Here is a 105,195-nt window from a genome sequence, read left to right as displayed (position 1 = left end):
CTTATCGAGACCTTTAATTTGGGTACCTATATGAATTCTTTTCATATATCTTATATATATGATATTTATAAAATATATGAAAAGTGCATGTGGGTACTCAAGGTCAACAACAATTTATAAATAAAAAATCTATCAAATAAACATTTTCCCGTGGTCTGAATTGTGAATCTAAACAATTCTAGAATCCACCGGAAGATACACAAAAAACTTCATTAAAATCGGTCCAGCCGTTTAGGAGGAGTTCAGTGACAAACACACGCACAGAAGAAATATAAATAGAGAGATTATAGGATATTATAATACTATATAATATTATAGGAAATTTTCCTATAATAAAATAGGAATCACTCCTATTACATAACAAAAATATCCATTTCATAGTAGTGAAACAAAACAAGGATTATTCATGCATAAAAATAAAAAAATAATCAATTTTCTTGTCAAAAAAATAATAGATTTTAACAAAAAAATTTTTATTGTTTACACAAATATTCCCATAATGATATTCCCATCGTTATGGGAAATGTTCCCATAATTTTGGGAAAATTTCCTATAATTGCCTGGGAACTGTTCCTATAAAATTATGGGAATAGTTCCCATATTTTTCTTTCCGTGTATCGCGTTTCAAATGGCATAAGAACGTATGTCGCAAATTGTATGCCTTTCTGAGTTTAGAATTTAAAAAATTTTTTTATATTAAACCCGTGCCCGGTCCGAAAATTTCGGGAAAAAATATCCCAGTAAATTTTATTCCAATAAAAATATCTCAAACGAAAAAATTCACTGATTAAAATTTCCTACGACAATGTCACTTTGAGGGGCAAAAATATCCCAAGGTCTCTGTAAAGTTCACGGGCCAAGCCTTGGTAGGGTCCAAGATGGTGATGGTTAATAATAACTTTTTTCTTTCCATACAGCTAAACTAAAAAAAAAATATGATTAATAAATAAAAAAAACACTAAGTCTCTAGAAAGATTTAAAAATACATCAAAAAAATTTTTAAAAATCCAAATGTGCATGCCTTAAGCGCTCATATTTTACATAAATCAAATATTTGTTGATTTACTTTTAATTTCCCGCGTACAGTAATTATTTATGATGCGAATAAAACCCTTAAGTTATTCTGAGAAAAATGTTGGCTTCTTCCGCTAAGAATCAAATTTATTGAAAATTTTCAATAAATTAATTTTGTTTAGCCTAATTTTCCAGGTCTTTCAAAAAAATTTTTTCTCTCACTGCATAATAAAAGAAATTTTTTTCTAGTAGATAAATAAGAATTCTTATCTACTTAAAGTTAATTTTAACTATTAGATAAAAAATTAATTTTATGCATGATCTAATATTTCTTATTTAACATTGATGGTGAAGGGACCTCCTTAACGGTTATTAAATCATTTATTAAGTTAAACACAATTTATTAAAAGTTAATATAGCCTTGATGTAAATTGAAAATTTAGTCTGTACTTTTGAGCTTGAAATGATCCTACGTTATGAAAAATTTGCGGCCTTGAAAAAGGCCATTTGAATAATAATAAATTGGAACCACTGGTTCACTCTTCCAATGAGTCCATTTTATCGTTGATCAACTTCAAGAGGGCGTCTTGAATAATCGCTAGCTCTTCAGGTGATAGTAGCGATATTATTTTCCGAAGATCGTTCATCATAAGGTCGTCTTTTGGAGCTTGGTTGTTTTTCTTTGCCAAGTATTTTCGGACGGCAGCTGACGTCATCTTTGATGTGTGTTGACGTGGTAAACGATGAAGGAGAGGCGTAGAAGTTATATTTGGTCAAATTTTAAGTTGGGTTATCGACTTGCGCGGACCATGAAGAGAGAGCTTCACAATAATTCACGCGTACTTCGAATTTTCTCTACTTATGATATAATAATAATGACCGCTCTAACTTATTTTAATAACAAGTAGTATTTTAATTATTATTTGATAACCTGTAATTTTTACCTTAAATAATCAAATGGAAATAAAATTTATTTTCGTAGTATAGAAAATTTTAAAAATATGTAGACAAATAAAAAATTGAAATTTCTAACGCCAAAAAAAAAAATTGATTTAATAACATCATAAACTCAAGTTTTAATGACATAACATCTGGTAAATATTTGAATCATTTAAAGATTTTTATTGTAAAAAAATACATAAAATCAGGCAAATACTCATTTTCACAGGCGCAATCGCCGAAATTCGAATTTAAAAATGGTACTTGATGGATAAAAATTATAGTAAAACGAAACGTCTCTCAAAAATTAAACAGCAAATAATATTTCCGATTTTTTTTAATAATTTTTAACAGGCTGTATTTTGTATGAAATGATTTACATATATTATTTACTTATGCACATTGTTGAATAATAAAATTTTAGAAGCATGTGAATAATTGCTTAAGCAAATATTGCACGATCTAATAGTTATTGTAGTGACCATTGACGAAGACTGATGGCACCACAGTAGAATTTTCTCGCATGCGCTTATGCATAGGGTAGTTTCAATATATAAGAATTGACACCAGGGACCCTCAAGGCGGTCCAACAAGTCATGGTTGGAAACCTGTAAAGGCTCGACGATGCGATTGACGTCTTCAATTACGAGTAAATGAAGTACTCTAACGAATCGAACTCAACAGCCTTGGGGAGATGTGCCTTTACCGGGGAATAAGTAATGCTACTTCCATACCGTTAAGGGGTGTGCTTTGAATGGCTTCACAGTGATGTATCGCCGTCGGCACATGAGTAATTACCATCTCGTTCCTCGTCCCATGAGGAATCCTTTTGTCATTTTCAATCATTAACTTTTTTCTGTATCAATTAATTCTTTTTTTTTCTCAATGTATTTATTAAGGCTTTAACTTTTGAGCTAACGGCTTAACCGACTAATGAAATTAGATTGATTCAATAACATTGAAAACTTCATAGAGATTAAATTCAAATTTGCGCGCGCAAGCGCGCCCCTGAGTTTTAGGTTTGCATATATTTTCATGCTTGTGATATATTTGACCAATCACGTTACGAATAGTTTGCTTACATGATATATTTTCATATTTTTCATCTAAATTATAAGAGTGGATTTAATAATAAATAAATGTAATAAAAATAATTTACGGAAAAAAAAATGAAAAAAATTTTTTTTGTTATAGACAATTTTAGTTAGTGAAATTAAAGCTTTTCTTAAAATAATTAAATATTTCCCCGTAATTGATAATTTTTCATTGAGTTTTTTATAATCAGAAAATTAAATCGCCCAAAAATTTTTAAGATTAAATCTGTTTTGTAATTTGTAATAAGTAATATCTTGAATAAATAATATCTTAGCGCTCGCTTTTGCGGTTAAAAAAAAGCTGTTTGCCCACTTTAAAATTACGCGTTGGTTTTTTCGTAAATGAAACTGTTATTTGACTGCGACAATTTTACTTGGCGGACGAAAATTATACTTAGCACAGGCAAAATATCCTTGTTGCACGGAAATTGACTGTGAAAATTGCTAAAATTAAAATAAATAACAAAAAAAACACATAATCTAGCTGTCAATATTAAAGAAGTGAGATTGGCATTACAAAGTTCATATTTTTAACGAAGGCAAAAATACTTAATTAATTTTGAGTTGTTTAATTTTTTGTATTGATTGTTTTAAATAAATTTATTTTTTGTTAATTAATATTAATTAATTTGTATTTATTATTTAAAATATATTTGTTTCTTTGCGTGCGTTGAACTTCGCTCTCGTGAGCAATCGATAGCTTATCGCATTAGATGCACAATGTACTATTAACCTTGATAATTTCTTAAATTCATTTTAAGTTATAAACAATAAATTGCACCGAAATCATGAAAATCAAGTTAGCCGGCATCTAAAAATTTTTAGAATTTTTTATTATTGAAAAAATGGTTACAAAAAAATTAAAAAAAAATTTGCACGCGTAAAAAACTTCAAAAACTGTAAGTGCAATTTAAAAAAAATTTTTTTAGTTCCAATTTAATTATTAGAAAAAAAATCTAAAAATTTAGAACGTCGGCTAACTTTAATGACGTACCGAAATCAATAATCAATAACTTCCTATTTTTTAAAGTTATTAATTTTCGAAACGAGAAGTTAAAAAAAAATAATAATTTAATAGCGGTTTGTAATCAATATGCAGCTGCGGAGAATTATAAATTTCAATTTAAAAAAAAAAAAAAAACTTTTGCTTGATTTTCAGATATTTTTAATCAAAAATATTCACAGCAGAATGTTTTTTTTTACAACTATTTTCTTTTTTCCTTTCGACTGAATATTTTGTTTGGAATGACAAAAAAAAAATTCCTGAAAATTTGATCGCAATATTAACATTTAGTAGTTTTCAAGATCGTGAAAAGATTTTCTATTCAAAATACACGTAATCTTTGATTCTTTTTAGTGTTTTTTTGAGTTTATATAACCAAGCAGATTTTTATGCTATCATATTGTACGAAAGTGCAATTTATTCTGGATTAAATGTTCTACAAAAGTACCCATTACGACATAGCTGTAATCCACACCGGTAAAATTGCACGAGTCACTAAACCTGCATTTTATATAAAAATTCTTATTTCTTCTACAGTATTTCATAAACGATTGAATTTACAGAAAAAAGTTAATAACAAACTTGTAGAACATTTAATTTTCTACAAAAAAGGCCCTTAAAACCGAGATTCTAATATTGATATTTCTCTAGGATATAAAACGTTGACCTTTCATGAGATGAAATTTTCTCAGAATTATTTATTTATTTATTTATTTATTCAAAGCTTATTGAAAGGAATTTTATCCTTATACAGCCGTTAAAAACAATATTTCTGCAAGATACATTGTATCCAGTTAAATAAAAAACATTTATATTGATTTAAAATATAAATTTTATCTTATGATACTTTAAAATTTCTTAAAATTCACTTGAGTTCACTCATAAATGCAAAATTTTAAGAAGTAAGGTACCAGCGGGTAATAAGGCCTAGATAAGGGAGATTTTGAAAAAAATCGAAAGTATTGCATTTAATTATTGTAATGTATCATTCATTTTACACGCTTTTTATTAGCTTCACTTGTATGTTTGTATGTTTGTAACCGATTTCTTTGGGCGCGATTTTGACGCACTTTAAACGGCCAGATTTCGTTCAAACTTTCTAGATTTATCGAGGACCGATGACAATACACTAATTTGATAAAATTATTCCATTTTTCAATTTGCAAAGTAAGATTTTTGTTAATTAATATAATTTTCATCTATAGTCGATAAGGCAGAAATTTTAATTTTCCAACCATTATCTTTAGACGATTTATCTAATATTAACAAAGTGCATGCTGGTAAGTTAGTTACCAAGTAATAGTTTAATATTAAAAAAACAAGCTATTATAAATAAACCAAACTAAAAGGTAAAAAATAAATAATAGTTTAAAAAAACTAAAAAACACGCTTTTTATAGAAAACCGAACTAAAAAAATAGAAAATAAGTTTTAATAAATTTAAATTAAGAATAGTGTTAAAAATTTCAATAAATGTAATTAATAATAGTATAAATAAAAAAAAATGAATTTTATTTTAAATATCGCATGGGGTGCTTTTTAAGATATTCTAAAAATGATATTCACTCTACTCATATCTGTCGATAAAATATTTATATCTATTGACCTATGCACCCCACGCTTTTTTAAAAATAAAATACATTTTTTTTTATTTACACTATTATTAATTACATTTATTGAAATTTTTAACACTATTCTTAATTTAAATTTATTAAAACTTATTTTCTATTTTTTTAGTTCAGTTTTCTATAAAAAGCGTGTTTTTTAGTTTTTTTAAACTATTATTTATTAAATTAATACATTACCTATAAAATATAATGGAGTAATGGTAATTTTCACCATAAACAAACACAAAATTAAATTTTCTCAAAAACCTTGTGAATAGGCCTTATTTTACTAAGAAAAAAAACCGAAATACGTTAATTGAAAAATTTTTTCAAATTTTCAAAATCATGGAATTAATTACAAAAATCATTTAAACTAGACGAATAAAACAGGTCGAACATTTTCAGATCACATCCAATTTCACTATAAAATTCTTTTTTAAGTAAAAAAATATGCTTGTTACAAAATTATCTTTATTCTTTTAATATTTGAATTAATATCTTACAATAACCTAGTTCACGGGTGCAAAATAAGATAATTTTACATTATATCAATTATGTCTAACGCAAAATTAATAAATAAATTTAACTAACAAATAAAATTATAATTCCTTTTATGAAGTGTTGATATTTCTATGCAGTAATTAAAAATATGAAATTAAAAATTTTATGAGATTATGTTGACGTTTAAGTTAATAGGAGAATAGAGACACTGTAGTCTCACGCCTCTACGCTTACACACATATTATATATATTGAACATATACTTGGCGTGAGACACTACCAGTGTCTTTGGATAAATGAATTATCGTCCCTTTACTTCGTTGGATAGTTAGTCTATTCTCATTTATTAAATTATTTGTCAAGGATTGTAAAAAATCGAAAACTAATTCTAAATTCAAATGTAAGATCATGAATTAGAAAATTTCTCTTCAAATATTATTCTAGATAATATTATTGTAATTTTCAATGTGCAATCATTATAACACTCCCGTGTCTTTCTTATAAAAATAAATTATAATTGATGAGAAAAAAAAAATTTTTAATGAGCATTATAAGATTCAGTTAAAGAAAATGCAGGTCTTATAAATAAAAAAATCTGCCATTTAAATCTAGGTAACTTAAAAATTTTCTACGATTTTATAATTTTAATTTCTCCATAAATTCTACGGCAGCCTATATATTTTACTAGCTGTTACCCGCCCGCTTCGCTGGGCATTTTATAGAATTGTATTTTTAGATCTAAATTTGAAATTTAATTAGAGTATTGTTTTGACTTTCAGAAATTCCAAATTTCATCGAATTAGCATATACCATTTATCCATGTAATTATTCCAGCTAATATTTATTGTAACTTCAAATGTGCAATCGTTATAATGTTTGCGTGACTTTTTTTCAAAAATGAATAATAATTGACACGAAGAAAAAAATTTGAAATGAGAATTTGGAGTCTATAGGAGCTATAGCATGGAAATTAAAAATTTTTAATGTTACCACTCACCTTCGTAAACCCCTTGTGAGATGAGCTATCGTAAAATTTGCCCATAGACTTTTTCTACATCTCTTACAGAAGATTCCTACCAAATTTGGAGTCGATAGGAGCTATAGTTTAAAAACGGGAATTTTTCATTATTAACGCCCCCGCAACCCCCCCTTGTGGGTGGAATTTTGTAAAATCCGTTCTTAGCTGACCTCTACTCGGCGAAAGGAATATTCCTGTTAAATTTAAAGTCTCTAGGTCTTATAGTTCCAGAGATATCGTGATGAGTGACTATATCTAAAGAAAGTCTCCTATATAAATATCTAAAAGATTAGCAATCACTTCTGATTCGTATATGCATTCCAAAATAAATAACAAAATTACATATCCTTTCAAAATAATTTATTAATACATCAACTTTTTACAACACATCGCACAGAAATACATAATATCTATGATATTTTATCCTTTATTCAATCTATCAATTAAAATCTACAACTTAATCCAAACGATACTTAATATCTGATTCTTTATTAGCGTCTTCATCATCCATCATTATTATTATTACAATATACATTTCAATTACTCATTTATCAACAATTTCCTCGCTCATTTCACTCTCACAAAAATCTCAATATTATAAATTAAAACAATGAATTGTTTATTGAAAAACTCTGCCAATAAAACAGCAATTTTTAATAAATTCACAAAGTTTGCATTTTATTATAAATACTTATAATTATCATCGGATTATCTGTGCTACGGATTAGTTACGCCTGAAGAAATTTATTTATTCAAATATTTAGTATTCAACTATTCATGTTTATTATGAATAATAATTTTTGTTATAAAACTAGATTTAATGTCAGAAAAGGATCAGCTGGAAAATATAATATTGTGATTATTTATTTGCAAATTAAATCTATGTTAAATCTATCATAAAAGAAAATAACGAATTGATGTTAACTACAATTAAATTATCATATTATTACAGTAAAAAACATTCTCTAAAATTTATTAAAATATCAAAATATCAATTTATTAAATTTGTTTAAAAATTTTTTTGGAAAAAAATGGTCATTTTTAAGACAAGAAATTAATTTATTGAAAATATCAAATAACTTTATTTCTTAATTAAAGAAATAAGAATTCTTTTTATGACTTTCATCTTGAAAAAAAATTTTTTGATTTACAAAAGAACAATTATAGAGAATCAATTTGCAAATTTTCATCCAAATTTTTTTCTTCTTAAATCTCGAAAATTTTTTTTCAAGAAGAAAATTAGTGTAAAGAAAATTTTTATTTCTTCAGCTAATAAATAAAATTTTCATCAAATTAATTTCTAGTTACATTACTCATTTTTTTCAAGAGAATTTTTTTCTTAATTTTAATTACTTAAAATTCCAAAATTAATCTTTACAAAATATAAAATTTCAAAACTTGCAATAGTTCTTGTAATTTTAAAAATTAAATAAAATTGTTTTTTTAAAAAGTAAATCTCGGTTCCAAATTTCTGACAGTTCAAATAAAAAAATTAATTCATGTGCGCATTAATAATTTCTTCACAATAAAAAAAATTTTTTTGTGTTCATTTTACCACTTCAAAAATTCGTGTTTTGTTTATCAAAAAAAATTTAACGTTAAAATAAATAATTAACAACAAATGGAAGATAAAAAACTGAAACAATCAGTAGAAATAATGAAATAAGTTTTATAATTCCTGGTAGAGTTATAATCAATATAATCTAGTCTAGCAATTGAAACATCAACCACACACATGAATCTTGATTAATCTCATGTACGGATGATAATCTCAGATTAGATTAAAACCTCCTGTCATTAGGAAATTAGGTTTCCGATACAAATTTAATACTCGACTCTGTGATTATCTGGTCATTTGTTTAAGACTAAGTGTACACAATGATACTCGACTTAATCGAATTTGATTATCGCTAACCCCTAGGTATCTCATGTCTGTCAATACTATTTATTGTTCGCTTCCAGGATTAAGTAGCCAAGGCACTATAAAAATGTTTATCCAACAATTTTTATCAAAGTATTCATAATTTTTCAATTAAATTTTAATTATGTTAAATTATAAGGCAACTTTTTTTTCGTTTATCAGAGCTTACACAAATTCTTATTATTTTTACCTCGTCCAGAAAAATATTTTCAATTTGTAGTTTCTTCCCTGTATTTTTTGGCCGTACTTTGTTCGATCCAAAAGTCACCGGTTATAAAAATATCTTCGGTATTATTCTATAAAAATATTTATCTAATTTCTTATGAAAATAGATCTTTTAAAAATGTTTTGTAAGTGTTCTGCCGTGCTAAGTAAAAAAGTAGTACCTGACATTATAAAAATTAGTTTTAAGAATTAGATTGTAAAATTTGAACAATTTTAAATTAAAAAGCGCCAATAATGTCCTAAAATTTATTTTTTATTATATTTTTGCAAATAACGATATGAGACCGACTACAAAAAATAGATATTCAAAGACATCTACTCAAAAAATAGAATTTGTAACAGCTGAGAGTAATTTGATGATAAAAGCTAAAAATTAATTTATTCTTGATTTTTTTTTAATTTTCCCAACTTCGAAATAAATTGAAAAAAGTATCAAAATAATCATGTGAATTTTAACGTAAATTTAATAGATTCAAGCTCACTTTTACGGCTTAAAAATTATTTAAAGAAAAAGGACCGAACTACGTTCATTGAAAAGTTTTTTCAAATTTTCAAAATCACGGAGTTAATTTAAAAAATTATCAATCCTAGACGAAAAATAGCTTAGATGGAAGGTAATTTAATGAAATTTGAGATAAATTTAATGAATTTCATCTATATTTTACATCTGGAAAATTAATTCCATAAAATATACAAAATTCAAAATTTTTTAAAAATAAAAAAAATTTTTGAACACTCACAACTCGTAAACTAACCGGCCGATTTTGCTCATCTTCAAACTAGATCTTAGTATTGATCTATAAAATGAGCCCAAAAAATTTCATAAAGATTGGTTGAGGACTGTGGGCGCAATGCTGCTAAAATCGCGCGTTATGTAAAGTTGTATATAATTATATAAATTTATGTATAATTATATAAATTTGTATATAATTTCATCTGATTGCAATCGGCGTATTTCATGGCATTATATGAAATTATATGTAACTTTGTATAATTATATAAAATTTTATATAATTTTATATAAATTTATATATAATGTCATTTAATTGTAATTTACCTATTTGCATTTGTTACATATAATTATGTAATATTATGCATAGTTTTATAAAATTTTATATTATTATACTAAGAATCATAATTATATAAAAATATATCCCTACAATGAAAATATGTGAGAGTGTGAAGTTAGTCAATAGTCGAAACTCGCAAAAAAATGGGACCTGATTCCTTATTGGTCAAAATTAAGGCGCGCGCGTGGCGCGCTATTTAAATTTGTAGTATAACTATGTAAAACTCAAACTATATGAAAATTATATATAATTATATATGGCCGAAGCTCATATATATTTATATATAATTATATCTAATGATTTATATATAATTATATATAACTTTTTTCCCCAGGTACTCTTGGTAGTCAGACTTTTGATTTTTGATTGTTAATTTAAATATCCCTTAAGTGAAAACCTAAACTTATAGATTGCTCAGAATTTATTGCAGAAAAATAATTATACTTAAAAAAAATATATTAATTTTTCAATTTCGTGATTATTGCGGACTACTTTTGTGCTTGCACGACAGTATAACCAAAAAAATTCCAAGTTAGCCATATTAACACCAAGCTTGCCAACGATGAGGTTAAAAACCTTCACAACTACACCCGCGGGAAATTTAAAAATTTAAAATCTCGCACGGAACTCAGTGCCGTTATCTTCGAAAGCTTTTCGCGCTGGTTTCAAATTGAACCTTGTCGGCTTAACCCGCTGAGAAGGAATCTTAGTTCCGCCTTGAGCGTTAGCTTTCCTCTGTTTCTTAGCATTAACACGTGGCCTGTAGCGGTAATACCAGTACTCGAAGGCTAGAGTACAGCAAGCAAGTAAAATCCCGGCGAATATAACAATAAAAACACCACCGATGTTCTCAATACTAATACCGTCACTCTGGCTGCTTTCCTTTTCACAGTTTCTCCTATTGGGGTTCCTGCTCCACCATTTGCTTTTGAAGAACTCGAGTTTACGTTGGTTCAACAGTTTTAATATCCTACAAAAATGTGAAAAAAAAATATTAAATTGTTTTAAAATGAATTACGGTTTTGAAGAACTTAAAATTGTTACTTACGCATTATTCAGTTGATCTTTTAGTGGTGACCCTTGTTGAACGGCAATCGCGTATGGTTTGCGGGAAAACTCGTCGCCGATTGAAATCAAGTCACAGGTGGTCATTTCCAAGTACCGTATTTCTGTAGCGTCCCCAATAAAGGCGAATTCAGTGTTGTTGTATTCATCCACTTGCTTACGAACACGGTTGATAGCTTCTTCTTTTGTTTTAGGAAACCCGGCAACTATCATTTGGTTGAACATCTTTGTGTACTTGTCGCTTACCGGGTAATCCCAGACCGCTAATTTAGCACGTTCGATTTCAGATAGACTGTCATTTAAGCTCATGTCTTTCCATATTCTGTAATGGGAAGTGAATTTTTTTTAAGTAGAAGAAATAATAGATTTCTGTTAAAAAAAAAATTATATTATCAAATTAGGGCCATGAAATTTTATAGATTTTAATTTTTGATAGAATTAATGATTTTATGAAATTGAATTCATATAAATACTGAATTAATTTAAATACACTTAAATTTTTATAAATCATAAGAGATGGTATAATAATTTTCATGGATGCAATAATGTAGAAATATTCATGAAAATATAAATTTAAAGGCTTACATCTAGTTAGAAGTAAAAAAAATCGACTTTTTTGCATTTTCGGAAAGTAATTTTTTAGTATATTATCTGAAAATTTCAAATTGATCCAGTAAATACATTCTTGATCAGTTTAAAATTTTTACACAATCTTCTTAGACATATTTATCAAATATTAATCGAAGGAATAAAATTTCTACAATTATTTAGACTACTTAAGAAGATTCGAGCGTAACTTATGAGTCAAAATAATGTTTAAATTTTTTTTTTCCTTTCAGTCTTCCAATATTTGTCAAAATTGTTTATTTTAAGGAAGTTCTTTTGCTCCAGTTGAGTCACAATAACTGCAGTAGATAATATTTAATAAATTAAAATAAAAAATCGGTACTTAATGCCGTAATTGGAGAAAGTTGTTAAAAAAAGTCTGACTTTCGCGTAAGACTCGGAAAAAAATATTAACATTCTTGAAAATTTTTTTTTGTTATACTCACTTCAAAAGTTCAACTTTTTAAAGAAGAATAAATGAAAATTATTTACGAAAAATAAGTTTTTCTTTTGATTAGGTTACTTTAAACACTGAGAAAACAATTTATTTAGATCAAACGAGACTGGTTGATCATAAAGAAATTTCTTAGTTGAATACTCAATTTCAATACTAAAGAACTTAATTTTTTCGACCCGAATTGAAATAACTAACAGTTTATTCAATTCTATAAAAAATTGCTATTTATTGTAGTTTTAGCTTCAATTAAAAAATTTTATCAGGTTCGAAAAAAAGAATCCAACTAGAAAAAAAAGAAATACATTTATTGTTCCGGGCATTTATTAGAGAAGAGATTTTCTTTAAAGCAAACTGATAGTAACTGTAATTCTTAGAGTACTCGCAATTTTATTGAATATTTTGATAATATTAGTTCAATAAATTTAATAAACAGCAAATAGTTCCACTTCAGCAGATAGGTGGCGAGAGGTAGTCTAACGTTTTCCTAATTGGACCGGTAAATTTACATATCATGAGATCATTTTTTAAGTACCAAATGATAAATATCAAAGTCAAAATTCTTAATTATTATACTTTAACATTTTTGACATTCACGTAGCGAATATTACTGTTCGAAACAGTATTTTTTGTTATACTCGCTCCAAAAGTTCAACTTTTGAGCGCTGGACGGCGTCCGTAAAGGGACTCTTTTCTAGAGACTCTACCATACCGTCTTTTTTGCACGACCTAGACCGTGAAGTTTTACCCCCTCCTTTTTTTTACAAACTTTTCGAGTACACCCAGACGAAATTGAGAGAGATTGTAAGAAAAAAAGTCACATTCTAGTGTACCGACCAATGATTGTGAGTAAATTTTAAACAGTTACTATTGAGTGGCGCTAAGTATTTCTTTGCTGGCAGTTTATTATGAAGCGGACTTAATGTTAATAAAATAATAATCACGGCATAAATAAATATTAATAAAAAGATAATTAATATAAAATTAAGTTTTGTTGCCCTTGTGAAACTTAATAAAATTTTAATCTGTCATTATTTGCCTCCTATCCTTCAAAAGTTAAACTTATGAAGCGATAATAACAAAAAATATTGTATGTCATTCGGCCGTTAAGTAACGATTTTGACAAGACTTTTTTTCGATATTCGCTTTAATGTTTGTGACGCTAATGTTCGAAAACGAGCATAAATTTCAGTCCTCGGCTACGCCTCAGACGTTAAAATTACGACCGTTTTGAACCTTCCCGCCGCAAACCTTAAGCTCATATCGAAATATCGTCGCTGTCAAAAAAACCGCCACTTCACAGCCTTATGACATAAATAACTATTTTCTTATTAATATTTTTATGGTTAAAAGATATGTTCCTAAAAGAATTTTTTGGAATTTAAATTATTTTCGGAGTAACACTAAGAAAAAAAAAAATACTTTTATTGAGAAAATTTTCTTGATACAAGAATTTATGTTATTGAAAATTTTCAAAAATATATATTCTTAGCCCAAGAACTTCTTAAATTGATTGAAATTTTCTTACACCATTGTTGAGCTACATCTATTTCCAAAAATTTGCACGGTGCAGAATAAACTAAACTTCACTAATAGATAAATAAGGACTTTAACTATTAGATAAAAATTAAATTTTTCATTTAACATTGATGGCGAAAGAACCTCCTTAAATTTTTTTACTCAAACCAAAATAAAAAACAAATAACTCACTGATAGAATTTATGCTCAATAGCAGCCATCCGTTCGAAGTAGGTGTAAGCTTCAGAGGGCTTAATCGGACTATACTGGACCTTATATTGTTTGCTAAGGTCATCAAGTGACTCAATAGGCTGCTCCAATCGTGCCACAGTCAAATAAGCCGCCAAATTAGCCGTATATGATGCAATAATGATAAACCCAAACAGCCACCAGGTGGCAGCTACAAGACGCCCAGATAAATTTTTGGGGGCTTCCCCCCCGCCTTGAGGAGTAAGTGACGTCATACAAAACCAGAGACACTCTTTTAAATGAAAGACGCGTTTTTCCTCGTCATCCTTGTACTTTTCCCTGTTGTTCTGGTAACTGTATGGGGACCATCGATCGAATATCCACATGAGAAAACTGGTGAAGAAGTAGGCGCCCAAAATACATAACCACACTGTTTGGTTGAGTACCGTCAAAAAGTTGAACAAAGATGTCTCTTCCTTTTTCTTCCGGATCAAGATCGATATTCCAACGAGATCGTAGTATGGTACGGTGAAGTCAACCACGTTTTCACGCTCCGCCATTACAGAAAGTGTCCCTAATGCGATATCAGCATGCTTGTCAATCAGCTCCTTTATCATGCCGTTCCACTCCCCTTGTTCGTTGATTGCTCCAAAGTTTCCGTCAGGAGATTCGTATAATTCATATTCAAAATTCATTATGCCTTGAATTTCCTTCAACAAGTCGATGCAATAGCCTTGCCATTCATGGGTTGTTTCGTTTATGTAAATAAATGGCGCTATTTGCACTGTTACTATACGAAAACTAGTTATCGCTGTGTGGCTACTGACTGTGTAATAGGCTGTAATCTGGATTTATGAACAAATAGTTAAAAATAAATTATAGCTAGGAAAAAATTATTTTGTAGGAAAATTTATTAGGTAGAAATTTTTTTTTTTTAATTTTAAGTGATGTCAGTTGGGCTCGAATCTTGAACTTTAATTGGTGATGTTATTTTATGAGACTGTGTTCGTTTACTATAATTAGTTATAGATAACATAGTTATAAACTTATACGAAATTATCTTTAATTTCATTAAATTTTACAAAAATTTTGTAGAATAATTCGAAATTTTAAGCATAAAAATATTTCTAAACTTTTTTTTTTTTTTTTAATTTACTCCAACTATGCATTTGTTGAAGTAACTATCAATAAATAGTTATATGGACTATATTTGTTCTGTTGTCATGTTAAAAAAAAGTTATTAGGTGACTGAAAGGTTGTTACGAATGAAGGTTCAGATAGCTTAACTGAAAGAGCTTTTGGCGCGTGGCCAAAAGATCTGGGTTCGATTCCCGGTCCAGGCTGTCCGAATTATTTTTTCTGTTTTCTAAATTAATCAAGACGACTATTATTAATTAAGCCCACATATAACTCAAAATAGTTTACGTAATTACGTATTAGAGTTCAATGTAATAAATAATTTTATTAAGAGTATGAAAACTAATTAAATAGTGATGACACTATTTAACTAGATTTTCCTACACGGCGAAAAAAACATAGGAATTTTTCCTATTTTTGCATAGGAAGAATTTCGATGTTGACATAGAAATTTTTCCAATGTTAACATGGGAATTTTTTCTTTATTAACATGATGAAATATCCATGTGACATGAGAAAAATTCATTTTTTACTAAAATTTATGTAACTTAATTTAATAATTACAAATTTACATAACAATTTTCTCATTCAAGCAATTTCAGATAATTTAAAAGTAAAACAGTGATATACAGTCAGTTTGTGATAAAAAAGTCGAGGAAATTTTTTTCAAATTTTGCTTTACATTTCGAAAAAATTAAAAATCCAGCAGATTATGGACGGTGTGGCTTAAATTGCCATAACTTTCTCAAAAATTGACTTATCGGAACGTTTTTTTTTTCAAAATTTTTTTAATTTAATGTTATTTTTGGGAAAAAATAGAAAAAAATTATTCAAACCTATCTTCATCGTTATTTTTTAGATTTTCCAAAAAAAACTCCGAATTTCTCAATGATAAAATTTTTTTTTCTTTCATATGAAACTTTGACATTTTCTACAAATATCCTAAAAATTTCAGAATAGAGTTTTTTCAATTTCAATTTTTTTTTAATTGAAAAAAAAATTTTTTTTTTCATGTCATAAATGAATTTTTTTTTTCATGTCATAAATGAATTTTTTTTTTCATGTCATAAATGAATTTTTCCTATGTTACCATTGGAAAAATTCTTATGTCAACATAGGAATTTTTCCTATGCAAAAATAAGGAAAATCCCTATTTTTTTTTCGCCATGTAGTTCAGAGAACTAAATTTTTTTCTCAGTGTATTTACATCTGAAATTGTAGGATAAATTGAACATTTTCTTATGACTCTTTTTAATAATTATTTAACAAATGGATCCAACACCTTTATAATGAAATCCAGGGACAAAACAAGTGTTCAATTTTATCGTTTCAGGACTCATCAAATCTTTGAATCCAAATATATTTCAAAGACTAGAAACTGAATTTTCCTACTTTTTTACAAATCACGTTTTGATAGTAAGCTCTTCAAGCGATAAATGTCCTTTCAATTTATAAAATTATTTTTTCCCAGTCGAAACCAAAATAATTAAGCAAATGGTTATCTATTCTAGTATCAAGCGTTTATTAAGTCATTTGACGGATATTTTTACAGGTAGGGACGTATACTTTTATCGGTGCCTCCAAAAGTCCCCAAACGATCTCAATAACATCACTGATTCTAATAAACATACCGTGAATAATTGCTCCCAATGACAATTGAAACCAATTGATTAGCGATAAGCAGCTTTCTAACTATTTTTCTAACAAGCGGCTCGACATTAGGCTCTAGATGATAGACTTTAACAGTGCCTTGATGATCATTAACTCTATCCAAAAGACTTACATTCAAAGGTGAGTTGACGTTGGCGCTCCATGACCCCATCGAAGTAGTAAAAATAACATTCCCATTGTCAATGACCTTTATGTTGATGCTCATATCAAAAGACGCATGATGTTCGCCATTGCGTTTATCCCAAGCAAACCCTGCAAAAGTTGGTTCAAATCCGCTTTTGGTTGCGTCCACCAACCACTTTAGTAGGTTGAATCCATCTCGCGATGGCGTGTTGTTCCGGTTATATTGATCGCAAGTAATATGAGAAGGTACATTTGGCCAAGCATTTTCCTTTATCGCTGATTTCATAGCACTTACTCCAACCCGGACCAGGTCGTAGTAGAACGCGGAGGCTAGATACGGTTTCTGGATTATTCCTTTATTGGTCAGAAAACTGAGATGCTGTTGATTGGAAGATGTCAATTTTGGTTCGAAGAGCAGCACAGAGATGTTCTTGTTGTTGCACTTGAGTTCTGGCTGTTCAGTCATAGTCAGAGCGTACCAGCCGAATTTCCGACCAGTGAAGTTCTTCATTTCAGCGATGTCTAGATACTTGATCAGGGTGTCTTCGTTTCCCAACAGAAAGAAGTTTACGATATCCAGGTTTCTGAGTCTTTGCAACTGGTCGCTGACTTCCTTGTCGGTGGTCTTGGCACGAACGATCACGTGCCGGGTTGGAATATTCAGGAGAAGACTCTTGTACTTGTGGTCCATGACGAAGCCAGTGTCAAAGATTATCGCAGCGTTGGTGATGTTCATGTCGGAACAAAGTTGCCGAATTGCTTCTGGGATCAAATCTGCTGGAGGCATGATCTGGATCAGGTACTTCTGCTGATCGTCGTTCAGATCCAGCCAGGGTCGCAGATCGTTCTTCTGACCAAACTGGGCGGAGAATGTTGGAACCCCCACTGCTGCTGTGAAGGAACAAACTGTCTCTGCACCATAGCCTCCCCTTGTGATGTCCAGGACCAAGTCTGGAACACCTGGACCTCCATCGCGGACTGCTGGGTCCCAGGCTGTGCAGATTTTGTCTAGAGCTGCTTTTGGGTCCGAGCCGTTTATCTGGACTACGATCACGTTGCCCAGTACACTTGGCTCCTTGTCTTTTATTGTCACCAAAGCATTTTTGACGCTGTTGTTTCCGATGTCATTCTCCTCGTCGTTGATCACAACTGGAATAGTTCGGAAGTGAGTATTAGTTTTTGGAGAGGATTGCTCGGGAATTTGATTGAAAATCAAACTTGATGGAGCTTTGTTTAGCGGTTAGAGAGTACAGGGTGCTAACGGAAAATTTTTAAATTCAATTAAACGAAATCGATTGGACGCCGGGGTCGTTTGAATGGATAACAATGGAGTAAGAAAAATAGAAAAATTGAGATATTGAATTTGATTGGAAATTTTATGAGGTTTGAATCGATCAATGTTTTTTATTCGGGGTGAATTTTTTAACTGATTATATTGAAATTTATAGGCTTGAATTTAATTATTCGGCTCTGCCCTCGCACTTTTGGAAATGCCGCAAAGATTCGATATTTATACGATACAAATGCTGTATGTTTACCGTAATACTTCAATTATTTTACTGAATTATTACAAAAAAATTACGAAATAAATTCAGAATATTTAAGGAATGAGAAAATTTTTCAAATAAAAGTTGTTCAAAATTTTATTTTATAAAATATATGGATGATTTTCTGTAAGGGTGTTTTTTGCCGTCCCAGGCATGTTTTTATTAGAAAAATTGTTATTTTGTAACTAAAAAAAATTTATTACGAAAGTAAAAAAACATTTCTATTTGGAGCATTGAAAACTAAAATGAAATAAATTTTGGTTTTTTTGCTATAAATTCGTAAACTACCGAAATAACAATCCCCTGGGCTGTCCCATTCCAAAAATTGAAACTTTAAAATTAAATTTTAAATTATTCGTCCATAATATATAATTTGGTCCATAATGTTTATAAACTTAATTAGTTAACTGACAATCTTCTTCAATAAAAAGTACCGAAAATTAATTTGTTTCATTAAATTCATTAAACCAAAGTTTGTCCCCGGCGTTTTAAGAACAGTCCCCTGCCAGAAGTTCAAAGCCAAAAAAAAAAATCCAGCGTGTTATTTTACCTTTTGTAAAGTTTATAAGGATCTAACTAGCCTTAAGTTAATAACCATAGGGCTGTTAGCGCTTTATCGCCATTTTATTTAGTGTCAAAAACACCGTTTGTGCTGGAAACATTTTTTTGGGCCACGAGAAACTCAGTCCCCTGGCAACTATTTTTATTTATAATTTATTTATAAAATTGGATCCACAAGTCTTAATATTATTCTAATTAATGTAAATATTCATTGAAAACTTGAAAAGTTGAATGCATTGAAATAGTTTGCTTGATTTTTCTCAATTTGATAAAAAAAAACAGTCCCCTGTCATGTTATATGGCAAAAGATACACAAATATCGAAAAAACAAAAATTTAATCGGCTGTGTATTTATTATCATTAAGCTGATAGTTTTGTAGCCCTTGTTAATTTTTTTTCTAATAAAATCAAAAATAATTTGGTCGGACAATTTTGTGCAGATTTAAGACGTCCTTACAGAGAATCATCCACATATAATATATATAAATATATGAAAAATTGATGTGGGAACTCAAATGAAAAGTCTCTTAATTATGTATCTAGAAAGCATTTTCAAATGTAGCCTAAATAATTATCATAATAAATTGATGATCGGTGAGAATGATATGAAACCTTGAAAAGGCACAAATTCAAGTCAAAACATTTGCAATGACACTAAATTTCACTAAAAAAATCGATTTTATCACATGACTATCTTGGATATAAAATTTTTTCTCATTTACTGCCGGTAAAGATTGTTTAAAAATTGATTTCGCGAAAACGACCTTGAAAGGAAATATATTAACATGTTTATAATTAAATACAATATTTATCGATCACCTGTTACCTTTAAAGTTTCAATATAAATTACATAAAAGCATACTTAGCTCTGTATAATTTTCTAGTTACATAAAATGATTATAAAAAATCATATAGAATTATAAAAAAAATATTATTATAAATTTTTTAAAGTTTAAAAATTTTTCAAATTTAATTAAATAAAACTTAGTGACCTTGAATTAAAGCAAGCTTTCACACGAAGGCTTAATAGCGAAAAAAAAATCAATAAAGTTCCTCGAGTCGTAATAACAATAAAAAAAAGACAAATTAATTAAAAAAAAAGGTAACATACACAGATTGAGCGGCCTGGGGTTTATTGGCTGCTGGTTTTGTTGGGCGAATACCACTGAACAATCGGCGACTATAAAAGTCAGAATAAAATTCCACCAATACCAATTACTCATGATGGTCAATAGACATGAACATCAAGTCTCATTGAAATACTCGGTCTGACTGAGCATCGAAAACCAGAGTCCCTGCTGACAGGATGTCCAGCTTGATCGTGTTTGTCCATCGGTTGCTGCGGGGATGACCCAATCAATCCACCACTTTGCCTTTTTTTTCCGAGGCAGCCTTCTCTGAGCCTATCAGCAGTAGTCCTTCGGCTGACGTACTGACGTGTCTATTACTACTCTCCTATTTACCCAACAATTGTTATTTTATTAACGTATTATTAAATGACACGTACCTCTACCAGTATGCAGGAACTCATTTTTTTCCTTGTCATTTTGTCCTACTTTCCGCCACCTTTCTTTCTATGTGCTTTTGCCTAGAAAATTAAAACTTTTCAGATAGAAAAAGTATCTAATATATGATCTAAGAAGAAAAAGTCTCTGTAATGGTATTTATTAAAGTTGAGAGTAAATTTAGGGAGAAAAAGATTCGAGCTTTTATGTTTATTTATGAATTTTAATTCGCTCTTCAATATTTATATATATATATATATATATATATATATATATATATATATATATATATATATATATATATATATATATATATATATATATATATTGTTTTACTATGGAGATTTTTAAATTATCATTTTATTTTATTTTTTAATAAAAGCTAAGTTTCATTGAAAAAGAAAATAAAAATAGAAACTATGCCCCAGAGGTAAATGAATATTTGATGAAATTTTTAAGTACCAACATGATTTCTTACCAAGTTTTATAAGAAATTTCATTTCGTCTTTTAGTTTTTTATTTTGTTAAAGTTTTTTTTTTTTTTTTTTTTATTTGCTAACAATTAAAATAATGAAAAAAAAAAAAAATATTTATAAAATTTAAATAAAAAGTGCTAAATAAATCATAAATTTTTGTATAAAAAATTTGAGGACAGTTTTAGAAACGAATAAATTTTTTATAAAATTTTTTGCAATTTTGAAAAAGAAAATTTTTATTCCTGTAAAATTGCAGATGCATAAATATTTTTTTTAACCTTTTATAAATAGTAAGAAAATGTTTGGTAATTATTTAAACGCATTTTGCGCTATATCTAGGTAAAAAAATTTTCATTAAAAAAAAAATAAAAATTTCGATAGCATTTTTGCCTTTAAAAGTTGGAAAAAATTTCGATTTTATTTTTTTTTTAATTTTTTTTGGAAAAGTCCATCGAAAAAAAAAAAAAATTAATAAATTTTTTGAAAATTTGTTAAAATTGTGACAATCAATTTTTTTTTTAATTGTTAATTTTTTCATGTATTTTTCAAAAAAAAAAAAAAAAAAATATAAAAATTTTGTTCAAAAAAATGAAAATTTTAAATTTGGGAGGTGGACCCCACTTGTAAATAATTACCAACATTTTTTTGAGCTTTTAAAAATATAAAAATTGAATTAGCAGATATTTAATAATTTTAAAAATATTTTTAACAGCAAAAAAAAATTGATGTAGAAATTTAAAAAAATAAAAAATGCAATTTTTTAAAAATCATTTTTCAGAAAAAATTTATTTATTAAAAAATTGTCAAGTGACTTTTAACTTTAATGTCATTTTAAAAATAGCAAGAAAATTTTTTTTCTGTTTTTTTTTTTTTTTTTAATTTTAAATACCAAAAAAAGTAAAAAAACAAATTTTTTTTCAATTTTTTTACAGTGAAAATAAAATAATATTTGAATACACTTTTGACCTAAATAAAAATAATTATTAAAAAAAAAAAAATCGTATCAAAATCTGCATTATTGCTTTGAACTTTTCCACAAAAAGTGACATTTTTATCATATCTAAAGGCTCTTTTCTCTCCGGTAAAAAAAAACATAAAATAGTATTTTTTTATACACTCGGATGGGAATGAATGAATAAATTAATATTACGCGTATGTTCCACGTGTGAATAATTTATAAAAATTCATAAAAGAGGGTAACAACCCTCTTGTTGTTACTATTCAAAGGTGGAAGAATTTATGTACAAAAAAAGGATAAATGGATTATTTAGACTTTCGCCCAAATGTGAATACATAAGAATGTATGAGTATATAAATATAAATAAAGACATATGTGTATACCGTGTTATCGGACACGTCAGGTGAGTCCTGGGAGCACTACCGGTACATATATCGACTATTTTCCACGCTTGCGTACTGCATTCTCCATTCCTTGGAGTCACTTAAAAGTTTAATTTTCTTTGAAATTAAAAAATTAAAACAAACGGTAATTGTCAAATGAAATTAATATTTTAATAAAAAAAATTAACACAATTTTTATTTTTATTTTGATTTATTTTACGCAAGGACAAAAGGTAAAAATTATATAAATTATTTTATCGTTTTGTACAATATTTATTTATTTACTAATTAAATCCAATAATTAAACCATCTATTAATAATTACATGATTACTCTGTTTTATTATAAGATTTATTATTTTACGGTTAATTTGATTAAGGTTCGTAGTCGGCATTAATAAAAAAAAAGAAATATTTTTATTGCTTTTCCAATGGAATAAATATTGGATTTAACAACTAAAATTACAATAACTTTAAATAAATAATCTAGTTTTTTGTAAATAAATTTTTAAACGGTAACATTTTTAAATTCAAATAATCGACTGCCTTTGTTCGGATTTAATTATTTACACGCAGTCGAGAAAACGCCAAAGGAGCTTTGTCTTTTATTCTTATCCATTAACAATCTTTAATTTTTTTTTCTACCATTATAAATCTTTGATCAATCACTAGGAGTAATTTAGTTTATTTAGTTTCTTTTTTATCGAGCATTATTCTATGTAGTTTCTCATTTACTTGCACATATTTGATGAATTCCTCGAATTTAAATTCATTAAATTCAAATATACATGGATTCGTACGTTAAGATAATTTAAGAGTCGGAAATGTGTCCTATCTTCGATATAACGTTCCATTTCTTTTAGTTCCATTTTTTATTAAGAACACATTCAGGCATTTGAATTCACCAAAATGACAGAACTCCTACGGTTTCCTGTATATTGCTACACTTATAAATCACAACCAACTGAGTTTTTTTTATCGCTTAGATTTATTCATCAGTAATTTTTATTATTTAACTAACAACATACAAATATGAGTGATTAACTGTTTTTTTTTATCTTAATCACTCATATAAGTAAGCCACATAAATATATACTTTTAAATTTATTATATTACTTACAATTTTTTTTTATAATGTTAAGATAATATCGTGGGCAACCAGGCCCTAGTATTCTCCTTGAGATATTCTTGATAAATTATTTTTTTAAATAAAGTGTATATTTTTTAATAAAATCCGGGGAGAAAAATATAATCTGACCATGCGTGATCATATATGATCCCTAAAAATTAGTAATATGTGATCATATCTGATCAGACCTGATCATTGGTAATATGTGGTCATTATTGATCAGTGATCATATCTGATCATTGGTCACATGTGATCGTATCTGATCATTGGTCAGGAGTGGCCATACTTGATCATTGATCAGATGTGATCATATCTGATCATTGGTCATAGCTGATCGCTAAAATAATCGGTGGTCAAGTGTGATCAGGTTTGACTATGTTTGATCGATGATCAAGTTTGACCACGTGTGGTCATGCCTGATCACTGGTCAGTGATCAAATATTACTAGGTGTGATCACTTATGATCATGTAGACCTAATCCAGATTTTTTCATAATCTTTATTCAATAAAATCTGGCGAAATATAATCAAATCTGATCACATCTAAATACTGTATTTGATCATATATCAATAAATCTGCCTAGCCATAATTTTCTTGATCATACATGATCTTATCTAGTCAGATTTTTATTTTTGTCCCAGGGAAGGGAAGGCATCATTGCTTAAAATTCATTCATGAAAAATAACTATATTTGATTAACAAACTTAAATACTAAATGTTGAATATATCAATCGGGAGAAGCACAGTTTATGAAAATAAAATAAATAATTGCAGAGGTTATTTATTGAAAATAAATATATCAATATAGGTGTACGAGTCTTAATGGAATCGAATATTGAATGGTTTGAAACTATTCAGAGTTTCAAATATTCACATTCTTACTTATAAACCAAAGCGATCAACAATTTATTGGGTGGGGAAGTTTGTAAAAATACTCAATTCATTAAATTATTTTTATACACAAATATCAATTGAATAAATTTAATATTAAACTTCTTAACAATCGAACGTAAAAAAATAATTATTTTCTTTAGAAAAATCACAAAATTCTTTAAATTAATTTTCAGAACCTGTAATGAGTTCTGACTCTTAGAATTTAAAAAAAACCAAGAAAAATTATTTTGTGTTCACGAATTGGAGCAGTATTTTTTAATTAATCTAATCTGACTTTAAAAATAAAATTTTAATTCTTCAAATGGTAATTACCTTGAAATATTTTTCGTGTTTATAGCCAATAATTATTCTTTACTATTCCTTGTTTTTTGTTTTTTCCGTAAAAATGAAAATTACTTGAAAGCCGCATGAGTAGCCTTTTTTTTTATCAACAACACGAAGAGTTATTTGACCAAGTAAATATACTCGAGAAGTAGTGCTTTTTCATTCTCTCTCGTTATTTCGTTTTTATACATTTTTTTTTCCGGGATTTTTTTTTTTTTATAACACCATTCACTACAGAGCTCGTTTATTTAAATTCAATTTCATTTTATAAAAACAAGTGAATAACATTGAAAACGTTGCTAATTTATGAATAAAAAAACCATTCGAGTGGATGTTATAATTGTAGTGATACCCAAGTATTTAAGCTGCCTAACGCATAACCATATATACGCTTGAAACAAAGGATAAAATTTCTTGACTATCTCACTCACTTGAACAGAATAAAATATCAGAGTGTGTCTAAAAAGAGTTAAGTAACAAAAAGAATAGTAAAAGATTTGAAGTGTATCGAGAAGGACTAAAGTTTTAGAAATATATATATGCCAGCGCAATATGTTACGTTTAAGACTAGCTCAAGGAGAATCGGCTTACTATACATCTATGTATCATCTTAAAATTTTTCAAGGCAACCGAGTAGTGACTTTATTAAATATATAATATAAAATCGCTCTATTAATTATGTACAAAAATAATAGAATTAAAAAAAAAGTGTAAATAACATTTGTAAAAATTCAGATTGATCATATGTGACCATGTATGATCAGATGTGATCGTATATAATCATATCTGATCAGGTATGATCGTATATGATCATATCTGACCAGGGGTGATCGTATATGATCATATCTGACCAGGGGTGATCGTATATGATCATATCTGACCAGGGGTGATCGTACATGATCATGATCACTGATTAATGGTTAAATGTGATCACACCTGATCGTTAATTAGCAGCTAGGTGTGACCATATCTGATCACTGGTCAGGTATGACCATATCTGATCACTGATCAGATGTGATCATATCTGATCACTGGCCAGATGTGACCATATATGATCACTGGTCAGATGTGACCATATCTGATCACTGATCAGTAGTCATGTATGACCTTATCTGATCAGAGGTGACTATATTAGATCAATATTCCGTTATGATCAGATTTGACTAAGTCGGATCCATGGTCAGATGTGATCATGTCTGATCACTGATCAAATATACTATTTCCGATCACTGATTAGATGTGACCATGTAGATCTGGTCGGATCTTAAAATATTCTCTAATCCGAGATATAAATAGATCTGCCTAGATATAATGTATAATGTGTAAATAACAATTTAAAAAAATTTATGAATTATAACATTATTTCCTGTATTGTATTTTTTAAGACATTGCAAATGGCAATTAATTAAAACTTGAAATTGAATTTACAATAGCAATCGAATTTGACACTATACATATACATGCATTCGACTCGAATGTTGAACAATATTCTCGTGACATATAACTAGACTAGACACGACTAGACTAGGCTCAGTGCTGTACAGAGTTATGTGTTATAGTAAAACAATTTAAAGTTGCAGAAACATAAAACCCCAAGTCCCATAAACAAAGTTTATATCGTGGAATACTCGATTGTGGTTTAGTTTCAGTATTAGGTTTTAGATATAAGGATAGGGATGTGATACCTTAGTCATATGTAAAACATATAACGTCACAACTCGGTGGTCTATCGATTAGTCTCAAACAACAGAATACATACTAGTGTATCCAAACTTTCAATTATCCAGGACAGTAATTGATTATTCATTTTCAATAATAATTATATTGTTAAATAATAAATATCAATTTTTTTTTTTCATTCAAAGCACGGCTAAGAATTATCAATTATTAATTAGTATTTATATTATATATCTCACAACCTTATCACAACCTTATAAGAGTTATAATATTATCCCGAATGCATATCGGATATTTAATTAAAATGGTTTTATTATTAACATTAATATTATCATTATTTATGATTATTATTTTATTTTTTTTTCATTAAAACGTTCGCGCGTAATGGCTAAGTCGATATGCTGTGCGACTTACGTTAGAATTTAATTTTTATTCTTATTGTTTTTCTTTATTATTTTTATTTTCATTATTATTTTTAGTTTTTTTTTTTTTTTTTTTTTTTAATGTTTATTGTTCTTGTACAGATTTTTTTCTTTGTTTTTATTTATATATTTTTTTTTTAATAATACTCACAACCTTAATACTTGGAATTAATATATAATATTTTATTTTATAGAGGTCAACTACCGATATACTACACAAGTCTTTGTCGTTGCTAAAATGTGATTTTCGATTTATTATTATTATTAAAAAAAAATTTATATAATCGTACCTGGAAAAACGAAATTAGATCTGACCATATCTGACCATAGGTCAGTGATCAGAAATGATCATATTTGATCACATATCAGTGAACATGTGTGACCATATCTGATCATGATCATAAATCAATGACCAGATCTGATTATGATCATAGGTCAGTGACCATATGTGATCATGATAATTTATAAGTGACCATATGTGATCATGATAATATATAAGTGACCATATCTGATCATGATTATAGGTTAGTGATCATATGTAACCACTGACCAGTGATTAAATGTGATCAGATCAGAACTTTTTTTACATCAAAAGTCGTCATCAATCGTATATCATCTTTTTACACGGATTATTATTATAATTATTACTATTATCATTATTATAATTATTATTATTTTCAAAATAATAAGTGTTAATGTTACTTTTTAACAAAAAAATATTTTAAAACGCTTTCCAAGTAATTTTATTCTCAATTTTATTTTCTCTAACAGTAAAGTTTTTTTTTTATTTTCACGTGACCCTACACTCTCGTTCAACTTCCATGCAATTTTTCCATTTTCCTCAATTTCTATAGGATCGAAAATACTTATTGACAAAGGAATAAAAGATGTGCGTCGGCTAAAGAAAATAATTAAAAAAAAATAAAATTGAGGTAAAAATACAGATAGTCGTTTAAAAACATATTTTTTTCCTTATCCATTCCTGATTCAGGAATTTTACGTACACTTACAACTTTTTTATTATTATTATTTTTTTTTATCTCTAATCTAAATTGAAGTCTTGGTCAATTTCGTAAAAAATTTTTTTTTATTACAAGTTTATTGATACAACCTTAAACCTATCTTTGGGTGTAACAATTAAATTCATGTTTACTTCGACGAAGCCCAAAATTAGTAAATTTATTATTATTATTATTTTTTTTTTTTTTTAGGAATGCTACCTTGTGAAAAAAAATTATTTTGCATAAATATTTGAGAAACGATTGTAAGTATTGATTAAAAGCGCAAATTTATTTTAAAATTGAAAGTCAAGTATGTGCTAAAAAATGTATCCGAAAAAAGAGGAAAAATATTTCCTTCAAAATTATGAATTCCAAAAATAAATTAAAAATTTCAATGTTTAATTTTTCAATTAATGATGTCCAGTTTGCCGAAATGATAACTGGAATAATTAATGATATTAGTATCGCGATGTACCATGTAAATAATTTACGCTGGTGGATGATCATGAATTTAATTACAAATATCAATTATCATAAAGTGAACGTCAACAGTAATTAATTAAATTGTATAAAAAATTACTGCAGAAATTATGAAAATAATTGAAAAATTTTCAATATATGTTTTTAATAATTTTTAGAAATTTAAAAAGTAAAGAAAATCAACGTCATCGCTAGTAGTATAACAATGCGCTTATCAGACACTGCATCAGCGGTGCTACGCGTTACGGAAAAACAATACCGTTTTATTTTTATGTTTATAACGAATACAATTATTATGATGACAAGCACTAAGTGCTTTCATTCACATTTCTATAAATTAAATTTTTAAATAACTTTTACGATCTGGGGTTTTAAGAAGCCATTCTTACTTTCGTTAGAATCATTTATTTTTCGAATAACCAAAATTTTTTTTTTTTTGTATAACTTTTCACTGTAGAAACATTTTCGAAGCTTAAAAAAATGCGTTGAATGCTAAAAATTTGTTCAAAATTATATTTTGAAAAATTTTTGTTTTTTTTAGATAACTTTAAAATTCTTGAGTATTTTCTAACATTAAAAATAAATTTTTGCTTTAAAATTAAGAGGATGTAATATCAAAAAAATAAAAATTAAGAATTTTTATTATTTTGCGACTTTTCGTGTTTTTTTAACACTTCTTTCGGCGTTTCATATATTTATCTTGTTATAACAAAAGAAAAACATATTAACATGAATACATAAATTTACGATCAATTTCCATTATCAAAATTGACGACATCAAGAGCATTTTTATTTTTTGTAATTGATTGTAAATTTATGTAATTTGTTAATATATGTTTCTGTTTGTTATAAAATGCCTGAAAGTAGTCAAGAAAGATACAAGACATAGCAAAATAATAAAAATTCTTCTCTCTAAAAATAAAATAGTGAAATTTTCACTGATTTCGACATTAACTCAATTTTTACTGGAAATTCAATGATTTTCCAAAATAGATTAGTGAAAATTTCACTAATTGAACCAGTGCATTTAATTCTCTACACATCTGGTGTACGCTGCTGAAAAATCAGTGAGAATTCACTAATTTGTGAGTTTTTTAATTTCCACTGTTAAAATGGTGATTTTCACTACACAGAAAGGAAAATTTCTTGACTAGAGAACAAAATTCTCAGCTCATGATTTTTTTTTGAATTATTAGATATTTTTAATCAAAAATTGCAGTATTCACTATTTCATTATTTTTTTTTAACATTATAGAATTGTTAACTAAGGTACCGGCGGGTAATAAGGGCTAGCTAAGGGAGATTTTGGAAAAAATCGTAAATATTGCTTTTAATTATTGCAATGTATCATTAATTTTTAAATTAATACATTAGCCATAATATATAATGGAGTAATGGTAATTTTCACTATAAACAAACACAAAATGAAAATTTTTTCAATAATCTTGCGAGTAGACCTTACTTTACTACGATAGGGTAATAAGGCCTGTGGGTTATACATACTGGAAATAGTTATACTATACTTGATAAAATTGGTATTAGAGATCAATCATCACTTAGATTTTAATCTATCTATATATATATAGACTTTCTATAGATATAGTCACTCATCACGATATCTCTGGAACTATAAGACCTAGAGACTTTAAATTTAACAGGAATATTCCTTTCGCCGAGTAGAGGTCAGCTAAGAACGGATTTTACAAAATTCCACCCACAAGGGGGGTTGCGGGGGCGTTAATAATGAGAAATTCCCGTTTTTAAACTATAGCTCCTATCGACTCCGAATTTAGTAGGAATCTTTTGTAAGAGATGTAGAAATAATCTATAAACGAATTTAACGATATCTCACCTCACTGAGGGTTGCGGGGGTGGGTATTAACAATCAAAATTTTTAATTTTCAAGCTATAACTCCTACAGACTCCAAATTTTGTAGAAATTTTCTGTAAGTGATGAAAAAATAATTTATGAACGAATTTTACGAATTTCTACCCCAAAGAGGATTGCGGGGGCGTTAATAATGAAAAATTCCCGTTTTTAAACTATAGCTCCTATTGACTCCAAATTTGGTAGGAATCTTCTGTAAGAGATGTAGAAAAAGTCTATGGGCAAATTTTACGATAGCTCATCTCACAGGGGTTTGCGAAGGTGGGTGGTAATATTAAAAATTTTTAATTTCCAAGCTATAGCTCCTATAGACTCCAAATTCTCATTTCAAATTTTTTTCTTCGTGTCAATTATTATTAATTTTTGAAAAAAAGCCTCGCAAACATTATAATGATTACACATTGAAAGTTACAATGAATATTAGCTGGAATAATTACATGGATAAAAGGTATATGCTAATTCGATAAAATTTGGAATTTGTGAAAGTCAAAACAATGCTCTAATTAAATTTCAAGTTTAGATCTAAAAACACTACTCCATAAAATGCCCAGCGAAGCGGGTGGGTAACAGCTAGTTAAATATAAAATTATAAAAAATGTTTACCATTTACTCAGATCGTTTTTTAGGAATTCTTCTGGGCTACTTTAGCATATAACGGATGATGAAATATAGAAGACAAGGAATGTTTTACATGGATTCCTATACGAATCTATACTTTCCAATGTGGATACTTATAACTGTGCAATTAGTGAATATGCGCCGCAAATTAGTGAAAATCCACGGTTTCATTTTTATAGAATTAGTTTTTATTTTTCTGATCCTATATCCTCTCAATCTGTAAATAATTCTTAATCCTCAAGGATTTTAGCTTACAGGATGTGTGAATTACAAAAAAAAAAAATGTTTTTTTCAAACTTCAAAAAAGTTTTATCTTAGATTACCCTGAAGGCAAATAGAAGATGCATACCTTAAATAAATTACAGAAGAGGTTTACGTCACTTAATTTAATAGAAGTACAAATGATTAAACTGAGAAGGATTCGTTTACATATGTATGTTTTGATGTTCCGTGATAGGGCGTTACCTCAGGGATTCATTTAATTAATTGTTACTTTATAACACATTTACTCATTCACAGGTTTATAATTCAAACTTATATTTATGAAATTCATGTGAGTAATTTAAAATATGCAATTTAATTTAAGTTTGAAAGGAAGAAAGTTATTTTTATACAAAATTGAATATTAATGTTTTAATATTTTGTATTTGCAATAAAAAATGAAAATATATGCATCACAGCTGTCAATAGTAACTTTAAATTAAAATTAAAAGGTTTTCATAATAATTATAATGTGACAAAAAATTTTGAACGGCTGTCAAGAGCGATCTTGGTTGGGCTTCAATATATGTCTGCTGGAAGTGCTTTGTGCATTTCAGTATTTATCTGTTTATTTTCGCGGCTAGTAGACTGTGAAAATCAATAAATTTTTTTATGCAGGAAATAAAACACATTAATCGTCTTTTCATATTGTATTGAATTTAAATTGTATGAAAACAATATTTAAGCTCTTTGTTGTTTAAAAAATATCAAAAAAATTATTCAATTTTTATAAATTTTTTTCAAGTTGAATGATTTTATGATTTTAAAATTTTAACGTTAATTTGTAACTTTGAAAAGTGGGAAAATAATTGTTTTTTTTTTTTTTTTTTTTTTTTTTTTTTTAATAGCGGCTAGTGAAATATTTTTTCAGATGTCTTTGATGTAGCATCGCACGGGAAAAAGAGCAGTTGAATAATTAAGGGTTTTACAGTAAAAATAGACCCTCGGATAAAAGAGTGTTTAGTTTGCAGCTCAAATTCTAATTATTAAAATACCTTTAGCAATAAGCTTTTTCAATCAATAGTAGTGAATTTTACAATTTTAAAGTGAACTTTTAGTCACATTAAATTTTAAAGCATTACTTACATTTTACTTTGGAATATTTAGTTATTTGAGAAATAATTAAGTCATGAATGAAATTGTAAGCATAAAAATTTCCTGGTGATGTATTTTTTGATTAATAGAAAAAATATTTTAAACTTTCATCTTTAACAAAAATTACACTGTGAACTAGTAAAAGCCAAAGTTCATAAACGAGCAGGAAAATATTACAGCCCACACTGTAAATCTTACACTTTTTATTGCAAAGATCGACTACTACTACACCAAACAGTAAATTTGACTATAAAAAAATTAGGAAAACGCTTGATCCTGAAAACCACCCCTGCAACTTCCCGCTGCTTTCGTAATTAAGCGCTCAAAATTGTGCTTATTACGTTTTTGAACTCGAAGAGCTCAAAAATATAATTTTCATGTAGTTTTGAGCTCTCCGAGCTCAAAAGTATGATAGAAGTTTAATAAAACACAATTTTTTGAATTTTCAAACCGCAATAACTTTTGAATGCATGAACCGATTTTCACGCGGTTGGCGGCATTCGACGCAGTTTTTCAAATTCTATGATACATTTTTAAACACAAATTGATAAGACCGGAAGTTTAGGTGTAATTCGAAAAAACGCTTTTATTCGATTTCTTTCGTCAACGATAACTCACGAACGAATCAACCGATTTTGACCGACTTAGTGGCGAGCGACGTGGTTTTTCGATGTTAAGAGCTGATTAGTTTTTGGAGTTGATCGATAGAGCCGTTTAAAAGTTATTCAAAAAAACTTGATTTGAAAAAATTTTTTTCGTAGTTTTTTAAGATTCCTAGGACCTCAAAACGTCAAGATCTGATGAAAACTCGATTTTCGGAAAACGGGGTAAAAACAATATTTTCCTGATTTTTGAAAATTTTCAATTTTCTTAGCGGGAAATTAAGAATTTCAAAAAACCAAAAAAATCGGAAAATTGCAGTTATAAACAGGAGAAAAAAATCTATTAAACACAATTGTGAATGACTTGGGCGCATTTTCATGGATGGAACATTATTTTAGAATTGAAAAATTGACGGAGCAATTTTTAGAAATTTTTTGCCTTTTTTGGGGTCTTTTTCATTTTACTCAAAACTGGAAGGTTACCCTTTTTTTTTTTTTTTTTTTTTTTTTTTTTTCAAACAATAATTGACTTAAAATATTTAGAAAAAATTACCCAAAATACAATTTTTCCCCTTTTTGAAAATTTTCAATTTTTTTAAGCGGGAAGTTAAAAAATTAAATTTTTGGATATTGTAAAGGATTTAATTACATTTTGACGATACCTATGCAAAATTTATCACTCTTGGTTAAATGTAGTGAGTGAATTTTCCCATATCGAGATAAATGAAAAGTAGAGTAACGTTCTATTCCTTTGACAGGAAAATAGAAGCGATAGGATATGCAAACCGAGCTGCAAAATATGAGCTTCGAAAATCTCTACCCTTTGGTTCTCGGACGTAGTACTTTGTAGCTCGGCAATGTTTGTCATCTTGTGAGAGTTGTATTCTTTGTTTGGCAAATAAACGCTTCGCATATTTTTTTATTTTTTTCTGAGGTTCATCGCCATCTATTGCACTTTGTTTGCATTCGATCACGGTGAATTTTCATGTTGTTAAAACTTTTTTAAAAACAAGTTCTTACGGAAGTCATTATATGAAATACAACATTAATTTCGTAATTCTGAAGTAAAGTTAAAAAATAATAATAAATTCAAAATAACTTAAAAATGTATTTTCACGCCTGGGGTTTATTTGCTATTATACTGGTCTGCTGTATATAAATATCAAAGTTTTCTTGTCAGAGAATTTATATGCTAACTACAATAAAACCCGGTAATACACTGGTAGTAATGTTAAAATTATAATGACCTCTCGTTAAAGGTATGATATGGTTTATGGATATTCATAATTATATACATTCAAATTAATTATGTTTTAATGTAAGTACGAGCTAATTAATTTGGAAATGTTATTATTCATTGCCGATGAAAAATCGCATTATGAATATGGTCAGTGAATATCTTATAAAGTTACTGGAAAAATTATTCTACCATATATTAAACAAGTGGTTCATAATATAGTACTACTTTATGGAAAATAATATTTGATAAATTTTAAGTAACTAATTATTTTTCATTCCTCTAAAAATTAGCAACTCCTGCAAAGTAACAAAAGTAAAATTTATAACTGTTTTGTCTGAAACACTGCAAAAAATAATAATTATTTTCTTTATTTTATCCAAAAGTTTTAATTCAGTAATTAGAATCGCTAATTCAAGTAAAGTAAGAAAATATTCTCGGCGACTTGTATTATTGTTTTCATTTATACTATTTTTTTGCAATTTTCAGCAACAAATTTTTCGATTGAATTCAATAATATGTTAATCTAGAAAAAAACTTTAAAGAAGTTAGAACGAATCTAATGTGAAAAATAATTTCCTACTTTAGGGGAAGGAGAAGGGGGTCAATTGAACCATTCGAATTAAAAAATCGAAAAAATTGAAAAAACGCTTCATGCTCTTAGAATTAGATTCTAATATGTTAAACTTGGATATGATCAAAATTTGAAATCATTGCGATTAATAAATTTTAAAAAATTGAGATTTTTTTGTTTTTAGGCATGTAAACTTTTTTTTCGGCTAGTGACAAATTGTTTGATAATATTTTAATTTTTGAATTAATTGATAAAGTTTGAATTGTAGTCGTTGTATATACTTATACTTTATAATCCTCAACTTTGTTTATAATGATATAATAGTTTATTTATTTATTATTTACTATTAATTGTTATAAAATTATATGGGATCAATTGAACCAGCAGTCCCGGGGACGATTGAACCATACGGAGAAGCATGGGACATGCGTGCGCATTTTGACTCTACGTGAAAAAACTCAGGAAATAACCTAACAATTTGATGAACTGAATTTATAATGAAAATTATTTTTAAATTTATTTTTAATTTATTTAATATAATATCTGTGCATTAAAACGGTGCAACAGTAATATTAGCAAGTAACAATTAATATATTATTTATTAAAAGTTCGGGTTTGAGTTTTAAATATTATTGGTTCAATTTACCCCAAGCAGTGGTTCAATTGCCCCCGAGCGGGGGTCAATTGAACCATTCGATGCGTTTGGATAAATTAATAATTTTTAAAAATTCACGTTGTTTATTGACTAATTTATGTATTGATAATGAAAGTAGACATAATAAACTACCATTCCAAGAAAAAAAAAATTTTCATTTAGTCTTAATTCGAATAGTAAAAAATTACTAAACCTTTTTTTGGTTCAATTGACCCCCTTCTCCCCTACTCTAAGAATTACAGTTACTATCAGTTTGTTTCAAAGAAAGTCTCTTATTTAATAAATGCCTAGAACAATAAATGTATTTCCTTTTTTCTCGTTAAATTTTTCTTAGATTCTTTTTCTTGTACCTGATAAAGTTTTTAAATTGAAGCTAAAACTACTATCAACTGTAATATTTTTACTGAAATAGAAAAGCTATTGCTTGTTACAGTTCGAGCAAAAAAAAATTGAGTCTCAAGAATAATATTGAAAACACGAAAATTTTTGATCAGCTCGGTAAAAACTTATTTTGTGCGAATACGATTTTCGGGAATGTTAACAAAGTTTTAAAGTTGCAAGTAACTTGAATTTCGGGCGGACCACGCTGCTGTTTTTTTTTAAACTCAAAAAATTTAATTCTTTTCTCTTAAATTAAGAATAATCTTGTAAAGATAACTATCGTGAAAACTATTCAAACTTCTGATATAATTAAGGCATTTACGTTAAAGGTAGCTTCAGTTTTCCGCTTAAAAATATTAATCGGAATAAAAGTATATTATATTCCTTTTTCAATTATAATTAAAAAACTGAATAAAAAAATTCATAGAAAGCCATCTACTGTAATTCAATTTATTACATTTTTTATAATAAATATCAAATAGCAAGATCTATTTTAATTAAATAAAACATCAAACTAGCTAAACAATAATTTATAGCTACTTTCAATCTCTCAAATTTCCGTAGTTTGGTATCGAAGTTTCTGCTGACGAAGTACTGAAGTAATTGCTCGGTTATATTAGATTTATCATTAAAAGCTATATCTTCTTGAATTTGTTGACATTATTCATCAAATTTCTTAATTTATATAAATACTGCTCGCTTTTAAATTTATTAAAACTTAAACAATAAACTACGATTTTTATAAGCTTACATTTTTTACACCGATCTAGAGATATTGGGCTTAGGAAAAAAGATACGAGCTTTAAACGCATTTGAAGTTATGGCCCGTAAAATTCAAAGAAAGAACGTTCTTTCTTTTATATTTGTATTAAGCAAACTTTATTATAGATCTAAAGTTTCAAAATTTATGAAATTTAACTTGTTAGTGCTGAAATTTATGAAAAGTTTCAAGATTTTAAGGTGAAAATATTCAGTTATTTTTCTTTTGTAAGAATAGCTTCTTCTTTAGAATTTTTGAAAATTATTGATTTTTATAGCGGGGAGTTAGTTCAAGAAAAATATTTTTATAAAAATATTAGTCTTGTTTCAAAACTTTGTGCTCGTGCCGCTAAAAATGACAAAATTATCATTTTTTTTTAGCGTTTTTTGAGAAAAAATTTTAACCCTCTTTAGATTTCAAGCAGATACATTTTTTAGCTGCAACTTAAGATTTTGAACGGACAAACAACTAATTGAAGCAACCCAAAAACCAAAATAACATCAACAAAAATATGTCAGTTTGCTATCAAGTAGTTATTGGGAAAAGAAACTTTGATATTACCTACTGAAGATCATGAAGAGAACAAAATTACCGGCTGAAGAAACAAATATCTTAATCCAAGACTTCCGAGTCATCGATAATTCTCTGAAAATGGTTGATGTGAAAGATAAAAGCAATACTTGATTGGTAGCATTCCCTTTAACCGAAAAATAAAAAAAAATTGGCGCTTTACGTACAATGTCACCGATCTATCTACAATGAAATATCAGCCAAGATGCAGCAGCCGTCGGAAAGCGCGCCTGTAATCAAGATTGAATATCGTGTAAATAAGTGGATTAAGCGCGCTGTTAATATACCCCAGCCACGTGATGAAATAAACCATCCTTTCAGAAGGACAGCAAGCGGGGCAAAAGGGAACAATGACGTACATAAGAAAAAAGGGTAACCAACATACAACAAAAACACCCATAATAACCCCTAATGTGCGCGCAGCTCGTCTTTCCTTCGATAGTGAAATTCTCTGACGCTCTTCAATAAACTGATAAACCGTAGTGGTAGTAGTGGTAGCGTTAGCATTCGCAGTAGTGACTGTAGCAGCGGGATGCTTGTCACGCTTTCCACCTCGACATGGCGTCATGTTGAGCGTCACTTCAGTAGCGGCGTCATCTTCGACTACAACTAAGCTCGGCTTTCCATGAACGCGCGTCGTCACAGTTCGTTCATTGTGATTGGTCTCGCTGCTTACCGACTCTTCGGCGTCATCTGGATCATGGCTGCCGCCAGCGTTCTCCCTACCACCAGTCCCACCAGGACCGGACCCACCAGGGCCGGCGCCCCCTTTATTTTTTGTGGACGAAACGACGCCAAAACGACTCTGACGTGCTCTTTCGCGCAAGCGACGTCGCGTTGCAAGGAAAATTTCTAAGTAGACGAGACTCATCAGCAATAGGGGAATAAAAAAGGAGCCTAGCGATGAATATATTACGTAACCCTGTCGCTGGGTCAATTGACATGGTGTACCGGGTTCTATTTCTTCAGGCCAATCGTTCCACCCAGCCAACGGCGGCGAACTTATTGCGCCAGAAAGTATCCAAACACCGGCAATTGTCGCCAATACACGCTTCAATGTCCGTTTTTGAGCGTAATTTATTGGATCGGTTATCGCCCAGTAGCGATCCAAGGCTATGGCACACAAATTAAGTATACTTGCCGTACAACACAATACGTCACATGTTAACCATAATTTACATAAATGGATCCCGAAGATCCACTTTCCCAAAAGCAAATACGCTACATTGAACGGCATCACTAAAATGGCTACCGCCAAATCGGCGACTGCCAGCGATACTATGAAAAAATTTTGGACTATACGTAATGGCCGGTATGTGAACACTGACAGTATCACTAAGGCGTTCCCTAATACTGTTGCTAATACTAAAAATCCCAGGGTCAGTGATGCTGCCGCTGCCTCCCATGATGGCAAGTTAGTTCCCGTGTCTTCTTCACTGCTGGTACAACTTTCAGAGTATTCATCGCTGGACATTGTTCCGCCGGATTCCCCACTTGCGTTCATGCTCGTCTTATGTTATTCTAAAAACAGAAAAAAAGTTTTTCTTTAATTTTAGCGATTTGAAGTTGAAATTTTATATACAAGGGAAAATTATCGAGCAGAAGATCAGTCATGGATGTTTGACCTGATTTAATTTGAGAGAAAAATTTACTTCAGTGGAAAATTGGGCGCTTTGATCTCCAACGTTACAAATTAAAGTAAAAGTTAATTGTGGAAGTTAAATGAAATGCAAATTCGAGATAAAATTAGTAATTTGGCTACTGTTTGTTGCAATTTTCTCTAATTAATTAAACTTTTTGTTAAAACAGAAATCTTAAGCTGTTTCTTAAGAAAATTTTTATTTGATTTATTTCCAAGGCAATTTCTAAGTATGTGTAATTTCGAATGTGTTTTTCTTTGAAAAATTACGAGATTTAAATAAGTATTTCTTAAATTTAAGGTAGTACCTTCGCCAGAGTAGTTTTCTTAGGATTTTTTTTTAATTTTGGCAGATTAATGTTTATATAATTCTCCATCGATTGGCGAAATTTGAAAATTTTTGACCATCTAGTTTCAGAGATATTTAATTTCAAAGTTTGAGTTTTGAACGCTCTTATACATTACGGTATACGGGATATCCAAAAGTTTACCTACAAACATTTTTATATCTCAGAAACTTTTCTTAGGATCTTTTTAAAAAACTAGAGTAACGTTAACTAACAACTAGACAATTTTTTAAAAATAATTTCATTGATAATTACCACACAGTTTCACAAATATTTATTAATAAGTAATGAAAAATTTATCAGACTTTAGCCAAGGAAGGGATACGTTAATAAAGCTATGGCAACAACGCAAGTTTTGTGAGCCGCGAAAAAAGTATGAGACGCGCATGCGCTGCAAAATTTGAAAAGTTTAATGTACGTTAGGTGAAATATTATAGTTATTAATTTTATTTATTTAAAAAAAAATAACAATGATTATTTTATGAAAATAAGTATTTTTCTATATTTATTAAAAATTCAAAAAAATTAACAATTTTAATATAATAATATATATTAATCTTTGATCAGTTGTAAAAATAATAGTCAGATGGAATAATAAAAAATAGTAAAATTTAAAATCAGTTAATACATCAACACAAAAAATTTAATTACTGATTTTTCTGAAAAAACAAAACAATACTGTCAATTATTTTTTTTTCAGACATTGTAATTATATTTCCGAATAAATGTATGTAAATAAATAAATCAACGCATGTATCAAAACAGAGATTAGTCTGCAGCTAGTTCAAAAAACTACAGTGTAACCACTATAAAATATCTTAATGCTCATGCAGTGTTGCCAGACTTTTCAAACGATCAGTTTCTCGTTCGCGATTGGCTAACATAAGTACATAAACAGCAAAAAGTTTTAGGCTTGTCAATAATGACTCTCAAGTATATGTCCTGTACACTCTAACATAAACTTTTGACTACGGAAGTCGCGAGAGTTCTACCTTAAATTAAATAAATTTCTTCTATTTTTTGTTAACAAAATACAAGATTAAAATCTGAAAATGCAAAAAAATTATAAAATCTATGAAAATGACGTATAAACAGAATTAGAAGAATGATTTTCCCAACTTTTAAACTTTTTTCCGGTGGTAAATTTAATTATAATTAAATAAATTATTTAGTGAAAATTGCAGCAAACTACAACAATAATACGAGTCTTGCCGAGAATATTTTTTGAATTTTTATTCACTAATTAGCGATTCTAACAACTGAATTGAAATTTTTAATATTTTCTGAAAGGATTCTATTATTCGACAAAATTATTTGCTCTCAGTGTTTTACACAAAGTAGTTATGAATTTTATTTTCGTTACTTTGCGAAACTTGGTAATTTTTAGGGGAATGAACAATAATTAGCCATTTAAAACTTATCAAATATTAAAACTTCTGTCTCAATTATTGACAGACTCTAACTATACCGACACATTGTTCTATTTAATTACGCTTAATACAGTTGCACCGAGTAACTTCAACACAAACTCAAACAATTCTTTTATAGAAGATTTACACAAATTACAATAAAAATTCTCAAACTTTTAAGGGTAATTAAAAAGTTCTAGGTGTTTAACTAACTGCCTCTAAACGAATTTTAAAAAAAAATTTCTGTATAGTTTACTATTTACTATCGTCAACTTTCGTTATAAAAGACTCTGTTATTATTTAGAACGATAAAATAAAAAAATTTATTGAGCTTCTCCCATCGCAGCTACTAAATTTACGGGAATAAAAGAAGTGCCTTTTTGCAACTCGGGCGATATCTTCTGAAACTTTTTTATGTACCGCAAAAAACTTAGTCCGTGGTCAGTAATTTTATGGTACTATCAACAGAAATTGAACTCTCGAGTCTATAGAACTTGAGCAGTATTCAATGAACCGATTCCTCGATAGTTTATTTATGGGGAACTACATGCCTCAAAGAATAAAAAGTTTAGATAACCATTGAATGGATATTAAATAAAACTTTTGTTATTGAAATAAATAAAATATTATCCACTGAAAAATCTCCGATATTTAAATTAAGTAACGGAATTTTGAAGAAGTTTATTATAAACTAAAATATTATCGCGTAAATAACATCGATCGGAAATTAACTGTCTGTGCAGAATTGAGAATATGAGTAAGTATAAACTAAATTATTGATATGAAAATAGATTTGCACAAAATTTATCTAAAAACAGAAAAATGAAGCGGAAAAATTGTATTTTAGGTGATTTTTTCTAAATATTTTAGGTCAATTATTGTTTGGGAAAAAAAAAAAAAAAAAAAAAAAAAAGAAAAGTTCACCTTCCAGTTTTGAGTAAAATGCAAGAGACTCCAAAAAAGGCAAAAAATTTATAAAAATTGCTCCGTCAATTTTTCAATTCTAAAATGATATTCCATCCATGAAAATGCACCCAAGTCATTCATAATCATGTTTAATAGATTTTTTCTCATGTTTATAACTGCAATTTTCCGATTTTTTGAAATTCTTAACTTCCCGCCAAGAAAATTGAAAATTTTCAAAAATCAGGAAATTATTGTTTTTACCCCGTTTTTCGAAAATCAAGTTTTCATTAGATCTTGACGTTTTGAGGTCCTAGGAAGCTTCCCTGACTATTCCCGCGATGGTATCTGTATGTATGTATGTATGTATGTATGTATTTATGCGTGTGTATGTATGTATGTAAACCCCTCATAACTTTTGAACGGCTCGGCCGATTTGATCGCGGTTGGTGTCATTTGAAAAGGCTTGACCAAACTTAGATTTTGAATACAATTTGGACCGATTCTGACCGGTAGATTTTTAGGAATCTTAAAAAAACTACGAAAAAAAATTTTTTCAAATCAAGTTTTTTTTGAATAACTTTTAAATGGCTCAATCGATCAATTCAAAAAACTAATCAGCTCTTAACATCGAAAAACCACGTCGATCGCCACCAAGCCGGTCAAAATCGGTTGATTCGTTTGTGAGTTATCGTTGACGAAAGAAATCGAATAAAAGCGTTTTTTTCGAATTACACCGAAAATTTCGGTCTGATCAATTTGTGTTTAAAAATGTATCATAGAATTTGAAAAACTGCGTCGAATGCCGCCAACCGCGTGAAAATCGGTTCATTCATTCAAAAATTATTGCGGTTTGAAAATTCAAAAAATAGTGTTTTATTAAACTTCTATCAGACTTTTGAGTTCGGAGAGCTCAAAACTACATGAAAATTATATTTTTGAGTTCATCGAGTTCAAAAACGTAATAAGCGCAATTTTGAGCGCTTAATTACGAAAGTAGCGAGAAGTTGCAGGGATGGCCTTCAGGGTCAACCGTTTTCCTAATTTTTTCTTAGTGCGAATATCTTTGAAACAGTTCAACTGATATTCAAACTCTAATCAGATCTTATTTAAAATCAACCTTTTTAAATCCATTGATTTATTCTAAAAATACTGTTCGGAAAAATTTTTGTATATTATAACTTTTCATAGCGGAAAGTTGAAAATCTTGTTTGCAAAGTATCATATTTTTTAGCTAAACGAAATCACATTTTCAGCATTATTTGATTGAATAAATTAAGTTTTACTTGGCTGCAAACAGTTCGATGCACGGTTATTATTTTTCCGATTAATATTTGCTGAGTAAATCATATTATTTCAACACATAAATCTGATAATGAAAGCATTCTAATTAATAATTCAGTCTTTTTTTTAGCATCCGATTTGCTGGTATAAATAAGCCACGCGGCTTTTTAGATGATTTTCGCGCTTCAGCAACGCATTGTGTTGAATAGATTATTTTTAATAGGTAAAAAAAAATAAGCTTGATGAGCAAAGCTGCAACGGAGCTGATTGATTCACAAAAATATTGAATTTTTTACCAATCACTTAAATCCGCAAGATGGATGGCGGTTAAAAAAGGTTTACCGCAAGCTTTCTATCGATTGCAAGCTTACAATGTCGATTGAAATGGAAGCTAGCGTACGTCAGCTAAGTAAAAGTCTAAAATTTTTTGCTAGTTTAAGACCGACGGAGCTAACAAGCTAATAGGAGATTTAAAGAATAGAATCTGACAAGGCAACTATTGCCTTAATATATTTCAGTTCGTTACTTTCTGCATCGTTGGTGGCTCTGCAGTAAGAAGCACCAAACTCAAGTTGAGTAAGTCAGTTTCACTGACGAGTCTATTGATGTTACTCCGAAGAAACTACCTTGTATTTGACATTGTGACGTCGTGATTATAACTGGATCGAACTTTGGGAAGAAATTGTTATTGCACTGAATAAAAAAAAAGTTTTTTCCTCTTGGAATATAAAGTATTATTGAGCGAGTATTATAACAGTATTCCTACTGGTGTAATCCTCACAGCAATACCAAGTTTAATCCTCGGACTAATTTCCCATGTTATTATAGCATAGCAAAACTAATTTAGTCATTAGCAATGGCGGCGCCATCAATTTTCTTGTTTTTATCTTGTGTGAGTAATTGTTAATGTAAAAAGTAGCTGTCTGTTTGCTAATTGTTAAACATTAAAATATTTATATTTATACAGTTATTGAAGTGTTGGTGAATATTTATCAATTAACATTTGCAATTCTGGACAATTTATTAATAAAAAAAAAAAAAAAAAAAAAAGGCAGTCATTGGAAGAAGAGATATTCGGGTTAATTAAGTGTGGTTAAAAACGGGAGACGGGGATCAATTGAACCAAAAAAAGTTTAGTAATTTTTTACTATTCGAATTAAAACTAAATATTAATTTTTTTTTCTTGGAATGGTAGTTTATTATGTCTACTTTCATTATCAATACATAAATTAGTCAATAAACAATGTGAATTTTTAAAAATTATTAATTTATCCAAACGCATCGAATGGTTCAATTGACCCCCGCTCGGAGGCAATTGAACCACTGCTTGGGGTAAATTGAACCAATAATATTTAAAACTCAAACCCGAACTTTTAATAAATAATATATTAATTGTTACTTGCTAATATTACTGTTGCACCGTTTTAATGCACAGATATTATATTAAATAAATTAAAAATAAATTTAAAAATAATTTTCATTATAAATTCAGTTCATCAAATTGTTAGGTTATTTCCCTGAGTTTTTTCACGTAGAGTCAAAATGCGCACGCATGTCCCATGCTTCTCCGTATGGTTCAATCGTCCCCGGGACTGCTGGTTCAATTGATCCCATATAATTTTATAACAATTAATAGTAAATAATAAATAAATAAACTATTATATCATTATAAACAAAGTTGAGGATTATAAAGTATAAGTATATACAACGACTACAATTCAAACTTTATCAATTAATTCAAAAATTAAAATATTATCAAACAATTTGTCACTAGCCGAAAAAAAAGTTTACATGCCTAAAAACAAAAAAATCTCAATTTTTTAAAATTTATTAATCGCAATGATTTCAAATTTTGATCATATCCAAGTTTAACATATTAGAATCTAATTCTAAGAGCATGAAGCGTTTTTTCAATTTTTTCGATTTTTTAATTCGAATGGTTCAATTGACCCCCTTCTCTCCTACGCTAGAGTCAAATAAATACTAAATTTTTATGAAATTTATTGTATGTTAAAAATCTAATTTTTAATTGCTAATAACTTTTTGAAATAATCGATTACAAATTTTCAATTTTTGAGGAAAGATCACTGTATGATTAAACAGTTTTTAGTATTCTGCCCATAATAGAATCAAGTTCTGCTGCATTCAAAATATTAATTATTGCGAGGATTAAATTTTGGTATTTTTACCTGGAAAATGACGGTTTCTTTACTGAAGAACAAAAATTTCTTTTACAAGAAAAAAAAATCTGGAGAACGGTTGACCTTAAAGGCCATCCCTGCAAATTCCCGTTAATTTCATGTCTAAGCGCTTAAAATTGCACTTTTATAAAAAAATTATGAAAAATTTTTAATTTCTAAAAAAAAAAATAGTAATTAACTGTTTATCCTAATAACCTTGTAGGGGATGCAAAAACAATTCGATTGATACCTAGCAATCGTTAGAAATAGAGTTATTGAAACTTGATTACAATGAATTTGACGGTAGTTTTTAAACAAAATGTTTTTGTTTGCATAAAAATAATTTTTCTTCTTGTTAATTAATTTTCGTTGCTTCAATATATAATAATCAAATGACTTTAGTTGATTATTTTTTAATCAGTGTACATATTAAAAATTAATCCCTGATTGACGGACGTGGGCACATTGCCAGCGGCTTAAAATATTAATATTATCAGAGACCTTTTTAATTTTGTTGACATAACTCCAGCTTCGGAAGATTATTTTAAATATTGAAGCTAAGGGATTCGATAAATAGTCTTCAAGCCGAAATTCGGAAGAAATTTCGTCGACATAAAATGTTTCGATTCGTTGGCTTTGCAGCTTAAGAATCCGAGTTGTCGTACCCAATATTAGATACAAAGATGATCAGTAAAGTGTTACAGAGGATATACCAACGATTTGTCTCCAACAATAGAGGGACATATTTAGGGCAGTTTATTATCCGTGAGAGGTAAGAAAAAATAAGTGACCGAATCAAAGTTCGGATAAAGAAACTAACTGAATAGAGCTTTTGACTTCCAGCCAAATGATCCGGTTGAACCGAGCTAGTGAGTCCGAGCTATCCGATATATTTTGTCCGGTTTCTCTGTGGACTATTCAGTGGAAAAGGTCCTCTGCTCTTCTTTTTGTGAGGTATGTATGAAATGTGTGAAGGTAAAAGAGGGTCAATGAGGTACAGGTGTAACTTGCTCCACTTGGAATAACTGATGACCCTTAGAGGGGAAAGAGATGAAAATATGGTTAGAGTACGTGGTGAAGTGGTAAACGATAGCGAAGGTATGATTGCCATATCAATGAGGAGTTCAAAGAGAGTACGTGACTTTCTGAGCGAACAAATGTTTAAATATTATCGTGTTTGTTGTTTTTGTTACCGTTATCTTGATTTTATTGATGTCTCTATGCGGCTTGAGACTATTTAAATGGAAAAGGGAAGGCGGTCAGGTTTAAAAACCGCGAATTTCAAAGTACCTTTAATAAATCTTTATCGACATTTTATCATTTGTTTTCTTGATAGAAATAATGCAAGACGGATGACGTTTCTTTGAGGAAAAAGTATAAGAAAGTATCACTTAGATCATGATAAACGGATTTTCTCACCAATTTTTCTTTGGTCTCTCTTTATTGAATATATTGATGCAGATTGAATCCTCAAGTGCACGCTCGGATGATTAATGACCGAGAAAGAAAGGGGTGAACAATGAATTTTATCAGAGATATATTGAAAGATATAAAAAAAAGCCTTTTTGATGAACGATGCAAATTTAGAAGACAAAAAGATAATTTTATAGAATTAGGTTACTTTGAACCGATACTTGGAAAAAGGATTTTTTAAGTTGGATTAAAAAATTTTATGTTGCGAATTTTAGTTTAAGAATTTAATTTTTTCGACCCAAATTGAAACAAACAACAGTTCTTCAATTCAAGGAGGTCCTTCCGCCGTCAATGTTAAATAAAAAATTAAGAAAACAGTTGACCCTAAAGGCCATCCCTGCAACTTCCCGCTATTTTCGTAAATAAGCGCTCAAAATTGCGCTTATTACGTTTTTGAACTCAAAGAATTCAAAAATATTATTTTCATGTAGTTTTGAGCTCTCCGAGTTCAAAAGTCTGATAGAAGTTTAATAAAACACTATTTTTTTAATTTTCAAACCGCAATAACTTTTGAATGAATGAATCGATTTTCACCTGGTTGGAGGAATTCGACGCAGTTTTTCAAATTCTATGACACATTTTTAAACACAAATTGATAAGACCGCAAGTTTCGATGTAATTCGAAAAAAACGCTTTTATTCGATTTCTTTCGTCAACGATAACTCACGAACGAATCAACCGGTTTTGACCAGCTTGGTGGCGATCGACGTGGTTTTTCGATGTTAAGAGCTGATTAGTTTTTGAAATTGATCGATAAAGCCGTTTAAAAGTTATTCAAAAAAAACTTGATTTGAAAAAATTTTTTTTCGTAGTTTTTTTAAGATTCCTCAAAATCTACCGGTCGGAATCGGTCCAAATTGTATTCAAAATCTGAGTTTGGTCAAGCCCTTTCAAATGACACCAACCGCGATCAAATCGGCCGAGCCGTTCAAAAGCTATGAGAGATTTACATACATACACACACATAGAGACATACATACAGACACCATCGTGGGAATAGTCAGGGAAGCTTCCTAGGACCTCAAAACGTCAAGATCTGATGAAAACTCGATTTTCGGAAAACGGGGTAAAAACAATAACTTCCCGATTTTTGAAAATTTTCAATTTTCTTAGCGGGAAGTTAAAAAGTAGCGAGGATAACAATAATACAAGTCTTACTATGAATATTTTCTTAGTTAACATGAATTTTTATTCGTTATTCAGCAATTCTAATTAGTCAATTCAAATGTTTAATATTCTCAAGAGGTAACAGAGATTCGACAAAAATATTTTTTGCAGTACTCACAATAAGATACTTTAAAGCAATTATTCTTGAAGTTTAAAATTTTTTCACTTATTTTCTCTAAAAGTTAGTAAAGATAAATGAAAACACTTGAGATAAAAATAGTCAAATAAATTTCATTTTAAGCTCGTTAGCGTAAATAATTAATCCACATATAACTGGATGAAATTGGATAGAGATTGAGAACAAAGCTAGTAGAATTAAAGTTTCATTAAGTTATTAGGCAGAGCAACAGTAACCTGGGACAGTTGATTATCCCATTTCGTCATTCCCAAATTCTCTGTATGCAATAGTATATGTTTCCATATATATACGCTGTACATGGATAAATATCCAGTATTTGATCCAACGTATATATGTATAACATAATTCCCAACGGAGGATCACGTCCAACCGCAACATGAATTTCTGTAGCCTCTGCAATCGTGTTCCGTGGGCACTCGCGAGTGCATTTCACGTTTTTCAATCCCCGGGGATGCAGACCACCCCTGATTCCACTTTGATACCTTGTAAAGTGACTAGACTAGTTACCGAATTCACAAGCAACTATACACCAACTTCAAATACTATCCATATTCCCCGTTCTCTTCTCTTTACTCGCTTCCCTTTCGTCGATTTACTCTTTTACCTCAATCATTAGTACTTACATCATCTGCTGATTAAAAGGTCCAATGAATTGACCGTTTTTGCAGGATTAAGCTTCTAAACATTGACATTTCAAATGTTGAAATATCTATTTTCTAATTTTTAACTACAGCTCTGAAAACTTTTTCCAAAGATTGAAATTTTTTTCTGGGAAGCTCACATTGGGGGAAATGATTTCTCTCATAAGTAATGACAAAGAAAAAAAAATTGGGAAAATGGTTGATCCTAAAGAGCGTCCCTGCAACTTCCCGCTAATTTCATACTAAGAACTCTAGCGACTTCCTTAGTCAAAAGTTTATGTTAGAGTGGACGGTACATATACTTGAGAGTCATTATTGACAAGCCTAAAACTTTTTGCTGTTTATGTACTTATTTTAGCCAATCACGAACGAGAAACTGACCGTTTGAAAAGTCTGGCAACACTGCATGAGCGTTAAGATATTTTATAGTGGTTACACTGTAGTTTTTTGAACTAGCTGTAGACTAATCTCTGTTTTGATACATGCGTTGATTTATTTATTTACATACATTTATTCGGAAATATAATTACAAGGTCTGAAAAAAAAATAATTGACAGTATTGTTTTGTTTTTTCAGAAAAATCAGTAATTAAATTTTTTGTGTTGATGTATTAACTGATTTTAAATTTTACTATTTTTTATTATTTCATCCGACTATTATTTTTATAACTTATCAAAGATTAATATATATTATTATATTAAAATTGTTAACTTTTTGAATTTTTAATAAATATAGAAAAATACTTATTTTCATAAAATAATAATTGTTATTTTTTTTTAAATAAATAAAATTAATAACTATAATATTCCACATAACGTACATTAAACTTTTCAAATTTTTCAGCGCATGCGCATCTTATACTTTTTTCGCGGCTCACAAAACTTGCGTTGTTGCCATGGCTTTATTAACGTATCCCTTCCTAGGCTAAAGTCTGGTAAATTTTTCATTACTTATTAATAAATATTTGTGAAATTGGGTGGTAATTATCAATGAAATTATTTTTAAAAAATTGTTTAGTTGTTAGTTAACGTTACTCTAGTTTTTTAAAAAGATCCTAAGAAAAGTTTTTGAGATATAAAAATGTTTGTAGGTAAACTTTTGGATATCCCGTATACCGTAATGTATAAGAACGTTCAAAACTCAAACTTTGAAATTAAATATCTCTGAAACTAGATGGTCAAAAATTTTTAAATTGCGCCAATCTATGCAGAATTATATGAACATTAATCTGCCAAAATTTAAATAAAATCCTAAGAAAACTACTCTGGCGAGGGTACTACCTTAAGTGCTCAAAATTGCATTTATAGCGATTTTTAGCTCTTTGAGCTTAAAAATACAATTGATGTGTTCTTTTGAGCTCTCCAAGCTCAAAGAGATTACTTTTCTATGGTTTTGAGCTCTTTGAGCTTAAAAGTCTGATAGAGATTTAATTTTAATAGAGGTGTTCTCTTTTTTGAATTTTCAAACCGCAATAACTTTTGAATGAATGAACCAATTTTCACGCGGTTGGCGGTTTTCAACACAGTTTTTGAAATTTTATAAAGAATTTTTAAATTTAAATTGATCGAATAAGAAATTTCGAAGTAATTCCAAAAAAACGAGCCGTTTAAAAGTTATTTCGAAAAATCCACAAAAAAAATTTTTTTTTTTTACTATTTTGAGATTTATCAAAATCTACTCGGTCGAATCGGTCCAAATTGTATTCAAATCTAAGTTCGGTCAAACCCTTTCGATTGGCGCCAACCGCAATGAAATCGGTCAAGCCGTTCAAAAGTTATGAAATTTCTTATTACTGAAAATACTTTAACAACCACAACTTATGCGGTAAGCTTTACAATTTTCTGCGGAGTCTCTTTTTATAGTAAAAACTTTAAGTATTTAGCTTTTCTTTTTTCCGTGTAATTGATAATTTTTCAAGTGTGGTAAGCTTGTAAAAAGCGGCAAGTTCAGGAATGGCTTAGGTCAACTCTTTTCTTTTTTTAAGCTCATGTCCTGCGCATATATTGTTTACATTTTTATTCATGAACTAATAGTTACTAAATAAACATCCTTTAAATATATATACCAAAGCACGAAAAAAAGCTGTTCAAAGACTAAAAGCCCGAGACAAAAAAAATTTTTCTGTTTTTTGACACTATACTTTTTGATTATGTATAAGCTTTTCAATTGAAAGAAAATGCGCTCTAATTTAAAATATTAATGCTGTTGCTTGAAAGTTGCTTCATCTTTCAACAGTATTGAGTGTCGTAACTACGATCATTACTGATAGACGATAGTCAATACTCTTTAAAAAGTTCTTAAACCATTTTGACGTCCATGAAAATACCATGGCACCCTAATACCTTTCAATAAACTGAATACCCTTGCCGGGACACTGAACTAAACTTTATATACTCGGTTCTATCTTCTGCCATCCCACAATAAACTCAACCAAGCATGAACCTTATTGTTCTTCCACATCACGTAACATTTAACATTTAATCGTTAATTATTTGCCACGATAATAGAATTAACTATTTCAAATGTACCTTTTTCTTTGTAGTACTTTTATTTAATTGTTTACAAATCTATTTTTTTCAGCCATTTTATATTGATGTTTAAAGCAAACTTGAAATGTCTACACTGAAGAAAAAAAAAAAAAGGATTTTTCCTTCTAGCAAATTTGTTTTCTGTAGTAAAAAAAACTGGTATTGTTGTGAGAAAAATATCAAAGTTTAATCTCTACTGTAATTCGTAATTTGACTGGAACAAAACTTGCTACTGTGACCAAAATACTAAAATTAAAATAATGTGAGCTTACACGGAAAAAAATATAAGACTTGTTTTGGCCTCAATTTTTTTGTCATTTAATTTCAAGAAACTCCGAGAATGAATTCGTCTAAAAAGTAATAATCTAATGAAATTGCCGAACTTTAAGTTCATAAAAAATTTATATATTATCGGGTAAATAGATCAGCCTGTTTTCATCTTGGATATTCGATTCTCGAGGCTTTTATTACTAGATTATTTTCTGGAGAGTAGATCATCTCCAGGTTTCCGCTTCCATTTCCACTCCATTAATAAGACGCTCAAGTCCCAGACTGCACAGAATCGAAGCCGATTCTCTCGGGCCAATATGATCATGGTGTAGGAGAAGAAGTATCATAAATCTTTTTATATTCTTATCCTAAATCATTGATACTAATGGACCCCTTCTGTATCAATAAGCGTCCAAGAGTCTCTGTGCCAAAATCTGTCAAGGTTCTCCCGCTTATTTATAATAATAGATTTATTGTTATATTGAAACTCTTAGTACCCCGAAAATTCTCGACAACGATTTTTCATTTTCAGGAATATCATTATCATTTCAATCGTTCAGATGATTAAGAAGAAATCTGCTTTTGGATAACTTTTGGTAATCCTTGTGAGTTCATCAATCAATGATACCGATAAGGCCGGAATTGATGTTAATTTTAGTTTTTCCAACCTTTATCTTTAACTGATTTATCTAATACTAGCAGTTACCCGCCCGCTTCGCTGGGCATTTTATAGAATTGTATTTTTAGATCTAAATTTGAAATTTAATTAGAGTATTGTTTTGACTTTCAGAAATTCCAAATTTTATCGAATTAGCATATACCTTTTATCCATGTAATTATTCCAGCTAATATTCATTGTAACTTTCAATGTGTAATCATTATAATGTTTGCGAGGCTTTTTTTCAAAAATTAATAATAATTGACACGAAGAAAAAAATTTGAAATGAGAATTTGGAGTCTATAGGAGCTATAGCTTGGAAATTAAAAATTTTTAATGTTACCACCCACCTTCGCAAACCCCTGTGAGATGAGCTATCGTAAAATTTTCCCATAGACTTTTTCTACATCTCTTACAGAAGATTCTTACCAAATTTCGAGTCGATAGGAGCTATAGTTTAAAAACGGGAATTTTTCATTATTAACGCCCCCGCAATCCTCTTTGGAGTAGAATATCGTAAAATTCGTTCATAAATTATTTTTTCATCACTTACAGAAAATTCCTACAAAATTTGGAGTCTATAGAAGTAATAGCTTGAAAATTAAAAATTTTGATTGTTAATACCCACCCCCGCAACCCTCTGTGAGGTGAGATATCGTTAAATTCGTTTATCTACTCGGCAAAAGGAATATTCCTGCTAAATTTCAAGTCTCTAGGTCTTATAGTTCCAGAGATATCGTGATGCGTGACTTTGTCTATAGAAAGTCTCCTATATATATATATATATATATATATATATATATATATATATATATATATATATATATATATATATATATATATATATATATATATATATAGATTAGGAAATTTCGAATACCAAAGAAAATTGTTCATTCAAAAAAACAAATAATAGTTTAAATAAAATAAAAACAATTACTTTCATGATTAAATCAAACTAAAAATTAAAAAATATACAATAGTTTAAAAAAAATTAAAAAATACGTTTTTTATAAAAAAACCAAACTAAAAAATAGAAAATAAATCTGATTTAAGAATAGTATAAAAAATTTTAGAAATATAAATTAATAATAATGGAAATAAGAAATGTAAATAAGAAAAAAATGTGTTTTATTTTTAAAAAAAGCGTGGGATGTTTTTTAAGATATTATCGAAATAATAATCCTTCTACTCATATTTGTCAATAAAATATTGATAACTATTGACACCATGGATCCCACGCTTTTTTTATAATAAAATAAATTTTTTTCTTATTTACACTATTATTAATTTATATTTATCAAAATTTTTGACAATATTTTTAAATCAGATTTATTTTTTATTTTTTAGTTTGGTTTTCTATAAAAAGCTTTTTTTTTTTTAATTTTTTTAAACTATTATTTATTTACTTTACTTGTCAGAATGGAAGAGAGTGTTCAACACGTTCGGAAATTGGCTACTATCCGCGAAAAAATTTTCAAAATAACTACAAAATTGAATTATAAATAAAATTTCTCTTAATTGATACATTATTAATGTTTTTTAATTTTCTGCTTCGGAAGACTAGAAATTGGTTTTTCCATTAAAATGAATGGATGAAATTGAAACTGACGCGCGTGTTTAAATTACATTACCGATGACTGACTTTAGTAATTTATTGAAAATAAATGATTAATTTGGGGTTCGGTGATTGAATTTGAGATAACTGTTTGAAATTGTCTCATTACCGATTCAGATAAAATTTTCGCATAGCAAGTTATAAATTTATACTTAAAAAATTCTACAAAAAGATTTCAGTAAAGCGATAAAACGTAGAATTTTAAAAATTAAAGACGAAGGAACATTTTCCGATAGCAGTCTGCTCAGATTTTCTAGCTGCTGTTGAAAATAAAATGTGACCCGTCCGACCGGGCGTTGGCTGGATAATCCAGTTGACATCCCTTTTCTATCGAGACAATCCAGGTGTGAGGTCTTACCCGGATATTATTTCTACCAAGTATTATATATATATATATATATATATATATATATATATATATATATATATATATATATATATACACTACTGGAAAAAATTAAGGGATCAAAAAAATTCCAAATTTTTCGGTAGTTTTCAACAGGCCGTAACTTTGAGAGAAATGGTCGTACAGGAAATAAAAAAAAGGAAATTGTAGCTCCAAGTGTCTAGTTTTTGGATTAGAACTTCAAAATTTTGTAGTCTCCGCGGTTTCTGAGTAATTGTAGAAAAACCAGCAACAAAAAAATTCTCAAAATTTATTTTAGTTTTTTTTTTTGGTCTACGGGCGTGGAAAAAATTTTTTTAGCTTAACCACCATAAGGATCGGATACTTTGTTCATTTAGCTTTAATTTCTTTTTTTAAACACCCTGATACGTCCACTCCTCGCTGAGATATCGGTCTTCAAATGGAAAAGGATCTTTTTGTCTTTGATTATCGATATCTCAGCAACCAATGATCGCACAGAAAGTTAAAGGTGGGTTTCAAGAACTTGAATGAATTCCCTTAACGACTGTCCATTGTTTTTCGAAAAAAATTTTTTCTTTCCGTCACATGAATTTGAAAATGCAACAAAAAAGGGCTTTTAGTGGTTTTTTGGAAAATCAAGCGCTGGATCGAAAATATTGAGGAAACCACTAATGTTAAGTGTGCTTTTTACAGTTCAATACGTCCACAAAAACCCTACAAAGAATCAAATTAATCCAGCCAGCCGTTTTTTTGTTTCACTTGATCGAATTTTTGAAAAATTAAAGGATCACGTTTTTGCTCTGAAAAGCTCATAATTTTTAAAAATGAGAAAAAAATGGTTTTTTCGAGCTTTTTCCACATTTTTGTTCCAGAAAGTGCTTAAATTGAAAAAAAAAAAAAAAAAAAATTTTCAAAAAAAAAAAAAAATTTTTAAAAAAAAATTAAAAAAAAATTTTTTTGGAAAAATTTTTTTTTAACAAGTTAAGGAAACTCAAAAAACCATCGCCCAATGATTTTTATCACCTTTCCACCGCTGCATTCCTTGATTCTACTGATCTCCTTTTAATTAAATTAATAAAAAAAGTTAATACCCCCAATCGAATTTCGATTTTTTTCATACGCTTTTCGGAGTTTTTTTTTTTCTTTTCTTTTTGTGAATCCTTAGCAAATCGCTTCATTCAACAGTTTTTTCAAAACTAATCCCTCTGCGCTAAAAAAAATTTTTTTTAATTTTTTGGTCAAAATTGAAAATTTCTGACTTTTGATTCTTAATCATGGTTAGACGACATTTATCGGAGGTGGAAGTCGCTCGGTTAGTGACTCTTATCGACGAAGGTTACACTCAACATGCAGTTGCTATCCGGATGGGTGTAAGTCAATCTGTCGTATCTTGAGCTTATACCAGATACCAAGAGACGAATCAATATCATCGTCGCCCCGGACAAGGTCGCCATCGAGTCACTAATGCCCGCGATGATCGAACAATTGTTAGAGAAGTTCGACGACAACCTTTCGTCAATGCGAATATTGTCGCTCGAAACTTCCCCAATCGCAGACAACAGCAACAACAACAGCAACAGCGACGACGGCATCAAGTGCGAAACATTTGCTCTCGAACAATCATCAACCGTCTTCGTGAAACTGGGTTACACGCACGACATCCTAATCGTGTACCCCTGTTGACAGCAAGACATCGTCGAGCTCGTTTAGCGTATGCTTACGATCATCGAAATTGGAACTTGAGGGAATAGACAAATGTTTTATTCACTGATGAGTCTCGTTTTAATCTGTATGGCAACGATCGATGTCCTCTCGTTTGGCGCCGTCGTGGAGAACGTTTTCGCCAGAACTTTGTCCGTCCAGTCGTTGCCTACGGCGGTGGATCAGTTATGGTGTGGGGCGGCGTTTCACGAAATTGGAGAACACCTTTGGTAATTGTACGCGAAAATTTGACAGCTAGACGTTACATCGACCAAATTTTAAGGCCCATTGTTCTGCGCAGACGACAACATCTGAGGTCGTTCATATTGATGCAAGATAATGCACGTCCACACAGCCAACATTACCCGGCGCTTCTTTGAGCGGCATGACATCACATTGTTGCGACACCCAGCAATGAGTCCAGATCTCAACCCCATAGAGCACGTTTGGGACATAATGGGCCGTCGGTTGCGCAGAGAGTATCCAAATTTGCAGAACTTAGCTGCTTTGGAGCGCGCGCTTCAGCACATTTGGAATACCATTCCGCAGCCTCAAATTACCGTGTGCATAAACATGGCTGAACGTTTGAGAGCCGTTATTGAAAACAGGGGTGGTAATACCCGGTATTGAACCAACAAAAACCTTCGGAGAATAAGTTTGGAGTCATTAAATACGGTGGAACTGACGAGCCACCGGGTCTCAATTCTCCTGAAATACCTTACACACACACACACACAGAAGCGTAAATCCGACCGCGCGACCTCCACGTGGTATGCTTTGGATAACGCTAATGCCGGCGGTAATTGTTTTATTAAACTTTTCAAGAGAAAAAATTTCAAAAAAAATTTTTTTTTTTAATTTTTTTTTTTTTTTCAATTTAAGCACTTTCTGGAACAAAAATGTGGAAAAAGCTCGAAAAAACCATTTTTTTTTCTCATTTTTAAAAATTATGAGCTTTTCAGAGCAAAAAACGTGATCCTTTAATTTTTTCAAAAATTCGATCAAGTGAAACAAAAAAACGGCTGGCTGGATTAATTTGATTCTTTGTAGGGTTTTTGTGGACGTATTGAACTGTAAAAAGCACACTTAACATTAGTGGTTTCCTCAATATTTTCGATCCAGCGCTTGATTTTCCAAAAACCACTAAAAGCCCTTTTTTGTTGCATTTTCAAATTCATGTGACGGAAAGAAAAAATTTTTTTCGAAAAAACAATGGACAGTCGTTAAGGGAATTCATTCAAGTTCTTGAAACCCACCTTTAACTTTCTGTGCGATCATTGGTTGCTGAGATATCGATAATCAAAGACAAAAAGATCCTTTTCCATTTGAAGACCGATATCTCAGCGAGGAGTGGACGTATCAGGGTGTTTAAAAAAGAAATTAAAGCTAAATGAACAAAGTATCCGATCCTTATGGTGGTTAAGCTAAAAAAATTTTTTCCACGCCCGTAGACCAAAAAAAAAAACTAAAATAAATTTTGAGAATTTTTTTGTTGCTGGTTTTTCTACAATTACTCAGAAACCGCGGAGACTACAAAATTTTGAAGTTCTAATCCAAAAACTAGACACTTGGAGCTACAATTTCCTTTTTTTTTATTTCCTGTACGACCATTTCTCTCAAAGTTACGGCCTGTTGAAAACTACCGAAAAATTTGGAATTTTTTTTTGATCCCTTAATTTTTTCCAGTAGTGTATTTCCAGTAGGGTATATTAATTGTTACTTGCTAATATTACTGCTGCACCGTTTTAATGCACAGATATTGTATTAAATAAATTAAAAATCAATTTAAAAATAATTTTCATTATAAATTCAATTCATCAAATTGTTAGGTTATTTCCGTAAGTTTTTTCACGTAGAGTCAAGATGCGCGCGCATATCCCATGCTTCTCCGTATGGTTCAATCGTCCCCGGGACTGCTGGTTCAATTGACCCCATATAATTTTATAACAATTAATAGTAAATAATAAATAAATAAACTATTATATTACTATAAACAATGTTGAGGATTATAAAGTATAAGTATATACAACGACTACAATTCAAACTTGATCAATCAATTCAAAAATTGAAATATTATTAAACAATTTGTCACCAGCCGAAAAAAAAGTTTACATGCCTAAAAATAAAAAAATCTCAATTTTTCAAAATTTATTAATAGTAATGATTTCAAATTTTGATTATATCCGAGTTTAACATAGTAAAATTTAATTCTAAGAGCATGAAGCGTTTTTTCCATTTTTTCGATTTTTTAATTCGAATGGTTCAATTGACCCCCTTCTCCCTTATCTACTGATGGTAAATAATTTTTGTTTTTGTGTTTTATATGAATTTTGATATAGTTTGCGATTCAAGAGTGCTAAGATAAAAAAAAATGACTTGATTCAAGAAAAACTTTTTCTTTAAAATGTTATTCTTGTTTTAAGTAATTCAATTGTATTAACGTAAAAAATTGATTTTTAAATCAAGAAATTTGGTTGTTTTAAAATAAAATACATAACTGAATTTATATTAATATCTATAATAGTTTCTGTATAAAGAAATCAGCATTGACTTTTTTTTCGAAGATCGGAATCAGATTGACCGCTCAATTGAATAATCAATCAATAAAAATTGTTTCAGTTGATTTTATCCAATATTTTTGAAAAAGCCATTCCCAACTGATAACTCTCTCTAGTCAAAGCTCCTTTGTGCTGTAACGTAGCTTTCTTCCCATCTGCTAAATCAATATTCACTAATTATAAATATTATCAATTATTGTCATCAGAACATAATCCCTCTCTGTGACACAAACAACGTTTCGCTCTCTTTGGTACTCAGCCGCCAAAGGAAGCGAACGTTTCGTTCTAATCCTCTTCTACACAGATCTACTTAACACAAACCAAGTAAGGTTGAATTTAATTATTCGTAGCTCATCAAAAAATATCAAATCAAAAGAGGGAATAAAGAAGAAAATGGAAAATTTATTCTGATCAAAGAGCAATCTTTATCCACGGAAAGATAACTTTGTCTATTTACTTTAATTATCAGATATTTGTATTTGTCTCAATTTTTTTCTATTTCTTCCGCGTGATTGATTTTCCGCGTCACCATGCGGCTACTTAAGTAAATGTTTTTCTGCCGATCTTTTGTTACACAGCACTGAACAAAGAAAAAACGAATAATACTCTTGAGGGATGAATTTTTCAGTCTTGATTTATTATTTGTCCTCGGATAATGGATACGTTAATCTTTAGTAAACGATTCCCGCAAAAAAAATCAGAAAACAGTCAAAATAAAACAAAAAAAAATAATTGTTTGAAAACAGCTGACCCGGATAACCGCAACTTTTAAAAAAAGAATTCTACCCAGTTTTTCGTTGTTTCGGTCGTTTGACTTTTTTTTTATGGCACTCAACTTGAATCGTGCTTCGTCGGACATGCCCAATTTGATTTAATCCACAGGAATCACGGTAACTTGACCAATAAAACTCAAAGGTACTCGAGGACCCTTGGTAAATTTGTATTATATTATATTGTTAATATATTTTATGATGATGACAATTACCGGATTCATTAAACCCATTGATCACTTTAATGAAATTATCAGTTGAATTTATCGGAGGCGGTAAGTCATTAGCTTACCATGACGAAGACCTAAATGTGTTCACTAATTAAATTTAATCATTCCGAAGTAATAAATCATTTGAATGAGTAATTCAAATTAAATATATACAATTTTGTGAATTATTACGCAAAACTTTTATCTTTTCCACAGAAAAATATATTACGTGATAAAAACAAACGCTTAGTTTAAAACTTCGAAATTAAGATCCGAGGGTTATCGAAATGTTTAAAACCACAACTATGAATTAAACTTCTGTCCAATGGATGAAGGGCGGTTAATTTGATAAAGATTCATTTGACAGAAGTAATTTCACATTAAATTTATTGGCAAACTAAATTGCACGCCTACTACCGTAGATGCCTACAACTATCTGATAACTATAAGATTTTATTTTTAGACTAGCTGACCCGGCAGACTTTGTTCTGTCCATACTTCAAAGAATTTGTTAATGACTTTTTTTCATTAACACAATAAATTAATTGCACTGTTGAAAACCTTACTCGATCTTATGCCATCTAATATTCATAAAATTGAATATCGCGAAAAAATAAAAGTCAAAACAATTGTAACTGTATTTTAATTTCGGTTGAAATGTGTTCTTACAGGGGGTTGATGGTCAAGATTTTTTTTTAAATTATCGAGACTTTTTTTTTCTCAATTAAAAACAATAATACAAAAATTATGATTTTTGCAGCTTGTCAGAATTTTTCTAACCTTTCTTCGTAATTGCAAAAATGTCTTCTTCTTAAAAACGTTTTTAGGACTAACAAAGAAAACAAATAAAGAATTATGCCATATCCATCCTTTTAATCATGAGTAATGGTCGAGGATTGATACAAAAGTTCCTCAGAAAACAAGTTCAAGTTTTGTCCCGCATTTACTAATTTTCCAGGCAACTTTTACAATTTTTTCACGCATAAAAACTTAATTTGATTATAACGAGCTAAAAAAAAAAATATCCAAATGGGTTTAGCCTTCTTCAATAGACACGCTTACTCACACCCTATAATTTTTATTTATATAGATTTATTCACGACAATATACATTATGAAAATGTTATTGCAAAAAATAATTCCGCTTTAATATATTTCCATCTTCTCAGTAAAGAATTCGATACTTTTTAAATTCAAATCCATTGAAAAAATTTCAATTTAAAATTTCATCACTCATATTTTCATACTCTTGATAACAAATTTATTTTTTCCAAAAAAAGTTGAATTTATTAATATTCACAATTGTTAACAGAAACTATGTTTGAAAGCTACAATATTTTTTTTTGCACTCGGTCAATAATATTTTCGATTCCATACGAATGGCTCTCAGATGCAATTTAACATGACGAAATGTAATTTAATTTTCAAAAGGGTTCTGTGCATAGCCTTTAGGCTCGAAGGATGAACTAGAAACCATTCCTTGCTAAACATTATAAACTAGTGTTCTTCATGTGTTTACGCTGTGAAAATCATTGTGTGTATTAATTTAGTAATTTTTGTTATCCATAATTTGAACGTAATTACATCTCTAATATCAACACATGAAGAATTACTAGCATTAATTCCCTTAATCGAAAACTTTAAGTTTAATTTGAAAATTATTTGATCAAATTCAAAATTTTTTTTTCGAGTACAAATATTAACTTTGTAAAGTATTAATTTTATAAAAAATTAGGAAAACGGTTGACCCGGAAGACCATCCCTGCAACTTCCCGCTACTTTCGTAAATAAGTGCTCAAAATTGCGCTTATTACGTTTTTGAACTCGATGAGCTCAAAAATATAATTTTCATGTAGTTTTGAGCTTTCCAAGCTCAAAAGTCTGATAGAAGTTTAATAAAACACTATTTTTTGAATTTTCAAACCGCAATAACTTTTGAATGAATGAACCGATTTTCACGCGGTTGGCGGCATTCGATGCAGTTTTTCAAATTCTATGATAATATTTTCAAACACAAACTAGAGTTAAGTACGCGCGCAAGCGCGCGCGTGCATGTAGTCACGAATTAGATATATTTTCATGCTTAATATATATTTATTTAACCAATCACGTTACGAATAGTTTGTGCAACAACATATATTTTCATATTTTTCATCTAAATTATAAGTAGTGATTGATAACTCCGGAAGTTTCGGTGTAATTCGAAAAAAACGCTTTTATTCGATTTCTTTCGTCAACGATAACTCACGAACGAATCAACCGATTTTGACCGGCTTGGTAGCGATCGACGTGGTTTTTTGATGTTAAGAGCTGATTAGTTTTTGGAATTGATCGATCGAGCCGTTTAAAAGTTATTAAAAAAAAACTTGATTTGAAAAAATTTTTTTTCGTAGTTTTTTTAAGATTCCTCAAAATTTACCGGTCGGAATCGGTCCAAATTGTATTCAAAATCTGAGTTTGGTCAAGCCCTTTCAAATGACACCAACCGCGATCAAATCGGCCGAGCCGTTCAAAAGCTATGAGAGATTTACATACATACACACACATAGAGACATACATACAGACACCATCGCGGGAATTGTCAGGGAAGCTTCCTAGGACCTCAAAACGTCAAGATCCGATGAAAACTCGATTTTCGGAAAACGGGGTAAAAACAATAACTTCCCCATTTTGAAAATTTTAAATTTTCTTAACGGAAAGTTAACAAGATAGTCATAAAATCAAACAATTACCAAATTTTTCATAATAAAAAAAAAATTATAAAGCATTAGTACTTTTTCTGCTACTGACTGAAATTTCGTCCGAATAATTTCTTCTTGCGTTTTATCTACTCAGTCGCTTTCAAGAAATTACTCAAAACTAATTTAGTACGAATATAATTGTGATATACGCGCGTCCCAAGAATTATACTTGAGTGTTACAAGTTATAATTATTCATACTAGATAGTTACAATAGCTTTTGTAAGAAATGTTCAAAGTAACAGCTCGAAATGTGTCGGCAAAGAGTAATTTATAGTCCTCAGTTACTCGATTCACAAAATTAGTTTCATACATACTACATTTAAACTATTTAATATTTAATAACGAAAAAAGAGAATTTCAACTTGAGAAAATGTTTCTTATGATGAACTAAGCTAAAAGACCTAATTATTGACACTATAAGAGGAGAGGTTTTAATTACACACCTCATAACAAAAAATGTTTAAAGTTGTGCTTTACTCTCAACTAATGAAAGAAGTTATTTTTCGAACTTAAAATACTTCTATTTTATTGACATTGAACTTATATAATGACATGACTACCTCTAAATGCAAAAAAAAAAAAACATCAATTGGTGCATTACTTTATAAGATAGAAAACACAGGCTTTCGGAAAGAATTCCGGTAATTAGAGAGTATGTATAATGCTCAGTTGTAGGTGAAATTTGTGATCATGTTAATTTTCCAAGTGAATGGATAATCTAGCCAATAATTAACCAACTCAATGAATTCACGAACATCAGCGCAAATTCAATCGATTATTTTTTTGTAATTAGAAAAGTTAAAATTCCACAGTTTAAATTCTACAATCTAATTTTAATAAAAAATTAGATACTTTAAAAATTTCCTTCAATATTGATAAGTTTTTTTCCCAAAGCAACCTGTCAAGTGTAAAGAGAGGAGATATGAAATAGAACTCCTGGCATGTAATCTGGGATCGATTCCCGGCTTGGTTCCGCTTCTTATATTTTTTCAGTTAAAAATCTATTATCATTAAAAAATGGTCAAAAGAATTTTTTAAATTCATTTTATTGAAAAAAAATTATCGATATAATTGAAAAAATAAGGAAAATTTTGTCTCCGACGTATTTATGTGATAATGAGTTTTTTAAATTAAATTTAGGAGGGGAGAAGGAGGTCAATTGAACCATTCGAATTCAAAAATCGAAAAAATTGAAAAAACGCTTCATGCTCTTAGAATTAGATTCTAATATGTTAAACTCGGATATGATCAAAATTTGAAATCATTGTGATTAATGAATTTTGAAAAATTGAGATTTTTTTATTTTTAGGCACGTAAACTTTTTTTTCGGCTGGTGACAAATTGTTTAATAATATTTCAATTTTTGAATTAATTGATAAAGTTTGAATTGTAGTCGTTCTATATACTTATACTTTATAATCCTCAACTTTGTTTATAGTGATATAATAGTTTATTTATTTATTATTTACTATTAATTGTTATAAAATTATATGGGGTCAATTGAACCAGCAGTCCCGGGGACGATTGAACCATACGGAGAAGCATGGGACATGCGTGCGCATTTTGACTCTACGTGAAAAAACTCAGGGAAATAACCTAACAATTTGATGAACTGAATTTATAATGAAAATTATTTTTAAATTGATTTTTAATTTATTTAATATAATATCTGTGCATTAAAACGGTGCAACAGTAATATTAGCAAGTAATAATTAATATATTATTTATTAAAAGTTCGGGTTTGAGTTTTAAATATTATTGGTTCAATTGACCCCAAGCAGTGGTTCAATTTCCCCCGAGTGGGAGTCAATTGAACCATTCGACGCGTTTGGATAAATTGATAATTTTCAAAAATTCACGTTGTTTATTGACTAATTTATGTATTGATAATGATAATAGACATAATAAACTACCATTCCAAGAAAAAAAAATCATTATTTAGTTTTAATTCGAATAGTAAAAAATTACTAATCTTTTTTCGGTTCAATTGACCCCCTTCTCCCCGATCGTTAGAAAAGTTTTGACTTGAATTTGTGTCTTTTCAATGTTTCATATGCTTTTCAGCGATAGTTAATTGGAATCGTTAGTAACTTTGCAGTATAACTGAAAATAGAAATCAGAACCTCCGTCCGGGAATCGAACCCAGATCTCTTAGTTGGTAGCCAGAGATTCTCCCTTTACGCTATCCGAGGTAAACTACTACTGATGTCCTTGCTTGACAAATTTCGTAAGTAAATAATAAATTGTTTTCTAAAATATTCGACAATTAAGAGGCACAACCAGTATGACAGCCTAAAAAAAAGGCGATTTTTGGGAATTAAAATAAAAAAAACTTCTGTATAAATTAGTTAAAAATTTTAAGGGTGTATTAATACATATTTTAAAAATATGTATTATATGTTTCCCGCCTAAGATTTAGCGAGACTTGTAACGTAACTATGGATCTATTTTTAGAATTTTACAATCTGCAAAAAATATATGGATACTCGAATAATTACTAGTTAGGGAAAAAATTCATAAAATATTTGAACAAAAGGAACTTTTCTTTGATACGAGCATTTTTTATTAGCAGCCTTTCAAAAACAGGTGAAAAATTAATAGAATTTTTTTTAGTGTTAAACTTGAAAAAAAAAAGTAGTCCGAGCACTTTTAGATCATCAAAAATGAATAACATTTTTTTATTCTTTCAGGTTAATATCCTCGAGCAAAAAAATAAGTAAAGGTTAACTTTTTTGCCACTCTTACGGACCATCACTATGTAATTTAATTTAAAGTTCTTTATAAAATGTAAAAACAAAGGCCAAAAAATGCCGGAACAAAAATAAAGAAAGAAAGTTCTTTAAAATGCACGAATATTTAATGGAAAGAAAATCACGTTGTGGATATTAAAATAGTCGTTGAGTTGAGTTTATAGCCCCTGACTGTGAAAAAAATAAATTATAAAAGAGTCTGGAAAGTATCATCTGTATTACAATAGACATATATAACATAATAATATGTGTATGTATAAGTTAAAAACACTAAAAAGCATCATAAAACTTAGAAAGAAAAATAAAAAATTTAAGACAACTAAAACGCTAAATGGATGAAATTATTTAGAGAAAACAAAAAAAGTTAAATAGAGATTAAGTCTTAGACTTTTTGAATAATGCGCGCTACTGCCGCTTGTGTAATTAACACACTATTTACCTAGCCTACAACTACTGTGAGAACGAGACACGAAAATTTAATATGTTGATGTTTAATTATTTTAGTACTAAATTTTGACACCAGCCATGTAATGAATTATTTTTTTAAGCTCAATTTTAAAGAAGAATAAATGTAAATTATTTACAAAAAATAAGTTTTACTTTTGATTAGGTTACTTTGAACACTGAGAAAACAATTTAATTAGATCAAACAAGACTCGTTAATCATGAAGAAATTTCTTATTTGAATACTCAATTTCAATACTAAAGAACTTAGAAATAAACAACAGTTTATTCAATTCTATAAAAATATTGCTATTTATTGTAGTTTTAGCATCAATTGAAAAATTTTATCAGGTTCGAGAAAAAGAATCCAACTAGAAAAAAAAGAAATACATTTATTGTTCCGAGCATTTATTGATAGTAACAAACTGATAGTAACTGTAATTCTTAGAGTACTCGCGATTTTATTAAATATTTTGATAATATTAGTTCAATAAATTTAATAAACAGCAAATAGTTCCGCTTCAGCAGATAGGTGGCGAGAGGTAGTCTAACGTTTTCCTAATTGGACCGGTCAATTTACATATCATGCGATCATTTTTTAAGTACTAAGTGATAAATATCAAAGTCAAAATTCTTAATTATTATACTTTAACATTTTCGACATTCACATCACGAATATTACTGTTCGAAACAGTATTTTTTGTTATACTCGCTCCAAAAGTTCAACTTTTGAGCGCTGGGTGGCGTCCGTAATGGGACTCTTTTCTAGAGACTCTACCATACCGTCTTTTTTTTACGGCCTAGGCCGTGAAGTTTTACCCCCTCCTTTTTTTTACGAACTTTTCGAGTACACCCAGACGAAATTGAGAGAGATTGTAAGAAAAAAAGTCACATTCTAGTGTACCGACCAATGATTGTGAGTAAATTTTAAACAGTTACTATTGAGTGGTGCTAAGAATTTCTCTGCTGGCAGTTTGTTATGAAGCAGACTTAATGTTAATAAAATAACAACCACGCCATCAATAAATATTAATAAAAAGATAATTAATATAAAATTAAGTTTTGTTGCCCTTGTAAAACTTTATAAAATTTAAATGTCATTATTTGCCTCTTATCCCTCAAAAGTTAAACTTATAGAGCGATAATAACAAAAAATATTGTATGTCATTCGGCCGTTAAGTGGCGATTTTGGCAACGACTTTTTTTCGATATTCGCTTTAATGTTTGTAACGCGAATGTTCGAAAACGAGCATAAATTTCCGTCCTCGGCTACGCCTCGGACGTTAAAACTACGCCCGTTTCGAACCTTCCCGCCACAAATCTTAAGCTCTTATCGAAATATCGTCGCTATCAGAAAACCGCCACTTCACGGCCTTATGACATAAATATCTATTCTTCCACGTAAAGAATAAATTGTAGCATTTAAACGATAAACATTATAAAGTGATTGATAAAATCACGATTTTACTGTTTGAAATGGTAATTTTTAGTAGTTGTTAATTCTTAGAAACTTTTGAATCGTAATGTTGGGGTTTTAATAATTAATTTACTACGACAGAAACTACTCCAAAAGTGACTAATAAAAAATAAATATCGAGGATTTGTAGAAAGTTATATCTAACTACCGATGAATGAAAGCTATTTCTGTCGAAACTTTTTCGTAAATAATAGATACACATGAATGGTCATCTTTATACTGCATATCTGTCTTTAGTTGTAATTTCCCAGCATATAAATTCAACACTGCAGAGAACTTTTTACTGTTAATTTCATTATTTTCCAAGAAACTTTCTTCTTTCCAAATAAAACTAGCATTTTTTCCTGACGTCTGATAAAATTAAAACTTCCACGAACCAGCATTACAAATATAATCACATATGGTCAGATCTAATCTTTTTGCCCGGGTGCAAGCTACTGCATATGACCCTCAAGCCAACGGGTCTAGTCACGAGTTTTCATCGTCAGCTAAAATACTTTTTTTCCCAGAATTGGTATGTAAGTCAATTAGGTGACCTCAGAAATACTTATCCCACGAAAAAGGTACCTGACAATTGTAAGTAAAATTTAAAACTCGGAAATCGGTTTGTAAACTGCCACCGAAATGTCGGATCATAACTTTCTGTTTTTTGTAGATTTCATACACTGATAGAAAAAATAAATTGATTCAAGAAAAATTTTCTTCAAAATTTTATTCTCGTTTTAAGTAGTTCAATTGTCTTGACTTAAAAAATTGATTCTTGAATCAAAGAACTTGGTTGCTTTAAAATACGATATATAAGGTACCCACGGGTAATAAGACCTAAGTGATAGAAATGCTTTTTAAAATAACCTCTTCCGCTAAAGACTTCTCTAGTAGAAGCGTCTATCATAGAAATGTCGCTACCAGTTTATAGAGTCTCGATATAACGTTCCTTGTCTTCTATATTTCATCATCGGTTATATGCTAAAGTAACGCAATAAAATTCCTAAAAAACGATTTGAGTAAATGGTAAACATTTTTTATAATTTTATATTTAATAATTTAAAATCATTGTTCTAATTTTTATCAACATCTTAAAAAGTATTATTGCTCAATTTAAGTGATGATTGATCTCTAATATCAATTTTATCAAGTATAGTGTAACTATTTCCAGTATGTATAACCCGCAGGTCTTATTACCCTACCGTAGTAAAAAAAGGCCTATTCGCAAGGTTTTTGAAAAAATTTAATTTTGTGTTTGTTCATGGTGAAAATTACCATTACTCCATTATATTTTATGGCTAATGTATTAATTTAAAAATTAATGATACATTGCAATAATTAAATGCAATATTTTCGGTTTTTTTCAAAATCTCCCTTAACTAGGCCTTATTACCCGCAGGTACCTTACAACTTCACCCAAAAATTTCTTTCTCTTGGATTAAGATAGACGGTAACGTTGGTTCAAGATGTTACCGACTTGTTTCAAATATGGCGCGACTCTTGAATTAAGATATTATTTTACCTGTTTTAAGGATATAAATTTTTTTACTTCTGCTATTCTCTGTATTAATAAATATTTTTCAGCATATAAAAAAATACAAAGTTTTTTTCTGACTTAAACTTATAACATTATAAATAAAAAAATTTGTTCTTGAATCAACAATCAATAATTCTTGAAATGAAATAAAATTATTTTTTATTAAAGAGAATCGCTTTTGAATAAAAAATTAACTTGTATCGATCAAATATAATATAGTTTTGAACCAAGTAAAAATGTTATTGATCGGAGTGATTAGACTTCTCAATCCAAGAAACATGAATTCAACACAAGAATTTCTTCAAGTAAGACAACTAGTTCTCTTCAAAATAATTTTCTTGAATGAAGATAGTTTTTTTATCAGTGTATAAATCTAACTATTGCATTTGTCCTCATGTCATAACTTTTGAAAAATTTTGCTAGAATAAAATGTGAAAAATTATTTAAATTTAAAAAAAAGAACAACTATCTTCGCTATCGTGCGAAAACTTTTTTTTTTTTTTTAAAGTTTAACTGGCCTTTCAAGCAAACATACTTTCAAGAGGAGAAAAAGACCAAGTATGTATATTGTATAATGTATACTGTTATATAATTTGTTGGAAAGTAGGAGAGAATTGTATGAATTAAAGTTTCTTTAATAAAAATGAAAGAGCTTCACGCGTTTTCAAACTATTAAGAGAATAACTTTTCGCAACAACTTTTTGACTTTAATTAATATAAAATAAAACATTTATACAGTACAAATCGAAGTTTAAAGCGTTCGTTTTATTGTTTAAATGAATATCTAAAAAGTTTGGGGAAAAACTTGTGCTATTTTTAAAAATTGCTCAACGTAAGATATCTTAAGAAGAAATCACACGTTTGAAACAAATAATAGTTTATTTTTGGAAAAATTCAAGTTCTTCTTCGAAAGTCTGATGCAAATTATATTTAAATATTTAATTGAATTAAAACATTTTGAAGTAAATCGTATTTGACCCTACTTTTAATGTGTAAAGATGTACTTATTAGCTCAAATTAATGATTTCTATGAAAATATAAACAATTTTAAATTTATTGGAGTGCAAAATAAAGCAAATGATTGAATATTTATATTTTTACATCGTTTTGATGATAGACTATGAAAGGAGTAGTAGTTGAACAATCAATTCTGACAAGCCGCAGTAGCCGAACACTCCGGGAGCAGTAGTTGAACTAATTAAATGTGAAGCAATAAGCTCAGCAAAAATTTTCAACGTTTTATTGAAATATCAAAAGAATTATAATATATTATTTATTAAAATTAAAAATAATACGATGAATTTTTAATATGTTCACTTCAAAATGAGAAGTATTTGAATTTAATTTTTTAATTACGTTTTTTATGAATGAAAAAGCGAATTTTAATTTATAAATGACAGAAATCCAATTTAAAACGTTTAATAGTTTTTACCTTGACGAAATTTTAGCTGTAAAATTTATTTAATTTGCAGTAATTAATACAAATTACAATGCTGATCACTAGACTATAAACCTAATATACAGAGAAAAAAAAAATTTGAAAAACGGTTGACCCCAAAGGCCATCCCTGCAATTTCCCGCTGTTCAGTTGCTACGCGCTTGCAATTTTGCCGCTTTTGCGATTTTTGAGCTCTTCGAGTTCTAAAATTTATTGTCATATTTTGAGCTCCCCAAAAATAAGCTGTTTGATACTTTTGAGCTCTTCAAGCCCAAAAGTCTAATAAAAGTTTGATGAAAAACGATTTTTTTCATTTTCAAACTGCTATAACTTTTAATTTAGTAAACCGATTTTCACGCGGTTTGAAGAAATCGATGCAGTTTTTTAAGTAATATAAACAATATGTTAACATAAATTGATCAGATGTAGAATTTTAAAGTTTTTTGTTAAAAAAATCAATTTTTTCGATTTCTTTCGTTCACGATAGCTCCCAAACGAATCAACTGACTTTGACGCGGTTGACGGTGGTCGATGTCGTTTTTGAAGATTGAGAGCTGATTAGTTTTTGGAATCGATCGGTAAAGCCGTTTAAAAGTTATTCCAAAAAAACCACTTTAACAAAAATTTTTTTTGCAGTTTTTTTGAGATTTCTTTTTTCTTTTTAAAAAAGGAAAAAAATAAACAAGTATTGCTCCCATTTTGATAAGTGTTCAAGTACTGGGTACTTTACCATATTTTCAATTTCAGATTTTTTTTTGTTTTGAGCTTGAAGCTCGTGGAAAAAAATTGAAAAAAAAAAAAGGTTTTAGATTACAAATTAATTTTAAATTATAATAAATCAATAGAACGCTAGACTTTCATTTCAGTACAAATTAATGTCTCACATTATAAGTTGACAAACACGTGAGCCATTATTATATACATTAAATTATGAAAATCGATATCGAGGTAAAAGACTCCAAAATTGACGAGTAATGTCCAATTAATAAACTACTCTTGTAAATTTTCGAGTATATCATTAGTTAGTGTAAATATTTGAAATTTGAAATTCATTATTATTTGATTAGAATAATGTTTAAACATAACATAACTTTTAGAGTACATCAGAGATAAAAGAATTTGTTAATATTTAATGAAATTTATCAACTGTTAATTAGCAATGTATTTAACATCATATTATATCATAGTTTTGATAGTTTTGAAATCCGCTAGTTTAATAATCCCAAATTACAAATTCATGATATAACTTTTATTTAATTAGCAACCTCACGCGGATAAATTTAAATACAAGCAGAACCTGCATGTCACACAGCTTTTGCGACAAGGTTGTGTCGTGATTCGTTTGTGATCTTCGCGTCGCATCGAAAGTGATACTGTTTCATTTGAATATGTATTTTGATGTGGTTAACAAATCTCTGTTAACTGCTAATAAACATATTTATGCCACAAAGAAATAGTTATTCCGCATGGATATGTATTCTGTCATCAAATATTGATTTTGATGCTTTTTACCAAAAATTTTCATTTGAGGAGATTAACGACACACATCGTGAAAAGAAAACATTTGTTTGTTTATTGCTTTATTTTTTTTGTTCAAGACAGAGTAATGAAAAAACTATTTTTCTATCAATTTTAATCTGATATTTATTAACTATACTCTACTGATTTAACTATTCAAGATTGAGTATTTAAGTTTCGAAATTAAGTATAGTTATTTTTCAATAATAAACTCAGAGCAATTTATAAGTTTTGGTTTTCACTTGAGAGATATTTTAATTATCAACTAGAAACTAGAATTCAAATTTGCGCGCGCATGAATTTAAGATTTGTATATATTTTTATGCTTTGATATATTTGACCAATCACGTTACGAAAAGATTGATGCCACATACATTTCATCTCAATTTTATTATGGGATCAAAATCAAAAATTCGACTATCAAGAGTAATTCGTAAAAATAGATTGTTTTTTGATTTTTTAAGTTTAATTTTAACCAATTGATGATTTCAGTTTAAAATAATAACTTTTTTAAGTTACCACTTACTATTCTATAATGTTTTTTATTTTAAATAACACCAGCACATTACCGTGAGAAATTAATTCGTTGAGATTTAAATAATTCGTATTCAATCAATCGTTTTGTTACGGAACTTAAGTTACACCAAATATTTTAATTAATTTAACAATATATTATTTGCAAACAACTATTTGTGGAAATAAATATTTCATCTCTTGAAAAAAGAATCACTGGTTGTATGATTGTAGATATTTTTCTATAGGGTCAACCTTTTTCCAGATTTTTTTTTCTTGATACAGCTTAATGCTGTGATATTTATGGTTGAAAAAAAGATCCGTCTATTTTTATAGAGATATTCTATTAAATATTTACTATTTCGTTTACTTATGAGGTAAAAATATTCAAACTTCATAATCTTATGCTTAAAGTTCATTAAAAGAAATATCAGGGAATTCGTAATGATTTTAATTCATCTTTAGAAGTTACTATTTCAACAAAAGTGAGAAGTTATTAAAGCTCGACTGCTGACGAACCGTTTGTCAGATGTTTTTTTTTTTTTTTTTGTCGGACTAAAAATATTCCTCTCGGTGGACATTTACGTAGTACTATAAAGTCATAATTTTATTTCACCAGAGTAATTAACGATTCACGAGGATAAAAATTCCTGTGAACATTTAAAAAGCCAGCATTGATTTTCAGACAGAAAAATTTTTCGTGATCTTTTTGATGTTTATTTTTATTTTTATTTATAGTTACGGTTATTCGGTTATTTTAGTTTAGGAATCAACTTTTCCCGGGTGAAATTAACATATGATTTGGGCTTTAAACTTTCAAGCAGTTATTTAATTAAACAAGTTCAACTCAAGTCAAGCAGAACTGGAACGAGAATTAAAGTTTTTTTTTTAGATTTTACGGAAAAAATTATTAAACGAGATATGACGTTGAAGTATTACTTCATTTTAAAACAATTTTATAGAATAATTTAATTAAAACCTCACTATAATCTTGTACGTAAGTCTTTTTATTTAATTAAACTTTACGAACATGTCATTTAGTTTTTCGCTGGATATGTGCAAGAGGAAAAAAAAAGTTGTTTACACTGTAAGTAATTAGAGCTAGACAGGTGCAAGTTTTATACCAAATTTAATTTGTGGAATTAAAAAATACGTGAGTTCAATTATCGATCTACAACAATGTAAAAGTGATAACTGACGTTTTTAAAAATCAGTTTGAAGCATTAGATTATGAAATTTGAATACTTATGCCTTACAACTAAACAAAATAGTAAATATTTAATTGAATATTTTTATAAAAATAGCCGCAACTTTTTTTTCAACCATAATCACAGCTTTAAGCCGTATCAAGAAAAAATAAACTGATTTTTGTGGGATTAAAGTTAATTATAAATTGCTCAGAGTTTATTATAGAAGACAACTTTACTTAATTTCGAAACTTAAATACTCAATCTTGAATAGTTAAATCGGTAGAGCATAGTTGATAAATAGCAGATTAAAACTGATAAAAAAATAGTTTTTTGTTATACTCGCTCCAAAAGTTCAACTTTTGAGCGCTGGGTGGCGTCCGTAAAAGGACTCTTTTCTAGAGACTCTAGAAAATACCATACCGTCTTTTTTTCACGGCCTAGGCCGTGAAGTTTTACCCCCTCTTTTTTTTACGAACTTTTCGAGTACACTCAGACGAAATTGAGAGAGATTGTAAAAAAAAAAGTCACATTCTAGTGTACTGACCAATGATTGTGAGTAAATTTTAAACATTATTTTACTTGTTTTAAGGATATAAATTTTTTTACTTCTGCTATTCTCTGTATTAATAAATATTTTTCAGCGTATAAAAAAATACAAAGTTTTTTTCTGACTTAAACTTATAACATTATAAATAAAAAAATTTGTTCTTGAATCAACAATCAATAATTCTTGAAATGAAATAAAATTATTTTTTATTAAAGAGAATCGCTTTTGAATAAAAAATTAACTTGTATCGATCAAATATAATATAGTTTTGAACCAAGTAAAAATGTTATTGATCGGAGTGATTAGACTTCTCAATCCAAGAAACATGAATTCAACACAAGAATTTCTTCAAGTAAGACAACTAGTTCTCTTCAAAATAATTTTCTTGAATGAAGATAGTTTTTTTATCAGTGTATAAATCTAACTATTGCATTTGTCCTCATGTCATAACTTTTGAAAAATTTTGCTAGAATGAAATGTGAAAAATTATTTAAATTTTGAAAAAGAACAACTATCTTCATTATCGTGCGAAAAATTCGCAGACCTTATTACCCTACCGTAGTAGAATAAGGCCTATTTGCAAGGTTTCTGAAAAATTTTAATTTTATGTTTGTTTATGGTGAAAATTACCATTACTCCTTTATGTTTTATGGCTAATGTATTAATTTAAAAATTAATGATACATTGCAATAATTAAATGCAATATTTTCGATTTTTTCTTAAATCTCTCTTAGCTAAGCCTTATTACCCGCCGGTACCTTACATAATTCTGAAACTTAAATCATAGTCATACAGTATATATTTATTCCAATATGGTACAATGGTACTTGACATAAGAGAGTCTTCAAGAGAATACACTCAAAGAGAATATTGAAGCCAGCAAGGACCTGATAATCGGGAGGGTGAAGAAGCTCACCGAAAACTATCGATCAGATTTTTGAACGCTCCATGGGTTCACCGCAGGATATCCAAAGTGAGTCTTTGTAATCGCAAAGAGAATATCTGATCTTACAAGGAACCGATAATCAGTTAAGTTGATCTAAAACCGTAAATAATTTAGCTTTTCCGAGTTTTCGTTATCAAATAAGCATTTTTTGCAACTCTATTCAATAAAATTCAGTTATTGCCTTCGTTTTCACGGCGATAATTTATTGAAGAGGTCGGATTAACCGCACCATTGACTTGAGGTGCAATTTATTTTAATTTTGTTTTTGATTTTATCGAAACAATAAATTCTTCCGTTCTTAATTAAAACTTTCCGATGCAGATAAAAATAATTATTTAAGTACTTGCAATCAATTCGATAACTTTAATTCATTTTGTTTATTTTGTGGGTCAATAAAATGAAAAATACAAACTCATCAACAAAAACTAGATCTGGTTATTACAGCTAATTCTATACACAAGTCAAAAAATGTGTACTTGAACTATCTCTCCTCAATTATCTTCCCACATGATCTTCATTGGAACGGAAGCTTCGATACTTGATTAGCCAATTACAATCGCAATGATCCAATTTCAAACCAATGCGAATTAGCGGGCAGAAACTAATCGATTTCTTCCCTAAGGACGATAATGGATATCTTCCAGCTCTAATATCAGTTTCTAACTCTATCATCGCACTCCGGTTAAAAACGCCATTCAAGGAAAGTGGAGAATTTTTTTTTACAAAAAAATAAAGTCGGTCTTTAAACTTAAACCATGCGTCAACTGAAAAAAATTTCAACTACCCTCATCATTTCCAGAGTGATGCCCGTAAATTTACACGGGGGAAAAAGTTTTCGTATAAACAGATATAATCGTAAAGCTTGAAACTTTTCGATATTCCTTTCGTTATGTTACATTTGAACATTTATATTAATAAATTTATGACTTTGATAAAAAATAAGTTAATTGTTTTTGGGAAATTCAAACTTTTTATGAAGATATGCCCGAGAGGATTGATGCAGAAATTTTCATTTAAACTTAGAATTGATTTTTGCTTGCTTTGAAAATGATTAATTTTCGATAATGAGAACAATTAAATTAATAAACGCAAATTGAGTACTTATTACAGTTTAAGAGAGAAACTTTTTAACTTCCCGCTAAGAAAATTGAAAATTTTCAAAAATCAGGAAATTATTGTTTTTACCCCGTTTTCCGAAAATTGAGTATTCATCGGATCTTGACGTTTTGAGGTCCTAGGAAGCTTCCTTGACTATTTCCGCGATGGTGTCTGTATGTCTGTATGAATGAATGTATGTGTGTATGTATGTAAACCTCTCATAACTTTTGAACGGCTTGGCCGATTCGATCGCGATTGGTGTCATTTAAAAGGGCTAGACCGAACTTAGATTTTGAATACAATTTAGACCGATTCCGACCTGTAAATTTTGAGGAATCTTAAAAAAACTACGAAAAAAAATTTTTTCAAATCAAGTTTTTTTTTAATAACTTTTAAACGGCTCGATCGATCAATTCCAAAAACTAATCAGCTCTTAACATAAAAAAACCACGTCGATCGCCACCAGGCCGGTCAAAATCGGTTGATTCGTTCGTGAGTGATCGTTGACGAAAGAAATCGAATAAAAGCGTTTTTTTCGAATTACACCGAAACTTCTGGAGTTATCAATTTGTGTTTGAAAATATATCATATAATTTGAAAAACTGCGTCGAATGCCGTCAACTGCGCGAAAATCGGTTCATTCATTCAACAGTTATTACGGTTTGAAAATTCAAAAAATAGTGTTTTATTAAACTTCTATCAGACTTTTGAGCTTGGAAAGCTCAAAACTACATGAAAATTATATTTTTGAGCTTGAAGAGCTCAAAAACGTAATAAGTACAATTTTGAGCGCTTAATTACGAAAGTAGCGGGAAGTTGCAGGGATGGCCTTCAGGGTCAACCGTTTTCCTAATTTTTTATTTCAAAACTGTAAAAACTATATCATTTGTTTAGATGTAGAAAATATTAGATTCAAATAATACATCGTCCTAATTTTTGATACTCATTAGTTTTTATTTATGATTGAAAAGTTACAATCTAACACTGTATTTTCCACAATGTAATTTTCTTCACCAGGAAATTTTTATGTTTACAATTTTATTCATGACTTATTAGTTCCCTAATAACAAAATATTCGAAAGTACAATGTAAGTAATGCTTTCAATTTCCATGCGACTACAAATTCACTTTCAAACTGTAAAATTTACTACTTTTTATTGAAAAATCTTATTACTAAAAATATTTCAATAACTTACTTACGAGGAATTTTGTTACTGTAGAAACTGTAATTATTTAACCGCAAATCTTTCCAGGTTCAAAAACCATAAATTGAAAAAGTTTTGATCCCCTAAATACTTTGTCATAAAACTGACAGATGTCTGCGTTCAGTACCATAATAAATTTAGCCTAAGGAACATAGTTTAGTGCATGGTAGTAGTATAAATTGCCTATTCTAAGTGCTAAAAAAGAAAAAAAAAACAGTCAACTTTATCTTCATCTAAAATAATCTTGTTTCATTTCTTATAACTATAATGATACTATTCATTTACCCGGAATAAAAAGTGTACGGTAAAATTATAAAATATTTCTTCATGTTCTCTCGACAATTTATATTTATACTGTTATAAAATTATTTTTTCTCCGCCGTAAAAGAAAGACACTCAATAGCGATATATTTCAGGTCAGAATTTCCTTGGAGAATATGTTAACCAAAAATTTATCTTTTCAACTACTCAAGGGGCTCACCTTCTTGATGTTTTAATCCTCCTATCGTCACTACTAGCTTAACTGACGCAAAAAAATAATTCATACAATTTTTCTTGGTGAAAGAATTTTTCTTCTTCAGTCTTTTTATCATCAGATTTATAAATATAAGAAAGTTAATGCGTTACACTAGAGTCAAGTTAGTATTAACTATTTATGAAATTTATTTGGAGTTTGCGGTATTTGACGCAATTTTTTAAGCTCCATAAATAATTTTCAAGTTTGAATTGATCGAACTAAGAATTTCAGTGTAACTCCAAAAAAAAAACAATTTTTTCGGTTTTCTTCCGTCCACGATATCTCTCGAACAAATCAACCGATTTTTACCGGCTTCGCGGTGATCGACGTGGTTTTTTTTTTTATGTAAAAAGCTGATTAGTTTTTGGAGTTGATAGAGCCGTTTAAAAGTTATTTCAAAAAAATTATAGTTTAAAAAAACTAAAAAACACGCTTTTTATAGAAAACCGAACTAAAAAAATAGAAAATAAGTTTTAATAAATTTAAATTAAGAATAGTGTTAAAAATTTCAATGAACGTAATTTATAATAGTGTTAATAAAAAAAAAATGTATTTTATTTTAAAAAAAGCGTGGAAATTTTTAAAATTTCCAGTGCTGCCTTTATCATTTCAATAGAAGTAACAAGTTTTCCGATAATTGAATCGGAATATTTCTTATTAGTGTAAGTGTTGGCCGTACACCTTTAGTGAAAGTGTTGAAGGACATTCGTATAGCGGAGGAGTCTCTGACTGCCAACTAAGAGTTCTGGGTTCAATTCCCGGTCGAAAATTCCGATTTGTTTTTTCAGTTACTACAAAGTTACTAATGAGTCCAACCTCCTATCCTTCTCCCTCCCTAAAATTTCTTTTAAAAAACCTGATTGTCTATTTTTAAGATAGTTGAATTGTAAAGTTTACTAACACATTTTGTATAATTTACTCTATAGTATTCGACTTTTTAAGTCTTTTGTTAGTCTTGTTTGTTGAATAAAATTTATGGCAGACAATCCGTTCAATTTTCTCTCCGTATATTAGAAAAAAAGAATTTTTACATTCGACAGAAGCCACAATTTAATTTTAAAATTGTAACAAATGTCTTTTTACGAAAAACTCCTACGTCAATGTTAGCTCTTATTGATGAAAACATATACTAGGTATACAAACACAAACAAACGCGTTGTTTATATACCAGCTTACAAGTTTTTAGTTTTTTCATTGTTTGGTACAAACGGTACAGATTTGAATAATAACTCCAATGGTTTCATCACATTCATAAAAAATTTTAAATTGAAAATTTTGAATTAAAAATTCTGAATTATAGAATAACTTTGGAGTAAGATAAAAAGTTTCTTTAAGAATCTGTTATCTCAATGAGGGTATTCAATAAAAAAAAAAATGCCATTACCTCGGAGAAATATACTATTATAAAGGAACTATCTGTATCGTATGCGATAGCGAGTTTAACTCGGTAATTCTCCGCTTAAATTGGGCTTTCATAGGGGTTGCAAAAATAATGTATTCTACAGGTGGACTGAGGAGAAAACAGGAAAATCGTGATCGCAACACTTGCCTCAAGGTTTACGTTACTGCTACACTTGTTCTAATGTACATGCGGCTAAAGCGTTAACATGTTGCAACAACACGCTCAAATTATTTGCTACTCAATTTATGCGTAGGACATGAGCTTTGGGGAGAGAAGAAAAAAAAAAAAAAAAGAGTTGACCCAGGCCATTCCTGAACTTCCCGCTATTTACAAGCTTACCACGCTTGAAAATTTAGCAATTACACGGAAAAAAGAGAAGTTAAATACTTGAAATTTTTATAATAAAAAAGACTCTATAAAAAATTGTCGAAGCTTACCGCATAAGTTGTGGTTGTTAAAGTATTTTTAGTAATAAGATATTTCAATTAAAAGTAGTAAATTTTACAGTTTGAAAGTGAACTTGTAGTCGCATGGAAATTGAAAGCATTACTTACATTGAACTTTAGAATATTTTGTTATTTAAGAACTAATAACTCATGAATAAAATTGTAAACATAAAAATTTCCTGGTGAAGAAAATCAAAGTGTGGAAAATACAGTGTTAGGTTGTTCCCCTTCCCACTTCCCGTTACTTTCGTAATTAAACGCTCAAAATTGTACTTACTACGTTTTTGAGCTCTTCGAGCTCAAAAATATAGTTTCCATGTCATTTTTGCTCACGTGGATTGGCTGTATGTCTAGAGCATGTGTCTTCAAAGCAAGAGGTCGAGAGTTCGAGTCCACGAGCCGGTAGGAAACTTTAATTTTCTTACTTTACCAACGACGATGCAAAAACTGTAACCAACAAGAATGCGGGTGTCTTTCCCACTTTTATTTCAACTATTTTCTATTTAAACACTGGAAAATTTTAAGTTTAAATAAAAATTTCTGTTGCTGACAAAAAAGAACAAACACGACTTAGTTGATAAAGTTTCAAACATTTATAAAGAAAATCATAGTATGGAATTGTGATTCCTAAATTTGAAAATTTCTTCCCGAAAATTACCGTGTTAGGTTGTAACTTTTAAATCACAATTAGGAACTTATGAATATCAGAAATTGGAACGATGTATTTTTTGAATCTCATATTTTTACACCTCAACAAATAATTTTAAAGAAGAATAAATGAAAATTATTTACGAAAAATAAGTTTTTCTTTTGATTAGGTTACTTTGAACACTGAGAAAACAATTTATTTAGATCAAACAAGACTCGTTAATCATTAAGAAATTTCTTATTTGAATACTCAATTTTAATACTAAAGAACTTAATTTTTTCAACCCGAATTGAAATAAACAACAGTTTATTCAATTCTATAAAAATATTGCTATTTATTGTAGTTTTAGCTTCAATTGAAAAATTTTATCAGGTTCGAGAAAAAGAATCCAACTAGAAAAAAAAGAAATACATTTATTGTTCCGAGCATTTATTAGAGAAAAGATTTTCTTTAAAGCAAACTGATAGTAACTGTAATTCTTAGAGTACTCGCAATTTTATTGAATATTTTGATAATATTAGTTCAATAAATTTAATAAACAGCAAATAGTTCCGCTTCAGCAGATAGGTGGCGAGAGGTAGTCTAACGTTTTCCTAATTGGACCGGTCAATTTACATATCATGCGATCATTTTTTAAGTACTAAGTGATAAATATCAAAGTCAAAATTCTTAATTATTATACTTTAACATTTTCGACATTCACATTACGAATATTACTGTTCGAAACAGTATTTTTTGTTATACTCGCTCCAAAAGTTCAACTTTTGAGCGCTGGGTGGCGTCCGTAAAGGGACTCTTTTCTAGAGACTCTACCATACCGTCTTTTTTTTACGGTCTAGGCCGTGAAGTTTTACCCCCTTCTTTTTTTTTACGAACTTTTCGAGTACACCCAGACGAAATTGAGAGAGATTGTAAGAAAAAAAGTCACATTCTAGTGTACCGACCAATGATTGTGAGTAAATTTTAAACAGTTACTATTGAGTGGTGCTAAGAATTTCTCTGCTGGCAGTTTGTTATGAAGCAGACTTAATGTTAATAAAATAACAACCACGCCATCAATAAATATTAATAAAAAGATAATTAATATAAAATTAAGTTTTTTTGCCCTTGTGAAACTTCATAAAATTTAGATGTGCCATTATTTGCCTCCTATCCCTCAAAAGTTAAACTTATAGAGCGATAATAACAAAAAATATTGTATGTCATTCGGCCGTTAAGTGGCGATTTTGGCAACGACTTTTTTTCGATATTCGCTTTAATGATTGAGACGCGAATGTTCGAAAACGAGCGTAAATTTCAGTCCTCGGCTACGCCTCAGACGTTAAAACTACGCCCGTTTCGAACCTTCCCGCCGCAAACCTTAAGCTCTTATCGAAATATCGTCGCTGTCAGAAAACTGCCACTTCGCGGCCTTATGATATAAATATCTATTTTAGTTTTGTCTTTCTACTATCTAAAAGTGTAATAAGTACTCAATTTGCTTTTATTAATTCAATTGTTGTTGTTTCCCGTTAATGATTAATTTTCAAAGCAAGAATTTGAAAATAAATGTTATCCAAATTCGTATAATAACTGAATTTTTGTCCATTTTTCCCTCTACATATCAAATTTTGAATAGTTCCGTTGGCAGAGTATGTAGTTGCGTAATATGTACAACAACCATGAATAATTCCCAAATCTAAATATTCAGTGTCATATTTCATCCGCATTTTCGTCATTTCAAACTGGATGAATCTAATCGGAGATATGTCCAAACCTAATATTCTCGACAATAAATACCATTTGTCGAGTATTTACATCATGATTCATGAATATTTGGCCGGTTCCCAGGTTGTCGATCCAGTTAGTACTCAATAAGTACAAGTAAGCATCTGCTACCCTATCCGATATAGTACTATCATCTTCAGCTCAAGGATGAGTTGGTAAGTTCATTCTTTGGTAAAAATGCTTATTTTATTTTGATAACTTTTAGCATCTAGAGCTTCATAATAGATGTAATGTTAAAACTTGTTGTTATTTTATCACTAAGTACCCCAAGCAAAAGGTAATTACTATTGTATCGTGAATGTATGGGTCAATTGTTCTACAAACAATGTTATCATTGTAGAAATACAATATCTTCCTCAAAGTTTTCCTCAAATGTACCAGCACAGTAAATTAACTAATGGATAATGAAGGTGTCGAAAAAAATAAACAAAATAATATAATATACTCGAGTGGATAGTTTAGAACTCATGTAATTGTTTTTTGAGCTCTTATATGCTCAAACTCAATAGGATTATAACCTACAGGAACATTCGGTACATGAGAAACTCACCCGTAATGGAACAAGCTTTTCGTTTTTGCTAATAAATACATCCTAAATAACCATTTAGTTATCTAATCGATTTACCCTGATTAAATTGTAACTTGTAATTAAATCTTAACTGTAGCAGTCGATGAGGGTAGCGCAAGTTTTTCGTTCTATATCTACCCCTTTTTATATTCAACAGTTTTATCTATAAGCGTTTATCAACCGCAGTCTCTAGAGACTGAATTCAGTAGGAATATCCTTTATTAATTATATTCTGTTATTATTTATCAACAACCAGGTTTACGAAAATTCACTTTTTTATGGAAAGAGGCTTAAGCTAAAAACACTCTTGTTAATTAACGGGAAATTTATACTCATTTAATTTATAGCTATAATTGAGGGTCGTTGAATATTGTTTATTCTGGAAGTATTAATGGATTTAATATTTTTTTAGGGGAAAAAATATATTGTCAAGAGTATTAAAATATGAGTGATGAAATTTTAAATTGAAATTTTTTCAATGGATTTGAATTTAAAAAGTATCGAATTCTTTACTGAGAAGATGGAAATATATTAAAGCGGAATTATTTTTTGCAATAACATTTTCATAATGTATATTGTCGTGAATAAATCTATATAAATAAAAATTATAGGGTGTGAGTAAGCGTGTCTATTGAAGAAGGCTAAACCCATTTGGATATTTTTTTTTTTAGCTCGTTATAATCAAATTAAGTTTTTATGCGTGAAAAAATTGTAAAAGTTGCCTGGAAAATTAGTAAATGCGGGACAAAACTTGAACTTGTTTTCTGAGGAACTTTTGTATCAATCCTCGACCATTACTCATGATTAAAAGGATGGATATGGCGTAATTCTTTATTTGTTTTCTTTGTTAGTCCTAAAAACGTTTTTAAGAAGAAGACATTTTTGCAATTACGAAGAAAGGTTAGAAAAATTCTGACAAGCTGCAAAAATCATAATTTTTGTATTATTGTTTTTAATTGAGAAAAAAAAAGTCTCGATAATTTAAAAAAAAATCTTGACCATCAACCCCCTGTAAGAACACATTTCAACCGAAATTAAAATACAATTACAATTGTTTTGACTTTTATTTTTTCGCGATATTCAATTTTATGATTATTAGATGGCATAAGATCGAGTAAGGTTTTCAACAGTGCAATTAATTTATTGTGTTAATGAAAAAAAGTCATTAACAAATTCTTTGAAGTATGGACAGAACAAAGTCTGCCGGGTCAGCTAGTCTAAAAATAAAATCTTATAGTTATCAGATAGTTGTAGGCATCTACGGTAGTAGGCGTGCAATTTAGTTTGCCGATAAATTTAATGCGAAATTACTTCTGTCAAATGAATCTTTATCAAATTAACCGCCCTTCATCCATTGGACAGAAGTTTAATTCATAGTTGTGGTTTTAAACATTTCGATAACCCTCGGATCTTAATTTCGAAGTTTTAAACTAAGCGTTTGTTTTTATCACGTAATATATTTTTCTGTGGAAAAGATAAAAGTTTTGCGTAATAATTCACAAAATTGTATACATTTAATTTAAATTACCCATTCAAATGATTTATCACTTCAGAATCATTGAATTTAGTTTCAACAAAATTATTATGGTTATTGATGAACTATTTCACTCTTCGAAATTAAACTCATGCCGCCTACGGGGCTTACATCAAAGGTGTACGGAGTTTATAATGAAATTATCATTCCAATTACTCTAAGAAAACATGAACTTTAAGTTCTTTAATCTTATAAATATCCATACTATTCATGTTCGATGAAGTGCTATTGAACTTATGTTAAGTTCGACTCTTCAGACTAGATAGAATTAATTTATTCTAAAGTAAATATAGATTGCTTATTCTGCTGTTCATAAAAGGTAATGTACGCGAAATTAATTGAATGTTCGAAACTATCTTAACGGGCCAAATGCCCGAAACTTCGAACTAATGCCGAAACATCGAATTTCTTTAGAACCACGCCAAAATTTACCTTATCGACTAGTAAATGTCAATACTTATGATAAAAATAATTTTTTTCATATTACTCATTTCAATATTTCTGTGACAAATTAAGATTTGATTGTTAACTTCTTAATCAAGAAGAAATTATGAAATAAAAATTACGATAGTAAAATAATAAAAATTTCTTCAATTTTCTTCCCGTGTACCTAGTGACTGGTTTTATGTTGAACCCGCAACAAAATTTCAAACTAAAAGATTCTGCTATAACATAATTGTTTTGTTGTTACAACACATAAATTACTTATTATGACCTAGACTTTGTTATCATAACATATCATTTGTTATCTCTATGCTAACATATTCATATGTTATCACAAAATATCTTATGTTGTCCCAACAAAACTTTTTTTTTGCTTGCGAACAATTATCGAGATTCCCGATGGGATAGATTATAAAGTTTAGTATTTATCGGTGTCATTGATTGATGAACTCATTGGGAATACCAAAAGTTATCCACATTCATCCTTCATTAAACTCAATATCTGTTGGAATATAATGAACAGTTTACTGATAAAAAAAATGACAAATTTTTATCTAAAAATCTGAAAAGCGGTTGAATTTAAAATTTATAATTCGACAGTGGAAGAAGAAAAAGTTCTTCAATTACACCAATATCAATTTTCCGCTACAGTTGTGCAAAACACAAATTGCAATACTTTATCAACACAATTGATGGCACAGAAGCGATCTAATAACTTCTGATAATTTTAATTTGCGAATACAAGTAATATACTAGATTTATATCGCCCGAAAAGTAATGACTTAGCTGATTTATAGACGCAGTTATGGTAAATCTATACAGCACCATATTGCTCGTACATCTGTACATAAACACAATATCAATGAAAGATGATATCAATTGACTAGTTACCATTCACACGGGCTGAATTGTTTTATTGATAAGTTTATAATGATAGATTTGTCAATTGTAAACGATTCATTAATTTTGATTGATTTTCCACAGAAATTATATAAATAGAAAGACTATAATTGCCTTCACAATTTTGTTTTTGAATTGATAAACTTATTATTCGTAGTTCAATAAATTTTTTCTATTGAATAAATGCATTAAAAATTTTAAATGAAGCAAATAATTTTTTCATTGAAAAGCAATTAATTTTTAAGATAGAAATTTTTTCATTCAAAACTAAAAGATTTTTTTAAATTCAGAAATGGTAAGGTAAAAGCACCAATGATTCAAAGGGAACCAATTATTCACACCCTATTTTATTTTCTGGGATAATTAATTACGTAGGAAATTTAAAGTAATCGTGTAGATTAAAAAAAAAATGTTCATAATTCAAAAAATTGGAAAAAAATTTTTTTTACTAAACAATATTAAATCCGGAAACACGATAGTGTCTCGCGCCAAGGACACGTCCAACATATGGCGTGATATTTATTAATAAAAAGTATGAAGTTTATTTTCGATACAGGAAAAAAAATTCGGAAAACGGTTGACCCTAAAGACCATCCCTGCAACTTCCCGCTAATTTTATACTTAAGCGCTCAAAATTGTACTTATTACGTTTTTGAGCTCTTCAAGCTCAAAAATATAATTTTCATGTAGTTTTGAGCTCTCCGAGTTCAAAAGTCTGATAGAAGTTTAATAAAACACTATTTTTTGAATTTTCAAACCGCAATAACTTTTGAATGAATGAACCGATTTTCACGTGGATGGCGGCATTCGACGCAGTTTTTCAAATTCTATGATACATTTTTAAACACAAATTGATAAAACCTGAAGTTTCGGTGTAATTCGAAAAAAACTCTTTTATTCGATTTCTTTCGTCAACGATAACTTACGAACGAATCAACCGATTTTGACCGGCTTGGTGGCGATCGACGTGGTTTTTCGATGTTAAGAGCTGATTAGTTTTTGGAATTGATCGATAGAGCCGTTTAAAAGTTATTCAAAAAAAAACTTGATTTGAAAAAATTTTTTTTCGTAGTTTTTTTAAGATTCCTCAAAATCTACCGGTCGGAATCGGTCCAAATTGTATTCAAAATCTAAGTTTGGTCAAGTCCTTTCAAATGACACCAACCGCGATCAAATCGGCCAAGCTGTTCAAAAGTTATGAGAGGTTTACATACATACACACATACATACGTACATACATACATACATACATACATACATACATACATACATACATACATACATACATACAGAAACCATCGCGGGAATAGTCAGGGAAGCTTCCTAGTACCTCAAAACGTCAAGACCTGATGAAACTTCGATTTTTGGAAAACGGAGTAACAACAATAACTTCCCCATTTTTGAAAATTTTCAATTTCCTTAGCGGGAAGTTAAAAATGAAATCATAACCTCTTTTTTTATAGTGTCATCAATTGGTGCTTTTATCTTATTTGTCTTGAAAATTAAAATATCTCTTCCGTTGAGAAGTGAAAAATATTGATTGAAAAATAATCGTCTTCCTGAAAGGATTTTGAGTAAAAAATGTTGGTCTTGAGTCAATGTTTTTTTTTCTGTGTGATCATATGATATGTGCCGTGTGACGTAGAGCGTCTTTTACTAAATCTGAATAACGCCATCTATGAGTATCTCGAAAAAATAAATGTTAGCACTCGTTTAAAACGAGGATGATTTAAATGTCGTTTTTTCGTTCCGCTAATTGCGAAATATATAACAAGGCTGTGAAATAATTTGATGCGTAAATAAATGCAAATGAGACAAAATCTAATGGTATTCAAAATGGTCTAGGGCGTGATGTAGTATAGAGACGTGTATTAGTGCACGTTTAATTGCATATTATTCAACGTTTCGTATTCACATAAAATATATTTCTAATTCAAACTCAAAATGAGCAGCTTTTATTTTAATTATGAACTATGAATAGTATGCGAATTTGTTCTGTACATAATTGAGTCATTATATGTAAAAAATTTCTTTTTCGCGGTAATGTTTTGTATTTTAATTAATATTTTTTCACGCCATCCTTTTTTACGAGGTATGACATTTCATAATGAATTTTCTCTTAATTACTATTGCTCAGTGCTGTCAAACAAAATTTCATCATTAATTGAAATTCAAATCCATTTATTTGATGCAATTGAATAATGAAAAAATATTGAGCGGCGTCGAGTGTGCAGAAAAACTTAATGAGTTTTTTAAATGAACGTTAGCGTTTTTTTGTTGGAAAAACTTTTTTCGAATGACATTGATGAATTTTCATTGTAAAAATAAAATTTTACCAATTGAATTTTTAACTAAAATAACCTGAGTTGCCGACCGTAAGTAGGAGAGAAGGGGGTCAATTGAACCAAAAAAAGTTTAGTAATTTTTTACTATTCGAATTAAAACTAAATAATAAATTTTATTTTCTTGGAATGTTAGTTTATTATGTCTACTATCATTATCAATACATAAATTAGTCAATAAACAACGTGAATTTTTACAAATTAGTAATTTATCCAAACGCGTCGAATGGTTCAATTGACCCCCGCTCGGGGGCAATTGAACCACTGCTTGGGGTAAATTGATCCAATAATATTTAAAACTCAAACCCGAACTTTTAATAAATAATATATTTATTGTTACTTGCTAATATTACTGTTGCACCGTTTTAATGCACAGATATTATATTAAATAAATTAAAAATCAATTTAAAAATAATTTTCATTATAAATTCAGTTCATCAAATTGTTAGGTTATTTTCCTGAGTTTTTTCACGTAGAGTCAAGATGCGCGCGCATATCCCATGCTTCTCCGTATGGTTCAATCGTCCCCGGGACTGCTGGTTCAATTGACCCCATATAATTTTATAACAATTAATAGTAAATAATAAATAAATAAACTATTATATCACTATAAACAAAGTTGAGGATTATAAAGGATAAGTATATAGAACGACTATAATTCAAACTTTATCAATTAATTCAAAAATTAAAATATTATTAAACAATTTGTCACCAGCCGAAAAAAAAGTTTACATGCCTAAAAATAAAAAAATCTCAATTTTTCAAAATTTATTAATCGCAATGATTTCAAATTTTGATCATATCCGAGTTTAACATATTAAAATCTAATTCTAAGAGCATGCAGCGTTTTTTGAATTTTTTCGATTTTTTAATTCGAATGGTTCAATTGACCCCCTTCACCCTACTAAAATTGCAATTCAAGACTTCTAAAATCAAGAAAAAAAATTTTGAAGTTCTTCGTAATAATTAAGTTCAATTAAAAAGTACTTCTAGATGAAATTAGCTTCTATCAGGACTAATTTCTCTAGAGCATCACGTAGATATACTTCATAAATACACAAAATGAAATTACGCGGAATCTTATTCACAGAATCAATACGCTTCCACTTCACCGAGTCTCGTTTTATAGAGCACCCTTTTTCTTTAAACGTCGGTCTGGTTCCTATGTTTCTCGTGTACATGGATAATAACTCCCATGATACATTGTCAGAATTAGCATTCTCTGGTCTCGATGTACGTTCACTACTAATTCACTTGTTCAAACGCTACTTAAATTGAACCTTATAAATACTTCACGGATAGCGTAATCTTTGATATTGTCGACGCATCAAATTTTCTAAGTCCTTAAGATTTATCGCTTTTATTCAAATTTAATTTTACTTCTTACTACCGCGAGATTATTAACTATCAGATAAGTGAATTTATTGGAATGAAAAATTTATTTTATACTTTAATAATGTAATAAATTTAAGAATTTTAAAAGGAAAATCCTGGGATCGTGTTCTGGAAATGTTTATAAAGGTAAAATAATCGCATAATTTTAGAATTTTAATAGAGTCACGTGGGGTTACTGTACCGAGCGAGAAAGTGTGCGAAACCCCTCTATTTATGAATAGAGAGGAGAAATTTTGTCATATGCACGGGCAAATTAAAGGTTTGTCGGTGGAAATTTAGCTTATGCAAAAAAAAACCTAAATAGTACATCGTTTACTCAAAAAAAAAAAAAAAAAAAAAAAAAAAAAAAAAAAAAAGAATATTAAGAATCTGGTGCCGTGCTTAATGAAGTTAGGTAAGTATTATCAAAATCAGGTTGCTTAAGGCATTAAAAATCAACAACCTTCCCTTAGTTGTGTAAATTCACCCTACACAAGTGCGCACACTTACCCTGAGTACGAGATAAGTGTGCGCATTTTTAATTATTCGGATTAATCCGTTTTTTTTGCGGTGTACAAATTTAAACCTTTAATTCTTAATTTAATCTACATAATTAAGAGAATAATAGGAATTTTGTCTACAGCGAATTTTCACGGTAAAATAAATTTTTAAATTAAATTCAGTATCATTAGATTGGAAAGGTCTTGAATTTAATTTTTAACTTTCCGCTAAGAAAATTGAAAATTTTCAAAAATCGGGGAGTTATTGTTTTTACCCCGTTTTCCGAAAATCGAGTTTTTATCAGATCTTGACGTTATGAGGGCCTGAAAGAAAGCTTCCCTGACTATTCCCGCGATAGTGTCTGTATTGTCTGTATGTGTATATGTATGTAAACCTCTCATAACTTTTGAACGGCTTGGCCAATTTGATCGCGGTTGGTGTCATTTGAAAAGGCTTGACCAAACTTAGATTTTGAATACAATTTGGACCGATTCCGACCGATAAATGTTGAGGAATCTTAAAAAAACTACGAAAAAAAATTTTTTCAAATCAAGTTTTTTTTTGAATAACTTTTAAACGGCTCTATCGATCAATTCCAAAAATTAATCAGCTCTTAACATCGAAAAACCACGTCGATCGCCACCAAGCCGGTTAAAATCGGTTGATTCGTTCGTAAGTTATCGTTGACGAAAGAAATCGAATAAAAGAGTTTTTTTCGAATTACACCGAAACTTCCGGTCTTATCAATTTGTGTTTAAAAATGTATCATAGAATTTGAAAAACTGCGTCGAATGCCACCATCCACGTGAAAATCGGTTCATTCATTCAAAAGTTATTGCGGTTTGAAAATTCAAAAAATAGTGTTTTATTAAACTTCTATCAGACTTTTGAACTCGGAGAGCTCAAAACTACATGAAAATTATATTTTTGAGCTTGAAGAGCTCAAAAACGTAATAAGTACAATTTTGAGCGCTTAAGTATAAAATTCGCGGGAAGTTACAGGGATGGCCTTCAAAGTCAACCGTTTTCCGAATTTTTTTAATTAAATTTAGCATTATTAGATTGGAAAGGTCTTGACTTGAATTTTTGCTTTTTCAATATTTCATATGCTTTTTAGCAATAGTTAATTAATTTGGATAAATTTTCGAAGTAATTCTAAATAGATTCGAATTTTGCAATAAACAACTTTATAAACAATTTTATTTGGTCGTGTGAATATGTTTATAGGTCAAAAGTTGATTTATCTACAATTAAGAGACTTAGAAAAATTTTATAACGTATTTCACTAAAATTTAGAACTCAACGAAAAAAAATTTTAATATTTTTTCATCTCGAATATTGAATGGAAACTTCATCGCAATGGTTATTTAGCCAGTCGAAACGAGACAATTTCAAATCAATGTGAATGTTTGCGGCAGGAATCGATCGGCGTCTTCCCGAGGGCAGAAACTCTTCATTATTTGTGGAAAAGTAAAATTAATGGTCGCGTTAATTAGAGTGAAGAAATATAATGATGAAATGTACAGCATGTTTGGATATTTAAAAGTTCGGAGAAGTGAAATAATTGAAGATACACACTCGAGAAAATTAGAATGCAAAATATTACAATAGATGGTTTTTTAAATTTATTGTGAGCTAGATGTGATTGTAAGATGTTTTATAGCGGGCTCGGTGAATTAGTTCTTGTGTTTATTTAAGTATTGTAAGTCTAAGATAACTGTTACAGTAATGGGAAAGTTAATTCCGAAACAAGTATCGTAAATTTTATCACTAGTTCAAAAACCTTCCGAGCAAGAAATTGGGCAATCACTGTCTTTGTTAACAAAACTAATCTTAGAATTGATTTTTATTGCACTAATAAAATTTCGGCTCTGATTCTTTAACATTTTATATGCATAAAAAAAACTACTGATAGTCCACGATATTATCGATTTTTCTTTAATTTATTTACTCTCTATTCGCAGAAAAGTTTCTTCTTGATTAACAAGTTAACAATCAAATCTTAATTTGTCACAGAAATATTGAAATTAGTAATATGAAAAAAATTATTTTTATCATAAGTATTGACATTTACTAGTCGATAAGGTAAATTTTGACGTGGTTCTAAAGAAATTCGAAGTTTCGGCAATAGAAAAAATCAATATGTAAGTGATAAATTTACCGCAGGAATTATAGAGTGAATTAAACGCATTCTAATTAGCTCTAGCCAGCTCAATCTTGAAGATAAAGTCTTATTTTATAATTTTTGATAATTGTTTAAAACATCGACTTAACACTATTATAATTAAATCCAGGGACAAAACATGTGTTTGATTGTATCGTTTCAGAGCTCATCAAATCTTGGATTCAAAATATATTTTAATTACATTTAATTGATGTAAATTAATCCGTGTATGTTCGTTAATAATTTTCAAATAAAAAACTAACCCTAAGACGAATTTTTTTGAATAATTAAACCCTAGTAAAAATTAAATCGAGTTTTTGGCTAGTAACTGGCCAGTTCGACTGGAAAAGGAAGAAAATTGAAGGAATTTTTACTATTTTACTATCGTAATTTTTATTTCATAAAATAGTAACGGTGGACTATACTTCTCATTTAGTAATTTTTACGATCTACTATTGCAATTTTTATCCAACAAACAAGACCAGCGAGAGACTCAAAAAGTCCAATACTATAGAGCAAATTATACAATATATGTTTGTGAACTTTACAATTCAACTATTGTAAAAATTGATAGCCGGTTCGTTTAAAAGAAGTTTTAGGGAGAGAGAGAGAGATAGGAGGTTGGACTAATTGCTACTTTTACAGTAACCGAAAAAAGAAATCGAAATTTTGTATCCTATCCGGGAGTCGAACCCAGAACTCTTTATTGGCAGCCAGGGACTCTCCCTCTACGCTATCCGAAGTAAACTACTACCAAAGTCTTTCAACATTTATATAAACTCGGAGTCTAGCGCTGTGCACGGTCATCACTCACACTAATTGAAAAACATTCCAATGCGACTATTGTAAAATTTGTTATACTTCTATTGGAAAGATACAGAGGCAGCACTGGAAATTTTAATCTTTCACTTTTTACAATAGTAATACCGCACTTTTTTTAATCGTTAGTTGTAAAATTTCATGAATAAATAGTAAATTTTCTTCGAAAATATTTGGTAATTAATACTAATGAAAGTATAGTCCAGTTTTACAACAGTTGTATCCTAAATTTTGCCAGAAATTTTTTTCCGTGTCCGGAATGCAAAGATAAAAATGAAAGTTAATTTGATGATGGGTAGAGGTCTTCTGCTTTCCACAGTTTATTCAAAAAATGTTTTATCGAAGCATGATGCCGGGATAACCTCACTTCCCTTTAAAAAAAATCCACATGGGTTTATATGGGATTCAACATTAGAATGTATGAAATATGGATTTCTATAGTGAATTTATATACGTAGAATAAACATAGACCTTGTAAAACGTGAGTTAGTCCAGTGAGTAGCGTAGAAGACTGTCAACCATAAGGTACCGGGTTCAAGTCCATCAGACGCGAGCATTTTTTCATTAGATAAAATTACAAAATCCGTTTTTCAGAATTAATTTCAATTAATAATTAATTAATACCAATTACTTTATAACTATTTTCAAATTTTTAAATAAATTATTTTTCGCCTGATTAATATGGGAATCTATCCGAAAACGCCATGTGGGAATCCAGGCTGGTTTTCCATACATTTTTTTTTATAGTGCTGTGATCTGTCGTAAAAGACAAAACATTATTTTATTGATTCATATTAATGAACAGGTCACGTTTTAAAAATAATTTCCTTGGAAATAACATTCTTTAAATGTATATTCGTGGGCGAAAAGAAGCGAGTCAAAGACTAGAAACTGCCGAGACAAAAATCAAATTTTTTTTTTTTAATGAAAAATCACGCCGTGATTGTAAGTATATTTAATTATTTAGACCGGAACAAAAATAAAAAAAAACTCAACCGATTTAAAATTTGTCATATGGACAAAATCGGAATACAAAAATAACGAGAATTTATTGGTACGAATGTATGAGTGAGTTTTATCGAGTTTTTAGTAATTTCCAGGCTGTTATATCCGCATGCATTATGTATGAAGTGAAGTTATTGTGATTTTATTACAGTTTCGAATTGTTATAGTAATACTGGGTTTCGCTGCAACGCCAAAATATATTATACGAATTCCGATTAGGTAGGCGTAACAGAAGGTTACAAAGATAAGTTGTTACTATCAGAATAATTCTTGACAGAAAACGACAAACATATGGTGAAAATACATGTAGAAATGGCAAACACCAGGGAGTACACGGCTGCCATGATAATAAGCCCAGACGCGTCGAGCTAAATTTTTCCGAAGTACGTGTCTCTCTGATACGGGTAAGTAAATATTTCAATGTTTGTTTTTGGTCTGTTTAACTTGTTTTGGTCGTTACTCTTTAAGTTGCTTTTAGGTTCGTATAAATTTGCCTATAATTTTTATAGCCAAATATTTAGATCAAATAAATATACTTCTACCAAATATGACATTGAGGAACGGCGCGATAATTATTTGCAGGAGGTGTTACGTTGTAATGATGCGCTTTCAAATTATTCAATTGTTAAACAAAATTAAATAAATAAGTGGTTTTTGAATTGTTCAATTTAACCGGAATGTTAAAATAAAATATACCGGTTGTAAAATGCAAACATATTGCTCATTCTCTTTGCATTGACAATACAATCGAATATCAGCCGCTGTTATAACAAGCATACGATTATTGTAAGCGATGAATTTATTTATAGCTAAATACCAATATTACTCAATGCATTATTAAATCAAACTAGTGTTCGACATTTGATGCATGAATTATCCACCCACTGCTTACGTTAACCTCATTGTATCCTAATCTCCATGGATTAACACAACAGTGTTAAATGGACTTACACAATATCATACATTATTCATCAATACAGAACAACACAACAATTCATTACACTGACAAAACTTGTTAACTTCCCACTAAGAAAATTGAAAATTTTCAAAAATCGGAAAGTTAATGTTTTTACCCCGTTTTCCGAAAATTGAGTTTTTATCATATCTTGACGTTATGAGGTCCTAGGAAGCTTCCCTGACTATTTCCGCGATGGTGTATGTATGTATGTATGTATGTATGTATGTATGTGTGGGTGTATGTATGTAAACCTCTCATAACTTTTGAACGGCTTGGCCGATTTGATCGCGGTTGGTGTCATTTGAAAAGGCATGACCAAACTTAGATTTTGAATACAATTTGGACTGATTCCGACCGGTAGATTTTGAGGAATCTTAAAAAAACTACGAAAAAAAATTTTTTCAAATCAAGTTTTTTTTTAATAACTTTTAAACGACTCGATCGATCAATTCCCAAAACTAATCAGCTCTTAACATCAAAAAACCACGTCGATCGCCACCAAGCCGGTCCAAATCGGTTGATTCGTTTGTGAGTTATCGTTGACGAAAGAAATCGAATAAAAGCGTTTTTTTTCGAATTCCACCGAAACTTCCGGTCTTATCAATTTGTGTTTAAAAATATATCATAGAATTTGAAAAACTGCGTCGAATGCCGCCAACCGCGTGAAAATCGGTTCATTCATTCAAAAGTTACTGCGGTTTGAAAATTCAAAAAATAGTGTTTTATTAAACTTCTATCAGACTTTTGAGCTCGGAGAGCTCAAAACTACATGAAAATTGTATTTTTGAGCTCTTCGAGTTCAAAAACGTAATAAGCTTTGAGCGCTTAATTTTGAGCGCTTAATTACAAAAGTAGCGGGAAGTTGCAGGGATGGCCTTCAGGGTCAACCGTTTTCCTAATTTGTTTTTGAAAAGAACATAATCTAAAAATTCAAATCGAAAATGTTACCAAGGAAACAGCAAATTTTGTAAATTATTTTTAAGTTAAACACACTTCGGTGCTTATAACTGATCTTACAACCAAAAACTTTAAAATGCAGAGTGACGATCAAGTCGAAATAATACACAACAATGCTTGCATTGTTAATCCACCGATAGTTACTGTTTAATTAGACTTTTATTGACCACTGAATTGTAACTTCAAATTAAGGCTTTATATCTCAACAATGGATGCTAAGAAATCGCAACATTATCATTCATTTAACTGTATATAATTTTAGAAGCTACCTTTAGAGTGCTCGACTGAAATTCTAGACTCTAGTGAGATTATACATTTGATAGTGTAAATTGTTGCTTGTTACCGAAGCTATCGCATCCATTTTCCTGAATCAAGATACGATTTGTCATTCGGAAGTTATTTTAAGACAAACTCGAATAACAGTGACTATTCGTCGATATTTTTGATCATTTCTAAAGCTCGAGACAATTTCGGAAAAATTATCAGACGTAAGTTACTACGTCAATTAAGCCTTAAATTAACTATAAGATAAATTTTACGAATTTAGTGATCACTTTTAAAAGTTTTTTGATAATTATAATTTTTGATGATTAAAAAATGTTTGTTTCCAGAAATTTTGAAACTTTTTTTCAAGATTCTTTAAGGATTGCTTTCAAACTTTTCTGTTATTTTTTTAAATTCTAAATAAAATATTTCGCAAAATTTTCTATAAGTTGCAAAGAGATTCTTTTGCAGTAGGCTGATTTACAAATAAATTTGTCTAAAATTTTCATAATGATTAAAAACAAAAAAGCAGTCGATTAATTAAAAATGTTAACTAATTAATTAATTAAATTATAAATTTATTTTAATTCATTCATCTTGTGATTGAGTAAGTAAATATGTTAATACACAGAAAAAAAAATTTACTCGAATCAAGTAAATAATTTTGAAGAATTTCATCTTCTTGATTTGAGTAGAAAAATTCTTGGACTAGGAAATATTTCTTGGTTTAAATAAATTTTACTTGATTCAAGAATGTTTTTTTTTTATTCAAACTCTTCAAAATTATTTTCTTGGTTCAAAAATTTTCGTCTTGATTCAAGTAAAATTTTTTTTTTAGTGTAGAAATAATATTTTATTTAGTTTTCAACGACACGATCACTTTCAAAAAATTTTTAGTAATTCCCGTTGGACTTTCCAAATGTTTCGACTTGAAAAAATCAATAAAAAAATGAATAACCATAAAACATTAGAATGTTATCCTTTTTTCCTCCGAAAGCTCCCCAAGAATTACATTATAATCCTCCGATGAAAGCTCAAAGACATGACCTTGGCGTGATGTGGCACATCGTAAGTGTTGAAAGCATTTAACGTATCACGAACTCTAATATTCAAGTAACTACACATACATTACAAACATGCACCCTAATAACTAACAATAAAATAGTTCGCCCTGAGAAGTGCCTTGCACATATATTATCGTTCAGAGCGTTTAACAGAATTAACTGAATTGCCCCTAAACGAATTAAATATTCCTCTGAATGAATCATACTAGAATTTCCGTAATAATTCATAAGATTAACGTTAAAATAGTCTGTAACAACAAAGTAAGTGCATTTAAATAGGAGTACATAAAATGTCTCAGCACGACATTTACGTTGCTCTATACTATAACTCTTTAGAGATCGGAGAAAGAGAGTGAGTTAAGCTTTCGAGGAGAGATTTATTTATAAAGTGATTTGCGATAATCGATAATCGGTTCTCTTGTTTCATATACTACCGCCAAGATAAGCCCTTTTCTATTGTACACACACACATACACACATTGACACCCATCAATCTATCCTTGTACTTCATTATATATAGCTACATATGTGTATATACATAGCGCGGAGCAAGCCAAGCACCACCAGTTACGGTTGATCACTCAAGCAGGATGATTCAATGAGTCAATCGCTTGGCTAACGCGAATTAATCACTTTAAACAATAACCAATCATAATCAAAAAGTCATTTTGAAAAATTATTTTCAAAAACTTATTAGCGATTCAACGCTTACCGATTTTCCCGCCGACAAGAAATTTTTTTTTGGAAATTTAACACTTTCCAGGAAAAATATTAAAATAGGATTTGCAGAATCACAATTAAACACAAAATCGGCGATAAAATTTTTAAATAAATTTAAAAATCACTTTAAAGCTAATTACCTGATGTTGATTACGTGCGAAATGATATTCGACGGCATGGTGTCGTTACCACGTCGTCTAGTAACCCCGTCGTGGTCGTCGTTGGACGTACACTAGTTCTACCGAGAGCGTTGTTCAACTTACCCATTTGTCGGGTTGAAAATTGCTCATACCAGACCAAGCACATATATACTCTACTACTAACACAATTGCACGATGCGCCGACAAAACGAGACAAGGGTCGCGTCGACGCCGATGTCGAAAAGTCAAGATACGCAAGCGCATTTACTATTTTTTTACGAAGATTTTCTTTTTTTTGTTATAAAAAAAAAAAAAAAAAAAACAAAAAAGACAAAATAATAAATAAGAAAAAATAACTCCGATAGCCATGTTAGTATCAAATGATGTAAGGATGCAAGTAAGCAGAAAAGGAAAAAAAAAGAACCTGTTAAAGAAATTGGACAATTTTTTAGATACCTTGGGTATATATTTTCAAAGAAAAAGTTCACATTCAAGGTATACTTTAATAAAAAATATTCAATGAATGAGTCATTGAAGTAATTGCTCGTTAAGTAATAATCCTTAAAACTTTAATCTATGCTCAAAAGATTCCTGGATTTTACATTCTATTTAGTCACTTTCAAAAGACCTATTCATGTTTAGTTACGCACAATAAAATTCAACCCCAAGTTAAAAATTCATTTACTTTGTCATTTCCTGCACAATCTGACGTTTTTCTGGTTGAAATCATCGACAACCATTTTCGGGTCGTTTGTTCCTTACTTCGAGATTTTTTTATCACTCCACTCTATAAAAGCTTATTAAAGTCTCATTCACCCTCATTACTAAGTGATAAACTACCTTAGAATCAGGATAATTCATTGAAGATTAGCTTCATTGTTTTTGCAAGAATGTTATTTCTCGGAAACATTATTTACCCTGAGACACGTGTCTCAAATAGTTTATTGCTCATTAAGATTATCTCTTTTATTACTTATTTTACACGTTTAAGTTATACTTTCTGTTCTTGTTTGGAAAATAGCTTTTAGTTCATTAATTACAGCACTATAAGACTTTTCAAAGAGCCGAAGAAAAAGTATATATACTGATAACCCGGTAAGACATTTTTGAAATTTATTGCGATTTTGTTTGAAGTTTGGTAGAAACTTTTTAAAATCAAAATTTTTATAAATTTTTCAAAAAAACCTTTTTTTGAAAGTTATTTTTAACTTCCCGCCAAGAAAATTGAAAATTTTCAAAAATCGGGAAGTTATTGTTTTTACCCCGTTTTCCTAAAATCGAGTTTTCATCAGATCTTGACGTTTCGAGGTCCTCGGAAGCTTCCCTGACTATTCTCGCGAGGGTGTCTGTATGTTTGTATGTATGTATGTGTGTATGTATGTAAATCTCTCATAGCTTTTGAACGGCTCGGCCGATTTGATCGCGGTTGGTGTCATTTGAAAGGGCTTGACCAAACTCAGATTTTGAATACAATTTGGACCGATTCCGACGGGTAGATTTTGAGGAATCTTAAAAAATCTACGAAAAAAAATTTTTTCAAATCAAGTTTTTTTTTAATAACTTTTAAAGGGCTCGATCGATCAATTCCAAAAACTAATCAGCTCTTAACATCGAAAAACCACGTCGATCGTCACCAAACCGGTCAAAATCGGTTGATTCGTTCGTGAGTTATCGTTGACGAAAGAAATCGAATAAAAGCGTTTTTTTCGAATTACACTGAAACTTCCGGTCTTATAAATTTGTGTTTAAAAATGTATCATAGAATTTGAAAAACTGCATCGAATGCCGCCAACCACGTGAAAATCGGTTCATGCATTCAAAAGTTATTGCGGTTTGAAAATTCAAAAAATAGTGTTTTATTAAACTTCCATTAGACTTTTAAGCTCGGAGAGCTCAAAACTACATGAAAATTATATTTTTGAGCTCTTCGAGTTCAAAAACGTAATAAGCGCAATTTTGAGCGCTTAATTACGAAAGTAGCGAGAAGTTGCAGGGATCGCCTTCAGGGTTGACCGTTCTCCTAATTGTTTTGAACGTTATATTTTTTCAACAAATCGTTGGATTTTAATGTAATTTTTTATATTAAACGCTATTTTTGAAAAAAAAAAATAAAGATATTGTATTAATTGATACATTGATCAGTTCAAAAACTTCCATTAGTGTTCAAAAATATTATTTTGGATTTTATTCAATCGCCGTATTTTTTTAACAAATCCTTGAACTTTGATACAGTTCTAGATACTGTTTAAAGCAGAAAAACATTATCGAAAATCAGTTGGAAAATTCGGAAGCTGTTATCAAAAACAAAAAAAAATTTCATTTTTCAATTTCAAAACTACATCGCGAATCTAATTTCATTATATGAAAGTCTCTATTTTGTATTGAATGTTAGTTTTTAAAATTTCTGAAAGTTATTGTCTTCAATACTCGGAAATCAAGTTTTCATCAGATCTCGACGTTTTGAAGACCTAGATAGATATTCTTGCTGGTTAACCGAGATATATGTATACATCAACATTCACATATGTGTGTGTATGTTTCTAAACTTTGAATAACTTTAGAACAAATTGACCGATTCAGATCGGGTTTGCGGCATTCGAAAGAGTTTTACAGCTCAATTTAAATCTTCCGATCGTTGAAACAGAAAGTAATGCAAACAGCATTACATGGAAAGAAAATAGAAGGAATTTTTACTGTTTTACTATCGTAATTTTTACGAAAATTTCAATTAAAATCTGAATTTTTGTTTACATAATCATAAAAAAAATAGTGAAATGTTATCTTTTAAATTTTGATGTTAACTAACACATTTTCATCGAATTATTTTATACAATTTTTGACACAAGTATTTTTTTGCGTAAAATAATTCTGACAACAGCGCTGTTGATGTATGCTGTTGCTAGTGTTTACAAATGTTTCGTGGAGTTTCATTCATAAATCAACAATGAGTTATGAAACAACTAAATTTTGACCCAACTAACGTTTTACAAAAGAAAAATTATAAAGTGACTGCATATGTAGCATAATATTATTTTTGGATATTACCTCTTTAATTTAAGGATTACACGGCACAATAGATTTCATTTAAAAAACTTTGATCACAATGTTGAAAAAAAAACAGTATTGCGAAAGCAATAAAGACGAAAATTGATGAAAGTAAGCGGGAATGATTGATAAATATTCGCGCGTTTTTTTATCTGACGTCGCGACAGTTTTACGAGTCAAATGAAAAAATGTTAGATTAAAATGTGTACAAAACAGAAAAAGTAGACGTCAGAATGCGAAATTCAGTGCTTTTATGTAATTTACGGACATTGATTTTAATAAATAAGACTTTTCGTATATAAAAGTATAACAATTGTAATAATAAGATTACTTTGTATAATACTGATTTGTTAATGTATTCATACGGATTGTTATAGCCGTTATCAAAACTTTCCAATGATTTTCTGAATGCTTATCAGTCTTAAACATTTTAACCTTTAGTGACGCGACATCTTGAGACTGGGGAGTAGAAAATTTACTTCGTAGTTTTGACGTTTTCGTTTAAATCTGACAACTCATGAAAATTGGTTAACAAAATAGGCATTACAAGAAAAAGGAGATATTGTTACCAAGAGAAAATAAATTAGACCGATATATAAGGTACCCGCGGGTAATAAGGCCTGAGTGATAGAAATGCTATTTAAAATAACCGCTTCCGCTAAAGTCTTCTCTAGTAGAAGCGTCTAGCATAGAAATGTCGCTACAAGTTTATAGAGTCCCGATATAACGTTCCCTGTCTTTTACACAGAAAGAAAGAAAGTCTTGAGTCAAGCGTAAATTTTCTTAAATCAAGAAAACCTTAAGGAAGATTGAAAATTTTTTGAATGAAATTAAATTTTTTTAAGCCAAGAAAATTTCTTCTTGCTCCAAAATAACTTTGGTCTTACTTGTAATTTTCTTGGTTCAAGAAATTTTGTTTTTCTGTGTATATTTCATCATTTTTAATTTTTCAAAATAAGATTTTTGTTAATTTTTGTATTTTTCATCTATAGTCGATAAGGCAAGGATTGGTGGTAATTATCAATTCTAACCATTATCTTTCGCCGACTTATCTTACATTCCAGAATTAGGAAATTTTCGAAAACCAAAAAAAAATTTCAATTCAATAAAACAAATAAAAAGTTTAAAAAAGCACACTTTTATAAATAAACCAAACTAAAGAGTAGAAAATAAATAATAGTTTAAAAAAACTAAAAAACACGCTTTTTATAGAAAACCGAACTGAAAAATAGAAAATAAGTTTTAATGAATTTAAATTAAGAATAGTGTTAAAAATTTCGATAAATATAAATTAATTGTAGTGTAAATAAGAATAAAATATATTTGATTTTCAAAAAAGCTTGAGGTGCTTTTTAAGATATTATCCAAATGATAATCCTTCTCATATCTGTCAATAAAATATTTCAAACTATTGACATCATGCACCCCATGCACCACACCAACGTAGTAAAATAAGGCCTAATCGCAAGGTTTTGGAAAAAATTAAATTTTGTGTTTGTTTATGGTGAAAATTACCATTACTCCATAATATTTTATGACTAATGTGTTAATTTAAAAATTAATGATACATTGCAATAATTAAATGCAATATTTTCGGTTTTTTTCAAAATCTCCCTTAGCTAGGCCTTATTACCCATCGGTACCTTAGATAGTTTTCATAGAACCAATACTTTTCAATTTTTCTCAATGGTTTTTTTAAACATAGTATTAAAAATAATTGTACTCTCTAAACATGAATTAGTGAAAATTCACTGAAATAAGTGAATATTCACTTTTTCTAAGTGCTAATCGAACCACTTGGAATTGGCAGTGGTTCGATTGGCACTTACAATTAGTGAATATTCACTTATTCCAGTGAATTTTCACTAATTCATGTTTAGAGAGTAGCGATATAAAAGTGATACTTATGAAAACTAAACGAAAAACAAAAATATGAAAAAATTTATTAATTCGTTAAAAAAAAAATTTTGTATTGGTGCGTTAATTTTTATGTTAGGATATGCCGACGAGTTTCCCATCATATCCCTATTGGGTAAACCCGATAGCGAGATAGAGTAGATGTACCGTTTTTGGCAACCTTAGCACTGTTTTTGGACAGTTAACATTTGAATTAATTTATAAAAAATTATAATATTATAACCATATTTTTGTTGAGTTTTAAAAAATTCCCATTAAAACAAATCGAGTTTATAATAGTTTATTAATATAAATTCATTTCTATCGTTAATTTGAACAATAAATTGCCATAAACGGTACACTGGCCACAAACGGTACTTCTACAACACTACTGAGTTATTAATTTTAACGTTGTTACTGCCCAACAAGTTCCCAATTATATCCCAAATGTAATTGGGATTAGTATTTGGAATTGATCGATCGAGCCGCTGAAAAGTTATTAAAAAAAAACTTGATTTGAAAAAATTTTTTTTCGTCGTTTTTTTAAGATTCCTCAAAATCTACCGTTCGGAATCGGTCCAAATTGTATTCAAAATCTAAGTTTAGTCAAGTTCTTTCAAATGACACCAACCACGATGAAATCGGCCAAGCCATTCAAAAGTTATGCTTGATAAAATTCTAAGAAAAATAAACTGTAGTATGAAAATAAAATAAATCATTGATCAAAAACTTTGGAGTCCGAATATGTCCTTTGAACCAATTCATGTTGATGAATGAATCAATCATAGAGTTATAGAATAACTCGTAAAACGGAAAATTAGTTACGATCTGATTATTAATGAACGTAATTGGTTATATAGTTTTCGAGCAATGGTTATTGAATCTATTTAGTAAATTTGCTGAGATGACGTGAACAATAACTGTATAAGTTTGACTAATTATATCACCCAAGCAAACTTATCAATTTATAGTGATGCTCGCAGCCGCAGCAGAACATCGGATGCGGTCAAATTTCATGTTTAGCTTAATTTTAAAACCAACAGAAACAATAAATTTGAAAACAACATTTCGAGTACGCTCGGGGAAATCGCAAACTTTATTGCAAACAATCATTCCAGTTATGAAATGCGCAACGGACCCTCTTCATGTGACCTTTCTGCGATATCGAATGTTTCTCTCTATCTGTTCTACAACATTCCGTTTAGTTCCACGCGGAGAAAATTATAGATACAATTCCAGTGCATTTATGAAAATGGACCCGTACGAAGGCTCATTTAGAAATGTGCAGGAAGGTAAAGCGCTTGTAGATTACAATAACTATCCTTAATCGCTTAAAATGATTTTCTTTTGCTTCTAAAAGCTTTTCCTGTCAATTAATTTATTGAATTTTGAAACTGTTTCTACGGAAAATGAAAAGCATATTAATGATCACTATTTATATGTTTTTGGAGAAATATATTTATATCGATGTAGAAATTACTATCACAATATTGTGGAAACCATCGCTTTAATATTCAAGCCACCCTCGGTCAACTCTCCCAAGTCCAGTTTACATCTAATGTTGTTTAATTTTGAATATTTCAGCATCAGGTTGAAGTAACCCGCATGAAATTCAATATCTCTTTATTATTCAACGTCAACTCAACTATGAATGAAAAGCCGTTAAACTTTAGATATGTTGCATTAGTTATTCGGTTACATACTTAATTTAATTAAGAAACTAATAATTATATAACTAATAATTATATAATTAATTTAATTAAGAAACTAATATTTGAAACGTAACATTATATTAGTAGAGAAAAACAGTTCTATAGAACTATGATCGGGTACCTGTCGGGTAAACCCAACATGAACATAAAAAAATAGATTCAATAACCATTGCTCGAAAACTATATAACCAATTACGTTCATTAATAATCAGATCGTAACTAATTTTCCGTTTTACGAGTTATTCTATAACTCTATGATTGATTCATTCATCAACATGAATTGGTTCAAAGGACATATTCGGACTCCAAAGTTTTTGATCAATGATTTATTTTATTTTCATACTACAGTTTATTTTTCTTAGAATTTTATCAAGCATAACTTTTGAATGGCTTGGCCGATTTCATCGTGGTTTGTGTCATTTGAAAGAACTTGACTAAACTTAGATTTTGAATACAATTTGGACCGATTCCGACCGGTAGATTTTGAGGAATCTTAAAAAAACGACGAAAAAAAATTTTTTCAAATCAAATTTTTTTTTAATAACTTTTCAGCGGCTCGATCGATCAATTCCAAATACTAATCCCAATTACATTTGGGATATAATTGGGAACTTGTTGGGCAGTAACAACGTTAAAATTAATAACTCAGTAGTGTTGTAGAAGTACCGTTTGTGGCCAGTGTACCGTTTATGGCAATTTATTGTTCAAATTAATGATAGAAATGAATTTATATTAATAAACTATTACAAACTCGATTTGTTTTAATGGGAATTTTTTAAAACTCAACAAAAATATGGTTATAATATTATAATTTTTTATAAATTAATTCAAATGTTAACTGTCCAAAAACGGTGCTAAGGTTGCCAAAAACGGTACATCTACTCTATCTCGCTATCGGGTTTACCCAATAGGGATATGATGGGAAACTCGTCGGCATATCCTAACATAAAAATTAACGCACCAATACAAAATTTTTTTTTTAACGAATTAATAAATTTTTTCATATTTTTGTTTTTTGTTTAGTTTTCATAAGTATCACTTTTATATCGCTACAATTATTTTTAATACTATGTTTAAAAAAACCATTGAGAAAAATTGAAAAGTATTGGTTCTATGAAAACTATCTAAGGTACCGATGGGTAATAAGGCCTAGCTAAGGGAGATTTTAAAAAAAACCGAAAATATTGCATTTAATTATTGCAATGTATCATTAATTTTTAAATTAACACATTAGTCATAAAATATTATGGAGTAATGATAATTTTCACCATAAACAAACACAAAATTTAATTTTTTCCAAAACCTTGCGATTAGGCCTTATTTTACTACGTTGGTGTGGTGCATGGGGTGCATGATGTCAATAGTTTGAAATATTTTATTGACAGATATGAGAAGGATTATCATTTGGATAATATCTTAAAAAGCACCTCACGCTTTTTTGAAAATCAAATATATTTTATTCTTATTTACACTATAATTAATTTATATTTATTGAAATTTTTAACACTATTCTTAATTTAAATTCATTAAAATTTATTTTCTATTTTTTAGTTCGGTTTTCTATAAAAAGCGTGTTTTTTAGTTTTTTTAAACTATTATTTATTTTCT

The 105,195-nt window shown here is 29.3% G+C and overlaps 2 protein-coding genes across 2 annotated transcripts; both read right to left on the bottom strand.

Moving 5' to 3' along the window:
• Positions 1-10,887: 10,887 nt before the first annotated feature.
• Positions 10,888-20,678, bottom strand: Ir25a (ionotropic receptor 25a). Its single transcript, XM_074239707.1, has 5 exons — positions 20,373-20,678; positions 17,143-18,302; positions 14,226-15,067; positions 11,439-11,777; positions 10,888-11,360 (listed from the first exon to the last, which is right to left on the bottom strand). The coding sequence occupies exons 1-5, from the start codon at positions 20,482-20,484 to the stop codon at positions 11,000-11,002; spliced, it is 2,814 nt and encodes a 937-aa protein (XP_074095808.1). The 5' UTR covers positions 20,485-20,678; the 3' UTR covers positions 10,888-10,999.
• Positions 20,679-35,363: 14,685 nt separating this feature from the next.
• Positions 35,364-97,224, bottom strand: Oct-tyrr (Octopamine-Tyramine receptor). Its single transcript, XM_074239708.1, has 2 exons — positions 96,935-97,224; positions 35,364-38,670 (listed from the first exon to the last, which is right to left on the bottom strand). Exon 2 carries the CDS (start codon positions 38,651-38,653, stop codon positions 37,346-37,348), a length of 1,308 nt encoding a protein of 435 aa, XP_074095809.1. The 5' UTR covers positions 38,654-38,670; positions 96,935-97,224; the 3' UTR covers positions 35,364-37,345.
• Between the last annotated feature and the right edge of the window lie 7,971 nt (positions 97,225-105,195).

Source organism: Cotesia typhae, unplaced genomic scaffold (genome assembly GCF_013202065.1).
Source record: "Cotesia typhae breed Kobodo isofemale line unplaced genomic scaffold, CoteBio_Ctyphae contig_26, whole genome shotgun sequence".
NCBI classification, from domain to species: Eukaryota; Metazoa; Arthropoda; class Insecta; order Hymenoptera; family Braconidae; genus Cotesia; species Cotesia typhae.
This window is presented reverse-complemented; position numbering and strand designations above follow the sequence as displayed.

What these genes read in the sequence shown, in the direction of transcription:
- Ir25a (XM_074239707.1), bottom strand. Translation starts at nt 20,484, where the DNA reads ATGAGTAATTGGTATTGGTGGAATTTTATTCTGACTTTTATAGTCGCC. An exon ending in ACGTCAACTCACCTTTGAAT is followed by an intron (nt 15,068 to 17,142) that starts GTAAGTCTTTTG and finishes TCATAAATCCAG; the next exon opens with ATTACAGCCTATTACACAGT. An exon ending in AAAGATCAACTGAATAATGC is followed by an intron (nt 11,361 to 11,438) that starts GTAAGTAACAAT and finishes ACATTTTTGTAG; the next exon opens with GATATTAAAACTGTTGAACC.
- Oct-tyrr (XM_074239708.1), bottom strand. Translation starts at nt 38,653, where the DNA reads ATGAACGCAAGTGGGGAATCCGGCGGAACAATGTCCAGCGATGAATAC.